The 102,220-nt window shown below is 42.3% G+C and overlaps 5 protein-coding genes across 5 annotated transcripts in view; 3 read left to right on the top strand and 2 right to left on the bottom strand.

Annotated features, from left to right (window-relative positions):
• The window catches only part of ITGA11 (integrin subunit alpha 11), a 53,837-nt gene extending 33,149 nt beyond the window's left edge, over positions 1 to 20,688 (top strand). Inside the window, exons 18-30 of the mRNA XM_015811924.1 lie at positions 676 to 786; positions 1,444 to 1,529; positions 1,874 to 2,081; positions 5,886 to 5,984; positions 8,880 to 8,956; positions 11,536 to 11,625; positions 11,772 to 11,862; positions 11,953 to 12,066; positions 13,925 to 14,011; positions 14,275 to 14,385; positions 15,250 to 15,345; positions 18,397 to 18,510; positions 20,365 to 20,688. Of these exons, the coding sequence (XP_015667410.1) occupies positions 676 to 786; positions 1,444 to 1,529; positions 1,874 to 2,081; positions 5,886 to 5,984; positions 8,880 to 8,956; positions 11,536 to 11,625; positions 11,772 to 11,862; positions 11,953 to 12,066; positions 13,925 to 14,011; positions 14,275 to 14,385; positions 15,250 to 15,345; positions 18,397 to 18,510; positions 20,365 to 20,436 (1,356 nt within the window). The 3' untranslated portion in view covers positions 20,437 to 20,688. The remainder of the gene's footprint in view (positions 1 to 675; positions 787 to 1,443; positions 1,530 to 1,873; positions 2,082 to 5,885; positions 5,985 to 8,879; positions 8,957 to 11,535; positions 11,626 to 11,771; positions 11,863 to 11,952; positions 12,067 to 13,924; positions 14,012 to 14,274; positions 14,386 to 15,249; positions 15,346 to 18,396; positions 18,511 to 20,364) is intronic.
• A 5,731-nt stretch (positions 20,689 to 26,419) lies between these two features.
• On the bottom strand, positions 26,420 to 31,804 carry FEM1B (fem-1 homolog B). The gene is made up of 2 exons (XM_015811923.1): positions 31,557 to 31,804; positions 26,420 to 28,208 (listed from the first exon to the last, which is right to left on the bottom strand). Exons 1-2 carry the CDS (start codon positions 31,802 to 31,804, stop codon positions 26,573 to 26,575), a joined length of 1,884 nt encoding a protein of 627 aa, XP_015667409.1. The 3' UTR covers positions 26,420 to 26,572.
• Positions 31,805 to 36,485: 4,681 nt separating this feature from the next.
• CLN6 (CLN6 transmembrane ER protein) lies at positions 36,486 to 44,203 on the top strand. The gene is made up of 6 exons (XM_029283335.1): positions 36,486 to 36,503; positions 37,994 to 38,092; positions 39,256 to 39,444; positions 40,104 to 40,159; positions 41,619 to 41,744; positions 43,912 to 44,203. Exons 1-6 carry the CDS (start codon positions 36,501 to 36,503, stop codon positions 44,201 to 44,203), a joined length of 765 nt encoding a protein of 254 aa, XP_029139168.1. The 5' UTR covers positions 36,486 to 36,500.
• Positions 44,204 to 50,791: 6,588 nt separating this feature from the next.
• PIAS1 (protein inhibitor of activated STAT 1) lies at positions 50,792 to 81,327 on the top strand. Its single transcript, XM_015811895.2, has 14 exons — positions 50,792 to 50,844; positions 62,892 to 63,336; positions 71,673 to 71,757; positions 72,393 to 72,440; positions 72,876 to 72,966; positions 73,830 to 73,964; positions 75,620 to 75,725; positions 76,503 to 76,576; positions 77,321 to 77,481; positions 77,771 to 77,901; positions 78,032 to 78,206; positions 79,173 to 79,315; positions 80,332 to 80,369; positions 80,994 to 81,327. Exons 1-14 carry the CDS (start codon positions 50,821 to 50,823, stop codon positions 81,288 to 81,290), a joined length of 1,953 nt encoding a protein of 650 aa, XP_015667381.1. The 5' UTR covers positions 50,792 to 50,820; the 3' UTR covers positions 81,291 to 81,327.
• Positions 81,328 to 85,744: 4,417 nt separating this feature from the next.
• On the bottom strand, positions 85,745 to 89,994 carry CALML4 (calmodulin like 4). The gene is made up of 4 exons (XM_029283334.1): positions 89,970 to 89,994; positions 88,882 to 89,028; positions 86,574 to 86,762; positions 85,745 to 85,842 (listed from the first exon to the last, which is right to left on the bottom strand). The coding sequence occupies exons 2-4, from the start codon at positions 88,961 to 88,963 to the stop codon at positions 85,745 to 85,747; spliced, it is 369 nt and encodes a 122-aa protein (XP_029139167.1). The 5' UTR covers positions 88,964 to 89,028; positions 89,970 to 89,994.
• Between the last annotated feature and the right edge of the window lie 12,226 nt (positions 89,995 to 102,220).

Here is a 102,220-nt window from a genome sequence, read left to right as displayed (position 1 = left end):
TCTAAGCGGTTCACATCTTGCCCACAGCCATCTGGGTCCTCGTTTTACTGACCTCAAAAGGATGGAAGGCTGAATCAACCTTAAACTGGTGAGGATTGAACTGCTGAACTGCTGTCAGTTGGCAGTCAGCAGAATGAGCCGGTAATGCTGCATTCTAACCACAGCACCAGCATGGCTATTAGCTGATTAAGATATGCACTGGCCACTGTACCTCCAGGCCCACATGGCAGCCTGCGGAAAGAACCAATTCTGCCCAATTGTTCCGGTTGTCCAGAGTATTGTGGTCTGAGACCAATTATCTGTTTACAATTGGAGTTTTTAAGTATTTAATGATGTTTCTATTAGTTTCCGACTTTCATTTTTGAGTTTGATTATAAATGCATTTTTGTTATTATTTTACTGTAAAGTCATATTTTAAACTTGTCATAGGAAAGCTTGAGCGTTTGTATAATTAGCATAAAGACAAAAGTAACAAACCATCCAGAGCTTTGTAATTTTAATTGTATAAAACAAATGAATAAAGAAACAAAATAAGACAAATCCTGCTCATATGGACAGTTTATGTGCAATGCACTATGAAAACCCAAAAGTTAGTTCTCTAACCAGATTAATTATGTTGAATACACTCAGCTGAAGGATAATTATGATTACCTGTTTTTTTTTTTACTCTTTCAGGATACAGCTGATTATGTGAAGCCGGTGACTTTCTCTGTCGATTATGCCCTAAATAGTCCTGAGACTGGACCAGTGATGGATGATGGGTGGCCAACTTCACTGAAAGTTGCTGTGCGTAACATCTTCTGATTCTGGAGTGAGGGTTACAGAGGATTAAATTTAGGAACCATTGCAAGAAATGTTCAGCTTATTTATTGCTTTGGCTCCCTTCCCCCATCACCCAGGCCCAAAGCCTCTTTCAGCACAGAATAAAGAACAGTAGTCTGAGACGAAAGAGTCGGGAAGGGAAGAGAGCCAGGAGCTACAGAGTCAGAAAGAACAGAGAGGAGAGTCCAAAGAGTCTTTTTGGTGGAATAGTCACACTGTAGTTTAAAATCTGTATGAAATTAATAAATAACAGAACAATATGCACTAAATGAGGCTAGAGTCCCCTTGTTTCACATGTTTCTACACGTCATGGAACAAAACTATATAATTTTAATACAAACAACCAAATCTGCAGAAAGCAAATAGCCCAGTCTTTAAATCCAGTCCACTTTATAACATGACATGCCTGTACCATTGTACAATTTTGCAAGGATTTATGAATTCTTGAAGGAGGGTGCACGTTGTTCTAGAATTTTCTGGCTCTTCAATTCCAGCCCAAGAGCAGACATCTGAAGCAACTAAATGGTTTCCTGGCCTCAGAAATCAGTTTCGGCAACAGATAGAGGTAGAGGTAGAGGATGCCTAACTTAAAGAATCCAACCCTTCTCCTCTATCCAATAGGTACCATTCTGGAACGGATGCAACGAAGACGAGCACTGCATCCCTAATTTGGTTCTCGATGCTAAAACAGATGTCCCCACTGCAATGTGAGTAGATCTTCTGGAGTGAGCCTAAAGTAAGGCCAGCAAGTAGGAGGGATCTAGGAAATAAGATTGCGTGGTTCACTTTTGAGAACTTTGTGGAAGGGAAGTCACCCTGAACTGGTGAATCTCTTTCTTTTCCTTTGTCCTGAAAGGGCAGGATCGTTCTCTGTGGAGGTCATATCTTCACTCCCACTGCTGCCAGCACCATTGTACCATCAGCTGATAATAGGCCTAGCCTGCCCCCCCCCATCTTTTGATTGCAGTCTATGTGAACTCATACGAATGTCCTTAATGCTCTTGCCGACCCTGCTCTCTGGCTGCTGCCATAACATTTGCTCTTTTCATAGGGAATATTGCAGACGGGTCCTGAGAAAATCTCACTCGGATTGCTCCGCCTACACGCTGTCTTTTGATACCTCCATTTTTGTCATAGAGAGTGCCAGGAGGAGGGTAGCAGTAGAAGCCCTGCTGGAGAACAGAGGAGAAAATGCATATAACACCATTCTAAACATTTCCTTCTCAAGAAACCTGCAATTCGCAAGCTTGATTAAGAAGGTAAGGCATTCCCTAAATACGTTCTTGCAGGAGAGAAGGCTGATACTTCTTGGGATAAAAAATGTCTTTCTGGCGGCCCCTGAAGCCACCACTGACTTGTTAGTTGAAAATTAGGAGCAGAATTCTTTATTCTTTTGAGTTGGAAAATGTTCAAAAACTATATGGTGTACTTTAAAATAGATGTAATGTTTTTTTCAAATTCTCCCCAAGTTTGAATTGGATGAGGTGGTCTGCGGATCTAAGAATAAGCATTCAAGCATCTCTCCTGTCCCCGACACCCATACTGGTTTAGCCACTTTTTTATTTTATTCGTTTATTTATCAGATTTATATACAGAAGCCATCTATCTCACTTCGCTGCATCTATCCATCCATCGCAGCTCCTGGCCACCCAAAATTTGTTGTGTGCTGCTTGCCATGAAATTGCCCAGCGCAATTTCAAATGCCTTTATTTATTTATTTATTTATTTATTTAATGATTTATTTATTTGCTTGTTTGTTTATAACATTTATTTATTGATAACATTTATTGGCTGCCATAGGATAACTCTGTATTAGCTTTTTTGGCTGCTGCCGTAGAGTCCTAGCTCATATTTAAGTGACCATCCACAAGGACTCCAAGGTCCCTCTCAGTGTTTCTGTTTTTGAGCCATGTTTCACCTAATCTGTATTCATACCTTTGTTTTTTCCTGCCTACAAGTAAAATCTTGCTTTTCTCCACATTTGTCCTTTTATTGTTTTGATTTTTAGAAGGCAAACACCCTGCAGAAGTATTTCCGGCATTTTTGTGCCAGAGAGAGTTGTGCTTTCAAATACATTAACTGAACAAAATGGGACAAATAAAAACCACAGCAGCTTCTATTTCCCATCTCTCTTTACATTTGAAGGCTCTGAGACTCTCAAAAATTGTTCCTTTTGTTCTCTAACTCACATGAGATATGAACAGCAGAAATTCCACAGGAAAGAGAGATGACATTGCTTGAGAGAATTTAGATTTAAATTCAGATTTTGTTGATGGGCTTTTGGGCAAGTTAGAATTTCAGTAGTCTTCTCTGCAGCATTAAACTGGAAAAGAACAGTGATTTACCCACAATTTGTTGTGACAAATGACACAGAGACAACTTAATACAATGTTTTTATGATTTTTATATAGTAATTCTGGTTATAGTCATACAAACCTGGCCAATTGTGTCTTATTTGGTAAATCATAGACAAGCAGATCTTGATTTTATATGATGTGTGAACTATTAAGTATGAACCTATACCCATTTGTGATTGTTCTTCCCTTCCTTCCTTCCTTCCTTCCTTCCTTCCTTCCTTCCTTCCTTCCTTCCTTCCTTCCTTCCTTCCATCCATCCATCCATCCATCAGGTGACTTGAGAAAAATACATACAGTAGCTAGCAGTTGACTACCCCCAAAAAAGAGATATCTGATCTAATAGGGTCTTCAGCTCCAAAATCCTCCAGTGAATAACAATCTCATCTTCTACAGAATTTACTTCTGGCCTTCAGCTTTTTCCTCATGCTCCTCCTTTCTCTCTCTGCAGTATATTTGAGTTAATGGCAAAGTGTCAGCAAGAGGTCATTTTACCCCAGAGAAAAAAAGCAGAGACTCTGATGGGTTTAACTGTATAGCCAATACACTAAGAATTGCTCTCGTTAAAGCTAGATGGGTTTGCCAAGCATCTGTTAAGCACTTGGGAGGAAAAAATGAAGCTTTAATGATAGGAAGCTTCAAAGTAAGCCAATGCCTGAAAAGGCTTTATTTAAAAATGTCTCTGATTTATCATTTTCATATGGTAGCATCCACATCAGCAACTTTGTCATCCTGAATCCTGCAAGTCTGAGCTATAAGGGAGGCAGTTTTCCTATTGCAAAATCTGCTTCTCTTCCAGGGGAGCTAAATGGCAGGCCAGTTAACCAGTAGCCAGTAAATGCAGTCCAATCCTCTTGGCAGTCTCTCTTCTGAAATATCCTCATGTTGGAATGCTAAAATGTCTGTTGCCCCAAACGTAGCTGCAGTGGAATGAGGCAAACCTGTGAATCTCTCATAAGAGGCTACATGAGACTTCACCAGTTGGCCTCCATCACAACCAAATGCACATCCCACCTGCATCTTCAGGTTTCACTGGAATTCCTTTTAAGATTTTGCTTAGGGCGCCATTGCCCTAATGCAGATCCAGCTGTGTGAATCAGTATATTATGCCTGGGAATTCCATTAGCAAAGACTCTTAGTGGGATCTCCCTCAACGAAGAAAAGCCCAGTAAGAACCTAAGAATTATCAATAGATAATAGATAATCAATAGATTCATGTCTTCCCGGTCTCACTGAATTCATGGCAAAAAAACCCACCAGTGAGTGTGTGTAATGGGCGCTCTGCCCGGCTATGGAAAACATGTTCTGATGACATTACCACATGCAGCTATTTAGAAGAGATCATCTCTCATGCAGCCGCTTCGTGATCCTGGCATTTATATCCTGGCTGGGCCCCCGAAACCTCCCCCTCCTCCTCCTCCTCCTCTCAGAAATGTATAAATGTGCTGTCAGCATATGTGAGCACTTCGTTGTATGTTTTGGACAGCCTCGACCTTCCATCCGTCTTTAGTAGTAAAGATGCTGACCTTGCTGTCGAGGCCTTACTAATCTATGCAGCATGAAGAATTCCTTTTGTTGGTTTTTAAAGCTTGCCAGTGGAAAATTGCAGGAACAACTACCCACAAAATAGTGTAAAAACTTCTCTGTCTTCTGATGGATTACCCTGAAAGAAAAATATTAGGAGAAGAACTATCAAAGCAAGAATTAAAGGACTTCTTTGTCTAGTGATAAGAGTAGGTATGTTTCGTATTTTTTTAAAAAAGGAATCTCCTATAATTCTGCAGTATAACATTTTGGGAGTTGTGGGGAATTAGAGGGCTACAACATTCCAGAGAAGGATCAAGTTCTAGATCAGATGGACTTTTTCATTCCCGAATCAAGATGACTACAGAGTAAATTTTAAAAAAAGAGTCCCTGCAAGAGAAAATTTAGTCAATCTCAAAAATCAGGGTGAAACCTGGGCAGGACATTTCTGGGAAATATTAAGGCTCTAAACTAAATTGAAAAAACTGAAAAACATTCTGGAAGAAAACAAACCAGTTCCATGTTGACACCATGGAAACCACATAGATGTGTCTGTGAGGTCAGTAGGGGTCCTTGTCCATCTTAGGAAAGTTGTGCTGGACTACTAGAAAGTTCTGAGAATGCAGCTGAGATTGGAATGCTGAGAGAACATTCTAGAAGAAATCTATAGCAAACCCTTTCTGTATTGCCATCAAGAATCACGGGTGCCAAAGATGGCAGTGGGAATCAAGGTTTAAACGAGACTTTGCTTACTGTGACTGCTCCTCATGTTATGGATAATTTCCCATTTCTGCCACATTAATCTTTCAGGTTGGCAGTGATTTTTGGATGGGTTGCATAGGCAGCACCCAAGGGTCTCAGGGGCCACCTGAAGTTCTGAAGTCAGTGGATGTGCTGTGCACGCTCTTCTATGGCATAATTGGATCCTTTGGTCTTCCAATGGTGTATCCATCATTGCTGTAATTCATCCATCTCGCTGCTGATCAATCCCCTTTTCCCTTTCCCAACATTATATTATTCTCAAGAGAGCTTGGTCATCCCACAATGTGCTATTATGCTATTTTGAATCTGGTCATTTGTGCCTTGAGTAAGTATATAGACTCTACTGTTCTATTATTGTAGTTGTGTGTAAATTTACAGAATGAGCTATAACTTGCAATTTGCATCCTTTCTCTTTCATTTCAGGATGACCCAGACATTAATATAGAATGCCTGTTTGAGGAGAAACATTCAAACAGCAGAGTTTGCAATGTCAGCTACCCCTTCTTCCGGGCCAAAGCAAAGGTAACTAGAGAGTCCTAAATGAAACATGCCCATCTGCCGAGGGATTGGTTGAATAAGTCATTCCTTTTCTGCATTTTTAAAGACTCCTGCTTTTTACACTGTTGCTGCTTCCCAGGACAGCTCACATCAATTAAAATTTGGCACACATTCTAGAGATAAGGCAAAGAAAGAGAGAGACAAAAGAGGCCAGTATTTCATAGTCAGAAAAAGTGGGATTTATATCCATCTTAGGCCAAGCTGATTTTTTTCCTTGCAAGGAACAGCAGTTGATGGTTTTGGTCCTCTTGCTGATGGATGATATATGTGCTGTCTTTCAGCTCATTGGACAGCTATCAGTGGAAACAGCATTTTCTCTAGCAGGAGGGCAAAATAGCCATTTGCAGCTGCATCTTTTACAGCTGATAGGAGAATTAAAGTTGGTTTCCATCTTGCCATGATATTCTTTCTGTAGTGGACCCTGGATGAGAATAGGTTGACAGGAATAACATAAAGTTTTATGAGAATCCCAAGAATTGTCAGTAAAAATTATCAGCAGGCAAATACTGATTCAAGTGGGCTCATACTAGAATCTACCTCTTACGTGTCTCCACGTAAAAATACATTCCCTTTTCTCCCGAGTATTATTTTTCACATTTTCACTTACAAATACAAGACTGGATAATTTGTTGAGTAGCTGAGAAACCCTTGTTGCTTTACTGAAAAACTTGTCTTCTTTCCATTTGTCCTGCTCAGAAAAAGGATGTGTCAGATCAACATAGGTTCGTGGCATCCTGTTAGATCTCTGCTCGTAAGCCAGGACCAAAAAACTCAATGACTAAAACTCATTGAGATAGATGCCTTTATAAATATCCATTATATTACATGGAAGCTTGGCCAAGAGTTCGTATGCTAGGAAAAACTACATGATATGTATCTGCGTGACCAAAGATAACTCTAGAGCCTGAAATTAAAGGCTGACTCTCTCCAGACATTGACTGAGTAATGCTGCTGAACACAAATTCAACACCACGTAATTGCAGTTGCTTTCCAAGCCAGAAGAGTTTGTTAAGAATTCCAGAACCATGAATAATATTAGCTTTTCCAAGTCTATGTTGCCAAATAAGAAAATAATAGGTTGGCCAAGAGGTTTCAGCTGCATTAAGATGGTCTGGCATCTTAAAAGGTCTTTGGGCAGCCAGTTAAAAGCTAGAAGACAAAGCTAAAGGTTTCCCCCCTAATCAAGCAGTTTTTTTTAATTGGAATTTTTTGAATGATTAATTAACTAGTAAACTAGTTATCCACTATTACCCCAGCAGCACAGGTATATAACCCTAAACAGAGTCATGTTTGCTTAGGGTTATATTAACACACAACATCTCATCTGCTATTTCGTGAGAACTGCTGGCTGTGGGTTAATTGATCCTTGCTTCTCTTGAAGTTGGGACTAGATCCTAATGAAAATAGATGTACCATCTATTTTGGTTTTATACACGTCCACCTAACCCCCTCTCAGCCCTGCTGGAGGGCATGAGTAAATGGAGGGAAGGGCTGGGTCCATTGGGTTGGCTCCAAAACAAGCCCCACAGATATCTGGGAGATGGAATCTGAAGAGAACTCCTCTCCAACTAGCCCCATTGTGATGGGTTTTTGTTTCTTTTTAATTCCAATTTGCAAAAAAAAAAAGAAACTGGAACTGAAGTGGAGCAGCTTGGGAGGGCAGAATGTCTTTGCTTTGGCAAGGGTGGGGAACTGTAAACTATGCCAAGGCCAGCAAAATCCCCCCATCGTCAGCTGTATGGTGCCATTAAAAAGGGGCGGGGCTTAGCTCACACATTCATTGTCACCATCCTGACTTTTTGACACACACACTGTGAATTGCAACAAGCCAATCTTGACTGAATTGCAAAACATGAGAAACAGGTTTATGATAAAAAAAACAACCACAGATTCTAAATGAGTGCATTTGTTAACGAATCAAAGAAAAGTTCAGAAAATGCAACTAACCAATCCCTGCAGACATTCCTGCTCACCCATAGGTTCCTTGAAGTTCCTTCTGAAAGAAAGATCAGCCTTGGAGGTCGTCATGCACTTTTGGAGACCTTTAGTTGCTATATCAAATTGGTAGAACTTTGCATTATTCATCCCAATAACAGGCTAGGAATCCTTATATTAACCCTTTTTGCAATTACGTTATACTCTTCTTCCCTTCCCCCAAATGTTAGACTTACCGCAAAGTAAGTCTACTAAGAAACAGAGTAAAAACAATCACATGGCCTACCAGCCTGGGACATTAGATGGCTCACCAGAGAATAATAACAGAGTAACAGAATAAGAATTGGAAGGGACCTTGGAGGTCCACTAGTCCAACCCCCTGCTCAAGCAGAAGACCCTATACTATTTTAGACAAATGGCTGCCCAGTCCCTTCTCAAAAGCCTCCAGTGATGGAGCACCCACAACTTCTGAAGGCAAGTTGTTCTACTGGTTGATTGTTCTTATTGTCAGGAAATTTCTCCTTAGTTCTAGGTTGCTTTATTCAATTTCCATCCACTGCTTCTTGTTTTGCCTTCTGGTGCTTTCGAAAATAGGTTGTCCCCCTCTTCTTTATGGCAGCCCCTCCAATAATGGAACACCACTATCATATCACCCTGTCCTTCTTTTCACTAGAGTAGACATACCCAGTTCCTGCAATCGTTCTTCATATGTTTTAGCCTCCAGTCCCCTAATCATCTTTGTTGCTCTTCTCTGCACTCTTTTTAGAGTCTCAACATCTTTTTTATATTGTGGTGATCAAAATTGATGCAGAATTCCAAGTGTGGCCTTATGAAGGTATTATAAAGCAGTAGTATAATGGATAGTATAAGGGAATACTGGCAGAAATACATTTTAATGTCCTAAATCTGTTCTGATCTCTACAGGTTGCTTTTCGCTTGGATTTTGAGTTCAAAAAGTCAATTTTCCTCCAAAACCTGGAGATATTTTTGAATGCCAGCAGGTTGGTATTTTTTTTTACTTCTTCTATCACCCAATCCTGATCATTTGTCTTTTTTCTCTCACCCACCCCTGTTCCTCCACCACCCCCAAACTGGATTTCTCCCTCTGGCTTCACTTTTGTAACTGTTTCTGGTTTCCCCCTTCTGTTGCAAGACTGCTGTCAACCATGCTTCCTCCTCAGGTGATTTTCTTTTTTTTTTTTGCCATGAAAATACTAATTGGAAACACGGGTGTCAAAAGTGTGGGAGGGCAATAGGCCACATGCCCTCTTCTGTCTGGAATTTTGATCTGGGCTGGGCATCATTAGACCCCTGCAAACACCAGTTCAGCATATACATCCAAGAATGCCAAAGTTTCATCTCAAGGGCTAGTTAAAAAGAAAGTACTGCAAAGTAATTAGAAAATTGTGGGTATTAAAATCTTAAAAGTTTCACTTCTGAAGGAGGAATTCTACTGTGGCAGAATTAGAAGAGATTTATATTCCTTGCAAATCCTTCCATTGTCCATCATTCAGTCAGAACTAAAGAAGCTTCTTGGATGAGAAGCAAAATGTCTTCAAGGAAAAACAAAGACAGTCCAGTTGCCGCTTGAAAAAGCACCTTTGGGGAAATTCCCTGCTTTTTCTGTTCTTATGTGTGACTCTGCAAGTCTGGTATACCTGCAAAGGGATGGAACATCGGATCTCTGAAAAGGAGTGACACAGACTTAAAATCATGGTGTTCTCAAAATTCAACATCTTCATTCTACTATTCCTGCTATGATTCAAATGTGCGTACCATGTCTAGTAGACTACAATTCTTTGTCCATATTGAATGTGAAAACTGGATATTGAAATACAAAGGAAATTTTGTGCATCCAGAATTCCTTTATATTTCATTTTATAACAATAAAAATAACATTAGAAAAAAAAGAAATTGGATATATAAATTACTTTCTGAGATGCTCGGAAGTTAAAATTTCTCCTGGGAATGGGGAGTTTGTCCAATTCCACTACAGAACAATGATGTTGTGCTGACTCCTGGGCAGCTCCCACAGGCTTGATTTTGCCTTTGGAAATGTTTTCACATTAGATGGATTTGCTGGCAATAAATACTATTTCAAACCCAAATGCATTGCTTGGGATGGCACTATTATGAAACAGAGTTTTGGTTCTTAAAAAGTTCACTCAGTTTACAAGCTCAGGCAAGAGCAGTATTAGCCTTGCCGTTCACCTAAAGGGAATTAATGTAGACTCTTCCTGGAAGTGTGTGACAGCAGGCAAACAGCTGTTTGTAACCATCTCCCACTCCCAGACCCAAACTTATCTGGGGAAACTACTCAACCAATGATATACAAAATGCCTGGTTATACTTTGAAAGCAGCACAATAATATATGCAAACTGTTGCTACCAGTGAAACAAACCATGGAACTAAGGATTGGATTTGATAACCCCTGAGCTTCATTCTAATTATATTCTTAACCAACAGGGATTCACAACACTGAGCAATTTTTCCAACTTGGAGAGTAGTTATCCTTTATTTTTATTCTGCCTTTCAGGAATAAAAACACACAAGAGAAGGGAAACATAAGGCTGAAAAGGAGTTTTCCCATCGCAGCTAAAAGAAAGTGAATATTTATATCCAGTTTCGGCCGATCTGTTTCCAATTTTTTCTCAGATTCTAGACATTATTTCTTTTTCACACAGCATAACTGAAGCTGGAAGAGGCAATGGCAAACCACCTCCATACTGTTGCCAAGAAAACATGTGTTAATAATGTCCCCAGAAGCTGCAGATTAGTTTTTAAACTAAATGCAATTTTTATGTCACTCTCACCATGAGCATGCTTTTACTTCTAAATTTGTCTCTCTTTCCTAATAAGAAGAAAAGTTGGTGTGTTGAAGTTGCAACTCCCTAGCTGCATTTGCTGAAAAAATAGCAAGTCAAGCAAATTGCAGAGATGGAAAAGATCCCAGGATAGTATCAAATCCATAATTCCAGCCAGTGGTGGAAAAAAACACATTTTTCTCCCTGCTTCAGCTAGGAATGTTGACTCATATGAAGCAAAGATCAGCTTTGACATGTCTGTAATGCGCCTATTAAGCCAGTAGAGCATTGGCAAAGGAATACTCTGTCTCCTGCCAAAATCACCAAGACTTCAATTGACAGAAATTGCTACCCTAGAGAAGGAGACCAGAGCAAATATATGCATTAAGTGCACAAAGGAAAAACTGAGCTGAATGGGTTGATGGGTGTCTGTCTGTGAGTCTAACAGCTCATAGTAAAAGTCAGCGAGATCCCCAGTAAGGCAGGGATCCCCAACCCCCGGTCCGTGGACCAGCACTGGTCTGCAGCATGCCAGAAACAAGCGAAGCTCCATCCGTGGGATGCAGGCAGCACACAAAACTACGCTCCCACCCAGTCCACGGAAAAACCTCTCTCCGTGGAACTGGTCCCTGGTACTCAAAAGGTTGGGGGCCGCTGCTGTAAGAAGTCAGTGTTTTCCCTAAGAGATGTAGCTATCACTTTATGGCCAATCAACGTTGTACCTTTTTATGGGATGGCCCCTAAATGGATCTCTGGTTCCATTTTTACATTCTAGTGACAGTGAAGAACAAGAAAGCACGAAAGAGGACAATTCTGCTCTCCTCAAGTTTCAGCTGAAATATGAAACTGATCTCCTTTTCACCAGGTATTCTGGATATGTACTGAGTGAGTTTTGCATTGCCATAATTCATCATTCTGAAAATGATGATGTGTTCTGCGTGTTCAGACCTTCTGAACAGTGGGAACAGTTTTTATTTTGATTGGGTTCTCGGTTTTTTTGCTGCTCTTCAGGGGTTCCAGCCAGAACTATTATGAGATCGAACCCAACAATTCTCTACAGACATACGATAGAATCGGCCCACCATTTAATTGCACTTTTAAGGTAAATTCATTTTTTGTTCTAAGCAATATATTGGGAATGGGAGATGGCTTCTTGCAGAAGAGGGTCACATGCTACTTTTTTTCCCTTCAGCTACAAAATCTGGGCCTCTTCCCTGTAGATGGGATAGTTATCAAAATCACAGTCCCAGTGGCCACACGAGGAGGGAATCGCCTTCTGCAGCTAACAGGCTTCCATGGACCAGAGGTATCCACAGTTCCTACTTATTATTTTGGTATTAGAAAACCTCAAGATATAAGCTTGAATGATCAATCAGACACCTCAAGAGAAAGCACATCATCTACCTAGCTAATGAATGAAGATGACAATTTTTCTTCTCAGGTGGACACATGTCCTTGTCTCCTTAGTAATAGGCTGCCCTCCTGCTAAAGTTTTGTGGTTCAGTTTAGTTTTTTGTGTATATTTAGTATGATGGTTCATTTTATCATTCCATGTAGTAAACACATTCAAACATTAAGTTAATTAAGTAATCAGTGGTTTATTTCTAGAATTCTTTTTTCTCCTCGATGGGTGTTGGCCTTTCGTTGGGAGTACTGATGAGAACACTACTTGCACTCCTAGCTTCTTAACTTTATTGCCTAGTTGTTTGTAATCCCTCACTATTGTACTCAGGTTGTTTGTTGTGTCGTTCGTCCCAATGTGAAGGAGAAGGAAGGGGTAGTAATCTGTAGGCCTAATTATTTTGGTTAGGTTCTCAGCCACATCTCTGATTTTTGCTCCAGGGAGACAACATACCTCCCTGGATTGTATGTCTGGTGTGCAGATGGATGATTCTGTTGCTTTGAGGATAGAGTCTCCTATTACCAACACTCTCCTTTCTTTTGGGGGGCTGCAGTCTGGGTTGCTTTTCTGTTTATCTCAGGTGTGTTTGTTGATGTGGCTTTTTTAGGGATATTTGTAGTTGTTTCTTTGCTAGGTGTCCGCATGTTTTCTTTGAGGGGGAGGTTGTGGGTCTGCATGTTTCCATCTAAGGGGAGAAATTGATTGCTCAGTTTTAATGGGGCTGCTTCTGGTTGGGTAGGATTGGGCAGAAGGGGTTTGTTACCGGTAGTTGTATGCTGCTTCTTTCTTTAAGTATTGTGTTTCCTTCTGTGTGTGACATACCTCCATTTGTCTTCCTCCTCCAAGGGTTTATCAGTAGGGTCAAATCCTCTGGGAGTTATTTGTTCATTATTTGGTTCGGTTTGGGTGGAGCTTTCTTTCTTACATTGGGGTTTGGCTAGAGTTGCCTCTAAGTTCCTAACCTTTTCCTGTAGTAGTTCACATAATTTGCATCTAATGCATGTATAGTTTGGGTGTTCTTTGGGCATGAGCGCATACATGGAACATGTATTCCATACCACAATAGTGTCAGTCATTTGTTCCATGAGTTTGTTGCTTGAAAATCCCTCTTTTTGGTTGGTGGATGTGCTTTGCTGTTGGCCTTGTTTCTAGCTTCTCTGTTCTGGGTAATTGTGCCTATTTTTCTATTGTTGAACAAAATCTTATCAATTTGGAAATTCAAAATCTTCCTTGTAATGTAAAGACAGTTTTTCTTGTTTTGTGTTTTGGAACAATTTGGAACAGTTCTTCCCCAAAGTGATGGGAACTACTTCAAAAATCAATAATGATCTGAAAATTGAGGGAAAAAATAAAGAAAAACAATGAAACATGCAATGTGGAAGGCTATAATTCCAGGAGCTGTCAGACAAGATTCAAACAGGCACTAGAAGGAAGCAATGAAATATTAAAGAAAACTGTCTAATGGCTCACCTTTTCGTGAGTTAGGTTTTCTTGACTTTTCTCCTCCCAATTGCTATTTGAAACTAAAAGAGGCCCTTTGTACAAGATGGGCAGATGAAAGACCCCAAGAGAAGAGACCCAAGAGCTTTCGTGGTCAAAGGAGTATTTAACAGTGGATGGTAAAGCGTGTAATCGCATTTTTTGTGAGTGATTATGGATGGCATGTCTGCCTCCTTAAAGTCATGGAGTTGGTCCAGACCTCAAAATAAACGAGAGCATCTGTTTATTTGATTAATGATTCCAGACCCTCTCTCTGTTATAGAATGGTATGATGTGCAATATTGGAGGCAATGACACAGACTATCGAAGGACACCCTCGGATGAGGATTTAGGCCGTCATCCCCAGCTGGTGAGTCCTTTCAGTATCACAGCATCGTGGTGAAAGTTCTTTGGCCACTTCCTGAGCACAACGGTGCTGTGTCAGGCTGCACAACAAATTGTCAGATGACCTCACCCAGCAGCCTCGTGTAGGTGGCCTCAGATAGATGCTCAAAACAAGTTCATGCAGCCATTTTGAAGGAAATTCCATCAGTCAAAGAACTTCCGGGTTAAAGGGGGGAAATGGCTCAATGTCTTGCATTCCACCAAACCTCACTTGTCTTTTTGTTCCAGAATTACAGTAATTCTGATGTGATTTCAATCGACTGCAGTGTGAATCTGGCTGCCAATGAAGAAGTCAGCTTTCTCTTATATGGAAATTTGTGGATGAGGACCCTAAGAGTGGTATGGACAAGATGCAAATTGCCATCTTTGCTAGCAGCCAACACAAGTAATTGGCATTAGGTCCTGCTCTTCCAGGCCGTGATGGTCAGATTTTTACCTTCCGCACTAACTTGTCTTTCAGTGGTAATAATAGTTATCCCGAAGCAAGCATTCTTAGTCCAGCTGGGGAACAAGAGCTTCTAGAGTTCACATTAGTTGCAGGCTACTGCAGAGAGAGAATTTGGTCCAACCAGGAGCAGCTGGGATTTAAGATGAACATAACATCAAGGAAATTTAAAATGAGATTATATTTCAAAGAAAGAAGTGTGTGATTCTCTACCGCTAAAAAAATTAACTATTAGAGTAAAAATGGAAGCAGTATTGAAATTGGCAAGAAAGTAGCTGGAATCCTTCATGGAACTGAAAAGTCTCACCAGTTATGTCCCATTTCGCAGACTTCGTGTATTCCCCCAATCGCAAGATACCCCATACCCCTGACTTTTCCCACCTGCCAAGCAACAGTCCCTCTATAACCAAGGGCACATCAAACCACATTGAGAGACTAGGAAGGCATTATGAAGAGAAGACAGGCTATTTTGTGCCGTCCTCCTGTGTCAGGAGACAGAATTCTTCCGAATGTGTCAATGCGTTGATCCAAGAGAGCATTCTAACCTCTGTAGGCAATAATTAATTACAGCAAATCAATTCTGACTAAACTAGGTGACCTCTGTCCGTACTAGGACATGTCCATACATGGCTCTAAACAGTGTTTTGTATATTGTGTGAACTTAATATTTATAGTTTCTTCCACCAGCTATAGTTAAAATCAAGCACGGCTTAGCATTATGTGTGAACTGAGCCACTGATTCTCTCATATCTGTCCAGCTGAAATTCAAGACCTTGAGATTCATCTTCAATGCTGCCTTGCAGAGAGGGTTTCGTAGTGCCTTTGTCTTCAGAGAAGAGGATCCTAGTCGCCAGGTAAGCCCGAAGATCACGGTCCTCTTCTCACCTGCTCACGCACCAGTCAGCTTGACTCTTTGGAGGCCATAGTAAGATGCTAATGGAAGCTGGAGCTCAACTTTGTAATGATAGGAACTGTGGGCTCTGTAGCTTTCACATTTCTTCTGATCCTGACCTTAGATTGCCACTAATGGTTTAAAAAATACAGTATGTCTTTCCAAGCCACCCAGAGAGGAAGAGACAAAAAAGTCAAGACCGCAGCCAAAACCATGCAATCAAAAACCTGCCTCTTTTTTACATGTGCCACAATATGTATACAAAAGGGGTGGGACTTTGACAACAGGATTGTGGCTGGATTATTCGACCCTCTTGTGGACACGCCTGACCAGTCTACATACTCCTCTCTCCACTGGCCATCTCTTCTCTAACTCATAACTCATCTTGCTATTGAAGATGTAGCTTTTAATATGCCTTCAGTTCTAACTTCATTCCCTTTGGAGAAAGTTAGCTTCAGCTGTCATTCTGGCATTAGTAACAGCAGCCAAGGAATTCCTTAACAAAGTGAGACTTATAAGTCTTTCTATTATTAATAATAACAATCTTGTCATTATTAATGAGAAAGAAAATTAAAGTGGAATAACAGTGTTACTTTGTAAACTTTTTTGAAAAGATCTGATTCCCAAAAAGCTGGATATAAACTTCATAAAGTATGGCAGGGATTGCAGTATTATTACAATCTGCATGAAGAAGTAGAATAAAACTGATGAATATTTCAGCCATTCGTCAGCTGCATATCCCCCGTGGGTGTGGTTTGAACTTTATCTTCCACAGTAATGTCTATGTGTCATTGGTGTGGAAGTTCAAAACCTCTGGAGGACCATGTGTTGCCAGCCAAACTGTGTTCTAATGTTGAGGAGCATCTCATTTTAGTAATAAGAATTATTTGAGGGAAAATAGTGGTTTTGAAGGAAATTACATTTTTTAAATTTTGAAAGATTGCTAAACTAGTGAATGTACAGAAACAAAGTGGGACTTTGTATTGCATATGTTTTAATCTCCCTTTCTGGTGTCGGAGGCAGTTTAGATATTAATGGCCATCATGACAATCATGGGCTTCTCCCAGATCATCACTGGCCTGATCAAAACTGCAACACCTTTCCCCAAAACAGAAGAGATGTGATATTGTTTGGGAATGACCTTTCCGTGGACCAGGCACTTATTCTTGATGATGGATTTAACCAGAGCTATCGAGCCACTCAGAAAGGCTGGTGGCTGATTAAGATGGTATCTGCAGGCACCAGATAGAACTGGAGGGTTTCTGATTATCACTTTAGAAATTTCCAAACAATCTGGAAATTTCCAAACAATCTCTGGCCAGTGGAAGTGACCTGGATGTTTGATAGGATTGCCTGAGTAACCTTTACTCCTCCATTGATCTCAGGGGATCTTTGCTTTTCTGAGGAGTTGAAAATGAAGCAAACAGAGATACCCAGAGTGATGCTGGTGGGAAATGAGGTTGAATCTGAGGCATATGAATTCAAGTCTACTCTCTAGTGATAAGGGCGTTGAAGCGCAACTCCACCCTTATGACATCTGCAGGGGGCTGTCAGCCAGCTTCATTATTCATAACAACCCAGGCCCTGTTAGGTAATGGTAGATTGGAACATCCAGTAACAGTAGTGTGTAAACATCTGGCCAGTAATCTCATAGATTAAGTCATTCATACTTGTTTCAAGCTGAAAGCTGGATCAGCAAGAGATATCTAGCAACCTTAACTGAGCTTTAGGATCTTGAGGAAGCAAAGTTCTTTTGGGCATAAGTTCCACCACTTGTGACCTTGATTCCTATTCCTTCCAAGGGATCAAGAAGGGACAAGGACTGGATTTGAGTAATGCATTATTGAGGAAGGGAGATGTACCAACAATCTTAAAAGACAATCCAGCAATTACCAATTTATATCCAACTTTTCTTTTGGGAAGAACATTGAGCAGCAAGTTGTCAGTCCTCCAAGATAAAATCAGAAAGCACGAGTTGCTGGTAGTCTTGCTAAGTAGTTTAATGAAGTATTTAATATTGGATTAAAATCTTGAAAGTCTATCTCACACAGCCTTCAACCTATACCTAACTCAATCAAGATGGAGTTGTCTGAATTTCTTTTTCAATTTCTGCTTTCTACTGCCCCAGGACTGAAATACTATTTTTGTAACTTTCCACATTCTCCTGATATCCCCTCACACAACTACAGAGGCTCTGGAAGGAGTAGATTGTCTGGATCCTTGGCACTTAGGATTTAGGCCTAAAGAAGGATGCAGTCTGCAATTCTGGCTCTGACTGATGAGTTATGGTGGAACATGGAGGGAAGGCGGGAGTACAGCTATCCTTGTGCTGCTGGATCTTTCAGTGGCCTTTGGTATTGTCAGCCAAGGTCCTTCTTGTCCTCCTGTGAGGGTTGGAAGTAAGAGACATCATTTGTGGTTGTTTCACTCCTTCCTGAATGGGCAAGTCTGGGTCAGTGGTTTCAGCAGAAAGAACAAACCCATGGGAATTCCAGTATGGGTGACTGAGGACCTAGTCTTGCCCTCCAACTTGTTTATTTGGGGCTTAGGTATCTTAGAGACCACCTATTCCAGTATATTTTGCTTGCCAAAACTGGGAGAATAGAATGCCTGCTGAAGTGGGAAGAAGCACAGAAATAGGCACTAAGGCAGTTTGCCCCTGACACAAAAGTTATTCCGTCTCTCGTGACCTTCCAAGAAGTTAATAAACCCTAATTTTTCCAGGTCTTTGTAGACCGAAATCGCTGGAACAGTTACCTATTTCCATTGCAGCACTGAAATACTTCTTCATTGTTTACAAACCTCAGATGGAGCAGGAGCACCCTCTTCTGAGCAGTTGTGGCTCAGCAGCCACCAACAAAAGAAGCTGCCTTGTTTCTGCAGTCTCACCATATGAGAACTCACCTTCTAGATAGAACTCCCTGCAAATCCTATTTGACCTCCTGCGCCTTCCAAAACAGTTGACACTGGAAGAGTTCCATGTGACGTCTCGCTATTCTTTTTCCCCTTGTAGATTGCATTTGAGATCTCCAAGGTCGAGGAGTCCCACATCCCCATCTGGATTATAATTGGGAGCACGTTAGGTGGTTTCCTGCTGCTGGCATTGCTAGTGCTGGCCCTCTGGAAGGTAAGCCTACCTGCAGCCACACAGGGTAGGCATGGATGCATTAGGATTATTAGCTCATCATCAGGAGCACTTCTGCCACTTTAGGCAAGCTGCCCACTTGGGGCCAAAATTTTCCATGCAACCACAGTGAAGAGCAGTGGAGCCCAAAAGAACTCAAAACCATCATGCATTTTGTAACGCTGGATTCCCCTTGCCCACATGCAGTTATCTTGGCATTACATGCGTTAAGTTATACCGGACACCCTTAGCAATACAGTCAGATGGCAATTTCACATCTCTTAAGTAGAAATTTTTCTGAAAATTCTTTTCATGACAACACAGATCAGGTTTCTATTTTTGTGCATTAATCTATATTACCAGTTAACTCATAAACACAAATTTTTCATTGTAGCAAAAAACTAGCTGGTTCTTTTCTTAGGTAGGAATAACCAGGGAAGAACAGGCAGTCCCCGACTTACAACAGTTCACGTAGTGACCGTTCAAAGTTACAACAGCACTGCAACAAGTGACTCATGGCCATTTTTCAATTTCAATTTTACGACCATCGTGGCATGGCACAGCCACAGGATCAAAATTCAAACGCTTGGCAACTGACCCATAGTTATGGTGGTCGCCGTGCCCCGGGCTCACGTGACCCCCTTTTCCACCTCCTGACAAGCCAAGTCAATGTGGAAGCCAGATTCATGATTTAACAACCTTGTTATTAACTTAACTGCAGTGACTCACTTAACAACTATGGCAAGAAATGTTATAAAACAGGTCAAAACTCACTTAACAAATGTCTCAGCAGAAGGAAGTTTGGGCTCAATTGTGGTCGTAAGTTGAGGACTCCCTGTATGGCAGTGTTGGGTTGCATCAACAGGGTAATGACATCAGAGGAAGTGATAGTAGCAGTCTATGCTGGGCTGGCCTGACCTCACGAGAAACACTATGGCCAGTTGCTGAGGAATCAGACTGCAGAGAAGAGCAACAAAGAGGGTGAGAAATTTGGAGACTAAATCCCATGAAAACTTTTTAAAGGACCTGGATATTTTAGCCTAAAGCAGAGAAGGCGGCGGGAGGCAGAATAGCAGTCTTCCAATCTTTTAACAGCTGTCACAGAAAAGGAAGAATAGATTTGTTTTCCGTAGCACCCAAAGGCAGGACGAAGACCAATGGGTGGAAGCTCTATAAAGAGAGAGACCAACTCAAAGGGAGAACCCTTCAGCAGCTTCCCTCCTGGAAGCCTGGGTGCTGCGTACGAAAGCTTTTCCACAAAGGTCGAATAGCCATTTGTTTGGGACGGTCTCGGGATTCTGTCCTCCGCAGAGACTTGGAGGAAAACCTCCAAGATTCCTTTCAGCCCTGCGATTCTCAGAAAGCCACGAGGGCAACTGCAACCATGCAAAACCCTGAATTTGTGTATGAGTCACAAAGTTGCCATCTTGACTTTTTTGACCCCTAATATGAAGATCTTTGTAAACTAATTTCTCCCTCATTCTAAACAGCACAAAAAGCAAAAGCAGTTCTTGCTTATGGTCTTTCTATAATTATGGTTGGTTTTTTTCCCCTTGATGGAGGTTTTATATATAGTATACCTGGTAAAAAATCAGATGATGTTTTTTGCTTTTTTTTCTTATTTCTTAATCTTTAAATGTTTTAAATTCTTCATGCTATTTTTTAAGCAAAAGTGAAAAGTATTAACATAGCCTATATGTCTTAATAGGTAAATTACAGTTAAATTTTCTGCCCTTCAGTCAATGATTTGTTTGTTAAACAATTGAAAAAAGCAGTCTCAGTCGTTTCAGAGTTGGCAAATTCAGTCAATGCATTAAATTTACAGAGGATTTTCTGGTTTGTCTTATATCTCTTTAGCTTGGTTTTTTTCAAAGCGCTACCCACAAGAGAGATGCAAGCCAGGATCAGACTACCAAAGATTTGGACTAAGGCTTCCATTGTCCTGAGCATATCAGCTGGTCTTTTTTCTCACAAACAAGTTTACTTTGCCGTATAGCCAGCTTCCTTTTGCATTGACCAGTTTCCCAGTTACCTGAAAGCCACCCAGCTGCTAAGTGTCACCCTGCAAAGGAGAGGCCTCCACCAGCAGGGACTTCAAACTGGTTTTGTTTCCTTCTGCCTAAGACACTGGAACTATACAATAAGGACAGGGAGAGAGTAGATCCACAAGAAGCAGCTTTCTCTTTAAAATGATCTACTTTGGCCACAAGACTGAGGGAAAAGATGCCAGAAGACTCCAATCCTTTACTGCACGCGCAAGATTGTTTGGGATGATGCGCTTTTCAGTCTGCACTTCCATTGGGGAAACTTTGCTCCTGAAATAAAAAGGAGTGGAAAGTCTAGATTCACACAAATACTTGAGCTTTCACTTTCCTTCATTCAAGCTGTCAAGCACAAACCGGTCAGGCATCTGCAGTGCACTTCCCTAAAAACAAATCAAGTTGCTATAATAAAATGTTTTATTCCGGATTACTTAAGAGACTTACAAATCTTGCTGGACAAAAGTTGATGTTTCAAATGAGATCTGCACACCTTCTGAGCACAAACTGGGATCACTAGAACTAAGTGGAGATTAATTTGCGGAGGGGCATAAGTAGCAGGTATCTGAAGAGCAAAGAAAATGGGTAGAGGTGATCAGTAATCACGTTACCAGATTATATTTGCAAGGGTAGCGGTAAAACCAGGCGCCTGATGGGTTTGGAAGGCCCAGGCCGATGATACAATGTACTGGATGCTGCTTCTGCGCACAGAATCTTGTTCCTTCTCAAAGCCAGGAGCACAGAAGTGCTCACAAAGAGGATCCAGCCAACAACCCACCAGCTTTTTTGTGGAGATCTTTTTATATGCACTGAACAAATACCCATAATTATAAGCACCTTAATGCAAATCTTCAATCCTCAGCTGTATATACTTATTTAGAAAATGTTTAACTTTCTTATTTTTAAGGTGACTTTAAGAAAAGAAAACCAGTTTGAAGAATTTTCTCCAAGTTGTGCAATTTCCAAAATCAACAAGTGAGGAAAAATGTAGTATATGTATATACTTCTGTATATTGGAAAGGGTTTAATTGACTATTTTTCTTCTTTTGCATATACTTATTTATGCCAGTGTTAATATTGATAAGTGAAAATGAGATATTGGTTCAGCGGAATTCAATAACATAAAATGTACCATTAGGGTTGGGTTTTTTTTAAGAATAGGAAAACAAAAGTTTAAAATGTTTAAATATTCTCCTTTGTCTACAGCCAGTTTTAATGCATTATAAATATAACTTTCCCATTGGGTGAATACTACACATCCAGCTCTGACGTTCAGTGGAAGAATCTGGTTACTCAACGAGTTAACAGTTGCAAGAGGCTGTAGCTGAGCAACTTGAAACCCTCAAAAGCCATGAGGTTTCTTGGCACCCTGTTAAGAGTTGTCACCAGACCTCATCCTTAATGTGAAAGAAAAGTGGGGACTATTGTATGATAGAAAATAGCCCTACTAATTGCAATGAATTTCACATTTAATTGAAATCGACATTAGTTTTCTGTCTATTTGGGGGCTTGAAGCATAAAAAAATCAAGTGGACCCTTGACTGACCCTTTCAAAAATCTACTCCCTCATATCAGGACATTTTAGTGATGACGTGAAGCTGTTGCTTTCACAGATGGTGGTGTAGAGGTAGGTAGGAAGTCTCCTTAGAAGAAGAAACAAAATGGACTCTTAAGACCAACTGTCGCAGTTTTATTTTTCTAATTTGCTTTGTGCAGGAGGTAGTAGTTTTTCTTCTTCAAGACAAGCTAGAAATATTTCAAATAAATTCCATTTGGATAGATATTCTGCCTACATTCTGGATTATATGGTTGAATACTGTTTATTTCTGCCATGCTGTTTCTCATTCTTTGGCCCAGTGTGGTTTTGCTCCTTCCTTTGATTGTTGGAATATTTTAAGCCTGAACAAGAAACTGCCTTAAAAACCTTAGGTGGCTAATACTTCATTTTATACATTTGTTTTCCATTTTCCATCAAACGTAGCTGCAAGTGGAGGAAATATCAAGACAGATCAGCTTGCGGAGTGGAATCCTAAGAAATGAACCCTTCATACCGTCATGCAGCCATATTCCATTGAAGCCCATGGAGCAGAGAGAACTTCCCTCTCTGCCTCTGTTGCATCTGCATAGGCTGGCAATCCTCTTCCAGGGTGAGGCACTCCCTCCATCCGGGGAAAAGTGCGGCAGAAGAATGAGCAGCCCACCGGAAGCAATTTTCCCAAATTTTTTTGGGCAGGGAAGGCCAATCCAATGTTCTTCGATTCAACTTCCAGCGATGGGACAAGTCCTAAGGAAGCCCTGTCTCTGGAGATTCTCAGGTCATAGTTGTCCAAAAGGTGCTTTTTCAAAAGGCAACTGCACTTTCTTTGTTTTTCCTTCAAGACATTTCGCTTCTCAGAACTGAAGAGGTTTCTTGGATGAGAAGCGAAATGTCTGCAAGGAAAAACCAAGAACGTCCAGTTGCCTCTTGAAAACGCATCTTTGGGGAAGCCTTGGAAACTTTCCCCATGTTAACAGTGATTCTTTTCAGCTTTCAAGGAGACAGACTAAGCATGCGTCCATCGACTCTTCCGGTTGATCCAACTGATCGGTCCAGGACTGTTCCCCATGGTTGTAGGCGACTGTGGCATCCTTAGGTGATACCTGCGTTCCCGCTTACTCAAAAGAGGCAGCAATATCCTGGACCGTTAATGACTTCCTGTTCCTGGGTGAAGCAGTTAAGAGGCTGGTGGCCTCATAGCTTCAGAAGCATCTGAATGAAACTAATTGTCTGGAGATTTCAATGGGAGCTTCACTCAGGTTATGGTACTGGGACTGTTTTGGTAATCCTGGTGAATCCTATGCCACAAACTAGAAGTTCTCTTGGTAGTTAGCAGTCCTGAACATGACTTAAATTCAACAATAAGCATGCTGAGGGAGAACAAGCTGCAATTAAATCCAGACAGGGCAGAGGTGCTAGTAGTAAGGAAAAAAACAGATGTGGAGATTCAAGAGAGACGTGCTGCACTCCTCCTGAAAGGGCAGAACTGTAATTTGGAATGCTGCTTGACCCTTCAAGTGATCCTGGATTTGCAAGTGAGAACACATTTTCAAGGCACAACTAATGCGCCCAAACAATTCTTCTTTAACTAGTCAAAAGTAGCAACTGTTAGTCCATATTTTGGTTACAACCTGGCTTGAGTACATCAAGCTTTACATGGAGCTATTTTACCACCGATTTAGATTCTGCCTTGGATTTTAACTGTATTGTTTACAACTGTATCTTTAACTGACACAAGTCATTTTAAATGTGGTAGGAGATAATAAATCAACATATTGCTAGCTCCTACTGACCTCACAGTGGCTCACAACATACATACAATAGAGTGGGAGTCATCATCTTGCCTTTTGGTTCAATACTATCATAATATGGAAAAGAGCGAAAGAATCTCAAGACATTGGCAAAATTGACTGGCAGCTGATTCAGAGGAAGCCACAAATCACTTCTTTACCCAATTCCTGCCTTGCAAAATGGATTAGATATGTAATATATTCTTCAGATGAAAAGAGGCACAACATATCTCCAAGTCTTGAACTAGACACTGGGAATCAACAACAGGAGGACACTTTCCTCCTATGGCTGCATAGGAGCCCCTTACATGTTCTGTTTTAGGAAGACAAAATATTCTTGAAACAAACAGTAATCTACAGTTGACTGTAAGCCATTTACAATCTGAAAGGCAAAGGATATCAGTCACATTTTAGCCTAACAGCTCACAAAAGGTTCACTGCTTGTACCACTATTTTTCAAATCTAATCTGTTCAATGAAATTTCTTGGGACAACCTTGGTATTATGTTCATTCCAAGCCTTTTACTTGTGCTTAAAAGAAATACCATAATTACACAATTAAATTAGACTAAAATAAAAAATAACCATGTATATATTTATAAAATTTTAACCCAGTTTTCGTTGTTAAAAATAAACTCCATGGTCTGGTTTTCCAACACGTACTATAAAAGTAGGACCACACATTGACAATCTTTACAATTTGCATTGTTATGGCTTTGAAGAAGTTGCTGAGCTGCTGAACCAGCTCTCTGATACACAGCTAATGAATTGCAGCATGAAGACAAGACAAGCCAACAAATAATTCTATTTCACATCATTTGATGTGACTGTTTGTTTCAACTATCGTTTGGCAAACTACAATGGCATGTTTCCAAAAAATACTGCAATTTATAAATAATGATCACTGCTTTCATAAAAAAAACACAGAAAGCCAAAAACAAAGAAATCGTATTATAGTTTATCATTGAATTCTAGAGTTGGAAGAGGTCACTGAGGCTCAAACCCTGCTCCGTGCAGGCATCCACTGGGTGTTCTTCAAAACCAGTGCTGTGGAGTCGGAGTCGGAGTCAATTTTGGGTACCTGGAGTCAGAGTCGGAGTCGGAAGTACAAAAAACTGAGGAGTCGGAGTCGGAACATTTATCTACCGACTCCACAGCCCTGTTCAAAACTGTACTTTCCTCCCCTGGATTAACATGCTTGCCATTTTTAAATATCTTAGTGCCTTACAAAACCATTGTTGCAACATACAAAGTAGTGGATTAACAGGGAAGAAGGCAGATACAACAATCAGAAATAGAGGCAATGCATGTTTTGTATCTATTTGAAAAATGGAAAGTTTATATGCAATGGGGGGAATCGACTTCTCTCTGAAAAATATTATGCCCTTACTGATGTCAAACAGGCAGCAGTAACAAATCATCTTTGCAACGTAACAAATTAGAATTAAGACCTGGTTTCACATTCAAGATTTTATTTGTAGTACAAAGACATATACCTGTCTCCAGAATGTCTTTTCGAATAGAACTGACCCATTTAAAAAAATGACAGACCGTTCTTCCACATTTTGACAAAGTGACATTTAAAATAATGGCAAGTGCTTCCAAAGACCTGTCAAAAATTTAGCCCTAGGCTGCTGACGTTTTTGCCAAAGATGCTTTCCCAGGTCAAACATTTTTCACACAATCGAGTTACTACGAAAAATTAACCAGATGGCTTTGGGAGGGAGGCATTTTTTTGGGGGGGGAGCCATGATCAACAGACTGAAAACACAACATTATTTTCAGGGCAGGACAACGTCATTTATTCTTCCCTGATCCTTCCTGCTACAGTTTTCAAATATTTCTAAAAAAATATGAGCTCATCTTTTGAAAAAATCCGTGCTTGCCAGCTAGTTGGAAGATAGTAGGAAAACGCAATTCAGATAAAATTCTAGGTGAGGGGGGTCTATCCAAAACCACCATGCTTACCCATACACACATAAATACCAACAGCATTTTTGCATGTCACTCAACTGAAAAAATACTTCTGCATAAAGAATTGAGTTGGAAGAGTTGTATTAATTTTTTGTTCTAAGAATCAATGAAAAATATACTATTAACAAGCCCATTCTCTTGTCTGAATTTCTGTCTGATGGGAAATAATCAGTTATTTTCATTTCATTGCAAGCAGAAATTAGAAACAAAAGTTACTGATATCGGTGGGAATGAAAAAACGTTAAAAAAACAGGCTGGTGAAGAATACATTTCCCTGGATTGTGTTATATGTGTCAATAAAATCCCAGCAATAATTCTCACCCCCATCTACCCCCACCTCCCACCCCCAATGGATGACTCCCCAGACTGCTGCATAGGTACGTACTGGCTCGATCTATCAAATGCAAAAACACTTGGCAGATAGTGCTTAAAGCATTCTTGGCTGTCAATGGTAAAACCCGTGTGCATCAAGAGTGCTGTATCAAAATATTTTACCCTTATTCTAAGTTAGAGTTTCTTTTGTTCTCCTCTAAGGGAAAAAGACCCCATTTATCCTGCCACCGGATGATATATTTGGAAATCAAAGCAAAACATCAAAGAGCTGACTGGTGTCTATTCGCTCCTGAAAAAATGGAAAAAGAAAGGAAATTCAGACTCTCTGCCTGACATTTTATTTGACCCTTCATGGAGGGAAAGTGAAATTATCACCATATAGATGTGGCCTAGTCAGTGGAATTCTACAAATTCTTCCAAAGTCTTGGGAATCTGATTGTGATAACGGATATGATAAACCCGCACAGCTCGAGCAGCCAGGCACTTCAGGCTCAGTTTCATCTGAGTCTTCAAGAGGATTTCAGACACCCCCGTTGTACTTTTGTCAAGAGGAGTTTTTTTCTGTTTGTTTGTCATATCTGTGTGAGCACCAGCCTCAACCAAGCTAATGATGATCGAATGCAAGGTCAAAAAGTCACTAATGGGCCTGTTGTACTGCACTATGACATGTAACGGAGTGTTCCCTTCGTTGTCCACAGCATTGACATCAGCACCACAATCCAGAAGAAGTTTGGTGACCAGGGCGTTAGGGAAGCTGCAGACATCGTTGGTATGGAAGTCATCGACTGGTGTGCCGGAGTTAACAGCGTGGTGCAACAAACTAGACCCATCTCGTGTCCTGGGATCCAGGTGGATTAAGTTATAAATCTGTTTATTAATTCGTGATTGTTCCTCATCCCTACACTGGGTTTTGGTTGAGATGCACACCAAGTACAAGAAGGTAAAGATGTTGCATTCATAGTTGTCCATGGCTGTGTGAAGCTCAGCTTCTGGAGAACTTTTGACCCTGGCCATCCCTTGCTCTATCTCCAGGACGCTACATCTCAAGACGCTCTCAATGTCCTTGGCTTTCACAGGCTCATTCAAGTGTATCATCTGAGAGAAAACTTGAGCGAATCGGAGAAGGTCCTTGTGGGTATTCCTACTGCCCCTCTGTCGTAAATGCAAAGCATGGAGCCAGAGCTTAATGCACTGTTCAAACTGCATGTTATCGGCATAAACAGCACCGCGGTAAATAATTGGATGTGATACATCAATATTATCAGAACCCAGGATCCGCTCACGGACGATGAGGCCCTCCATGTGCAAAGCATCTCGGTCCTGGCGAATGGATTCCAGCTCTTGAGGAGTCCGGCATTCTGTCCGGTTGCCATAGGCTTCTATCTGAGGCAGGATGTCCTTCTCTAGAAGGTTCTCGCTATCTCTGTACCGCTCCAGCATAGCTAAATATAAATAATGATAGGTTTTCATGATATCGTAATTTTCCCGGTCGTTTGCAAAAGAGGCACCCAGGAGCTCCAAAGCTTCAATCCTGCTCTTGCGGTCACAGTCCGCATGTGCCAACAGCAGCTCCACAACATCGGCTTTACAGCTCTCTGCAGCTACCTTCAGCGGCGTCATTCCATGGCCATTCACCATCATGGCAGATTTCCACTTCACCAGCTCTCGGACAATCTCCAAGTGACCCGCCTCAGCTGCAAAGTGCAATGCTGTAGCGCCACAGTGTGCTTTGGCATTGGGATCCGCATGCTGCTCTAGAAGAAAGCGCACCACATCGACGTGGCCCTTGTAAGCAGCAATCATAAGGCAAGTGTTGTCGTACTTGTTAGCGATGCTGATGTTGGCATTGTTCTCCACAAGGTACTTGACGATGTCCAGCCTGCCGTCAAAGCAGGCAGCCCGCAGAGGGGTGGAATTGGTTACGGTAGTGTGGTTAACATTAGCTCCATGGCTTACCAGAAGCTTGACAACTTCGAAGTGGCCTGCTCCGGCTGCACACCACAATGCCGTGGCTCCATCGATGACGTAGCTGTGGAAAAAGAAGAGAGAAAAATGTGTGCAAGGGGCATAATTTTAGTAACGGCTTAAAAATAAGTCCATGAGAAATAAGAGATGGAGTTTCTCTGTTCAGAGAGATAATTCAGAAAGAGGGAGAGTGCAAAGGACGGGTATTAAATGAAAGAATCAAGAATAGCCTTAAGGATTGTGTTTTTGTGTAGGCACACAACCAGGGCAGCTACATACAGTAAGTTCCATATATTGGAGAAGGCAAGGCTAGTTTTAAAAGTGCATTTCACACAACGGTGAAACAGTCTAATCCGTAAACAGGCCAGCTGGTGGGAGCTATTTGCCAGCCACATTAACAGGCAGTTTACAAAATACAACCACAGATACTAAAGAGCACCGTGCCTATTTTGAACAGATGAATGATAACTGATGAAAAACATGAGCACATTCCAATAGACCAGTTGTGGTCCTTAAGTGTGTTCTAAGAAATGCATGACTCAGGATGAAAAAGCCCCCAAAGTCTGAGAAACGTCACCAAAGTTTAAGCAAACGCATGCATGGAAAGTTCGGGGAGGGGGAGGGGAAAGACTTCTACTCATCTCACTAGCTTAAAAGAAAAGCAGTAGCAATTTAGTTACCCTCCTCAACTGCATTTATAATCTTAGATAAACTCCATGATACAAACCAAGGAGACAAGTTCATTGACTGAAGGGATGCAACCGTTTAGCTTTTCATGTAGTGAAACAAAGGTAACTGGTAAATCCAAAGTACGCTAACCCACTGAGCATAAGTTTATTACACAAAAAAAATAACCAAGTAGATCTAGCAGAACTTAACTGAAGCTACTGATTTTTGTGTGTGTGTCTGTTTCTGGCAAACTGTTTTTCAGCAATATTTGTTTAGTTAAATAACAACCTAATGTATCTGGAATTTGGCATGATTTATCCACTTAGGAAAGGCAACTATGTCTCAATGGCACCCTTTCCTAGGAGGCCTCACCTCACGCTGCTGTCCTACCCTTTACGGCAGGAGTCCCCAACCTGTGGGCCGCGGCCTGGTAGTGGGCTGTGGCCTACTGGCCACCGGACCGCAGGACAGGCTGGCCAGTGCATGCCCGAGTGTGCACACCCTCACTTGCGCTAGCGCCATGCCCCGGGGCGCAAAAACGGGCCACCGCCACGCTGCAAGATGCAAAAATGGCCACCGCCACGCCCCGGGGCACAGAAACAAGGCGCTGTGCCACACAAGAACGGGGCAGGGCTAGTGAGTATCACACGGGCACTAGCCCCACCCTCTTTGCGGTGCACGTGTGTAAAATGCTTCCCCCTCCCTCCTGTCCATCAACCGACAAAGGTTGGTGACCTCTGCTTTACGGGATAGTGGGTGAGTGGAGGGAAGTTGCTGGGAGGGAGTCTAAAAACAGTGGGCAATATCCTGGCACAGTGAAGCACGTAGGTTCCAAAGCTGCTTGAAGGAAAGAAGAAATGGGGCCTCAAAGGTATTAATTCCAGGCTCAGATGAGGACCCTGGGCAGAATCCCAGGCATGGCTTCCTCCAAATTTTCTTTGCCAGGGAATTGTTGGGTGATTTGTTTATTTTTAATTCTGCAGCTCTTCAGTTTGCCTCTTGTAACCTGTTGTGGATCTTTTGAGTGCAACAGCTGCTTCACAGGAAGCCCCTTCAGTGTTCTCTTCGGAAACTCTCCACAGACTCCCAAATAGCTTCTTCTGGATACCAGAAGCGACTGTCTGCAAGGTGTCTTTCAAGGTTACCCCTGTAAACTATACGATAATTTAACAGAACTCCTTATTTTTTTAAAAAAAGCCTAACGGGAGGGAAGCCAAGCAAGTGAAGAAGTTCAGCTGAAGGCTCTACCAATCTAGTTCCCACATCCCAACAGTACCTAAAATTCAGCTTGGATAGCTCTTCAAATTAGGGGCTTTCAGAGGAAGCTAGTTGTCTTCCTGCCTCCAACTAGACAATTTCTGCTGTTTAATCCTCCCTTCTCAAAATCGGAAAAAATAGCTGTTGTACTCAAGAGATTTTAGCACACAGTAACATTGTTTTCATTTTATCTAATTAGATGTTCCAATATAACTTGTCCTATCTTACCTAATCCATTTCGCCAGGAGCAGAGAGCAACTGGGCTGTCTGGCTGTACACAGGCCCCTCTAGGCTCCCCTCCCGGGTGGTATGTCCCACAGCTCTCAGCGATGTCACAGAAAGAAATTATCAAGTATATTTGGCCAAAAAGAGAGAGAGAAAGGTGGCCAATGATACAGCAGATACGTACAGGGGAAGTGTTTAGCATTACATGTTTAAGCAGTTTGTATTTGTCCTTTTGGTCTGATATCTTTAAGTGAAATAATTTCAGCTTCGCTGAATCAATATCTTCTAAACCGGTATAACGCCGGTTTGACTGGAAAGAACAGAATTAGAAAATTGAAATGCACCCAAATTCTTTCAGATGAGACCTTTAAGCCATTTTTCCAATACAGTCCAGCTTAACCTTGGTGCTAAATAACTCCCAATAATTCTCACCAGGAAATACATAAAGAAAACTCCATGCAGTAAAAGACCTTCAAGGCTTCATCTGTGCCCACAATATTCCACTGAAATACAGAGAGGCTAATGTTCAAAGGCTTCATGTGTTTGCTTTTCAGAGACTGTCACAGTAAAAATGTGGGAGGGAACCCCAGTGCTTCTTAAAGGGTGGAGCGCCTTTTCTACAAAACAACATTAAGATCCCTGACTCTAATTATTGTCCTCATATAATGCAAGACACAGACTTGATTATGATCGTGAACAGTCCTGTGATCTGGACCTAGTACATTAGAGTAAATAACTTGTGCTTGAATAGATGTTTACTTTCTCACAGCCTCCCTGCCTTCCTTGTAGCTTCCTAATTTTCCAACAAACTCCTGCCTTGCAGGAGAGAAAATAACTGATGGCCCACACAATAACAGTAGGTTCAGAGGGAATGAAATGATTAAATTGCACAGGGATGAGAAATGGGACAGCGATCGGATGGCAAACCTGCATACATCATCGCCTGTTGCATGCAAGTAATCTTAAAAACTCAGGCGATGTCCAGTGTCATATAACACCCCCTCCTAATTATAGTCCAGCATGATCAGAATTACACAAGGCAAGAAACAAGCAACCGCTTTGGCTGCTCCTTATTCTTCCACTTGTCGGGATTGGTGACGACCGTTTATTGATACTGTACTGATGCCCTCCAGGGGGAAGGAAGATGCCCGCCTCACCGGTCAAGTTAACACACACCCACACCCACACCCCTCGAAGGGCGCTGCAATGGACCGGGCGGCGCCCCCCACCCCACCCCCGGGAGCCGAGAGGGCGCACCTACCCGTCGAAGCGGACGGTGCCGGTCTGCTGCGTCTGCACCCGGTAGTGCTCCAGCAGCAGGCGCACCACCTTGGCGTGCCCGTTGCGCGCGGCGATGATGAGCGGCGTGGATCGCTGCCCGCCCTGGTGCGTGACATGGCCGAGCAGGTAGCGGACGTCGCCCTCGGAGCGGTTGAGCAGCAGGGCGGCCAGGGTCAGCACCCGGCCCTCGCTGGCGGCCTTGTAGACGTAGCCGGCCAGGCTCTCCATGGCCGCCTGCTCCTGCGGGGACCGCCACCGCGCCCCGCCGGCCTCCCCCGGAGGGGCCGGCGCCGGCCGGGGCTCCTCCCGCTCCCCCCCCTCCGTGGCTCCGCAGCGGGCACGGGCATGCGGGCCGGCCCCCTTGGGGCCCGGGGGGGCGCCGACGCTCCTCGTCGTCCCGCCGCTCCCGTCGCCCACCATGCGCGGCCGGTCAGACGGGCCCCATGGCCGGCCGCGTCCTCGTCCTCCGGGCAGCGCTCCTCCTGGGAAGGGACCCTCGGGGCGCAGGGTCCGTTGGGAAGGCCGGAGCGCCCGTCCTCTCCCCCGGCCGCGATCCTGGAGGAGGAGGAGGCGGCGGCGGCGGCACCAGGAGGAGCAGCGAAGGGCCGAGCCGCAGAGGCCTTTCCGGAGCACCCCGGAAGCAGGACGGAACGCTTCCTTGCTACTACGGGTGCCCGGAAGGGGCGCGGCGCTCTCGCTGCGGAGGGGCGGGGCTGGGGGGTTACGGAACGTCGGAAGCGCCCTTCCGGGCGTCCAATCAGCGTCAGTTGTTATTAGCATGGAACCGAAACCGGATGTAGCTATGCCGTCCTCTGCAAAACCAATCCGTCCCGGAAATCGCTGTTCAGACGAAGTGAGTTCCGGAGCCCGGCTGCTGAGCGGGCGCGAAGGTGTCTCCGTTCCTGCCTGTTTCCTGGTGGGGGGAGCGGCAGGTGGCGACGTGGATGGAGCCCGGCACGCGCTAAGCCGTGACTTACTTGTGTTAAACCACAATTCTGCGATTGCAAACTACTATGGGACCCGATGAGTGTTGGTTGATTTAAACTTGGCGCGCGGTGCGAGCTCAGCCATCAAAATCTCTTTTTCAGGCTCTTGATGGGTTCCCCAACTTTTTGGGGAATGACAAGGCTCTTCCTCCAGGCCACCAGCCCCGCAGCGGGCGGGAAATGTGGCTGGCACAATACCCGCTGGACCTTTTGCAATCCGCCTGTGACTTGCTCCAGAGACCTTCAGGGAACACAGCCTTTGTCCTGCTTAGTCGTTGGTAGTACCAGATGCCTCAGTAATGTAATCTTGCTAATTGGACCGGAGGCCTGTTCTATATTGGTTTCAGTAACAAAATGAATAGTTAATTCAGAGTCATGCAACTGGAGATGTTGCCACCTGTAGAAATAATACAAGACCAATTTCATGTATTATGCATGGACCTGATTCAACCAAAAGACTCTTTCCGCAGCTTGCACCAGAGGCAGGGGCAAAAAGACTGGTGATTCTCTGCTGCGAATAATCATATTTCCACTTGTTCTTTCCATATCCCTCCTGATTCTTGATAGTATCTTTACTCTTAATCTCCCAGGATAGATGATCTGAATATGGTAATTCACGAGCAATGCACATGCATCAAAGAAGCTCCTCAAATGTTCAGGTTGACAGGCAGAAATGCCACAAAAGCAGGAGGGAGAGGGGTTTTTTTACCCTTGTTTTTGATCAATTGAGGTTACAGTTTCTCTCTACATAAATATGGTTGTAAATTGGATTGCTTCAGTTCAGGAGTGAGTAAATTTAGGTCAAGAGTGAGCACATTGTTGCTGTGTATTTTGATTTGTGCAATTTTCAGTGTACTCATTTATAAATATTGGCTTATGTTTAAGTAAGTACGCATTCCAAAAACAAGCACAAGATGTACAATTAAAACCTCTACCCTTCTTAATCTGCCATATGCATAAGCCAGTATCACCCACGTTGTTCCAGATTTCATTACTGGCAGCAGCAGAATACTTTGAATGTGGAGGTAGCAAGAATACTGTCAGATCATTCTCTTGCTCCTGTTTGGTCCATCATGTTTGCATCACTTAGGAACAAAGTTTGAATCAGAAGGGAGGGTGGACCACAAATTGCTGCTGCAAACTATCATAAAAGTAAGAGATGTGTAGAAAACCGACTGAAAACTCTTGGATCACTGGATCAGGATTTTGATGATGGTACCAATCTTACTTTATTGTCTTGTGCTATTAATGACACATGAATGTATGGAAGGTGAAAGTTTTCCACTATTGGCTTTCTCACCAAAAAACTCTTTTATGCCTAACTGAATTCAAGAGAAACACAGTCAAAGGAGAGATTGCCTACAAAAATTGGTTGCTTTCTTTTCCTCCTGTCCTTACAAAGCAGAGAGATTGGAGAAAGATCTGAAGAGAGTAAGCTGTTTGCTCTTCTGAAAGCAGTGTGATAGTGTGATCTTGCCAGCAGCAGGAAAGGGTCAGGCAAAAGAGAGATTTCCTACAAAAATTGCTTGCTTCCCCTCTCACACACAGAATGGACAACTTTCAAGAGAATACTGCAAATTGTGTAGTACAATTCCCAACTCCAGCCTATCAGTCCAATTGTATTCCTTTTCATGTGTAGAACAAACAGCTGCCTCTCCTGCAATCCCTTTCTCTCCCATCTCTATGCTTTGTATGTGTGTTTGGGGGGGGGGGGTGTCATGCAATGGGGAGGCAGCCTTCAGAAATTCCTTTTTTTCTCTTCCTTCTCCACACACACCCTCCAGTAGATTGGGCTGCGGTGTGATTGTATTACTTTTTGAGGTGTACAAGAGATTAAGCGGGCACTTAAACCTTCCAAAGCATGTGGAAGTGTCCATGGCTAACGTGGCAACTCAGAGCCGGGCGCCTTCGAGGGCGACGGTTCCTTCTCCGAGCTGGTCGGCCCACAAAACGTATATCCGGAGCGAGGCCGAGTCTCAGCCGCCGCCGCCGAGTACGCTGGCTGGCTGGCTGGCTGGCCGGCCGTGGGGCGGGCGAGCGAAGCGGGGAGCAGCCGGCACTTCGCCCCGTAGCTGCGCCGAGGCCGGGCGGCCAGAGGGGGCAGCAGATCTTCCGCCGGGCCGGGGCCGCCAAAGCCCGTCCCGGAGCGTCTCTCGCCCGCATGGCGGCGATGAACGGCGACCGCAGCCCCGCAGGAAGGGAGCCCCCCGCCGCCGCCGCCGCCCCGCGACTCCCGGCGTCCCTGAGGAGGCGCCACCCGGCCACCCGCAGGTGCTCCGTCCCCCCGGGACCCTCTTCCTGCCGCTGCCGGCCGGAGCCCCGCGGCTCTCGGCTCCGGGGCCCGCAGAGTCCTCCCCTGCCGTCTGCCGCCGAGGAGGAGCCCGCCGCCCCCTGCGCGCGGCCGAGGGGCTGGCGGGGCCGGAGGGGCGGCGGGCAGGCGGGCGCCCCTTCCCGGGAGAAGCGCGGCGGCCCTTCGCTCCTGCTTGGCCGCCGCGGGCTTAGGGCGGGCTACTCCGGCCCGAATGCCGGCGGGCACGGCAGCCTGAAAGCGGGCTCGCCGCCAACCGGAGCCCCCGAGGGAGGACCCGCCGCCTCCGTTAAGCAGAGCCTGGAGCTGCCCGGCAGAGCTTCGGCCGTTGCGCTGCCCTCCCTCGGGAGACGGGAGCTCTCGCTGGCAGCCTCCACCAGCCAGCTTGTCCGCGGGCTTTGCGGAGGAATCATCCCGGGCAAGCCCGGGCTGCGTGGGGCGCGGGAATCCGGCTTTGTAGCTCGATTTTCCCAAGCTCAGAAACTTTTAGGTGCGCGGACTGCAACTCCCAGAATCTGCTGGCTGGGAATTCTGGAAGTTGAAGTCTCATTGAGAAACTCTGAAGTGGCTTCCCACGACCACTGACTCTGCTCTCTCGAGCCCTTCTTTGAGGCTGAAGTGAAGCCGGATCTGAATATTCCCACGCAAAGCCTGCCTTTTTTCCTCCCCCCTTGACCGGTCCACAAGTGTCCTATAGTATTTGAATTTGGTGTTTTGGTAACAGCTCTAAGATTTTGGGCGGAGTTTCGTGTTCCTTTCTCACGTTCCTGTCCTTGGATCCGCCAGTCTGTTCCAGATTGGCACCTCTGGTTCTGGCACCACCCCTATAGTCCCATTCTCCCCCCCCCTTCCAGGGGTTTTCTGGCATGCAGGATGCCAGCGAAGCGAATGGCAGACCTGACAGTCTGAAAAGGCACAGCCAGACTCCTTTTTTTTTTTTTACCATCTTCTGTTAGACATTTTGGATTTAAAGACAAGATAGTGGGCTAATTGGGGGAAGGAAGCAACCCGTGTCCTTTGAAAAATCAGACATCCAGGCAGGATTAAAATATACATGACCTGCAGCCACTTGTTGAGGCAAAGGTGGGTCTTGACTTAATTGATGCCCCCTCCAAGATCCTCGTGGCATCCTGGAGTCAGGCAGGGGTGTCACAGAGTATGGTTAAAATAAAATCAAGATGGGGCCAGTTTGACATGATGCACATAAAAACAGGTGGAACTTTGTTCACACCCCCATGATTGCTGTTTGACTTTTTTTTAAAATCCTGCCGAAACTGCTGAGGACAGGTGAGTCTGTGGTGGCCAAAGGTTGGTGACCTGTATTCTCAGATCTCGGATGCACCAAGCCAGTTCCCAGAGAACAACTAATTATTGCTCAAACAGGTGTGGAGACTGCTGCCATGCTGCCTTCCACAGGGATGGTGGTAGAAAGATACCGTTCCTCAGTGTGTGTCGGTGTTTGTGTGTTGACCTAACTTTCTGACATTGCATCCATTGCCTTCCTGCTTTCGCTCACAGGCATGGAGCAGTCCTCAAGGATGATGTTTGCAGGAATTCCTGCTTTCATTTTGACTTGTGGTTTTATTTCACTCTGCAAAACTGGGTCCTGGACTTTGGTCGGCCCATCGCCATGGTGAGTACCCCCGGGATGAGGTTTCTCACCGACTGATTGATGTTAAGGGTTCAGATGAGGTAGAGGAGTTGAGGGCGAAGATGCACTGGGAGAGAAAAATGAAGATTCTTTCCCAATACAGATAGTCCTCGATTTACAACAGTTCGTTTAGTGACCGTTCAAGGCTACAATGGCACTGAAAAAAGTGACATGACTTTTGACCGTCATATGATCAAAATTCAGATGCTTGGCAGCTGCTTCATATTTATGACGGTTGCCGTGTCCAGAGGTCATGTGATCAGCTTTTGCGACCTGACAAGCAAAGTCGATGGGGAAGCCAGGTTCACTTAGCAAGCGTGTTACTAATTTAACAACTGCAGTGATTCGCTTAACAACTGTGGCAAGACAGGTCGTAAAATGGGGCAAGACCCACTTAACAAATGTCTCGCTTAGCAACATGCATTTTGGGCACAATAGTGGTCGTGAGTCAAGGACTATCTGTTCTGGCTTTAGCATTCGGGTTTGGGCAGCCCTGCGGGCTCTCTGCTCTCAGGGTTCGGTGGGATCCTTGAATTCGGCTTGCAGGACTCTTGGACTGCTCTGGGAGGGAGCCTCTGCCTGCCAACACTCCTGACCGCCTACACGGCCCCCCTTTCATCTCTTGCTCACTGATGGTTGACTTTTACTCTTGCTACTGAAATAGTGTTTCCCGCTTCTTCGCCATTCTCCAAAGTGCGTCAAATCTGGAGGGGAAACAAGGGGCTGCAGGCAGGACAGAGGCAGCAGAGAGGCTGGCTGGGTGGCAAGCCGGGTTCATGCTGGGAAGGTTTTCTGCCGAGTCCAGGATGGTTGGTGGGCCCCTCAGTTTGGCAGAGGGAAAAGGCTGTTCCTCTTGAATGTGCAGCTGGGCCGGTTGCTCCGTTCTCATTTTAAAATGTTTAAAAATTGTTTTAATTTGAAAGAAAATTAAAAGGGACGATAACATGCTACAAAGCTTCCAGAATCATCTTTATTTCCAAGAAACCCTGGAAGTAAACCAAGAATTATTCGCTTTCAGTCTGATCTCTTTATCCTCCTCTGGCATCCTTGTTCACATGAGCATAAATATGCATTGAGTGTAAGGTCAGAACTGTGTGTTATATTGTTCTACAAATATGTAAACACGTCTCTTGGTTGATACGAGAATAAGGATGGTGATGCTTTATTTTTTCAGTGTCTGCTGATTGTCCCTTGCAAATCCTCCTCCCTATCCTGTATGCATTTTGCAAAGAAGATTTGGGATTGGGGTGTTCACATTACTCTGAGATTAATTTTTCTTGGCTTTTGACATTCCCTCCCTGCCCCCTCTCTGTCTCACCCATGCAAACATCCCCACAAAAAACAGCAAGCAAAGATGGCCTTTATAGCCAAGCTTGACAAAAATCTGCAACAGGAAGCCCACCAATAATTAAGGGATGTCACAGTCTCCCCTGTCTTGCTTCTTGCTTTTTTGTGTGTGTCTCCCTCTGCAGATTGTGCTTCCACTTGAATGGTTTCCCCTGAATAGGCCGAGCGTCGGCGATTATTTTCACATGGCCTATAATGTCATCACACCCTTTATTCTCCTGAAGGTAAAATATTTGTTGGGTTCTTTGGTTTCTTCTTGCACAAAACCATCTAGATCAGTGTTACTCAACCTTGGGAACTTTAAGATGTGTGGATATTAATTCCCAGAATTCCCTAGCCAGCCATGCTGTCTGGCGAACTCTGGGATTTGAAGTCCACACATCTTTAAATTGTCAAGGTTGAGGATCCTTGATCTAGATAAATGCATCATCCATCAACTTTTTTTCCAGACTCTTAAATTCTGGTGCTGGGGGGGAGAGAGAGAAGAAGCCAACTTGTGGGAGTTGCGAGCTGTCAGGCCCACATGTGAATTGGACAGTATAATTTCTTGCCTGGAAATCATACATTGTGATGTCCTAGTAAATGCAGCTCCAGTTTGCAAGATAGTTGTGCTTCGCTACAGGGTTCATTTACTCTTGGTCAGCAACAGTGAGTTTTGCCACAAGCTTTTAAAAAAACCGGGCAAGATTAAAATATCTGAAGGTCGTGATTGATGATAGATGTTTCCCTCAGATTGCCATCTCCCTGAGCTGGAGTCAGGGTGAAGAGTGCTCCGTAAGCAGAACCTTTGGAGGTGCCTCCTTGCAGACCATGCACACGCCTACAAGTAGCTTAGACTGCAAGCCCATCATCCCAGTGACTGAGGCTGGTTGACGCAGCCGGTTGATCTTCCAAGGAGACCCAGTCAGGCAAGGCTGCAGGAGGGGCAAGATCTTTCCAATTCTAGATTTCAGATGGTCAGGAAAGGAAAGGGTTAAGCAGCTTCGGATCCTTGATTGATTTATGGCATAAACTGTCCCCTGCCCAAGTCCATAGGGGAATTCACAGCAATAGATAAGGTTTACTTTACATGTTCAAATTCAGGGTACACAAACTTGGCATACACGTGTTGCAAAAGTTGAAGAAGAAAGGGGGCCACAGAGAACCTTCTCCATTCTGCAGTGGGGGTGGGGGGAGATGCTGCTATCTCCAAGGAGGGGATTTAGGTCAGGCACGGATGCTTCTGCAGAGACTTTATTTCAGGAACAGTTTTTGACTTTTTTTTGTGAGAGTTGGGTTCCTCTTAGGAAAGGGGAGAAGATTTCCAGCTTTTGCTTGATGGAGTTTGGGAGGGGTTGAAGGGGTCCGACTTTGCTCCCCAGCCTCAGACAAGTTGCTTTGTGTGCAGCTGATGGAGCGCTCCCCCAAGGCTCTTCCCCGATCCATGGTGTATCTCTGCATCATCGTATTCGTCATGGGGGCCAGCATCCACCTGGTGGGTGACTCTGTCAATCACCGACTGATATTCAGCGGCTACCAGCTCCACCTGTCCGTCCGAGAGAATCCAATCATCAAAAATCTCAAGCCGGAGACCCTGGTGAGAGAGGCTGGTTCACTCTGCTTCTGACTCCTGACACTGCTTGTCTGTCTGTCTGTCTATCTCTAGTGATCTATATCGATCTATCTATCTAACGATCTATCGATTGCTCTATCTATTTTATCAAGTGATTTAATGCGGCACCCATCTCACCCAAGCGAGAGCTCTGGGTAATTTATGGGATTAAGAACAATCCCAATGGGACCCAATAAACACTTAACTGCAAGTAGTTCTCAACTTATGACTGGTCACTTAACAACTCTTGGAAGTTATAACAGAATTTTAAAAAAAAGGTACCTATGAATTGTAGCATCCCATGTTCGTATGACTACAATTTGCTACTTTTTTTGCTGTTTTGCCGGAGAAAACGGCCAAAAATATCCATTGGCTATGCTGGATTTAGCTACTACCACCTGATTTGTTTGACAATGGCAGGGAACTTGCTTTATGACCATCATAAAATGATCATAAAATCGAGTTTGGTCACCTGATGCCTTGACTTACAACCTCAATAAATTACAACTGGGCTCTGCTTGGTCATAAGCCGAGGACTGCCTGTCCCAAACCCCCCTGCTAGCAGAGCTCTTTGCTGCCTGGCCCAAGTGCCTGTCAGCTGGACCCCTTCAGTGTTTGGACTCTTCCATTTCCTTCCTTTCCAGATCGATTCCTTTGAACTGCTGTACTATTACGATGAGCATCTGGGCCATTCAATGTGGTGAGTCAGTGGCTGCGTTTCGAACCGGCTCCCTTTCCCTGTTGCTGCCGGAGAAACGTGGCCTGGTCTGGTCCTGTGGGCTGAGACAGTGTGAGAGACTGTCTGGGCATCACGAGAGCTGCCGGCATTTGCTGGGGGGGGGGGATTGGGAGCAAGCAGTTTCCGTTTACATGCACAGCCCAGCTCTCTGTGGTTCACTAAAGCGGCCCTCCTTTTCCAGCCCTCCACAGGACCCCGAGGAAAAGGTGCTGCTGCAGCTTTAAGAATCCTATTCATTTTAATGGGCCACTGCCTTAAAGCCACAGGATCTTTTTCCTGCCTGTGGGACACTAGTCAGCCACCAAAAATGTCATAGAGATTAAGCACTGAGAAAGTAGCTACGGATCAGGAGGAATCTGTTACTGCAATGTTTCTCAACCTGATGTGTGTCAGGCTACATCCCTAGGAAAGAAAGACCCTGGACTCAGTTTGATTGAAGTGACAGGTTCTAAGGATTGGTGGTTGCAAACAAAGCAAGGCTAGAACTAAGGTTCCCGCGTGAAACGTTACAGCATTTCCCCCCTTCTCCCCGGCCCTTCCCCCTTGACCTGTCTGTCTTCCTTTTGGAAACCCCTCGGATGTCTGGTGCCACTTGGTGCAATTCACATTCCTTTCCCAGGATTCCAGGCCTTGAAGTCTGGAATCGGCCTGTTCTCACCACCACCCCGCTCATCTCTACCTTCTACACGCTAATTGCTTGCTAATTGCTTATTTCCTCTTTGCCCCCCCCCTTCCCCTAACAATTTGTGGTAGGTTTGCAGCAAAGCATTAAGCTGACGTGGCAGATCTGACAATGTGTGGATTTCAACTTCCAGCATTCCCCAGCCAGCTCTGCTCTGCTGGCTGGGGGATTCTGGGGATTGAAATCCACATATCTGCAAGTTGATAAGGTTGAGAAATATTGTGTTAGCGCCTTTTCTGACCAGCACATTTGGTTCAAGTCATATGTCTTGGGATATAAACGGGGTTGGTCAGAAAAGGCGCTCCTCCACTCCTCCAGGTTATTTTTTGCCACCAAAGACGAATGGGGCTCTCTTCTTACAATTGAGAACAGGTCTATGGTTACTGTAGGCTGGCAGGATTCCTGTTCTGGCTTAAATGTCCAGTCAAAGTGGCTGGGAATTTCTGGGGTGAATATGGCGAGGGGGGGGGAAAGATGGGGCTCTCTCACAGCTTGGTTACACTTGTAAGAACACTAGATGCTCAAGGACATAGACCCTGAGAAATCAAGTAGCATTTTTATTAGTCCAAGGAAGGTGAGGGCTTCCAGGCTCTCTCAAATGTCTCTTCAGGCCATTAAGCAGCTACCGTACTTTGTCCACTCTCCAAGCCAGAAGAACTGAAATGAACTGTTAAAACAGCAGGAAGCCCCTTTCCACCTTGTCCCTCACAACCTCTTGCAATGTTGTTCTTTTCACAGGTACATACCCTTCTTTCTCATCCTGTGCATATATTTTTCTGGCTGTTTCATACCCTGTAAAGAACAACAGCCAAGAATCCCTGTGGCTGCTTTACTCCTCATTGGGCCCAGCAGCCTCTACTACTGGTAAGTGAGCCAAGGTGACACAAGGAGGCAACAATACCAAGCCAGGTGTATCTGCTTGTGAGACAGTCGGCATCTCAGGGGTCAGACAGCTGGTGTTTGGACTGTCCCAAGTGGAACATAAAACAACAGGGTTGGAAGGGACCTTGGAGGTCTTCTAGTCTAACTGCCTGCTCAAGCAGGAAACCCTCTGCCATTCTAGACAGATAGCTGTCCAGTCTTTTCTTAAAAACCTCCAGTGATGGAGCACCCACAACTTCTGAAGCAAGTCGTTCCATTGGATAATTGTTCTCACTGTCAGGAAATTTCTCCTTAGTTCTAGATTGGATCTCTCTTGATAATCTTCCATCTGTTATTTCTTATCCTGCCCTCAGGCGCTCTGGAGAATAGGCCAACTTCTTCTCAGTGACGGCCCCTCAAATATTGGCAGATGCCGTATGTCACCCCTAGTACTTCTCTTTGTTAGACTACAGACACCCAAGTTCTGCAACCGTTCATTGTACGGTTTAGCACCAGGACTAATCTTTTAAGTCTCAATAGTTATTTTATTGATCCCCTGCGAGAGGAAAACGCCACGAAAGGGCTTGGCTCCTGGGATTCCTTTTTTCCAAGCAAATGTCCACAGTATGGACGGCCAACATGACCTGCTGACTCTTTTCTAACTCTAAAGCAGCTGCTCTGGTGGGGAAGAAACTCCCTTCCCATGAGAGACTCAAGAAATGGAACACAGGTTTACAAGATTTGCACAGAACAGAGTCATTAATTAACGCTATTAGAGATATCTCCTCTATTGGCAGTACAGGGCCTTAATTTTGCTGTATCACACAGATCCAATGTATTGACTTCTTCCACAGTCTGAATAGGCTACATCCACAGCATTTCTGCAGTCTACAATCTAGTCACTTTGCTAAAAATAAAAAAAATTAAAATTAGTGGGCAGAACCAATTTTTAGTGAACCCATGCTGGCTTCTAGTAATCTCGTTCCCAGAAATGGATTTCAAATTAATGGTTCTGTAGTTTCCACTTTTTTTCCTTTATAAAGATTGGAAATAATGTTGTGTTGTGTTGTTCAAATATATTTCAAATCTAGGCTGAACATTTGAACAGACTTTCCAAGACAGAATTTGCAAAATACTTCAATATTTTATGGCCCGGACTCTTGCCTGTTAAACTGCTAGGAGGAGAAGGATCTATCGATTCTAGCCAGGGGTCCTTTATCGAGGGGGGGTGGGGAAAGGGAGCTGTGCCGAACTGATCCATGGAGACAGTTTCAAACTCTGGTTCCGTTTCTTTCCCGTTTCAAACTTTGAAATTCATCCTGGAGAAAAAGAGGGGCGGGGGGGGTGCCTGCTCTCTGTCCCCTTTTAGTGCAGTAGTATCTGTGGGGTCTCCCAGGGGTCTTCGTGACTTTCTTCTCTTTGCGTTCCCTCAGCCACCGGCCTTTGTTCTAACCGGGTTGAATCCTGGCCTCTTTTCAAGGCCCTGCATTTCCCGAAAAGGGGGCTGTCTGTCCCATGGTAGCTGCTGCTGCTGCTCTTTGTTGCCAGGTTTTGCCAGCCTTCCAAGAATATTTCCCCTGCGTCTCTTTCACAGCTTGCTGAAAACAGTTTTAGGGTAGTCCTCAACTTACAACAGTTTGTTTACTGACCATTCAAAGTGACAGCGGCACTGAAAAAAGTGACTTAGGACCGTTGTTCATGTTTACAGCCCTTGCGGTATCCCCGGGGTCACTTGATCAAAATTGCGGCTCTTGGCAACGGGTTCATACTTATGGCGGTCGTAGCGTCCCAGGGTCACGGGATCCCGTTTCGCAACTGTCTGACAAGCAAAGTCAACGGGGAACTGGAGTCACTTAACAGTTGTGTCACTAACTTAACTGCAGTGATTCACTTAACAACCGTGGCAAGACAGATCGAAAAATGGGGCAAAATCCCCTTAGCAAAGGTCTCAGTGATAGAAATTTGGGGCTCAGTTGTGGTTGCAGGTTGAGGACTGTTGTGTATGTGAGGAGGTGAGGGGGGACAAGAGTCAGAAATTAGGCTGTGCCTTCAGCATCTGGCCTGCCCGCCCCTGCCCCTCTGGAGGGCAGCTACACCTTTCCCCCCCCCCGAGAAGGAGGGGGAACCCGGAGAAGCCTACGCAGCCACCTGGGCTCCCTTCCTCTTGCAGGTACCTCGTCACGGAGGGCCAGATCCTCACCCTCTTCGTCTTCACCACCTTCGCCCTGGTGGCGCTCGTGATGCACCAGAGGCGGAAGGGCCTCGTCATGGACAGCAACGGCCGCTTCCTCTTCTACTCCTTTGTCATCACGCTGGGGCTGGTGGCTCTCTGGATTGGCTGGCTCTGGAACGACCAGACCCTCCGGAAGAAATATCCCGGGATCATCTACGTTCCTGAGCCCTGGGCCTTCTACACCTTGCACCTCAGGAATCTGCCCTCGAGAAAGGTGGAGGGCCTCTGATGCGGCGGCTGCCTTTATTTGGGGAGACGGAGCCCGTCGGGCAAGTCGGCAGGGCTTGGGTGGCGCCCACAGAACAAAGGGCTCTGGTGTTCAGAGGAGCCCGATTCTGTCTGGATTCATTTGGAAGCAGATTCTACCAAACTGGGGCCTCCTCCCAAATCAATCTTTTTATTGCGAGTTCAGCCGTGGGCTAGAACAAGGGGATGTGGTCGCAGAAAGAATACTCGGAACCCAAATGAGTCTACGCCGTCCACTGAACTGACATTCCTTCGGCACCAGGGTTTGTATTTTCCCATGGTTTAAGTCCTCTGTGACTGGGAAGATGCTGGCCTATGTAGAGCTTGTTAGAACGTTGAATGGAGACGAGGGTCCAGGAGACACCGTGTGACTTCCGTTGTTCAACCTGTCTCCTCATTTTGCATATTCCATTCTACATTGGGTGGAAATCTATGCAAAGATGAAGAACTGCTTATCTCAAATGTAGTATGATCTCTGCATTCAGTTCTCAATCAGGGCACTGATAGCTAGTTTGATTGTTTACTCCTCAGATTCATGGTGCAAGTAAATAATATTAAGTCTAGTGAATTTTGAAATGAGAAAAAACACTGAAAATTTTGACTTTCAGCCTCTAGCTCTATGAATTCCTGGCTTTTGGCTCACTAACATGGACGTTGCAGATACAGCTGAACAAGAGAGAGGTTCAGTCGGTGGTGCAAAAGGTATTACATTAGGTATTACAAACATGAGATTAGGAGTAGCAGACCTGCAAGAGACGGAAAACAAAGAGGCTGCAAAGGGGGGTCAAAGAGCAGCTGCCATGTGGAAAGAGGCCGTCTGGCCCTGTACAGGTAGTCCTCAATTTGCAACCGTTCATTTAGTGACCATTCAACGTTATAATGGCACTGAAAAAAGGGGCTTATGACCATTTTTCACACAACCATTGCAGCATCCCTGTGGTCACGTGATCCAAATTCGGACACTTGGTAATTGGCTCATATTTATGACGGTCACAGCGTCCCAGAGTCATATGATCCCCTTTTGCAAAGTCAACGGGGAGACCAGATTCACTTAACAGCTGTGTTACTAACTTAACAATTGCAGTGCTTCCCTTAACAAATGTGACGAGAAAAGTTGTAAAATGGGACAAAATTCACTTAACAAATGTCTTGCTTAGCAACAGAAATTCTGGACTCAAATGTGATCGTAAGTCAAGGGCTGCTACCCACAGGGAAGTTCCTGGCCTTGATCGTGACACCTTATTAGCAAATTATCTATTCCCAGCAGAGAATAAGAATTGTGGTCCAGCCAGCGTTAGGTATAAATTAGATGATTTTTTCACTGATGAAGCCCACCAACCTCTTAGCCAGTCATATTATCAATAACTCACAGCATCCTTTAAAGTTAAGAAGTTCTTCACTGGAACGCTTTTTGGGGGATGCGCACAGGGAGGGACAAAAAAGTTAAAAGAGGATTCTGACCACACAAAACCCTTTGTCTACAGGTGCACTAAAATCAATTAAACAAGACCCCACCCCTGAGGGCTTCAGTCACACAGTTGCACCATCTTGACTCTTATTCCCTTTCAGATGGTCCTGCTGTTCTTGTATTTTGGAAACCTAGAGCAGGTCTTTTGTAGTGCAGAAAGGCAATTACAACTCTAGCCATGTATCCCAAGTGTTTTAATTTAGGCAGATAAAAGTGCTAAAATCCTGGATAGAGAGGTGGAATTTTTCAAGTTTGGCGTGCAGGTAAGCCTCTAAATGTGTGATAGATTCCTTTACTGATTTCAGGAAGAAGGAAGTTTAAGTAACAGACGAGGTAAATGGTGGGATAAGTTTTTCAAAACAAAAGTTGGACTTAATTGAGATGAATGATTTAGTCTCCATGAATGCAAACTTCTTTGTTTTTGTCACAGTAAAAATAACTATTTTGAAAGTGGGAGGGCAATTTCATAAGCTTGATGGATTAAATTAAATCACTTCCAGATATCTTCAAAGGAGCTCTTTTAAGCATATGTAATGTAATTTCAGTCCTTCAATGATCTCAAAAAACACTTATGAGGGATTGGATCTAGTCAGTACCGAATGGGTGATGGTAGAAAAGGTTGGAAGGTCTGTGAAGTCAATGGTAAACTATGCCCAGATTGTTGCTAAGAAAAACACGGACATTTCTGCATGTCAACAAGAAAAGAGCTGAGCTAGAATGAATCTCTTCCTTTTAAGAGTTAATTATCTCTGTTTAGTAGCACAAACTTCCCCAGATTGTGAGGATGGTGGTCACTATCTACATTTATCGGTGACGAGAAACCTCTTAGGAAACTTGTGTAGAAATTGAAAAAAGAAACCCAATTTTTTATTTATGATTTTGATGTTTAGCTAGGATAGATTATAGAAAGAAGAGTATTGTGTTGTAACTTGAGAGAGAGGTTAAAATTGCATTGATAACTGCTGTGAAGAATATCAAAGGTCATTGCTGTGTATCTTTTCTTTCGGGTTTAACTTTTTTGTTGCTTTTTTTTTTTGCTTTCTCTTTGCTTTCATTTTCTTTTCTGTATATATGTTGCATTAGTTTTTATTTTTAAAAAATTCTAATAAAATTATATGGGGAAAAAAGGAATTCTGGAGGATGCTAAGTTCGAGAAGGCTGTGCTAGCATGTTATGCTCTGAACCAGATCTGTGAGCTGCCCTCGTGAGGCCACTAGATGGATGTCTGTGGGAGGGAGAGAGAGAGAGAGAGATGCCGCCTGGGGAACAATCGGATAAGAGAGGGCAGAGCTCACAGCTGCATAAGGACAGAGAAGGAGACACAGAAAGGAATCTCCCTAAATTCCGCAGTGTTAAGGAATCTGGGAGATTTGTACTATCAGACTTGCAAGAATCTGTTAATCTAGTTTTATAATAAATGAGTAGAATTAACTTTTCTGGTCGTGTTTCCTGACTGGTTTATCTGGGAAGGCTGACAGCTGTTTGAACAATCATATCCAATGAATGTACATCAGTAGCCCCACATCTGGCTACAAGATTGTGTCACCTGGAGTACTAATAAAAAGAGAGTATTTATAGCTCAGGGTTGAGTTGTGAAGTCCTTGGTGCTTTCTGATCTTGGCTGTTTTCTTGCAGATGTTTCATTGCCCACCTAGGGTATAAGCCAGACATTCTCCTCTTGGTCACAGAACACACATGCAGCATATAATGACCCAGAGACATGATTTATAACCTCTCCAAACCTTGAGAATGGTCAAATATACACATTCTCATGTTTCTGCAAGGCATAATGTGGTATGAAACTCCAGTGCAGTAAAAACTGAAATAGAAAAAGGCAGCACTAATTATATGGCAGTAATTACCTGAAAATTATATTTTGCAATTGTGGATGCTACTAATTTTGAACTTTGTTTGGATTCCCTCCCTGAACCACAGTTGCCATTGATCACTGCTCACCATCTCAGCCGATAGAAGTCTGTCATTACGTTTGCACTCATCTGCTCCACACCCCATCCGTTCTCTCACAAAATAAACAACAGGAACTAGTTATGAATTCACACTTGATTCTGACTAGTTTTTATGTTATGGAAAAAGAAAACTTAGCCACACTGAAAGGAAGCCTTAATTATATGGTTCAATTAATTGCTTTCACCAATCCCCCTTCAGCAGTTTTCTGATCTTGTGAGGTTTTGCTGTTCTGTTGGCATTTCAAAGGAAACCTGAACCAAGAATATTTGGGTTTAATAAGTTCATGTTTGTAATCATTTCCTGACACAACAATTGTGAAATTCTCCTTCCAGAATGGCAAGACATACCTCCATCCAGACTGAGTGGGTGGGAAACATACGACTTATCGAGAGTGACAGAAAGTTAATTGCCAAATGATTATTCTTAATTATTCTGATGTTTGAAGGTTTGCATGCAGTGAACAGTCAATCAAGCCCAACTTCAGGATGTATGCAGTTGTGTTACAAGAGCACTGCCACAGTCTTCTGACCTCAGCATCCTGTTTTCCACAATGGCTAATCAAATGGAACATACAGAGGAGAAACATAATAGGTCTCTATGACCATTGCCTCTTGCTGGCTTGAATTTCCACTCTCCCTGGTCCAGCTGGCTTCCTTCTTGGTCACATTCAAACAGCAGGATGTGCATAAAAAGGTGCAGGGCTTTGCACATATGGCTGCATCTGCTATCTTAACTTTTTTGACCCCCTCCCTTGTGGACAACCTGCCACTATGGCCTCTTCACAGACATTCACACACATGCATTATGGTTCATGCAACAACATACCACCTGCAGTGGTCGAAGAAAATGTGTAAATTAATATTTTCCCCATTTCTTAAGGGATAGAGGTTCATATTATATTAATAACTTTGCTAAACATATGTTAGCATATGTTGATTGATTAGTGTATTGTAACCTAATAAAACAAAGAGGTTTATGGTCAGTGACTAGTTTTTGAATTTGTTAATAAAGCTTTGGAGATGTTTTGCTTGCATGGATTGCAATTAAAAAGTGACTAGCTTGTTCTTTACAATTCAGATTGCTAACCTTAATTCATTTCTTAAGCTGCCTTGCATTTTTTTTTTGCTACTAAATCTCAATGCTTTTCTTTTGTTTTTAGGCAAATGAACCTTCTTGCTAGCTCACATTTCTAGTCCTTGGGAGGGGAGGTTTCAGTTAAATTGTTCCTTTTCTCACTTGTCATCTCCTAGCTTAAGCTGTCAAGATGAAAAGCCACACAAGAAGATTTAACACATATAATACCTGTGACAATTAAATGCATCGCAGTAATTAGTATTTACTATACAAATGACATTCATATTCCAAGCTTTAATTAACAAAGAAAAAAACTGTAAGAAAACATATTTACTCATCACTATTATTTCCTAAAGTCTAACTGGTTACAACACTTATTAAAAGGTGAAAGCAACTGCTGATCTATCCCCTAGGACTGTGCCAGTCACAGGACAGCTATTTTGAACTGAAAATTGCAAGACTACAATACAATCCTACATATTGCAAAAAGTGGTAAACACATTTTCTTAAACACCTCAGCTAATTCAATGGGTTCCAGTCCTGGTAAGTAGGTAATGTGTGGTCTTATGCTTTTAAAGAACCAGATCCTGAGATTATGAAGTATATAAATTAATAATTAGAGTGGCTAATAACTGCAAATAGGGTTAGGATCATTTCTGATAAGAATGACAGACATTTTAAAAACAAAATTTAAAAGTAGAATTATTTTTTAATACCAATATCACAAATATTTACAGTCTGCCTTTCACAATATTTACTGTATATACATTACCTACATTATATATTTTATATGCAGCCCAAGACCAAGACAATTCCTCTTCACTCAATTATTCCAGGCAAGCCAAAAGGCTGGACACACCTGATGTAGACTAAACAATTCTTTTGAAAACGTATCTGACACTTTTATTTACAAACTTCCTTCAAGCAAGGTGGTGGTGGTGCCAATAGCCTTATGGCGCTTAGTGATGGCTACCAATACTATATGTTCTCTAATAACCCTCTCCAGAGACATACAGGTAATAATAATAATAAAGTTGGAAGGGACCTTGGAGGTCATCTAGTCAACCCCCCTGCTCAGGTAGGAAACCCTATACCATTTCAGACAAGTGGCTGTCCAGTCTCTTCTTAAAAACTTCCGGTGTTGGAGCATTCATAATTTCTGGAGGCAGGTTGTTCCACTGGTTAATTGTTCTGTCAGGAAGTTTCTCCTTAGTTCTAGGTTGCTTCTCTCCTTGATGAGTTTCCATCCGTCGCTTCTCGTCCTGCCTTCAGGCGCCTTGGAGAATAGCTTGACTCCCTCTTCTTTGGGGCAGCCCCTGAGATACTGGAAGACTGCTATCATGTCCCCCCTCGTCCTTCTCTTCGTTAAACTAGACATTCCCAATTCCAGCAGCCGTTCCTTATATGCTTTAGCCTCCAGTCCCCTAATCGTCTTTGTTGCTCTTCTCTGCACTCTTTCTAGAGTCTCAACGTCTTTTTTACATCGTGGTGACCAAAACTGGACGCCTCTGCTCCTTTTCCTCTTGGCAACAGGGCCGTCGGGGAGACGATCCCCCACCCCGAAGCTTTCCCAGCCCAGCTCGACCTTTTTCTCGCTCCCGCTTCCTGCCGACTCTTTCTCCCGCTAGGAGGGGAGGCCTGGCGCTTGTCACCCTCGGGCAGGGCTGGCTGGGAGGGTCGTCCGGGTATCCCTGCAGTCATTCAGACGATGCCCTGAGCCCAACCGAGGCTGCCCAGGTTCAGATTGCTCGCAGCATCCCTTTGCCGCCATTGGCTGGGCTGCCGTGACGTCACGGAACGCGATCCAACCTGCCGCCCTCTCACGAGAACGCCCCCGCGGCAAGCACCGCGCCGCGAAAGAGCATCGTCCCCGAAAAGGGCAGGTGAGCCTCGCCCCGCCAGGCCGTGAACCCCCCCAAGCCACCCCGCCGCGCCCCCGAGGAGGAAGCTCCCCGCCCGGCAGCGGCGTCCCGCCTAGAGGGACGGACAAAATGGCTGCCGCGCGCGCGCCGCGGATTCAAACGCCGGGCGCGGGGCGGGGAAGGCGATCTCCCGGCGGGGTTCACTGCGCTTGCGCCCCGCGATTCAAGATGGCGGACAGTGCGGAACTAAAGGTAAAGGCGCAGTTGGGAGCCCCCCCGCCTCCCTCCGCGGCCGCTCTCCGCCCCCGCCCCGGGCCGTTTCGGGGGTAGCGGGGCCCGCGGTGGCGCGGCGGCGGCGGTCGGTCCGAGGGCGGAGGAGGGGCGAGGGACGACTGAGGAGGGCGCCCTCCCCGCGGCTGCCATCGCCGTGCCTCCCCCGGTCGCCTTCGTCCCGCGGCGGGGCTCCCCCTGCCTTCCCCGCGGAGGGCCGGCTGGTCTCCTCCGGGCAAGACGGGAGCCCCGCGATCGTCCCCCCGCGGAGAGCGGAGCGAGCCCGGGACCTCTCTTCTGCCCGGGCTCCCCCCGCTCTGGGGGCCCCGGAGCCCCGCTTGGCGGACCCAGCTTCTGCCGCAGATGCGGGGGGCCCTCCCGCCCCCTCCCCAACGAGGGCGCCCCAGCCGCTCGGCCCCGGGAGCAGGGCCGGCCTCGCCCCGGGGAAGCGGCCCCTGCTGGGAAAGTCTGTCCGACTCTCGGGCTCCGGACGGCTTGGCCGAAGGTGCGGAGGGGCAGAGTCTTCCCCCCCCCGGGCTTAGTCGCGCCTTGCTGTCAGGCGCCTTTCCGTCCCTTTGGCGAGACGGGGCCGGGAGGGGGCAAAGGTTTTTTATCCCTTCTCTCTCGGAAGACGCGTGTGCGCGAGAGCCCAGCCAGGGTCGTGTGAAGGCGGCTCTCCCGGCGAGGGGCGCCATCGGACGCTAAGCGGGAGGGCAGGCCGTGCGCGGGAGTTGGGGCCGATGCCGCGGCTCGGAGTTGCAGAAAGTAAGCGCGGAGACTGCGGGGCTTCCTCGGCTTCTCCCCCTCCCAACTCGCGCGCCTCTCCGCTCGTTTGCAGAGCCGACGCGCTTCCTCCTCCTCCTCCTCCTCCAGAGGAAAGAAGCTAAAAGTGGCCAGTCCCGTCGGCTCCTTTCCGCTGCTGCTGCTGCTGCTGCTGCTGCTGCTGCTTCAGGGCCCGAGGGATGGGCGCTTAGCAGCATCTCAAGAAGTTTTTTTTAAAAAAAACAGTAATATCCCTTTTGTCAAAAGATTGTTTTGATGTAGCATAAGATTCTTAGCTTAGTTTCAATTTCCTTTTGGGATTGCATTGAAGGAATTTGTTGTAATATTAATTTCCTTAATTGTTTGTACGTTTGGTATGATAAAGGATTTTTGGGGGATATATTCAGTCACAGTGCCTAATACTTTCATTTATTACAAGGCTAGTTTCCATGAAATATAGCAAATGCCTGAAGTGCAGGGTAAATGCTTAATTTAAAAAGTCTTTTGTGCAGATGAAAGGCTTTTCTTGTACAGAGTTTCAGTGTTTACAAACCACAAGAGAAGTCAAATTTGTACATCGGCATCCAGTCGGAGGAAACGTAAAAGCGGCAGCTTGGTACATTAGATGCTTGGCGTAGTTTTAAGTTGCAGTGAGGCTGGAGGGGGAGACGGGATAGTTGTATGGAGGCAGGATAGGTGCGAGACAGATAACAGATATCTAATAATTAACAATTACAATGTGCTGAAAACCTATTGTGCTTGTTGAGACTTTTTGAGATTTTTTTGATGTAACAGGGCCAGAGGGCCTGTAGGTATCTAGGTCTTTTTTTCTTTTGGACTCAGTCATTTGGACTGTGCTTCGATCCTTAAGGAGTTTGTATAGAAAGTGATGGCTGTTCTCTTTGAATAGATCCTTTTCATCACCTCCCGGTGCCTTTTGTGCTTGAAGAGAGGAGCGGAAATTTGCTGGTCTGGAAATAAGATTTTTAAGAAACTTGCAAGTGTTGTTGCAGCCAGTTGTAAAGCATAAAAACATTTATCTGTTTTCATTCACTCTTTGAGCTGCTTCGTTAATCTTAGTGCAGCAGATAGGGGGGGAGGTGTTGTAAATGGCTCTGATTGGCTGAGATGATGGGCTTATTAGGGAGTAGTTTTAAAACCTGACTGTTTTCGATGGCAAAACATTCCTCCTTTTCTCTCTCTCCAAGGCCCTGTGGAGAAAGCACATTTATATGTGAGGGATGTACATTTTTCCCCCTCTGTAAGCATGAGGAAATTACTCAAAATAATAACATAAAAACACTTTTTAAGACATGAAATTCTCCCGGCTGCCCCTCTATCTTTCTTTTCCCTTGCTCATTTGCCAACTTTAGATATTCTGTTCTCTCTCTAGCATCTGTCTGATGCTGATTTTTATTGCTTTCTTTGGTATTAACATAAATTTTAATATATTTATGAGATTGTTTTTTTTAAATTTAATACAAACTCTCAAGGCAGTTTACATAATATTAAATATTAAAACATTGTATACATTTAAAACTAAAATGAAGAATACAAGTAAACAAAAACAATTGAAAAGATTTAGAATCTGACCCACCTCATAGGGATGTTGTAGGGAAAATAAAGCCTTCTGGTGGGGGGGATATGTTCATTGTCTTGAATTATTTGTAAAAATAATAAAGGCGGATACAAATAAAAAATATCTAGCAAATGTAGAATAGAAGACATATTTTTACTGTTTGAGTGGAACTAAGCAACTACAGGGAGTCCTTGACTTACAAAAACAATTGAGCCCAAAATTTATATTGCGAAAAAGACAGTTGCTGTATGAATTTTGCCTCATTTTTCAACCTTTCTCGCTATAATTATTAAGTGAATTACTGCAGTTATTAAGTTAGTAACATGGTTGTTAAGTGAATTTGGCTTCCCCATTGACTTGTCAGGAGGTTGCAAAAGATGATCGCATGACCCCGGGACACTGCAACTGTCATCATGGTAGTGGTGGTGGTGGTGTTATCCATTCAGTCGTGCCAGACTCTTGGTGATTCTGTGGGTTGTAATACATGCCATCCTGCATAGTATCATAATGCCAGCGCCAAGCAGCTGAATTTTGGTCACATGACCATGAGGATGTTGGAACAGTTGTAAGCGTGAAAAACAATGTCACTTTTTTCAGTGCCGTTGTAACTTCGGTCACTAAACAAATGGTTGTAAGTTGAGGACTGCCTATACTTTCCCCCCATTTTGCTGTCTCCAAGTAAAGCAATTGTATCCACTATTGTGAAAATGGTGAGTGATGCGAAAGTAAATTTGGAATTTCCTTTCACTTTCTAAATAGATTTGGAAGATTTATGGGGGATGTAAAGGAAGGAAAGCCTGGTCCTCTGTTCCTATCAGACTTGACTTTCTTTGGGGTAGGAAAAGAAGGTAGTTGTCTTACAAAGATCATAAAATATTTTATTACAAATCTTTTATATACACATGTTTATGATATTACATTTACATTTATACAAACAATAAAGAATATAACATATTTTTTACAATTGAGAGCCACTTTGGTGTAGTATTTAAAATACTGGTCTAGAAACCAGAAGACGGGGAGATTTAGGCCTTCTTTAGGCATGAAAACTGAGTGACTTTGGGCCTGTCATACTTTCTCAACCCAACCCCTCCCCCCACTAGATTGTTGTGGAGAAAATAGGCAGGGATATTAGGTATGGTCACAGCCTTGAATTGACCAAAACATATTTTAAAAAGGTAGGATTAAAATCTAATAATGATAATCTTGTATGAGAAGGTTATTCAGATATTCTAGATCCAAGTTGTGTAGAGTTTTCTAAGTAAATATGTACTTTTAAAGGAAACTCTTCCAAGGCTTGTTACTAGAGCATCAAAGAACAAGTTGGTAGCCAGGCATCCTTAAATTATTGTACTGTATGCATTCCTGTGAAATTGCACACTGTTTTCAGTTTTGACTTTCTGCTGGAGGGATAAAACTGATCAGGCTTAACAGGATGAACAAATTGCAAAAAATCCCTTCCCCTTTTTTAATTTGAAAAGGTAATTTAAATTCAAGATGAGCTATGTTTGTTTATATTTGGGATTGTTTTTAAATGGACAATCAAGCATGTTTCCACTTGGCAGGGAAAATATCTGTTGCATGGTTGAAAGTTTTTTAAAACTTCCTATACATCCTTGCATATTGTGTACAGTTTGAATTAATATTACAGTTCAGAGATAGCACTTCTTAAATGCTAAAATTACAGATAGGGTCTGAGAAATCCTTTTTGAAAGGGTAAAGGGTAAACATTATCTTAAGGAATGGCAAGGCCTGCAAATAGTTGCATGTACCAATGGGCAAAATCAAATCTAGATTGCATCAAATATTGGTATAGTTTCCATATAAAAGAATAGCTGCATTCTATTCTAATCTGCACTGGACACATGCTATCTCACGTAAAGTACAGTCTATGCTAAGTGTGGATGCTCAGAGAATTGGATTCTACAGTGAGGGAAAAAATTATTTGATCCCCCTGCTGATTTTGTACGTTTGCCCACTGACAAAGAAATAATCAGTCTATAATTTTAATGGTAGGTTTATTTTAGCAGTGAGAAAGAAAATAACAAAAAAATCCAGAAAAATGCATTTCAAAAAAAGTTATTAATTGATTTGCATTTTAATGAGTGAAATAAGTATTTGATCCCCTATCAATCAGCAAGATTTCTGGCTCTCTGTCTTTTATACAGGTAACAAGCTGAGATTAGGTTGATCCAAGGACTGTGGAAACTATTCAGTAGTTACTAGAGTTCAGTACTGATTTGTCAAGAACAAATGCTACCTGAGTAATCTTTCTGTCCGATTATTTACTGAATTGATGATGGAAGCGCTGCAAAAATAATGTACCCTGACTTCTGCAAAGGATCAGAGGAGTCCCCCATGACATGCCGATTAGCACGCTTGCTGAGGGCAGAACGACGACGGCATGATAATTAAATGGGTGTACAGCTGGCTCAGAGTCGCCAATTCCTCATCAGATGGGAGAGAGGCATCCGAGAGAGACATCCAGTGGGGACCCACAAGGTTGGTGCGGGGCCCTTGCTCTTCCACGTTTCCATTCATGATGTCTGTGAACAGGTGGAGGAACTGCTTAGCACAAATGTAGACAATAACACAATTGGCTGGGTAGCTAATCCCCCAAGACAGGGCGGGCAAACTTTCTTCTCTAGGGCCAGATCCTGCCCCTCCTCTAGATCTGCCGGCACAGCGGGCAGGTCTGCTGGCCAAGGAGCGTGGTAGCCATGGGAGAGTGCTGAGCCACCAGCAAGGAGGCCCTTGTTCAGCCACTCCTGCTCAGGATACTCTGGCCCCAGTCCTCAGTCGAGGCCCGGTCTGGTATTCTGTCGCCTGCCCCTCTGCTTGTGGGCCATAAAAACACCGGCAGTGGGCCAGAAATAACGTCGAACAATGATCTTGGTAGTTTAGACAAATAAGCTGAAATTTTAAAAAAAGTTCTTTACAGTTCTCCATTTAGGAAACAGAAATCAGTTGGTCAGGAATTATAATACATTCACTCCACATTTAGCAGTCCTTCAGTTTATTTTATTTCTTAAATTTATTTGCTGCCCATTTCACCATGGGGCTGCTCTGGGTGGCTATTTAGTGACCATTCACAAATAAGAAAATAATAAGCAGCAATAAAAATCATTTTCCGACACACATACATACAACCTGACAACAACGCATAGTGCAGTGAGAGTAATGCTAGTGTGGCTGTACAAGATAACTTTATCTAAATGAGACAGCAGCAACCAGTGATCTTTAGGGTGTCTTTTTCTCTCTCCGTCATGTGTTCATTTAGCGACCATTTCACTGAACAACCTGATTGTTAGAATGGAACTTGGTCACTAAACAAAAAGTGGGTGTAATAGATTGAAAACAGAACATGAGCTGGCAGTGTAATGTAGCTACAAAAACAGTGCTAGGTGGCATCCACAGCAGTGTAATTTTCAAACCGAGAGAGGCAGTTGTGACGCTCTTTGGATCTTTGGTCAGATCCCTCCTCCATGTTGTTTAGAGAAGAGCAGTGAGGGGGAGCAGGGACTGAGAGCCCTGTGCGAGTCGCCTGCCGATGACGACTGGGGCTGCCACAACGGCTCTCGTCAGTCAGCACGGTCACATCATATTGCTCGCTTACGGCTGCATTGCTTAGTCCCAGAGCTGGTCTCAGTTACTGATTACAGTACTTAAAAATCCTAAAATAAAACTGAAGGAGGATGGGTGCTGTATAGTGAGGCTGGAAAGAAATCTTGATGAGGCCCTTGCCCTGAAATATCTTTTGTGTTGAAATGAATATTGTACACGGTTGCGAGGTTGGAAGGATTAGGTACCATGCAAAATTAAACGGAGGTAAAAGTTTGGCAGCAAAATGAGGGGGTGTAATAAAACGGCTGTAATTCCTCAATGGTTAATGACACCCTTTTGTCAAACCCCCTGAATTAAAGCTGAAAGACTTCACTTTGCTCGACGTATTCCATTTCAAATTCAGTGGCAGTTGTACAGAGGCCAAATGCCAAAAAACTTTATCATTGCCCCAAATATACAGACCTGAGAGTGTATAAGAGGTTAAGACAGATAAGCAAACTGGTGATTTCAGTAGGAAAGTAAAACTAGAATGCTGGGCAGAGAGAGTTGGACTTATAAGCAGCAGGGAGTTGAAGTCCACGAGTCATAAAAGAGCCAAGGTTGCCTACCCCTGGTCTAGTGGTTAAGGCACCAGGCTAGAAAACAAGAGACTGCGATTTCAAGTCCTGCCTTAGCCATGAAAGCCAGCTGGATGACCTTGGGCGGGTCACTCTTTCAGTCCATACACACACACACACACACACCAGGATTGTTGCTTAGCAAATGTAATGAACAGTATATTAATAAAATTAGCTTTGTTATTGATATGAATTTTTAATCCTACACTTTATCACTGAGGCTATCTGTGGAGACAGTGTTGGTGTAAGGACAGAAACCAAAGACAGCCTTGGGAAAAGGGCTGTGAAAAGTGGCTTCCCTGGCACTCACATGGCAACTTATTTAAGTTTTAACAAAATATTTCTGCAATAAGGCTTGGAACTCTAGGACAACCAGAAAGAAGCGACTGTATAGCATCCAGAGTCTCATTGGACAGTAATCCTTCCTCAGAAACATTTGCAAGCAGCATAAAATTTACTGTGTATAGCAGAATACCCTGAATATTTCAAATTACAAAATTATGAAAAATATATTTATCTACAGTGAAAGCTATAGAAAAATCAAGTAGTACTTCTGTACTGTTAATGTGCAGACTCAGAGAACCTCACAAAGGGTATAAAAAGAACATTTCACAAATTGTCAAGAATTGTCAAGAAAAGCAAAAGCTTGAAAAGATGTCAAAAATATGAAAAATTATGCAACATTTTAAAGGTCAGGGTAAAAAGATCACAGAGATCTTTGGTTAGGAGTGCAAAAAAAACCCCTATAAAATCATGTGAAAAAGTACACCCGCTGAAATTTTTGTCTTTTTCACTATATTTCAGCATACAGGAGAGACATTTGATCTTCATTTCAACGGCACTAACATATAATAAATATCACGTCCCTTTACTTTTTGTACTCCATTGCATGATTTAAAGAAATACCAATTTTGCATGTAGAAAAACTAAGTTCGTCCCTACATTTATCACTTCCACAGATACCTAAAATTTGAATTAGGTGCATTGCACCAGATCAGGTGCAAACGATTAGAACATCATTACAGATGATCTTGGAGAAACCTGTCTTACTGAAACCTTGAACATTTCGTTTGATTTGCTTTTTCTTGTTGAAGTGCGTGATATCACTATGCCTAGCTGAAAAGAGCTCTCTGAGATCTTCAGAAAGAACATTATAGATGTCTGTGAATCTAGAACGGGCTAGGGATTTCAAAAGATTGCCAAATCATTGGTCTTCAGTTATTCCACTGTTCTGAAGATCTACAAGTGAAGAAGATTTCAAACAATTGCCAACGTGCCCAGCCAGGCCATCTGAGTAAGTTCACCCTGAGAGCAGAATGCAAGATGCCGAAAGAATTCTCCAAGAATCCCAGAATTTCATCCCATAACTCTCACCACCATTAATGTCAGAGTCCATCAGATTACCATTTGAAAGAAGCTGGAGGTGTGCCAGGAGGAAACCTTTGCTTTCCAGAAAGAACACGAGACCAAGAGTAAAGTTTGCTGATAAACACCTACACGAGGATCAGGATGTTTGGAACAATCTGCTCTGGACAGATGAGGTAAAGGTAGTTATTTTGCCACAGTACCAGGAGGGCTGCTAGGCAAAAGCCAAAGGCGGCAGCAGTTCACAGCAGAAGAACCTCACACCAGCTGCAAAGTACGTTACGTAGAAGAACGTAGAACGTTGCGGTGTGGGACTGCTTTGCTACATCTGGGTCTGCACAGCTCATCTTCAGAAATCCACTATAAATTCTCCATCCATTTTTTTTAGTACCCAACAACTGTGGACAGTCGGGAACTGGCTAGAAAACGCTAAACACATCCTTTGGGCTTGCGTATATTTGGATACCAAGACGATGCTATTCATGAGCTCCGTTGCCTGTGGCCCTGATTCTCAGCCTGTGGTCTGTGGGCCCCTGGGGGGAAGCACAGTGTTGTCACGGGGGGGGGGGGGGGTGTCTGTGAAGGCTTGAAGAAATGTTATGATTTAAATCTTGAGTTAAGTCTTGGGGGTCTGTGACCATGGTCCGGACTACAAAAATATTTAAAGGGGGTCCATGATGAAGAAAAGGTTGAGAAACACCGACCTATGGTAATTATTAAGGGCTGGAGCAGCGGTGCTGAAACCACAGTTTCCAGAGTCCGTTGAAATTGGGTGTCCAATATAGTTTAATGAATAAATAAATAATAAATGATTGACAGACCAATAGATGCAATGATGGCTTCCTAACTAATGGCACTATTACCTCTGTCAATGGCTGGGGAGACAGAACTTGAATATTTAAGTAACAAAAACAAAACTAAATATCCTTTCTCTTTCTTTTGGTATTTTGTCTTGATTCCTGTGCATTATTTTAATTCTCTGCAAAGGCACTCCACAGTGTATTTGTCAGGCTTGTGTCTAACACTAATGTATTTTTCTACAATTTCTCGTCCTTAAACTAGACTAACAAATAGAGTTAAACAGCTCCCATCTGCATGGCTAAATTTGATGGGGATAGTAAAGATGAAGATGCTAGCAGTGTTGACTTGATTTTTCTAGCACTAAACTGAAGACTTATATTCCACAACCTTGTTTAATATCAAAGATAACCATAAAATTCAGACAGTAAATAAAACTTCACTTGCAACTCAATACAGGCATTCATCATTACATTTCAGAGGCAGGGGGAGAGTATTCTTGACGTAGCCCCATTGAAATGAAAAGCAGTAATGCTGGAACTCAGCTATTCCCTTAATTTTAAATGAAGCTTAAAACCAACTTGAACTGTTGCAAAAAGACTGGTTTGCTCCTGAGGCAAGCAGAAAGATTTGGGAAATTCAAGTAACACCAAATATGCATAATGTAATAGCCTATTAACCCCAGCGTCCCTCAAAGGTGGCATCGGCCCGGACACTGGCACCACAGAACCTTGGCTGATATAAATGAAGGCATTGCTCTGTTTGTTTTTGATCTAATGTGAAGTGAGAATGCATTTCCTACACATTAGCCTTATGCCTACACCAAGCCCAGTCGCTTCTTCCTCGCCTTGCCATTCATTATATGAAAGGAGAGGAGGGACTATAAGCCCGGGGTACTTTTAATATACCTTTCCCCCCCCCTCTCTCTTTCCGACCCCTGAATTTTGAACTACATCATCGAGGAAAGTTGTCTTTGTTTTTCAGGTGAAAGAGAAAGAAGCTGCTAGAAGAGGTAGGATGGAACAATTTGATTTATTTTTAGCTTAGCACCCTCAACAGCTGTTTTGAAACAAACGTTTTGTAGGTATTGTAGGCTTGATTTTGATATCTGAAACCTGCCTAGGTTGCCTTATTCCAAGAAGGGGCTATGTTGTTAGGAAAGCTCAGGAAGGTTGTATTTGCTATGGAGAGTATTTGTAAATCATCGTATGTGCAGATACTAATGAGCATCTGCGAGAGACTTCAATTGTGACATCCGGGGAGTTGCATAACAACTTTCTAATTGTGCCAGTGGTGGCTTTTTTTCTTTACCACTCGTATTCTGCAGAAAAGTTGAAGTCAGAAGTGATTTCACTTAGTGATAAAGCTGAAAATCAGAAAAGTTAGAATCTTTCATAACATGCTAACTGTAATTGGAGGAAGGAAATCTAGAGTTATGCCTTCCCAGAGCAAATTTCTTAATATTTTACTAATCTGCCTAAAATAATTTTAAAAGTTATTAAAGTAATGACACTTTGAAGTAAATCAAGGTATCATTATCTCAATAGCTGTTAAACCATGAAATAAGGTTCATTTTTACAGCATTTATATTTCAATAACCCAACAGATTTTTAACCATTTAAAAGAGAATAGGCTCGGGCACAGATTAGTTTTTCTGTAGTTCTAGAAAAAAATAGGCTGGCTGTTATAATTTTCTTAAAAAAAAACTTAAAAACATGAAGAAAAAAGTAAAAAGAAACTTTTGTAAATTAGCCCTATGAAAAATGGCTTCAGATGTTCAGATTCCTCTGCATGGTAAGACAGGACCTGTAAGAAAGGTCACGCGGAGGAAATCCTCCTGGCTCTCTAGGGAAGGGCGCCCCGGCCTCTGCTGCAGCCGACTCTGCTTCCCACGGGACGCACAGGTAGCATGCAGCTACCGGCCATCTTAAGAGAAAATAAAGCGACATTGTAAATTATTTAATGACATATGATATGGTAAACAATAAAATTGCAGTAGATAATTTCCTTTCCTGGTTTTCCCCTTTTTGTGTCTGTGACTTTCAAGTGAATTGGCCCCCTGCACTAGTCCCTGTAGTTTTCCTGGCAAAGTTTTTCAGAAGTGGCTTGCCATTGCATGCTTCCTAGGGCTGAGATAGAGGGACCGGCCCAAGGCCACTCAGCTGGCTTCCTGCCTAAGGCAGGATTAGAAGTCACAGTTTCTCAGTTTCAAGCCTGATGCCTTAAATGTTATACCAATCACTTTCACATTTCCATCCTACTGCTAAGACTATCTTTTTGTCTTCTAGTATCATTTAACAACAGGTAATCCTCAATTTATGACTGTAATTGAGCCCAGAATTTGGTCTTAAGTTGTGACAGGGTTACCATATGACTGCACCCAATTTTACAACTTTTTTTGTGGCAGTTGTAAAGCAAACACCATGGGGGCTAAGCGAACTCATTTTCACTTTGGGGAGATTTTTGCTGGAAGCCAGAAGTAAACACCAGTTTCCAGCAGAAACATCATAAATTGTGATTACATGACTAGGAGGGCTCTGCAAACAGCCATACATTCAGCATAGTTGCTGAGGACCCAGAATGTGGTCATGTGACTAAAGGGTGGCAGGGTGTAGACATCAGAACTTCAAATTCAGCTCGTAAGTCCCATTTTCAGGTTTGTTGTAATTTCAGGCACTTCCTAAGCTGCAAGTTATAAGACCTGCTGGAAAAGACAAGAAAGCAATTAAGACAATCAGATACAGGTAATCTGATTGTCTTAATTGCTTTCTTGTCTTTTCCAGTAGGTCTTTTGTTGACTTTCAGAGAGGATATCCTAAGAGGATATTAAATGTTTTCTTATTCTGCCATATGTACTCTGGAAATGATGTGATTTAGGATGTATTGCCAGATTGTTAGACTCTTACTTCATATATTTTTGTTCCAGACTGAATAACATACTGCTTGTTTGTATAAGAGAAGTGTCAGGGTTTTGCTTAATTTTATTCTATATTTTTTCCCTCACATACGGTATAGTCAGTGGTTGACAGATTTTGGCAGTTACAGCCATGTTGAAAGGATCCTCCTCTGTCAAATGCTGCCCATAATAACATGTACTATTTTCGAAACGTGAAATCAAGAGAAAACATGCTCCTTAATCAAGTTATGAACTCACAATTGGGAAGGATTTTTTCCCCAATGCAGTATAATAAGAGGAGGAGGAGGAGGAGGAGGAGGAGGAGGAATGTATGTTCCGTGAAGCAAAGTTATGCTTTGCTTGAGTCTCTCTCTATGGTTAACTCTCTCATGTTCACGGACAGCTCCGATTGAATAACTGTTGTCTTGCCTTTTTGTTTGTCTTCAAGCAAATGGTGATGAGCCTCCGAGTCTCTGAGCTGCAGGTGCTTTTGGGTTACGCAGGAAGAAACAAGCACGGCCGCAAACACGAACTCCTTACTAAAGCGCTTCATCTGCTCAAGGCTGGCTGTAGTCCCGCTGTCCAAATGAAAATCAAAGAACTTTACAGGAGGCGGTTCCCGCAAAAAATAATATCTTCTGCAGACTTGTCCATCCCAAGCGTCCACTCAACGTCCATGTCATCCCCTTTGTCATCCTCTACCATTCCACAACTTGCTTTTGATGGCCACCCGGCAACCTCACCATTACTTCCTGTTTCTCTTCTGGGACCTAAACATGAACTGGACCTGCCCCATCTGACCTCAGCACTCCACCCAGTCCATCCGGACATAAAGCTTCAGAAGTTGCCATTTTATGACTTGTTGGATGAACTGATAAAACCAACGAGTCTAGGTAAGGGAATAATATTGTCACTTTTATAAATGCAATCATTATATGCATGAGGATGTAAGTCATACATTTAAGGATCTCATACTTTTCTTCCTTGACAACTCCCAACTTACAGGTTGAAAGCCTGTTGCCTCCAGTTTGGATGGAACGATTTCTTGACTTTTAAAGATGGACTGGGGTGTGGGTGTGACATTTCACAGTTGTTCAAAGAAATTTAGGTAGAGCGAACATGGTATGAATACAAACAAATATTGCCAGAATATGTAATTGTAAGCTTCAAATTATTCTTCAGTAGAAAACAATTTGACTAGAGATTATTTTATTAAATAAGTTACTGGACCATCATTGTAGAATGCTTCTTAGTAATGTTCTTACTAATGAAAAAAAAGGTCTAACAGTCAACCTACAAATTTTAAAAATGTAGTTTGGTATTCCAGACATTTTTAGTCATATGTTAATGTGGCACTTTTGCTTTGCTAACTCAAGCAATCGAAATGACAAAATTTTGAAAGACTTTGAATGCTTGAAGTCTAATTTATTTTGCACTTGGTGTAGACTGTGGGAATTACCAGTTCATCAGAATGCTTTATTAACCATTTTGTTACACACACAAAATTTGGGCTAACTTAAGTTTCCAAAAATCTTTTGAGCTCAAAAAGGGAGGAATGCCTGCTTATAGACTTCTATTTTTTAAGACCATTTTCCTTAATGTGTTTTCTCTTAATTTTGAATACGTAAAGATGCTGAAATAAGAGATACATTTCTGTTACTTTTCCCTAAACGCATTAGATTAAAATTTGCTTGGAAACTATAGGAATTGTAATCCAGTGTGTCCAGGACCACAAAACTGAGAAAGGCTGATGAATACTTTATTTGTTGATTATGGTAGTCAGTGAGTAGGTATATGACATACATCACAAAAACACTAGGTAGACAATGCAAGAAATAAAATAGACCACAAATAATCAAACTAGAGAGTGTGAGGAATGCAGAAGCTGACTAAAATATATTACTGGCCAGAGCCTAAAATCAAATAAAATTATTGATAGTATAGCCATAAAATAAAACGAAATGTCACTTACAGTTGAGAGCACTTTTAAGCATATGTATTTAGCTAGAAACATAAAAAAGAGATGTTTGATCATTAAAAAGGTTGCAAAATGAGACAATTGGCAATCTAGAAGATGCTAAATGTTTTATAGATGATCCAGTGTGCCAAATGTGAGCCATGGGCAGAATCTCTTAGCTGCAGAACCAAATGCAGCTATCGAGTAACATTTCAGGAGTCTAACAGAAGAAATAAGGTATATAGTATAAACTTTGGGAGAGGTGAGATTAGGGTGGGACATTTTTACTATTATTATTATTGTTGTTGTTGTTATTGTTGTTCCATGTTTTTAAATGTCTGAGAGTACCTGCCCTATAGGAAGGAGTCCTGTGACTTTCTGGGTATCTCAGGAGGATGATATTGATGTGGAGCTTTTCAAATCCTGAAAGAATCTGTCCTTCCTTTCAATCCATTATCTAGCTACACAAACTCCAAACAATGTCTCAAATCATTAGCTGATTTCATTTATATGTCTGTAATATTTGGCTCTCTGACTATTTCCTTTTCAATTAGGAAGAGGAGATAAATTGAGTTTTTCAATCCCTAATGAATTCTGGTCAGAAGCACAGAGTAAGGTAATAATATAATATTGTGAACTCCAAATAATTCCTGCCCAAGAGAACTTTCCAAAGTCCTAACACAGCCTTTAATGACTTTCTTGAACGAGATTATTTACCAGCACTACTTCAGACAAACAGCACAAATTCACACTTGAAATGATGTTTCTTAAAAAACAGTAGTACAGATAAATGTTTTTCAAAATTAACATTCCTTGGGGTATGTTAAAGTGCAGTGGTGCCATAGATAATTGTTCAAGGTAATTGTTAAATCTTGTTAATGTACTAGGTTGACTCAGAGGCATCTGTTGAAGTCTCTTTTGTTTTTGGAGCATGCTGAAGTTTTTTTTTAAATGTTTGTTCAGACTCTAAAGGGCTGAGGCAGGCTCCTCTTACTCGTGACTCCTCCTGTTTGGATTACGGCCAGCCCTGCTGAGTCTCTGGCTTTTTTCTTTTCTCTCCCAGGGCCTTAATAGACATTTGGGTTTTCACCCTTACATATTGCTCTCGTTTTGAGGACTTGTTGAAGAGAACCAGAAGTGGCTTTCTGCCCATTGAGAAATAGATGTCCTCTTGCTGTTACTCTTAAGATACAGATGTTTTTTTGTCTATGGAAATAAATTCATGGGCAAGAATTTTTCTCTGAAACTATACAGTAGCATTTGTTAATGATTTGAGGATTTTATTTTAAATGTGTTCTTAAGATCAGCAAAAGAATTTTGTCAGTGTCTTTTAAGATCACAAGGAAAACATTTATTTTAAGTTTCTGGCTATAATTTCAAATAAATTGTTAGCTTTAGAAATGAAACGTTCAGTGGGAATACACTTTTTTTTTATTTTAAACATCGAGCTGATTCTCCTGCAGTTTTTGATGCCTTTCAATATTGAAACAAGAGAATGCCTTATGAATTTTTAAAAAATGGACCATTTCATCCTTTAGTATTGTAAAATGACATGGGATTAATTCCCTGGTAATCCTGGATTCGGATTTTATCTATAATAATTTCTAGCATCAAACTGTTCTCTGCCTCTCCCCCCCCCCTTGAGCCAGCCTGTATGAGTGCTAATAAAAGGCTGTACATCTGTTGACATAATGGAAGGCTTTGTATTTTGTCCAGGGAGCAACGAAGAGATTTGGGCCTCCTGATTTGGCGTCCTGAGATATAAGGGCTGGGTGAGTTTCTTTCACTGTAGCGGACGTATAACTGATTGAAACTTCCAGCACTTCTTCTACTCCTAGAATTCAAGTGGAGGTTGTCCGACTTAAATCATAGAGCAAAAAATACTATTTATTATATTTTGCAGCAATCCTTTTATCATTCCAATAATTCCTAAGTTGACCTGTCCTATTGCTGCCTGCTTCTGTGAAATCCTATTCAGTCCCTGTATGGAAAATAATTCCTCTTTCCAGTCATAACAATCTAAAATACATTCCTCTTTTTCTAACATGTTATCAATTAAAGGAGCTATGATGACACTTGTTTAAATTGACCAAACATTAGAGTACTATCTTGGTTTAATCCTGCAAAGATCCAGAAAGTTACAGAAGCCAAGTGTTGACCTTGATGCACATTTTGCAGGCAAAATGCCCCTCCAAGTCCAAGCCCAGTTTGTTTCCTTACACGTGCTTTCGTCTGCCATAGTTTGCAGAGGCCTCCTTGGATTGTTTGTTTCCAGCAGACAAAGAGTGCAGCCCCTTTATTAGAGTTCCAGTTTCCAGGTAATCCATACTTGCCACATCTAGATGTAATATCTTTAACTACTGATAACAGTGCTACTTAAGTCATTTAGTCCTCAGAAAAAATGGGAGTGAAATCATAGAATAACAAGGTTGGAAAGGAGTGTAGTCCAATCCCCTTCTTTACAATTAAAGATCAGTTAATCTCAATTTAGACATATAGTATGAAGCAAAATATTTTAACATTGGAGGCATTAAAGTTTATTTTTGAACAATAGACCCAGACGTTAATTTTAATCTATGGTGCTTAACAGAAGTTGTGGAAGAGACTTTAGTTGACAAGATTGAGACTGATTTGAAAGTGGGTTTAAAAATGATAGGCTATAAGAATGACATGAAAAAGGTGTCACACTGGACATACAAAAGAAACCAGCTAATATCTTAACAATTAAAAAGGATATATCAATAACAAATTTGGATAACTTTCCTATATTGGATTTACCAAAGAGGCTTGTTAAAGCTCTGAAGAATTTTGTGAAAAGGAGCAAAAATATGAAAAGAAACCAAGTTCTGAGGTATTATTTGAAGGGAGTAAGGATCAAAACGAAGGAATATAAAGTTGGTTTATTTTGTGACTATGAGATGGGCAGCATAATATATAAATATTTTATCAAGGTTAAAAAAGATATGTTGTTGTCTCTGGAATCCCTTAATAGATTTTTGCTGGCATTGGGACTGAAATGAGGCCTTAAGTATTTGTTTAAAGATAAAAGTGGAAATGGGAAGAAGACATCATTTGCAGTATTTTAAGAGAAGATGTTAAGTTACTAAAATAGTTTACACTTGTAATTAGGGGAAAGTCATTTCTTTATATATTTCTTTTTCTTTACTACTGCATATCCTTTCTTTTCTATTTTTTTAATGCACCTTCTATGTGAAAGTTTATGTACCAAATGCAAATGTTTGGATTTGAGAGACCAAAGTAACTATAAAAATGTTATTCATACATGTGCGTGTACACACACACAGAGAGAGACAGACAGACAGACACACAGACATGCACACAGTCTTGAAGTCTGTGTGACACCAAAAACCAGGTCGGCTGGATTAATGAATACTCAAATAATTTTATGAAGTTCAAAAGGCTATTTCATGTTATATTAGAAAAATAAGTAGACACAAGCTCTTGAGTCAAGTTTGGTTACCCCATCTCAACTCTTGTCTCCAAAATCAAAAACACTTTGCGTCCTGTTCTTTGTAGTTGAATATGTTTTGGAATGAAAAATCTAGATTCAAATCAGAAAAAACAACATTGCACGCATTGAAGTTATAAGAAAACTTACCAGTGATGGTCTGAAATACAATTGTAGGACGGAAGTGAATTGTTGATGCTGCACTGATACAAACAACCTAGTCATGGGGGGCAGGGGGGAGCTTATCTATATTTCATTCTACAACCTCCTTCCCCCCTCCCCAGTTCTTTCTCCCCCCCCCCCCCCCGTTTTTCCTCACACAGCCAGCTGCTGGGAATGAGATATCCCCTTTCTCAGAAATCTGAATTACTGCAGGTTCTGGAGAGCTGGTGGAAATACCTTTACGAGGACCTCAGCTCTGAATGCTACTGGGGTGTGCCTTAGGGTGAATGGGAGGGAATGCTTCTGACAGGATTCAGTCCTGCTCTGAGTAAACATACTGTTTTCTCTAAGAAAGCCAATCCATGCTTCGAGACCCACTAAAATCCGTGACCTCTTCTTTGAAATGCAAGGAGTGTTTAATTTTAATAACTATAAACATTTGGCAAACATCTGCTTTAATTTAATGTATTAGCAGGCACATTGTAGCTTTCCTTAACCTATGTAGCAATTTATTAGGAACATTAAGAAATAAACATTTCCAAAGGTTCTGTGGTGGGATTTCCAGAAATGTAAAAACTTAGTTGAAAGGACTTGCTGCTTGCTTCCCTATTGGATATGGAGCTCCAGAGTAACGGTAGGTGACTTATTTGCATGAGGTCTCTTTAATGCTCAATATCTTGAATTTTAGAACTAAAATTTAAATTAGACTTAAGCTTGTAGTTTACACTCTCGCAGAGGGTTTTCACTTTCTTTTGTTCTGAGATTACTTATTTTATGGAATTACATGGATTTTTTTTTCTATCTTTCCCCCATTTTCTCTGCTACTTCTCACCTGGTTCACTCTAAGGGGAACCAGCCAGAAAGGAACGGTCATCATGGCTTTATGATAGGTACTTAAAATGGAGAGATTTACTTTGCCATACAAATTATTTTTGAAATTGTCTTTAATGCTGTGAGATTTTGCCGATAACCATGTGTTTTCCAAGTATTCCTAAATCCTGCATCCATTTTGCAGGAGCAAGTCCTCTGTCCTTGGGTGAGAAGGACATTGAGTGGCAAAAAAGCTTGTGAAACAAGTGTAGTTTGGGGAAATTAAGAAACTTCCATATGTCTGCCTTTTTCCATGACTGTGCTCAACTATTGTGGCAGGAAAACCTCATTGCAATCACAAGGGCAGACTAAAATCTAAATAGAGAATCATTGTCTTCCTAGACTAGGGGTAGGGAACCTTGGCTCTTTTATGACTTGTGGACTTCAACACCCAGAATTCCTGAACCAGCCATGCTGACTCAGGAATTCTGGAAGTTGAAGTCCACAAGAGCCAAGGTTCCCTACCCCTGTCCTAGACTATTGATGTGGGTATGAGGACAAATAGAAATTAACACATTTGATTTGTCTTTGTAGAAGTAAAAGTTAACAGAGTGCTCTCCTTGTTAGGTATTATAAATCTGATAAAACTAGCAAGGGTTATTGACTATTAGTGATCATAATTTAGCAGTGCTGGTGGTATGCCACAAACTATGTATATTTAGTTAATAGAGTGCAGCAAAGATGGAGATCAAGCAGTGAAAATTATGATAAGATATAGTAGTGCTTTCTTGGATTAATATACCTCTTACCTTAATAAATGTCCCATAATGTAACTATAAAGTAAAAATGCTTCCTCATTTTATTGTACCGTGAAATATTCCAGCAAATAGCAACTTTGCAATACAATTTATCTTGAGTTATTGCAATAAGCTCTTAATTATTTAGCAATGGCCAATTTGCAAGGAAAGATTGAAAGTGCTCTCAGTGAATAAATAGAATTGAGGACCGCTGGAATTGAGTTGGAGAGCTTGCTTGGGATAGAACATTGCATGTTCATCCAGGACTATGTGAAAACATTTCTGAATGGCTAACTGGATTTTTTTCCCAATTCAGAAAGTAATATGTTACCAGAAGAGCATTTCAGTGATATATTTAGCCTCTGGCTTGGTGGGGGGGGATGGGTCATTAAATGCTTGTTTTAACTGAAGGTAATGGAACTGTTAATATAATATCTGTAAATTACTGTAAGAGGATTCTTGGATTGTTTGCTCTCAAAGTTTATATTATATTCAGATTTCAAACATTGCTCTATGTAGTTTTAATTGCATCTCTTAATCATAAACTGCTCTAATCATAACTATATGTTTTATAAAAATATCCACAAGCCTCTCCTAAATACATGTCTAATATTTAGGGCATATATATTTGTGTTTATCGCAAGAGCCTGTTTTAAGGCCTCTAAAAGCAGAGCCCACACCAGGCGTGCTCAATCCGTGGCCCTGGAAGCTAGTAGTGCGGCCCCATAAGATCCCCCAAAATAAAGGAAGTTAATCATATACATTAACTGTATTATATGTTTTATTGCGGCCCAAGACAGTTCCTCTTCATTCAGTGTGGTCCAGGCAAGGCAAAAGGTTGGACACACCTGACCTCCACGGATCATATTGGGCCACCAACACGAGAGCAGTTAGGTTTTTCAGACTGGTTTTCAGTTATATGTATCTTACAGGATAATTATGGGCAGATATTCTTTCTCTCTATATGTTATTATATTTTACTTGTCTCCCAACAATTCAGCATGCTTACTTCCTATAAAGGTAGAAACCTCCCAAACAATCTGCAGTGTTAAAGAATATGTCCCCCCTCCCCAAAGGATTTCTCATGCATTTTTCAAAGAGGAATGGTTTTGGTACAGTGTCAGAGTCCTGACTAGCTTCAATTTTTGATCTATAATAATTTTTAGTGATACATTTGTCTTACTTTCCTTTTCCTGTTTTTGTTTTTGCTTCTTTCAAATAATGCAGCTTGTTAACCTAGCTTGGCTGAAATTCTGCTGTCTCACAAGCTGAGCGCTGGGCTTAGATGATGAGTTTTGCAAATCTTAGAAGAAACCTCTTTCTATCCACCTCCTTCATTGAAGCTAGCAGAGCAAAAGAAAGTAAATGCTGAGCTCCTCTTTATTGCATTTCAATTAAAATATCCTCTTACTAGTTGGTAGAACATAATCCCCTTTGGCTCTGCCAATTCTTCCTTGTTTTGTTCTACAAGCATTTGTTTTATGTTATGAGATGAGATAATTTGTATTTAATGACTCACACTTAATCAAATGACTTGAGACTTCAGGATGTAAATCAGATCTTTGTGAATGAGTGTCTGTACTCTTAGTCATGCAGGGAATGTATATAGCGCACTGTAATAATAAGCCACACAGGTTGAAGCTTAATGGTTAAAATATGGATTCTCCCTCACGATTACTCCAAGCTCTTTTGTCAATCAGAATATATTACTGTGTGTTCTTTATCAGACTGTCCTTTTTTTTATGGCTCAGTGTGTCAGGTTTTAGTCCAGTTATATTTTCTTTTTTAAAGTAATTTTTGAAATCAACTTCCAGTTCTTTTCCAAGGTAAGTATATATCATGTGAGAAGTATCAACCCCTAGAACAGTGTTTCCCAGTCCAATCTTAAAGCTGCCATGGTTGGAAACACTGCCCTAGAAGATAAGCCAAGGTTGGGTTGATGCTAAATGTCCTAAAACGATGGCAGAATTGTCTTTATAAAGAAAAATAACCTTTTTTCCATGTTCATTTAATCTCCTCTTGACTTCTCTTTAGCATCAGATAATAGCCAACGATTTCGGGAAACCTGTTTTGCATTTGCCCTGACTCCACAGCAAGTGCAGCAGATCAGCAGTTCCATGTAAGTGGCCCTCGCCCCCTTTCCAGTGCATTGCTTCTGATTTCCAAAATGGGATAAACCTTTTAAGAGGGGTGTTTATAATTGTGGAGCAGGACTTTTTTTTAGGTTTTAGCATTCCTAATGAGGATGAGGTGGCCTTGAGGTGTGATAGAATTGCAGTGTAAAAAGTCCTTGCTGTCTGAGTGGCATTTTTACATTTGCTTTGCCATTCCTGGTTATCCAGTAGTTCACACGTCTAGGCCACTTACGCAACAAGTGCAATCAAACCCTAATTCATCCCAAGTGTGGTCATGCTCTTCCATGTAGGCTGTTTGCAAGGCAATGTACTGTTGCCCACACACTGCTACTAACTGGGAGGCACATGAGTACCCTGAGCCACGTTCAGAGTATGTGCATTTTCATAATTTAAAATGATGCCAGAACCATATAAATGTTATTTATCAATGTATCCTGTTCAGAAAGGGGGAAGGGCTTGAAAAAGGAGGATGGAACCTGGATCTGGTAAATGTGCCTTTTGCAGTGCATTTCAACATAGTTTGGTATTAGCATAATCTGTTTCAAGCTTTACATGTTTAAATTATGTAATGCATTATTTTAACGAACTGTATTTAATCAGTGTCTAATGTCTTTGTTAGGGATATTTCTGGAACCAAATGTGATTTCACTGTGCAGGTCCAGTTAAGGTAATTGTTTTTCCTATAATCCAATTGCAATATGCTGTTTCCCTTCTCCTTCACATTCTGTGCCAAATATTGGGTCTAATATTGGCTGGGGAATTCTGGGAGTTGAAGTCCAGACATCTGGTATGTGTTATAGCTACCTTGGCAGTGTTGGTCAGTTGTCATAAATTGAGAGCTACCTGTACAGTGACTCACAGGAGATTAGATTCCACATTAAATATAGGTCTCTTAAATACTGAAAACCTTCCACACAATATTAGTTAATGACATTCATTGTATGTATACCTACACCTATGCGTATATAATCACAGGATTGTTGTTGGGGGGGAAATGGGGAGGAAAGAGTATTAGATATATTCACCACCTTTAGTTATTTTTATGGGATAAAAATAAATAAAATATAAGATAACATGTAACTGAACTTTGTCATATCCTTAGGTTTTGCTTATCTGAAACCAGTTGCCCACAAGAAGATCACTTCCCGCCAAATCTTTGTGTGAAAGTTAATGGAAAACCTTGTAGCCTTCCGGTAAGTGTCTCCCCAAATCTGACTACTGTAGTCTTCTTTTTCATAAAATAATCCCCGTGGGAGCTATGTAGATGGTTTGTGGTATAATAGACAGAGAGTCCTTGTAGTCCTGGTCTTTGCATTCAGTGGTGCATTTGTTGACATGCAGAAGTTACTTGAGTTATTCTGTCTCTTCTACTTACAGTTCTTTTGAGGCAAAGTCTCCCTAGAGTCAAGCTCAATTTCTGGTGATATTGCAAACATGACTAGTTAGCTTTTTTGTCAACAATATGGAAGTGGTTATTATTCCCTCCTTATAGGATTCTTTATTTTTACTACCCAGTGTAGCCTACTGCCCTGGGGTGACCTATTAATCTCTCATCCCATACACATTGGTCTCCTAGGAGTTGGTGCTCACCTCCTGGTGATTTTGTGGACATGTTCATTGAATCTTTTTTTGCAACTAAGTACCAATGAAACCTGATCTTGCTTAGCTTTTGAACTAGGCAAAATTGGTCAGGTCATCTGTTTCAAGCCCTCCGTGTATATTAAGGGGAATTTAAAAAAAAACTAAACAAAAACTCAAAAACTTGATTTTTCTCATATAACATATTTCATTCAATAGTGCCCGAGAATTGACTTTCCTCTTCCGTATTGTCTTGGCTTTCTTGTAGTATGAAATGAATTTCTGGTCTTTGACTAGTTGCAGTTATCTGTGAATCTCTATCCCCCTATCTCATAAAGGGAAGTTAGGGGTGTATGGATCTCATCTTAATCCCCTACCAACAAAAGGGACATAATGAACTACTTCAAATATTGATGTCAAGCAAGGTCTGCTTTCCTTAGTCATTTTCATAATGGTAACTTGAATTATGGTGTTTCAGGGCTATCTTCCTCCAACTAAAAACGGGGTTGAACCAAAGCGACCAAGCAGACCAATCAACATTACTTCACTGGTGCGACTATCCACAACAGTACCAAACACAATTGTTGTCTCTTGGACTGCAGAAATAGGAAGAGTAAGTAATGTTTTTGATACAGAGCAAAATGATTGGGAGAAGGGATTGTTACATATAGCCAGTGAATCAAAGTAACTTTGTCTGAACGTAATGATTTCAAGAAGTATTTCTGGGGCCTTTTGTAGATTGGCCATGTCTTAGTATATCTGGTCAGATTGAAAATAGCAGGACTAAGTCAACCTGCTGAAGCTTCTGGTGCAGATCTGGTCATTGTAAGAATACCTTTTTTCAGACTTTGTAGTGTAAATAGAACTGATTATGAAGGGAGGAGGTGAGGTGCTATTTACTCTGTGTAGTCGAACAGAGGCTGGACATGTCTCTGTTGGAGATGCTTAAGTCTGGATTTCAGCCCCTGGGGGCGAGTAGACGGTTCTTTCCAACCCTGTGATTCAATGACATCCGCGTTTGCGCCTCACGGCTGACCTAGCGATGTTTCTGGAATCTGTCAGATTCCTTTGTAAAGGTGAATCGGGGCAGGGCTTGGATTTCCAGACATTGGCTTTTCAACCCAAGCAAAGGGACAAGATTTCTCTGTTGTTTATCGGATTTCTGTAAAGCCACTTGAGGCAAATTGCTTCTTTAGAGTTATGCTGGCAGTATGCTATTTGATAATTTTATCTCTTGACCAAATTGGAGCATTAAAGGGATGTGTGATAGAGCTCTGTGTAAGTTAGATATTTTACAAATTGTGGCAGCTTAATAAACAATGTTCAATTTAGAAAAAGAAAAAGGGGAAGTGGAATGTATATCTGTATATATATGCATTTGTATATATGAATGTTTGTATGCAGACACAGACACCCAATATTGGTACCCCTCTACTTTGCCCCCAAAGAATCACAGGTTGCTGTGAAATAGGTTGAGCTGGAAATAATGTAATCCGTCATTCTTTATTCCATAGTTAATAGAGTTGATATTTTGCTTTTGATATATAAGTGCCTGCCAGGTAGGTCCATTGGAAGTTCAAACGGTCCATAAGTGACTAGTCATAAATCAAAAACTACCTGTATGTGGCTCTTGGAGTTCAGCCAGGATATTTTTGAAGCTTTCTTTGGGTTTTTTCTCCACTATTTAAATTATCCTTCTGTTCGGTCTGGGCCAATTTTTCTATTGTAGCCACGTGCAGGAAAGAAGGGCTACAGTCCCAGGAACCTTCATTTCCTTGATCATCTGAACAACCACAGGAACAGGAACAGGCACGGCTCTTTACCCCTCCCCGTCTTGGCTCTTTTCTTCCTCCTTGGGCCTCATTCCCTGGGCTGCCCCCAGTGATACAAAGAACCCGAATCAGCACTTTTCTCCATTTAGAGAGTCCTAGTGGTTGATGTGGGATTGAAGACTCATATACTACCAATTAAAATAATTACTCTGCTGGAATGATCACTGAAATCTAGTGATATTGTTTTAATTTCTAAGGAGTACCAGTAATTATGCTGGTTGGCGCACGGTGATCTGTTAAATGACCGCATCCTACAGCCTAACCCTCTATATTTGTTCTAGGTGCAAAGAATAAAAATAACTTTCATTATTTACCATATCTTCCAAAAGTCAGTGAGAATTTTGTTTCTAATTCCAAACTTCATGGGAATTTGGAAATAATAAAATGCATTCCTGATAGGTAGACTAAATAGTTCTTTCTCGTGTTTTCCCTGCAGTCTTACTCGATGGCTGTCTACCTTGTCAAACAGCTGTCCTCGTCTGTGTTGCTACAGAGGTTACGAATAAAAGGCATCCGGAACCCCGACCACTCCAGGGCACTAAGTACGTCTACTAGATGCAAGCTCCGGGTCTCCAGTAATTGGGAGAGAAAGACACTGCAATGACGGTCCCACTTATTCTTCTTTCATTGTTTTAAAATGTTTAAGTGTCTTAACTATAATATGTTTTTGAATTGTAAGTTGCCCAGAGTCATTGACTGAGATGGGCAGCTATAGAAATTGAATGAATGAATGAAGAATCCTTATAGTCAGCATTGGTGACCTTCCACAGCTGGAAAATGGGCCACCCCAGGTGGTGCCCCTCCCTGCTGACAGCCGGGCAGGCAGAGGTTCCATTTTCTGGGGCGGCCAGGTCTGTTTCCTCAGGTGAGCAACGACACCTTGCAAAAGAGACCTTCCTGAACTGTGGCGACTAGCTGGCCTGGCCTGCTTTTCTTTTGTCCTCAAGAGGGCTGAGTTGCACCCACTCTCGATTCGAGCAGAGGTCCCCAACCTTTTGGTCGCCAGGGACTGGTTCCGTGGAGAGAGCTTTTCCTCGGACCGGAGGGTGCGTGGTTTTGTGTGCTGCCTGCATCCCACGGATGGGGGTTTGCTTGTTTTGCGGACCGGTTGCTGGCATGCCGTGGCCCACTACTGGTCCACGGACCGGGGGTTGTGGACCCCTGCCGTGGAGGATTTTACTGTCAGTTCTTCAACTGATTCGCTCAAAACCCGTTCTGACTTTAACTCAGGAAATGCACCAACTTGCTATCCCGGCTCCATTGGGCTGTTACGCACCTTCTGATGGACGTTTCATTTTTGTTTTCTTCCTTCTTGACAGTCAAAGAGAAGCTGACAGCAGATCCTGACAGTGAAATAGCAACAACCAGTTTAAGAGTTTCTCTTCTATGCCCAGTAAGTGTGTTTCTTTTTACAATTCTTTCCTCATTGTATTAAGTGCAGGTAGTCCTCGACCTATGACCACAATTGAGCCCAAAATTTCTGTTGTTAAGTGAGACGTTTATGAAGTGAGTTTTGCCCCCTTTTACGACCTTTCTTGCCATAGTTGGTAAGTGAATCACTGCAGTTGATAAGTTAGTCACCCGGTTATTAGGTGAATCTGGCTTCCCCATGGAGTTTGCTTGTCAGAAGGTCGCACAAGGGGATCACCTGACACACACACACACACACACACACACACACACACACACCGGGACGCTGCGCCCATCAGAAATATGAACCAGTTGCCAAGCATCTGAGTTTGGATCACATGATCATGGGGATGCTTCAAAGGTGGTAACTGTGAAAAATGGTTGTAAGTCACATTTTCAATGCCATTGTAACTTTGAACAGTCACTAAATGAACTGTTATAAGCCGAGGACTCCCTGTATCTACTATACAATGTCACTTTGAATGTTAATTCACATGTCTGGCAATAATGCCCCCCTGGGAAGATGAGAGTCATTCTCTCTGGGAGAAGTTGAAGGAATTCATTCATGCCTATGTTCAGGGCAGAGTTTGCCTTCAACTCTCCTGTTCATCTGTTTGCTTTCCTAGAGGCTTTTATGTGGCCAAAAAGGACTCTTCTTTTGTTAAGCCGAATTTTCTTTGTATTTCAGACTTAATTATTCAATTCACTTTTTTTTTTCTTTTAAAAGCTTGGCAAAATGCGACTAGCAATACCTTGCAGGTCTCTGACTTGCTCACACCTTCAGTGTTTTGATGCCACCTTGTACATTCAGATGAATGAAAAGAAGCCGACTTGGGTGTGTCCTGTCTGTGACAAAAAAGCACCCTATGAACATCTAATAATTGATGGGTGAGTACCTTTCAGAAGCCGGGAATAGTTGGGAAACATCTGTTCTAGAGACCTTCTGGAAATAATCTAAGGCAGCCTTGATGATGGGTGGACTTCAGCTCCCAGAATTCCCCCACCAGTCTAGCTGGCGGGAGAATTCTGGGAGTTGAAGTCCACCCATCTTCAAGCTGCCAAGGTTGAGAAAGCAGCTTCAAGCTGCCAAGGTACTAATTTGTATTTTGATGCTGCCTTTCCATATTAGGTCTCCTGTATATTCAGGATGATTTTTAAGGAAGCTTCTATTTTATAGGTTGTTTATGGAAATCCTGAAATATTGCACAGATTGTGATGAAATTCAGTTTAAGGAAGATGGGTCATGGGCTCCTATGAGATCAAAAAAAGAGGCCCAAGAGGTGACCACATCTTTTAATGGTGTAGAAGGTGAGCTTCACAGTAACTCGTCTGCTTTTTAAAACATTTTTCCTCTTTGTTGCTTTGTGTAGTTCATGATTGTGCATTATGTGACATATGGCTTCAACTTACTGTGATTTCAACATTTGATTGTTCCTAGGCTGCTTAAGTTCTTCTATGGATCATCAGGTGTCTTCTCATCAGTCAAATAAAAACAAGAAGGTTGAAGTAATCGACTTAACCATTGACAGTTCATCAGATGAGGAGGAAGAGGAACCACCTGTCAAGAGGAGATGTCCATCACTGTCTCCTGTGTCACCCATTAACAGCAAGAGGTGAGATAGTGACCAAGGTTAGAGGGAGACAGGTAGTTCTCGGCTACCAAAAGGTACTTGTGACCCAGTTCTGAAGTTACAGCAGCCAGTTGCCCTTCCCCCACTGTCCCATAAGCACATTTTGGGTACTCAGCAACTAGCCCACCTTTACAGTCATTTGCAGTGTCCCTAGCCACAATTTACAACGTTAGTTGCCCAAACTTGGCATTTAGTTCTATTTTTCAGCAAAACCACCCCATAGCAAATAATGGGTTCACTTAGTGACCAAGAAGGACACTTTATGACCACAGCGGGTGCATGTAACTGCCACAAAAAAGTCATAAAATTGTGTCCAGTTGTTTACAACCATCAGGACTTACAACCGTAATGGGTCGATTCCATAATTATTACCTGTACTGCAATTTGTGGTTCCAGGTAGGATGTGCAGATGGAGTTCTCACTTTCATTTTGGGATCCTCATCAAATCTTGTCCACTGAAGCATGGTTTTGGGGTGACAAAATAGGGTTTCTTTCACATTCTGTGAAAATGGTCGATAAACTTAAGCTTTCATGAAAAGGTAGCGTATCTGCAGTTCCCACTGGCAGCCTTTCACTGCCCCATATTCTGAGGGAAAATGTATGACCCAGTCAGGCTTATGTCCTGTCAAGACTGTGCTGCAGAAATTACACAGGGAATTCCACTTCCCCTTTCCCATGGGGGAGAGAGAGTCCCACAGCTAGTGGCCTTTGGAGATACGGAGGGGAAGTGGATGGGTGAACCCTGTGTCGAAATGCTGATAGGTAGCAGCACAAGGCTTAATAAAAAAAGCCGTGGAAGAGAAGTAAAGAATCTCGTAGCTTGTCTAATGACAAAGGAAGCACTTGCCGTTTGGCAAGATGAAAATGCAAACATCTAGTTCTGAGCCTCAGTGGCTGTTGGTGTGGAGGGTTGTGTCTTGTAACTGACTTCCAGGTTTCCTTTTCTAGCCTTTTAAGTCTGCCCCACCAAGTCTCTCCTGTTTCAAGGACTCCCAGCCTTCCAGCTGTTGACACAAGCTACATCAACACCTCACTCCTGCAGGATTACAGGCATCCATTTCATATGACTCCCATGCCTTACGACCTCCAAGGTAGGCTGCTGACCCTGGAGACGCTGGGGATGGACGCTGGGATTTTCTGGGGAATGGCGGGATCTTACCTTTGGGCCCCTTTCTGTGGAATAAACAGTGTTGAAGCTGGACTACATCTTAGGCTGAATTCTGTCATTTCCCCCTCCCCCCAACGCATTCTGTTAGCTTGCTTTGGTGCTTAATAAAAGCCCCGGGTCTACAGTCCGAGGGATGGGGGAGGCAAGCGGGGTCCGCTGTGATCATTTTCAGATCAGTCTATTCAGAATAAGCATCTACCTGAAAGGAGAGAATGTACCTTGCAGTGACTTGGTTGGTTTTTGGAGCAGAAACAACCAAGACCCCCTTGGAGACAAACACACATATTGAACTGGGCTTTTTGTCATATGCACAGAGGAGAGTTGTGAGAAAAGAGAAATATTTTATTTATTACTGCAATTTATGTGCTACTGGATGGGTGGTCCAAATATTTGGGGTCACATTGTGTGCAAGGAGAGGGTACCCTGATCAGCCCTTCTCGTCCAAATCATCCAAAACTGCCCCATCCAAGGTAGGCCACAGCTGACACATAAGATATCACTGAGCAAAGGGCCTGAAAGAAGTGAACTGTGACCGTTTTTCACCCTTACGACCGTTGCAGCATCCCCACAGTCACATGATCAAAATCTGGGCGCCTGGCAACCGGCTCACATTTATGACGCTTACAGTAGTCTGGAGCCATTAATCGTTTTTTGTGACCTTCTGACAAGCAAAGTCAGTGGGGAAGCCAGATTTACTTAACAACCTTGTGACTAACACTACCTTGTGGCTGCATTGATTCACTTAACAACTGTGGCAAGAAAAAATGTCAAATGGGGCAAAACTCACTTAATAATTGTCCTGCTTGACACTTTGGGCTCAATTGTGGCCGTACGTCGAGGATCTAGCTGCATTTGGTTCAGCCTCAGAGGTTGCCATTTTCTCTGCTAAACTCTCTTTCTTTGAAGAAAGTGAAAATATCTTCATTTTGTTCCCCACAGGTTTGGACTTCTTTTCTTTCTTACCAGGAGACAATCAGGTATGCTGTGTGTTAATTTATTTGCAGTATTCATATATTTCCAGAATCTCCAAATGATCCCAGCATTTTAGAGTGTAGAAGTACACTTAATACATAATATAACATCCCTAATTATCCAACTAACTTAGTCATCTTTATGGTTAAAGGTACAGGTAAAAGTTACCTGTAGCTACTGAGGGAACTTGATGTGATTGGCAAATTCTCTTTTGCAAGGCAATAAATATCTTGGTGTACTAAAATGCCCTAATGTGGTGCAGGCATCCAGTGACACAAGTTGCGTAAAATTGTGCCAGTGAACTTCCGAAAGGAGAGCTGCTCTGCCCAGCTCAAATCTCCCTGGCTTCCCGCTCTCTTCCCTCTTGCCATCAGATGAGCTTCCAAGAGGCCCCTGCCTTCATTCAGAGGCTGTGGCTGATATTCCCAGAGCATCAGCCTTCCTCTCTCTGGCTTCTGAACGTTGAAACGCGCTCTTTTTTTGCCCCTGGTGCCCTGACTCCAGATCCGAGATTTAGCGGGGCCTTTCCATGGCCCGGGCTTGGGAAGCGCCCAAGTGTCTTTCCAATGATCCATGCCTGGGTGTCCTTGATCCTCCCTGGTTTCAGCAGCCTTTTATCTTCTTCCCAGCATTACAGCACTTCCATTTTGGCGGCCGCAGCTGCCGCCGTCTCCACTTCCGATGATCAAGAACTCTTGCACTCCCGGTTTTTCCCATACACTTCGTCGCAGATGTTCCTGGACCAGCTGAGCACAGGAGGGAGCGCCACTCTCCCCGCCACGAATGGCAGCAACAGCGGCAGCAACAGCAGCCTCGTGTCCTCCACCAGCATTCGGGAGGCCCACGGTCACCCCGTGGCCAGCAGAAGTAACACAGACCCCACCTCTCTCTTCGGCGTCATCCCAGACATTATTTCTTTGGACTGAGCTTGGTTGAGGTGTCCCTGGACTCGTGGGCGAAGAGATTTGCAATTTTGTTTTACCTTATTTTTGTTTAGAAATGCAGATAAGATTTTCCTTTTTTGTAGGGAAAAAAAGATGTGTACAGAGAACAAAACTATATTTTCAGTTGTACTTTTGTATATAAACCTAAGATAATTTGACTGGCGAAAAACAATTACAAAAAAATTACAAAAGCTCCCGACATAATTGCTTGGGATTGGAAGACTTTTCCCCTCCCGATTTGTGCGCTGGTGGGCTTGTTTTGAAGCTTTGACTCTGAACCACATAATTTTTTGTTTGTTCACAGCAGTGCTAGTGGGGGAAATGGTGCGCTCGAAACCTTGAACATCATAGGGGACTTCTGATTCTTGAGGAAACAGATGGCATCCACCATAATTGGAGAGAACTTCTCCTTCCTTAGGGTGGGCTGCCTTGGCAAAGTCTCTCTGGACAAATGCTTTGAATCAAATTCAACGTTTGCAATTGGATCGGACCTTCCTGCTTTTCTGCTCTGTTTGTTTATCCTGAAGCGGGACAGAGGCAGTTTCAGTTACCGAAATTCCATAGCATTTTCTTGTGTGAGTTGGATGTAGGTTTTTGGAAAGTGGCTGTTTGTTCTGAAGTGGACCCATGTTTCTTCTCTGGATTGTTTTTATTAGCTAGCTCTGCCTTGGTTTGCTCATAATTCAGATTTCACGGTTCTGCTCTTTGCTGTTTGCCATTAAGGAGCTATTCCACTCCGTTGGATGAGACCAAATGGCTTCCTAAAATCTTAAAGGCACACTTTGTTGAGATAGTTCCTTGGCAATTAAAAGGTTATGTCTGGAGAGTTAAAGACAAAGAAATTGGTGGAATTCTTAGAATGTGTTTAATAAATAGAGCCAACCCATCAACATTTAAGCGGAATAATGTAATTTCAATGAGTTTATTGTGCAGCTGACAATGTCAACAGCCATTGTATGCACCAAGGTTCAATCCTAGAAAATATGGGGGGGGGGGGGTGCTTGGGAAAATGTGCCCCATTGAATTGAGTAGGATTTAGCAAAACTAATATTTGAATAAATAATCTCTAGGATTGGGTTAAAGAGTGGCCCATTAAAATATGACTAAAAGTCCTACCTTTTGAATTTCAGCTTAGTGGAAAATAACAATCTATAAGATTATTATCCCCCTCCTTTCCTTCAAAACGTATTAAATGACTTCAGCATTTTTTAGTCTGTTAAATTCTTCTGAAGGAAGACGTGGGCCCTACCCTTTTAGCATTTGTAAATCCCACACTGAGGGATGAATGTTTAGTTAGAAAATATTTTTTCAAATTGGCTGATTTTTGAAAAAGCATTTTTTTCCCTAATTAAATAACAAAACATGGAAATTGGAAGATTTTAAAAGGAAAATGACGGGGAAGTCAAGTGAAATTTGCTGCATGCCAAAATCTGTCTTGAGGTTAAAAGATTTTATAGCTCATCTTTAAAATCAAGGTTTAAAAACACGGAAGATTTCAGCAGGAGGAAGGAGAGTGGTGAGAGAAGCCTGGCCGTTTTGTTTCGTCTTCATCAGAAGGCCCATTCGTTCGCTGGCTCTCTGAGCCATGTCTGCAAATGGCAGCATTTTTTCCAAACTCTTATTTTCAAGACTGTCCTTCAGTGAAACTTAAATCAGTGACAAGCTACCAATTTTTAATCTTAAATGTTTTTTTTATATAGACCTCAGAAACGTTATATTGGATTTTCTGAAATACATCCCATTTGCCATTTAAATTTTGATTTGAACTTTAGGAATGTTTGTTTATATGTATATGTGTGTGTATATATGTATTTATAGATATGTGCGTGTGAGAGCGAGGGTATGTGTTCTGTTCCATGCATGTATTCTATTAATGTTTGGCCAATATGTTTCTTTGCTAGTTTCTAATTTATTAAATGGCAGTAAAAGTTACAAGAACCAAGTAGAAAACAGTAATATTTTCTAAATTCACTATAGCTTGGGGCATTAAAATTAATGCTGGCTTGAGAATTATACCTTAACGTTCAAAACGTGTCCTCTCTGTGTTCCAAGTGAAGATTGGCAAAAGCCAGGGCTGTGGCTGCAGAACAGAATTGGCGCCATTCTCTTGAAAGTCTGCGGCTTTCGATTTGACATTTTTTCATAGTCCAAATAATTGTTTTAATTAAACACTTTGCATATATGTTCGAATAACACACCGTAGCACATTGTAAGATGTGCGCTTTCCAGGTTGTTAAGCTAAGGAGTGCGGGCACAGTGTGTGTAAAAATTTGTTGAAGTCACGCTCTGTTTATTTGTGATGGAGAATCAGCACATGTACAGTAAATGCATCAGGCAAGTAGCCGTGTGAAGCTTGTTTGCACTGACCGTGACTCGTGCGTCCTGTGTGTGATCTGCGTGTATATCAGGCCCCTTCTGCGTCTAGCTTAAGAAGCCGAATTTATGCGCTGCTTTGAGTGTGTTGGTGGAGAGGATGCTGAGCTTTTTCTTGGGGTGACCAAGGTGAGGTCTGTCAGAAGAACTTTGATCCTCGTCTAATGAAGCATTAGGCGTTGCTGGAAGCAGAACTTCCTCCACGTGAAATTAACGTGATAATTATGAAAGGAAAGGTACCTCCTGCTGGTACTCCAGTTTTTCAATGAACCAAATAAAAACCATCTCTGACTGCAAAGGGATGGGAGAGGTTGCACCTGAAAGCAGCACTGAACGTTTTGAATGTGAGATAGTAAATAACATCCCAAACTCTCCTATAAATCTTTTCTACTTAAATGAGAACTGGGCAGTTAATTAAGTCAGAACATGCATCAGACTTTGGGAGTTACTACATATTTTGATTACAGGGTTTTCTTCTGTAGTAAGATGTCCTTGCCAAGCTAATTTTTGACAATGGTAGATTTTTTCAGGGAAGCAAAGGGGTCTGTTTTGCTTAATTTAACAATGTAAGATATATTCTATGGTTTTCATTTTTGTATGTTTGCTTTTGTGGGGGAGGAGGTTCACTTTTTTCCCACAGAGAGAGAGTGTGGATGTGTGTGTGTGTGTGTGCGCTTATTACTTGTACGTCTTGTTTGTACTTTGTGTGCGTTGTGCTCTGTGTGTGTACACACAGATGCAAGATTCTTCTATAATAAGAGTGATTTTCAATCACTTCTGTGGGCATTAACTAGATGCATCATTTTCCTTGTTAAAAACCTGAATGCAAAACCAAAATTGCAACCAAAACTCGCAGTATTTTAATGGCATTCCCGTGTTTCTTCTTTTCCCTTCTGAAACATAACCAAAGTGTCAACCTGAAGCCGATTCTTACTAGTAATTCTGCTGTACTTTGACTAAGCTTTCCCATTATATTAAACATTTCATAGCTTTTTCATAATTTAAAATTATGGTTTTCTTATTTTATTTTTCTTCGGTAAGAGCTTTGATTTCTATTGAACTAAAACTGCCAGAGGCCCCCAGTGTGTGCTGCTGTTAATTGTTCTGATTAACAAAAGGGAAGAACCGATGTATATAAAGTGAAAAACAAAAAAGTGATTCCATATACTCAGATCTGTGATTCATTGCCTTAAACTTTCTCCTAAGTTTCCATACAGCATGCCAAACAAGTTTTAAAAAGTGGCTTTTAAAAATGTATAGTAGACCAATGTCAGTTTGTATAAAAGTACCAAGTGAAAATATTTATTACATGCATTGGAAGAGAAATGGTTTACCCTATTGAATGTTACTTGTTTATGTAAAACATCTTTAGATGTAATAAAAAACATTATTATGTTCTCTCTTGTGGAATAGCTTGTCGTGGATGCACAATACAGACTGGGTTTGCAAGAGATAAATTCTTGGTAAAATGGGTAATGAAAAAGTCTATTCAAAAAAACCAGTTGCCCCTTCGAAAGAACCTTCATTGTAGCTTGCTACTTCTGCCAGGAGGCACCGGCTGTCTTTGAAATCGGGAGCTGCCAAGCTGGAGCCCGTGCAACACTCCAGGAGTCTCTGGGAACGTCGGGGTGGCCGTGGGATGATGACTGCACGGCTCCTTGTTACAAGGTTCCCCTGAGAGCCTCCGGTGCCAGTGGCTGCTTCTGATGCTTTCATCGCACCGAGCTTGGTGACCACAGCGCAGCTGAATCATCCCGATCCCTTGCAATGCGCTGCCTCACAGAATCCTGCTCTATAGACTGCATGATACTGAAACATCTTTCCAGCTTGTAAGCACCTTCTTTTTGACTACTTAAAAAATTAAAGGAACTTAGCTGAACCAGAAATAAGCATAATAGATTTTACACAGAAAGAGCCAACATCTTTGCTTAACATGTTTCTTTTTGTTTGCCACAAAGCATTTATTTTTTAAGACAAAAAGGCAGGCAGACCCCAGGTTCCAAGAAGAATTGATGAAGGCTGCACGCAGCATGGTTGCCTTCAGCCAAATATCTTTTTGTAATTCAATAATCATCAGCTGGAAGTGTGATTGATTGAATTAAGTCTTCATACCTCACCAGTCCGTTGTGTCCCACTTTGGCGTTCTTCAAAAGGGCGTCCACTGTAAGCAATGGCAGATTAATTGAACCACTTCAGGTTACAGCTATCCTCACAGCTAAAGGAAACGATGGAACAGGTGGTTCCCACATCACAAAGGCACATGAAGTAGGAACCTGGTTTGAAGCAGGTTGAGGTCTGGAATATGACAAACTCCCAAGTATGGTATAGATCAGGGGTCCCCAACTCCCAGTCCGTGGATCAGTACCGGGCGACACAAACAAAGCCCCATTTGCGAGATGCAGGCAGCACACCAAACCACACACCCTCCAGTCCGTGGAAAAACCTCTCCACGGAACCAGTCCCTGATGCCCAAAAGGTTGGGGACCTTTGGTATAGATCAATAGCAATAGCACTTAGACCCATATACTGCTTCACAGCACTTTCCAGCCCTCTCTAAGCAATCTACAGAGTCAGCCTATTCCCCACCCCCCAACAACCTGGGTCCTTGTTTTACCACCTCGAAAGGACGGAAGGCTGAGGCAATCTTGAGCCGGTCAGGATCTAACTCCTGGCTGTGCGCAGAGTTTGCCTGCAATACTGCATTCTAATCACTAGGCTACCAGGGGGTTGGTGGTGTTAAAACTAAGAATAACCTCTAGAGAGCCACGTAGATGCATCAAATGTCTGGACATGGACGATGATTATTATAACTCCGAGTGCCGAGGTACCACTGTAACTGAGAAAGGCCCTCTTCCAAGGGCCAAGGGCCAGAGATCTTTGCAGGAGACTCACCTTCTTCTTTGGATAGCTTTTCTCCAAGGTTCATCAGCTTAGCCTGCAGTTCAGCCACTGAGATGAATCCGGTCCTTTGCTGGTCCAGCATTAACATGGCCAGGAGGATTTCATTCCTTGGGTCTTCCTGCTGTATTTGCCTATACATGATGGTCAGGAAAGTTGAAAACTCCAGTTCTTCATTCACATCTGTAAGTGAGAAGGAAGGTGCGAGGCCAGCACTGTATAAGAAGGTACTATTAAAGCCCATCACCCAGCCTGTCTCGCCATATGAATCAGAGTAGTCTGCTTGTCATCCTAAGCTGGTATGGAACCTAGAACCAAATGTCAATGCCATGGCTTCTTGCCACTCTGGAGTAAGGAAATGCACAAATACATTTTGAAATAGTCTACATACAATAAGGAATACAATAGAAAGTTCCTGATCTCCCCAAACTCTGCCAAGAGGGAAAAACCCTAGCCCTGCCTGCCTGCCCACAAGGAAAATAGTTCTAGCTTTACAGGCCTTTAGGGAGATTCTCAGTCATCCAGGTCATGGTTGTCCCAAAGGTGCTTTTTCAAGAAGCAACTGGATTCCCTTGGTTTTTCCTTGAAAAAATTTCACTTCTCATCTAAGAAGCTTCTTCAGTTCTTCAGAAGGTTGAAGAAGGTTCTTGGATGAGAAGCTAAATGTCTTCAAAATAAAATAAAGAGAGCCCAGTTGGCTTTTGAAAAAGCACCTTTGGAATAGCTTTACAGACCTTGCTCCACCCCACCCCCAAGGGTCAAGGATAGGTCCAGGTATCAAAAGGTGGTCCATTTCTGCTCCGGGCTGACATCCTAGTTTCCCAGAGTGACTAGATGCCTACTTTTTTAAAAGGAAGGTTTAAAGATTAAAAAAATAGTTTGAGGCTTTGAAAGTTTCCTCAAACTGTCCTGATCATCTTTTCTCCTGCATCATCATTCCATGATTAGAAAAGGATAATTCATATCCTTGAAAATGAACTGTATTTCATAGTTCAGCTGATCTTTCCTTAAAGTGTAGAATTGTTTTCATTTTATTTCTATAATACCAGAATAAAAATTGCAGAACCAATTCAGTGATGATTTATAGCAAGCTCTTCAAATTTCTTTAACAATTTTAGATGCTGATAAGAGTTCTAAAGATCTTCTTTGCCAATGGTGACTATATTCAAGCAGAAGTCCAAAAAAGCTCCCAATTCGTTTAAACTGAATAAATCTGTGGAACAAAAACTGCTGAGATTTGCATTTCAAAAGCTTTCCATGTTCCCAACTTAGAAAATTACCTTAGAAGGGTAAAAATGCCACAAGGCAAGAATGGAAGATTATTTTCAAAAGGATTTATTTTCTTTAGAAAGATAACAAACCACGCACTAGAGAATATATATAGCTCCTGGCTGAATTGTGCATTCTTGGTATTCTCTGAGCTGGATAGTAGAACATTAGTTCTCAACCCCGGTCTGTGGTGGCCTGTTGGGAACCAGGCTGCGCAAGCGAGCAAGTGAAGCTTCATCTGCGCATGCACGGGATCTAGGTTGCATGTGCAAAACCATTCCTCCTTCCCCAGTCTATGGAAGACAATTTTATTCCCCAAACCGGTCCCTGGAGCCAGAAAGGTTGGGGACCGCTGCTATAGAACATTCTTGCAGATGTTTTGTTACCAGTGTATGCACTGATGTTACTTGGACAAATAATGAAATTTGCTGGACAACCATTTGTCTGAAATGATATAAATTCTCCTGCTCAAGCAGGGGGTTGGACTAGATGACCTCCAAAGTCCTTCCAACTCTGTAATTCTGAGTTATTTCAGCCCCTTTATTAATGATCCTTAATGTAGACCTTTCTCTTTTCTCATCTGCTGAACTTTTAAGATGAATTAATACGCTTACAGCAGAACATTAGGGAGCCCAAGGCAGTTCCTACTTTGCCATTTACTGTCACACATAAATTTTAAAGGTAAAAGGAAATCAGCCTCTAGTATCAGCATCATACTAGAAAAATGTGCTCAGCTTGAATTGTTATGCATTTTCCAGGTTCAATTAAGACTTGTGGACTTCAGTTCCCAGAATTCCCTGGCCAGCCATGCTTGCCAAGTTTGGAGACCCCTGCTTCCTACCATGGATCTATAGCTGCGTCCCCTGGAACCTTTCCAAATAGTGCCAGTGGCACACTCTTTTTCTGTAGTAGAAGAACACGTGACTGGGAATGTACTGTATATGAATTACTTTTAATGTTAATTAAATATGCAAATTTGGCTGATCTCCAAATGTTAAGTGGGGGGGGGACGGCAGAGGAAAGGCAGGGAGACACTTACCGATTTTGTGGAGCTGAAGGTGCCTGGCCACCTCTCCTAGAGTTGGGCTAGTGCCCAAACTGCGCATGACAACCATCAGATCGCTGGCCTTGATTCTGCCTTTCTGCCTTTTGTCATACAGGGAAAAACATTCCTTGAATTCTGTTCAGGAGAAAAAGAGAAGGTGGTTTCTGAGGCTGGGAGGCAAGAAAAGCTGAGCTGGGGGCTGAACTCTCCACAGTAGGGAGGATAAACCCTAAAGATTATTTCAATTCCTACTGAATTTAAAAGAAATTAATGATCATGCGGTTATTATGACTATATCCTTAAAAGCCCAGATGTCTTCATCCTTGACTTTTGGTGGGCTCACAGATGTGTCTACAAGGTTTTCTTGGCAGGGATGATGGGTCACTATCCTCATCTTCTCTTATGTCTTCCTGACTTCTTAGTTTTAGCCTACAACAAGGAGCCTCCCTTCTAGCCTCCATCCAAGTACTAACCAAGAGATATCCTGCTTCGTTTTTGAACTCAAACAAGATCACTCAGGGGCTGTTACTTGCTGAGACATTTATTTATTAAATTTGTACGCTGCCCACCTCACAGTTCGAGGCAAAGTCGCCCACATATTAGTTATTTAATTATTAGATCCTTTCTCCAGACAGGGTATATATATTCTGTCCTCCATTTTCCCCCACAACAAATCCTGTGAGCTTGGTTCATCTGAGAGTGCAGGTAGTTTCAACTTATGACAGTAATGGAGCAGGAACTTTTAGCTAGGGATCAGTTGCAGGTTTCATAGATGAAGTTGTACAAAAATATTTTCCATCACATGTTTTTGAGATAAAGAAGTTGACACATCAATGGGCAAGGAATTTCCAAACGAAAATCAACAGAATGATAACATCTGGTCTTACACATTCTTTCATACAGAAGGGGAAAGGGATCTGTTTATTACAGCTGCAAGGCCAGACATACAGAAGGGGAAAGGGATCTGACCTATCACCCCAGAAAGCTGGCGTGAAGTTTCCTCAAGGAAGACCAGGAGGCAAGAAATAAAAGAGAAGGGTACGAAGCTTCCCTTTTGAAATGAGAAAGATACGTACCATTGATCTGATCCTGGGTTAGAAATTTTGCCTGCAAGACAAAAAGGAAAAACAACAATGAAATAACTTCATTCTGCTCTACAAAATAAGATTCCCCAGCCAGCCAGCCACAATCCTGGGCAAATTGTCCGCAGTCACCATTGGAAGGTTTTGGGGTGCAGATCCTGGTTCTTCCCTGCCTGCCCTGCCTGCCTTCCACGCCCAGCTTCCTCGCTGATGAAGGGGCGAAGTCCGCTCATCCCAGAGAGCGGTAGCAGGTGTAATAAATACCTTTTGCTGTCATGGATATAATCCAGGTTGCAGGTCAAATTTCAGCTGAAGTGATAGCTGCTAGCCAAGCAACAGCAACCAGATTCGGATGGTTCTTCGTTTGCAGGAATTATTTTTCAGCTCTCTCTTCTTGACAAGGACTTGAATTTTTTACTGCATAGTGTATAGATAACACCACCATCTTCAAATATTCAGTTGGATGTCAGTGGCTTCATAGTCTCCAGCCTCTTCCAAGACAGGTTAAGTAGAGCTCATTAGCAAAGCTTTAACATGTTGCTTAACACAAAAAGAGGTCCCTCCATTACAAGCCTGCATTCTAGGCGATGGAACAGTCTGAAAGGGAGAAATGGCTGGATATTTAGAGTGCTTCACCTAAAATTTCCTTTTTGTTTTTTCCAGGAGACATTTTGAGTACAATTACTAATGGCAGTACAAGAATATATTTTGACTCCTGTGGCACAGAGGTGAAGAGGGGCTAACCAACAGTATCTCCCTCATTAATGAGAAGAAATGGCCACCATCTTGGGTTTCTGGTCAGAAGTAGCCTGGATTGGTTCAAGGGCTGCCTAGAAGCTTGTGCATCAAGCACAATCAATAAATATAACCAGTTCACCAATAAGTAAATCTTAGATTCATGAAATGTGAGGGTTGAAAGGGATTTTGGAGATCATCTGGTCTAATCCCCTGCCCATTGCAGGAACCTGTTACTTCAACAAACCTGAGGGATGGCCATCCAGTTTCTGCTGAAACATTTTGAGCAAAGGAGAGTCCACCACCTCCTGAGGCAGTTGGTTCCATTGCTGAAGAATTTATATTAACCTTTATTGTGGGAAAACCACATTAGCCTATAGTAGCCAAAAATCAAAGGAGTCCAGTGCCCATATTTCTTATGGGACAGATGAGAAATAATAGCTGAAGATTATTCCTGTTGACCATAATTTCCTCTAAATGTAAACTGGATTTATTTTAAGAGATGTAGGTGTATGAATCAGAAAATCCTAATTGTGGGTGCAACATGTTGATTAATGCAGGACTCTGCACATTTAGTTGTACATCCTGTCAACTAAATTCATAGCAAATTTCACTGTATGGTTTATCACTTCTGAGTTTAGAGCTGAAGACAGTGGTTACGTTAGAAAGCTAAATTGTTACAATGGAACATCACTGTAGGGTGCCCACTCTTTTCTACCATCTCTAAATATAATTTTTGCTTTGTAGTTGCTTTAAATATTTGCTCAATGAGATCAGAAACAACAAAAAAATAAATGAAACAAATTTAGGCATTTAGGCAAGATACTGCCAAAAACTATTAGTCCCTCCAACTTGGAATATACCCAGTATCTTATAACAGTGAAGATGGAAAATAAATATCTTAAGATCAGAGATCTTAGTTACTGCTTTGTAATGTTGTAAGAACTCTTAACTATCCTCAACTTTATCTGTTCTCTCAGAGTCTAAGTATTGAGTTGTTTGCTCTAACAGACTGCTAAACTAAAAAGCATTTTGTCCCTAGATAGGAGGATAATCTTGGAACCAATATGAACCTGAAATTTGCAGGGAACTAATAATTCTTATGCTGAGAAGCACTAGGTTACCAATTCACTATGGGAGGGAGGGATAAATGGAGACCAACTTGTTGAGAAATAGTGACCTTTCACGCACAGCTGAAATGTAAGATTTGGAGCCTGATTTAAGAGTATCAGTGTGTTCAGGACAAACAGTCCCTCAAACAAATATAAGCAAATAATTGTCAATTACACACTGTCAGTTAATTACAGCATGCTTATCAGTACTCTGCTGTTACAGAACATGATGTTATATTCCTATCCTATACAACAAATTACTAAGAACTGATAACCAAGAAAAATATTTTTCCCCTGGCAAAGTTTTAGTCATTGGCTCTAAGAAACCATAATACATGAAATGGTGTGGTTATATATTAAAAAGAGGGATACATCATTTATCTGAATTCCATGTGAAAATTAGGAGGAGTCTTGTGGTACATTAAAGATTAACAGATGTATTACATCATAAGTGTTTTGTGAACTAAGTTATATGGAAGATTTTATAAGCAGTAGGATCAAAGGGAAAATATATGCACTATTTCAGAGGTCATTCATGAAGCAGGATTAATAGCAATAGCACTTACATTTATAGACCGCTTTACTGTGCTTTACAGCGCTCTCTAAGCGGTTTACAGAGTCAGCCTATTGCCCTTAACAATCTGGGTCCTCATTTTACCAACCTGGGAAGGATGGAAGGCTGAGTCAGCCTTGAGCCGGTCAGGATCGAACTGCTGGCTATGGGCAGAGTTAGCCTGCAATACTGCATTCTAAGCCATTCTGATTCGAGACATAGGTTGAATCAGAGGTAACGATAGCTTGACAAATTGTAACTCAGTGTCTTATAATGGTATCTTTAAAGCACTGTAGAAGTTCTTTAATTATTGCTTTTCTTGATGTAGCATTTACATTTGTTTATTATTTTGCATAGAAACCAACTTGAAATTAAATTTATCATCTCAGTCACTTCTTTCATTTCTGAACTGATTGGAAAAAGAAGAGGTTTTTTTCAGTGAGTCAGTTTACAAATTATTGATTTTATTAACAGGATTTATTTATCTCCTCAATTAGCTAGGTCCCTAGGCAATGAACAACATTCAAAATTAATAAGACAGTATAACATCAGTATATAATAATACGGCATAATATAATTTTAGAAAGCTATGTCAATGTAACCAAGCTGTTCAATTCCCAAAGCCTGGGAGCCTATATAAAGCCTTCAGAACCATGGTCACCTGAGATGACAAGTACTTCTAAAGCAGAGGAGCTAAGAGAGTTTATCTTATGGCTAAAACAGTTTTAAGAATGCCCAGTTTATGATTATCCCTGTGTTATTTACTATTTGCAAGTATATATACACATGAACAGGCAGAAAACCTGTAACTGGATCTTCATCTCTGCAGGGAAGGTGCACAATAGAGGCATCTGGCAGAAGGTCAAAAACCTAAACAATGCATATAAAAAGGGGCCAGGCTTTAATTGCAAGATTGTAGCCTCCATCCTGAATTTTTATTACCCCTCCTCTCATGGATGTTCCTGTTGCAGGTGCAATTCTCATAGCTGGAGGAAAACCTCCTTCAGGGCTTTGTTGTTGAAAAGTTTGTGACTGAGCTCTAGAGGCAGAGAAGATTCAGGCCATTCTTGCTCAGCTCTTGTATATCTTCCATCTTTGCATTCTGAAAGCTCACTTGCTGAAATACTCAGGATTATTTGATCTCTTGAGCAGACCTTTGTTTCTTGGACATTTGCACAACTAGTCAGTGGCCCTCTTTCTGCAGGCTGTTTTCTATGGGCTCTGTCATTCCATTGGCAGTTTGGATTACCTTTTCGCTGCGCAACTATGGGCCACTCTGGCTTGTTTCATTTCAACATTTCAGCCGTTTGCATTTATTATGCTCAGCAAAGGCATCCATGAGTCAAACGCAAATGATGGATAAAGCCATGCTGGGTTTTTGGCAATGATCAAATAAAAGTTTGCCTTCTTTGGGGATTGTTTTCTTCTTTCCGTTTCTCAGATTATGCACAGCCCTCGGATTTCCCGGGATCCTCTTATCCAACTTTGCCTACCTGCTTAGCCAGGTGCTGCAATCTCCTAAAATATTATAATAGCCATGTTCCAATAAAAGCTAAGCCCAAGAACTGCATGTCCTAAATTGAGCTTCAGATATTATTGCCGCTCTAATAACTGTGTGTCCCAGGTTGTGCGTGCACTTTGTGAGGTGAGTTAGCTGGAACAGTCAGCTACTCTAGCCTTTGGAAGTGCCATAATCACTTCTGGTCTCTTATATTTCAAATGCATTAGGTATCCAGGAATATCCCAGCATTTTACCCAACCTATGTGTCAAAGTAGCATCCCTTGATTTTCCAAAGGCAAACATTCTCGTACACCTTTGGGAATACGATTGATCTGGTACCAGGACAACCTTTGAGTCTTACTTTGCTGTGTGTCATCAGAGGGAGGTAGGAGGCCAGGCCTAAGAAGGTTATCAAGTGTGAGAAAGAACATCAGCCTTGGTGTGCAGGACCAAGCAAGGAAAGGAGCCACTCTGAAAGAAGAGCTGTTGGGGGTGAGAGGAAAGAGGGCAGACATATGAAATCCGAGTTGAGAGGACAGCAGGGAAGGCTGAGGTTGGATGAGAGTCACTAATCTGGCAATAAAGCCAAACTGTAGAACATTTTATTGCCAGGTTTTTAGAATTTAAAATATTTTGTTGCTTTAGAACATTTGTAACACTTTCTAGAAGCCAGGAAAGGATGAGAATTGCCACTCCCATTCCTTTGGGACAATCATACAATATAAAGTACATACTGTAATATTATGAATACAAAAGATAACAATCCACTACTTTTCTTTATATTTAGGATATGTTTAAGGATGGGCAAAAAGAACAAGTTCTGAACAAAAATAAAAGTAAAAAGTCCTTTGGCCGGTAAAGAAAGTAACATGCTGTAATAGCAAAGCTAAGGTGCATAATTATGTTTTATTACTTTCTGTCTCCAGAGGACTGCAAAAACCTTGGCCGGAGAGCTCCTGCTGTGCTGCTAGAGAGCAAAGGCGGAATTCTGCTTCTGAGCACAAGCTTAGAGCAGTCCCCAAGACTTGGATACAAAGAATTATTTCTGCTGATCATTTATGTTTTGCCAAGAAACAGAGAGTGCCGTGCAGATAAAAAGAAGTAAAGGAATCAAGTTGCCTCAGGCAACGGATGCTGGGAAATGACTCCAAAGCCTCTAAGCCAGCTGTCTCCCTTCAAGGGCACTGGGAAAAGCTGCTTCCTATTGTCAAAGAAAGAGATTCAACTGCAAATACAGTTGCCTTTTGCCACAAAACATGAGGCCTCGTTTTGTATTTCACCTTGAAAAACAAAATGTCTTCTGATCTTTGATGAGAAAAATCAAAGGGAGATTGTAGAAAATGGGGAAAAAAACATGCCAAATGGTCAGAAAGGAGGAGCAAAGATGAGGCGAAGTGGTCTGGAAGGCAGTTTGGATGTGAGCCACAGCCAGACCAGGACCCATTGTGAAGAGGAATTGCTAAGGCTGAAGGAGAACTCCCATGGTCAGTGGGGCAAGTTGAAATCTCTTCTGTCCTGGAATCAGTCGTGCCTCTCTTGGCTGGAGCGCATCCAGAGGGTTCAACACCTCTGCCCCATTGATGGCAACCTGCATGCCAAAAGCACTGGACCACGTTCCATTCCACTTCTGTTTCTGCCAGTGATGCAGCAGGAAATCAAAGTGCTGGGAAGGAGCTACCTAGAACCTTGGCTTAAAAGGCCCATGGCTACATATGGAGACTTTTGCTAATATCATAGTTGCCAAATGGACACCATTTGAAACTGTTCCAGCCCACGTCCACCTCTCACAAGGTGTAAGGGACCAGAGATTTTGAGCAATTTTGTTGCTTGTTTAAATCTGGGGACAGTGGCGAATTATCACTATTGTGCTTTTTCAGAGCATGTACAAAGTTCCCTCTTCCCCATCCACACGCACACACATCCATGGCTGTGAAAGAAACTATACTGAGTACAGCTTTTGTCTTCTAACGAATGCACCGTAGCCTCTCTCCCAGAAATTCACTCTGCTGGAATTAAATTTCATATTACAATAACTAATTAATCAAGAGGCCCCTTTATTTTTATTTTTCATTAAGGGTGAAATATTGAGGTCTTCTAAAAGAGTCCAACATATCCTTTCCTTGATTAAAAATGTTAGCCTCTACCTCCCAGGCCAGAAATTTTAAAGCAGCTGCTAATTTGGCCTCCTAAGGGAAACTTGGCAAGAATTGCTGGTCTGGAATTTTTAAGAGGGAGATTTAATTATTATGTGCTTTTTTTTCCCTCTCCCACCCTCTGGATGAGAAATATTGCCAAGCCCCAACTGTGACACTGAATGGCCTCATAAATTCACAGTGAAATGTACAGCCTTGGACTCTGGAGATGGCTGAGCTACATAGTTGAACTGCTACATCAACAGGTCAGCCCCCCCCCCAAGAGGATTCTTTCCTCCACCATCCGCCTTTGAGTGTGTTTGGCATTCTCCACTTGATTTGGTGTTTAGCCTAGGCTTCAAATTTCTTACACCGTGACTCTCATAAAACAAGAACTGCAGTCAGCTGCAAGGAGAAATCAAAAGAACTAGGACAATTGAGAGTCCATCCTGAAAAACAGCCAGTTGGTTCAAACACTCAGGCTTGGTAGAAAGACGGGTCTTCCTTAGCTTCAGAGATGAAACATGAGAGTGTGTTACACATCTCAGGAACTTCTGCCCACCTCCAGTTGCAGGGATATAAGAGCCTCTGATAAGGACCTTTAGCACATGGACACGCCCACCTGGGATTCAAGCTAAAAGTCCCGTCTCCAGTGATACCATGTTTTTGTTTTATTATTTTCTAGAATCACAGAGCTGGAAGGGATCTTGGAGATCTCCTAGTCCAAACCCTTGCCCAAGGCAGGAATCTTTATACCATTCCAGACAACTGGTTGTTCAATTTCTTTTCTTGAAAATCTCCAGTGATGGAGTGTCCATAACTTCAGGAGACAAGCTGCTGTTCCATTGATTATTTTTTCTCACTGTCAGAAAGTTTCTCCGTAGTTCCATGTTGATGAACTTCCCACCCATTGCTTCTTGCCCTGCCTTCAGGTGTTTTGGAGTATAAATCAATGCTCTTTTCCCTATGATGGCCCTGCAGGTACTGGAAGACTGCTATCATCTCTCCCTGCGCCTTCTCTTCATTAGGCTAAACGTACCTTAGTGGTTCATCATACGATTTAGCCTCCAGACCACATATCATCTTTATTTATATGATTTATGTCTCATATTGCTATCTAAAGCATGCTCAAGGCAATAAATAAAACATAAAATAAATGATAATATACTCTCATTTAAACACAATCACAAAAGGAATTGAAAATGAACAAATCGGGATGATGAGGATTAAAGATTTGAAAGTTGCAGAACAGTTCTTTGATCACATATCTTCCAAATTTTCCCTTCAGTTCATCTCCCAGTGTTCAATTAAAAACTTGCCCATCTTGTTACCAACCAAAGCAAAAGAACTCACTAGCTGGGAGATGGCATGATGTTCTATAATCATACACACCCCACACATGCACAAATGGCTAGACGTGAGCATCACATGAAGCCTGGAATGCAATCTCAAGAGAACGTCTCCACTCCTTTCTTGTCTCATCCTAACCTTGAAAAATGGGGAAGTGTCTTTTGTGTGAGACTTAGTTTTAATTTTGCCAGCTTTGATGAGGAATGGTGTGGCACTGTTTAGCTTCTTCCATTAAACACAATTTTGAGTTAACTTTCATGAATACATTTTACATCTATGATTATATAGTATTAGTTGAACTGATCAATGGTCAACATCATATCTCATGAGCAATCTTAGATTATTTTTAAGAAAGACATTCACATAGAGGCAGAATCAAAAAGTGAAGAATGTGCTTGTATTTAATTATCACAATGTTGTGGCCATTTTCACAGTTTTACCCCATAGAATATGCAGACACACATTCTAGCTAGTTTTCACCAATAGGTCAGTTGAAGCCTAGGACCTGCATTCTTCCATAAGATAGTGTGCTTGGCTGATTTTAACTTTGATTTATTTATTTTTCTGTAACTTCATGTGTTGCACATACCCAATATATTTGTTTTATTGAATTGGGTGAACCCCCCCCCAAAATGAATTCAGTAATCTCTCCAAGAAAGATGGGTGGTTAAGAAATATGAAGTATAAATAAATTTAAAAAGTTAAAAATATAGTGTGAATAGTGCCACAGAAAGATACAGTATATTATGCCTGGCCTTAAGGGCTCTAATCAACAAACATGGAGAACTTTGGCTGATCTATGTGCAGAGTGTTTGCAGAGGGGAGGGCAAAAGTTAAGAAGATGGGCGCAACCATGTCCCTCCCCAGGGCTTCAGCCACACAGTGGTAGCCAGCCGGCAACTCTTTGACTCCTTGCATGGTCCCCTTTTCCTTACATTTGATTCCAACACCAAACAGTGGCAGAAATGGACCCCTCCCTGCCTCCCCTTGAACTTAGTTCAGTTTCAGAAGCAGGCCAGTATCTGTACTTCTGGATCTCCTTTATTTAAAGTCATAATTGGAAATATCTGTCATTTTATGTTATTATGTCTCCCGCCTTTTTTATCTCCATCCAGCTATTTAAGAGTGTGTTCAACAGCACTGCATTCCCTTCCATCAGCCCTTGTCTCTTTCTCTCTAATTATTTCATCTTGTACTGGGTAAATCAGTTTCATAATTTCTAGTATATTAAGCACTTAATATGTTGTGTCATTTGAAACTACATCTTACAGTCAGCAAAGTACATTTTAATGAGCATTAAGTGGTATAAAAATACTGATCCCAAATAACAGTTGGGGTTGTTTTTTTTTTGTTGTTTTTTTATTTTGGGGGGGATTTGGTATGTTTAAATCTTGAACGTTACAAGCTTTGGCATCCTGCACAGAAAATCCTTCGTGCAGGTGGTTGGGTTGAAATTATATTTAGATTAATGGTTCATTAAGGAGTTTTATCATACTGGCTGCCAACTCCTCTGCTGGCCCCTTTAACGCTGCCTGGCCTGCCCAGGTCAGCCATTGGCCCTGCATGGGAAATTCGGCAGACTGGCGGGTGCAGATCAGGCTGCAACTAAACACATCAAAACAGAGCTTAGAGCACATGGAGGAGGAGCCCTCGATCAAGACAGAGCATCCTTACATCTGACTCAGGATGGCCTCCACTATTTGGCAGTGTCTTTCCAGGCAATTGGCCAGACTTTTCCAAGGCTACCAGATCAGGACTACAAACATTTGGATATTTGCTCTATGCTGCTTTTAGGTGGTTCTGGGGATTTTTCATGGAGCCAGCCAAGGCTATAGACCCTCTTACTCTTACATTAATGGAGAGAGGATTGGAAGGTGAGTGTGATTTTAAAACTGGAGGAAGAAACAATAGAACAGAACAGAACAGAACAGAAAAGAGCTGGAAGGGACCTTGGAGGTCTTCTAGTCCAGCCCCCTGCTCAAGCAGGAGAACCTATCCTATACCATCTCAGACAAGTGACTGTCTAGCCTCTTCTTAAAAATCTCCAGTGATGGAGCACCCACAATTTCTGGGGGTAAGCTGTTCCACTGGTTAATTGTCCTGTCAGAAAGTTTCTCCTTAATTCCAGGTTGCTTCTCTCTTTGATCAGTTTCCAACCGTTGTTTCTCGTCCTTCCCTCTGGTGCTCTGGTGAATAATGTGACCCCCTCTTCTAGCTTTTATCCTGGCCACTTTGGGAACTAGAAGGGTGATTGTGTCTTATAGGGCTGTAGCTCAACTGCTTGCAGGCTCAGCCACCAACAATCTGCAGCCTTCTTTATCTGGGATGAAAAACTCTGAGATTTAATTCAAGAGAAGCATGCCACGCTTTATCAATTACCATTCAGTTCTGTTGATTTTAATTTCTGAACAAATAAGAATTTGGTGGAATACGAAACTTGCTCAAACTCTCCCAAGCAAGTTGTGCCTGCAATACTACACTGTAGTCACTAGATGGCAGATGTGTGATGTGCAATAAAATTAATGCACCATATGATATGCAGTTTGGTTTTTCCTTTAAACGACACCATATTTTTTCCTGTTAATGTTTCATTTTACATAATTAGAACTTTGGAAGCTAATTAAAATAGATACCAGAAACCTCAATCAGCAACAAATTGTATACAATACAATAGTTTGGCTCTTAATGCTTCGGAGATATGACATTTAGAATAGAATAGAGCTGGAAGGGACCTTGGAGGTCTTCTAGTCCAGCCCCTTGCTCAAGCAGGAGGACCTATACCATCTCAGACAAGTGACTGGCTAGACTAGCCTCTTCTTAAAAATCTCCAGTGATGGAGCGCCCATGATTTCTGGGGACAAGTTATTCCACTGGTTAATTGTCCTCAATGTCAGGAAGTTTCTCCTTAATTCCAGGTTGCTTCTCTCCTTGATCAGTTTCCAACCATTGTTTCTCGTCCTTCCCTCTGGTGCTCTGGTGAATAATGTGACCCCCTATTCTTGGTGGCAGTCCCTCAAATACTAGAATACTGCTATCATGTCTCCCCTATTTCTTCTTTTCTTTAGACTAGCCAAACCCAAGTCCTGCAGCCATTCTTCATATGTTTTAGTCTCCAGGCCTTTGATCATCTTATTTGCTCTTCTCTGAACCTTTTCCAAAGTCTCAACATCTTTTTTGTGATATGGTGACCAAAATTGGCTGCAGTATTCCAGATGTGGTCTTACTAGGGTTTTTATAAAGCGGTACTAATACTTTGCATGATCTTGATTCTATGCCTCTGTTTATACAACCTAGGATTGTATTAGCTTTTTTGGCTGCTGCCACACACTGCTGGCTCATGTTTATGTGATTGTCCACTAGGACCCCAAGGTCCCTCTCACAGTAACTGTTGTTGAGCCAGGTCTCCCCCAATCTGTACTTGTACCTTTGATTTTTCCTGCCTAAATGTAAAAATTTGCAAAAACAACTCACAGATATTTGGGCGCTCATTGAATAAGAATGAATGGAACGGCCTCTCCAGTAAAACTTCCAAATGTGTTACTTCCAGGAGAGGCAAACTCTTAGTGGTGCTTACAAAAGGGGTCAAAAAAGTCAGATGGCACCCCAACCATGCAATCAGAGCCCTGCCCCTTTTTTTAATTTAGACCCAGAAGCCATGGCACCTACCCAATTCGATTTAGGTTTCCTGTTCTTTTTTAATGGGAAGTTAGCATTGCATTATTGTTATTTCCCCAATGCTGTGACCTCAGCTATACCCCATAAGCATCCTAGAGGGAATGATGCTAGAGGCCCCTGCACCTCAGTGTCTGGCTGGGAAAGTTACCTACTTGCCCAGAAAGACACACAAGAAAGGCCCAGAAAAATAAAGTTAGGACAGTAAGGAGCATCCTATTTCCTATCTACCTGCTTTGTGTTCGGCCTCATCAAACAGTTTAAGACTGGCAAACCCCAGGTAATTATTTCATCACTGTCAGAGTCATACACAATAATTTGGAATGCTGGACCCTTCTACATCTTTATTCACCTACATTAATTCTACTGCATAATTCTGAAGGTCTGGGGTCTAGCCATCATAGTGCCCATTTATAAAAAGCATAGCTGTGAACTGTCTGCTAACTAGCAGCACATCAGCCTTCTAAGTCTAACGAGTAAGTTCTCTGCTAAAGATCTCTACAGCCAATTGGCTGATTAGATTAACTTGGAGCATGCGCTGGCAGATGAGCAAGCAGGTGTCAGAGCAGGACCTTCTACCCTTGACCATATCTAACGCAGCAATATTGTGGCTGAGAAATACTCATTTAAAGGAGATTCTGCATTATTCATCACATTCATTGATTTTAGGCCTACATTTAATTTCATTTCCAGAACGTTGTGGGATAAGCTCATAAATTCTCCTACAGAGAGACACCTGCTACGTTAATATATAACTTTTTTATGAGCATTCCTGAATAAAGGCTGACTGTAGTGCACAAGGCCATTATATTAAAGAGATTCCAAACCAAAACACAAGACGGGGGTATTTGGGGCCCCTTCTTGTCTAATTGGCCCTTTAACCTCTGCTAACTCCGCTTTGAGAAAAGGGATGGGAGCCAATGCCATTCTCTGGGTGTGCATCTATCTGGAGTCTGAAGGGATCCTAACCCAGTATCCGGTAATTATTTCCAATTTATTTATTTTATTTATTTATTTATAATTTAATTTATACCCCGCCCTTCTCCTCATGGGACTCAGGGCGGCTAACAGCCTCATAAAACTACAATACAAATACAATAATTAAAAGCCGAATTAAAAAGAAATATTTAAATAGGCCGATCAATTAAAATTATCCTTAAAAATCCCCTGAAACTTTAAAATCATTAACA

This window comes from Protobothrops mucrosquamatus, unplaced genomic scaffold (assembly GCF_001527695.2).
Source record: "Protobothrops mucrosquamatus isolate PMUCROS unplaced genomic scaffold, P.Mucros_1.0 scaffold56, whole genome shotgun sequence".
NCBI lineage: Eukaryota > Metazoa > Chordata > Lepidosauria > Squamata > Viperidae > Protobothrops > Protobothrops mucrosquamatus.
This window is presented reverse-complemented; position numbering and strand designations above follow the sequence as displayed.

Coding starts and splice junctions, on each gene's coding strand:
- FEM1B (XM_015811923.1), bottom strand. CDS start 31,804: ATGGAGAGCCTGGCCGGCTACGTCTACAAGGCCGCCAGCGAGGGCCGG. Junction 28,209..31,556: donor GGCACCGTCCGCTTCGACGG/GTAGGTGCGCCC, acceptor CTTTTTCCACAG/CTACGTCATCGATGGAGCCA.
- CLN6 (XM_029283335.1), top strand. Junction 39,445..40,103: donor ATCTCAAGCCGGAGACCCTG/GTGAGAGAGGCT, acceptor CTTCCTTTCCAG/ATCGATTCCTTTGAACTGCT. Junction 41,745..43,911: donor CCCAGCAGCCTCTACTACTG/GTAAGTGAGCCA, acceptor TTCCTCTTGCAG/GTACCTCGTCACGGAGGGCC.
- PIAS1 (XM_015811895.2), top strand. CDS start 50,821: ATGGCGGACAGTGCGGAACTAAAG. Junction 71,758..72,392: donor CAGCAGATCAGCAGTTCCAT/GTAAGTGGCCCT, acceptor TGTCTTTGTTAG/GGATATTTCTGGAACCAAAT. Junction 72,967..73,829: donor GAAAACCTTGTAGCCTTCCG/GTAAGTGTCTCC, acceptor ATGGTGTTTCAG/GGCTATCTTCCTCCAACTAA.
- CALML4 (XM_029283334.1), bottom strand. CDS start 88,963: ATGGTTGTCATGCGCAGTTTGGGCACTAGCCCAACTCTAGGAGAGGTG. Junction 86,763..88,881: donor GCTCCACAAAATCGGTAAGT/GTCTCCCTGCCT, acceptor TCTCACTTACAG/ATGTGAATGAAGAACTGGAG. Junction 85,843..86,573: donor AAAGCTATCCAAAGAAGAAG/GTGAGTCTCCTG, acceptor CATTGCTTACAG/TGGACGCCCTTTTGAAGAAC.